Source organism: Myotis yumanensis, unplaced genomic scaffold (genome assembly GCF_028538775.1).
Source record: "Myotis yumanensis isolate MYYU_CA2020_CCGP unplaced genomic scaffold, mMyoYum1.0.hap1 SCAF_4, whole genome shotgun sequence".
NCBI lineage: Eukaryota > Metazoa > Chordata > Mammalia > Chiroptera > Vespertilionidae > Myotis > Myotis yumanensis.
Window position 1 is genome coordinate 16338377 of NW_027223755.1, and position 115622 is coordinate 16453998.

The 115622-nt window shown below is 41.0% G+C and overlaps 2 protein-coding genes across 2 annotated transcripts; one reads left to right on the forward strand and one right to left on the reverse strand.

The window, feature by feature from the left end:
• Nucleotides 1-318: 318 nt before the first annotated feature.
• MARCHF11 (membrane associated ring-CH-type finger 11) lies at nt 319-86226 on the reverse strand. Its single transcript, XM_070411428.1, has 4 exons — nt 85579-86226; nt 84237-84392; nt 21630-21822; nt 319-919 (listed from the first exon to the last, which is right to left on the reverse strand). Exons 1-4 carry the CDS (start codon nt 86137-86139, stop codon nt 597-599), a joined length of 1233 nt encoding a protein of 410 aa, XP_070267529.1. The 5' UTR covers nt 86140-86226; the 3' UTR covers nt 319-596.
• Nucleotides 86227-95638: 9412 nt separating this feature from the next.
• LOC139008424 (myeloid-associated differentiation marker-like) lies at nt 95639-96517 on the forward strand. Its single transcript, XM_070411700.1, has one exon. It carries the CDS (start codon nt 95639-95641, stop codon nt 96515-96517), a length of 879 nt encoding a protein of 292 aa, XP_070267801.1.
• The last annotated feature ends 19105 nt before the right edge of the window (nt 96518-115622 follow it).

The window sequence follows — 115622 nt, forward strand, 5'->3', positions numbered from 1 at the left end:
TTTACAAGCTCTCTGTACTGTTTCAGAAGTTAGAAAACAAGCCATAATTCCTAGAATCTACTTTCCTGTTGACAGGTTATTTCCTCCCATCTTCCCCCCGAAAAAAAAAATCATGGTCAAGTTTGCCAACCAGCATGAGGCACAGGGAGGTTCAGTGCAGAGCCTCATGGCTGCTCCGTTGATAGGCACTTTGGAACCAGCCCACAGAATTCTAAACTCTTCCCCAATTGTAGCATGTCTGAAAAATTACACATGGAGCACAAAGTTTGATAAAAATATATTTAAAACAAGCAAGAAAAAAATAGTTTGGGCCTTGAGGATAACTTTCATCATTCTTTTAACCAAGTAGAGTTAAATTATACAGATCATGATTTCAAGTATCAACTTATAAAATGTGTGATAAATCAGAAAGCAAACAAGAGGACTCTTTTATTTTTTCAGAAAAATGTATTTGCAATTCAAATGTTCATATAAAAAGCATAAATTTTAAAAAGTTCATAGATGTGTGTTTTTAGAAGTGTTATGGTTTTGCCATTCATTGCAATTACATTCCAAAATGTGCAGGGTGATCCACACTGCACCGTCCTATACTCTGGTCACACTGAAGTCACTCTCATCACAACTTCTCCTGAGCTGTTATCTTCTGACAGGTCTTCGTGGGGTCTCATTCGATTGAACAGGTGTAATAACACGTAGCCACATTGAAACCTCGGGGAGGTTAGCTGCGTGGGGTGGACCAAGTTCCTGTTCCGCAGAGCTGTCAATGGCAACCATAAAGTCCTGCTTGTAGAAGACTCTCCCCGGCTACTTTCTTCGATGTCTGTGGCTTTGTCATAATTTAATACATCCCAGTGTAAGTTAACAGCTCGCCAGCGCTTAAACACTCTGTAAACTGCAGCTCCTTCGTGGACAATGAGACCTACAATTCAAGGGAAAAAATCAATTTCAAAAGACTGGTCATAACCAAAAGTTGAGAATGTTATTTTGTATGCAATTAGGAATGAAAGAAATAGTCAACTCTTTGTTGCTCATCTTCTTTAAAAATATGGTATTCTGACTATTCAAATATTTTGGGACAATGGCAAAACACTAACTGAAATTGCCTGGGAACAATCAATATTCAAAGGTTAAGAGTTCAATACCATTCAGAGAATGTAGTTATCATGGATATAATTGACTTGCTTCATTATGGCTCAGAACATACTCTGGGCATTTCATTGCCTTAGGAGAAACATTAGGTTCATTTATTGATTCAACATGTACTTCACATATATTTCTTGAGCCAAGCAATGTATATGGGCTTGATCCCAGCAGGCAACTTAATTTTTGGAAAGAGGCATATATTAAGGTCAATGCCATCTCCCCAGTTCCTAAGGCAATGCCTGACACACAAGGAGGTATGATATAGCTTTTTGTTATTTTTACTCTCCAGACAGTTCAACAAAAATTTAGTAAGCACCTACTTGAAAGCTTTATGTATATTCTTTCATTTGGTTCTCAACACAGCCTTATGAAATAATTACAACCACGTCCCCCATTTCACAAGCAAGAACACCAAGCCCCAGGCAGGTGAGGGAATTTGCTCAAGAGCAGACGACTAGCCGAGGTGGGTCAGGAATTCAGACCCAGGCAGGCTGACTCCGGGGTCCTTGTTCTTCGCGGCCGCACAGTGAGGTGGATGATTGATGATCTCTGAGACAGAGTCTTCAGAGAATAAACTAGGCCAGTGATGGCGAACCTATGACACGCATGTTAGAGGTGACACGCGAACTCATTGTTTTGGTTGATTTTTCTTTGTTAAATGGCATTTAAATATATAAAATAAATATCAAAAATATAAGTCTTTGTTTTATTATGGTTGCCAATATCAAAAAATTTCTATAGGTGACACGGCACCAGAGTTAAGTTAGGGTTTTTCAAAATGCTGACACGCCGAGCTCAAAAGGTTCGCCATCACTGAACTAGGTGATACTAGAACCTCAGAGACCACAAACCAGCAGTCAGTGAATCAGATATGGTGCCCTGAGACATGGCGTCATGTCCTTCATCCACCCAAGGTCCCATCACACCCTGCATTCTTCATCATTTATATGTCATCATGGGGTGACCACCTCATAAAAAGGAGTCCCAGGGGTGGGGGGCTTCAGGTAGAAAAGTGAGGAGGAGCTCTTCTCTTTCAAGAGGTTGAAATTTCAGTGAAAGTTGGTGGAGAGGCCAATGAAATCTTTTTTCTTTAATGGAATATGGCCTGAAAGTAGAATGCTTCAGGTGACAACCATTTTTTAACAATAAATTTGAACAATGAGTAGATCTACCTCCTCAGCATTTAGAATCTTGGGTATATGCCCTCAAGAAACTCTCATAAATGTGCACAAGGAGGCATATTCAAAATGTTTATTTATATATTTGTTTGTTTTTTCAGAAAAGAAAATCACCACAATCTCAAAGTCTATCCTTAGAAGAACAGCCAGCCTGTGGTATGTGGATCCAAGGGACTTCCACAATGAAATAGTAGGAAACACGGCCATGGTACTAACATGGATACATCTTAAAACAACAGTGCAAATCTCAAAGCCACAGTTTAAAAAAAAGGAAAGTTTTAGAAGTAAATGATTAAAGAAATAATCTACACTTTATGGGTACAGATATATATGGTAAATAAAAGTATAAAAACATGCATGAGAATAATAACCATTAAATTCATAGTAGTGGGGAGGGGAAATGAAGTGAAATCAGGGAGAGACTTCAAAGAAGGCTTCGTTTTTAAGCTGGGTGCTGGGGATATGGATGGTCCACATGTTAGTCTGTATACTTTTTGTGTGACTGAATAATTCATAATTTCAAAAATCACAGAGAATGCGAAAAACTGATCTAAGATGGACTAGGTCATTGATGGCAAACCTTTTGAGCTCGGCGTGTCAGCATTTTGAAAAACCCTAACTTAACTCTGGTGCCATGTCATATATAGAAATTTTTGATATTTGCAACCATAGTAAAACAAAGACTTATATTTTTGATATTTATTTTATATATTTAAATGCCATTTAACAAAGAAAAATCAACTAAAAAAATGAGTTCATGTGTCACCTCTGACACACGTGTCATAGGTTCGCCATCCCTGGACTAGGTGAACTAGGAGAGACAATAAGGAGGTTACCCATATAGATGTGAGAAGTAGTGTGGTGGCAGTAAGGAGAATACTGAGGGACAGTTAAACTTGTCAGAAGGAAAATGGACATGAATAGTAATACAAAGAAGGGGGAAATCAGAGTCCCACATCGGTAAGGCTGGAGGAAGGGATGATTGAAAGAATGAGTACAACAAGTTTTTGATGGGAGATTATTTCATTTTTTTCAGCTAAAGCAATGCCAGAGAGGTTATAGAGATACCCAGCCCTTGGAAAACCACACCTACTTAACCGTAGAATTTAAGTTTTACATCGCTCCCTTACCAGATCAATTTCAGACACATATAACATAACCCCATTCCAAAGATATTTGTCATAGGCCACTAAAAATGCATATGGTCCAATAAATAAAAATGTCTTCAACCCAGTGACTATACACCAAAATAATCTGTAGAAAACTGCAATTTCAAATCATTGTTATGATCAACTTCTTTTTCCTAAGGAATAATCGGAGTTGACCCAACTGATTGGATGATTTTGGGAAACAGCCAGAATTAGAAGCCACCTCTACCAGTTTTTAATGGATGATTCTATTATTAGCTTTCTGATCTGTGGCCAGTGATTTAACTTTTATGGTTCTGATTTTCCTCCTTAAAATGCAATTGTAATACCTAATACTATTCAGCAGAATAGTATGAAGATAAATTAGAATTCATCAACTAGCACTCATATTTTCTCAGAGATGGTAACTATATAAATACAAGATATGATTATTAATTTAAAAATCAATAGTGAATCTATGTGGTGAGGAACATTTATTCACACTAATCACAAAACCATTATAGGTTGAGGCAGGTTCATTGTACATAAGTGCCGAATAGGGGGACAGCTTTACCAGGGAAACCACTCATTTTACAAAATTTTATCCTTTTTTTATTGATTTCCTTTGAAAGGCCAGAAATCAGATCTTTTGCTAGAGCTTAAAGTCACTTTCTTGGCATACACTCCTGGTAGCCCTTTTCTGAATACATAAATCTACCCAGTATTCAGAAATAAATCCCACAGGTCTTCATAGAACATTTTGAACCAAATTTAAAGAGAGAGAACTACTTGAAGTTTTTATGAAGACACGGCCCTCTTAAATTTCCAGCTTCATGTGCTGCTTCTTAATTGCATTTCAATTAAGAATAATGCTTAGATTGTGTTTTATTCTCCATGAGCAGTCAGAATTACTTCTTGCCTTCTAGAAGATTAAATTTTACTGAAATATGAGGAACCCCATCCCACCCTCAAGGTTGTCCACTGTACTGTAATTTTTTCTTCTTTACATATTCTGGAGTTGGGGCAAACGCCTTCTGTACTAGTGGTTATGAGAAGAAATGATGGCTGTGATCACTGAAATCCAGGAGTAAGCATTCATGCAACTCCAGTTTGTATGTTGGAAAACCCAGCAGCTAAAATCCATATTGCCATCCTTTCTTACTGATCCTCTGGTTTCATAATGGGGAGCTCACTTCCTCCGGTGGCTGTCACTCTCGGAGTAATACAAGTTAAGCCTTAAAAAGGATTTATCACCTTGACATTTTAGGTCATATGAGAACAGGCTTAAATTTACTTTTCCATCTGAGTCACTAAACCTGAAGGGAAAATCAATAATTTCTATAAAATATAAGTATTAAATATTTTAGGATACTTGCTACATTATTAATGGCATGGATATCAACAAGCTATGATTTATGGGAATTTGGGGTTTTAAGCGTTGAGCTCTGTGTGTGTGGTTGGTTTTATCATTTTCTTGCCAGTAACATTTAATTGGAGCACCCAGTTATTAATGTGCAAAGAACATTTTTGTTAGGGAATTATCTTTTAAAACAAAGCAGGATTAAATACTTTCTGGTTTCATTGGAATAAAAGCAACTGTTTATATATAGATAAAAGATATCCCAGATTTCAAAGTGGTGTGTTAGTTGAAATTCTTATATATTGTAGAAAATAAGTTAATTACCCAAAGAGATGGTGGGGCAGACTATCAGGTACACACTCGGTGCATGCACTTGAATACACACACACACTCTCTCTCTCTCTCTCTCTCTCTCTATATATATATATATATATATGTTTATTTTAACACAGACAAATGGTGTGTTATAATTAACAGAAACTTCCAATATTTTTGATCAAATAAATATTTTTATATTAACGACCAAAGCACTGGTCAAACTTTTATTTCTTATGCTACCAGCCTCAGCTTTTGTCCAAATAAGCTTGGTTATTTGCATAATTTAAAAGCCAAATTTTTATCAAGGATATATTTTGATAGTCAAACACTGTGCTATATGCTTTACATGCATGATTTTATATCTTGATGGAAACTTTACAAATAGATACTGTGATTGAACAATTTCACAGTTGAGGAAATTGAGATGTACAGAGATTTAACTTGTCCAACATCATGAAGATATAAGAAACAGAGGTGAAAGTAAAGCTCAAATCTGTCTATAAGCAAACATTGAGTACTATAGTCCTACTCATGTTAAATGTCCAATTTAAGGCAGTCTCCCCTAGTCATATAATGATGACCAAGTAAAAGAGACCTTGCTATCAACTCAAAGTAGGTATCTCCCTAAAATTCATGTTGAAGCCCTAATCTGTGATGCAATTGTATTTGGAGGGGGGATCATTGGAAGGTAATGAGGGTTATATTAAGTCATAAGAGTGGGGACCTTGTGATGGAATTAATGTCCATATAAAAAGTGGGAGAGCCCTGGTTGGTTTGGCTCAGTGGATAGAGTGTCGGTCTGCGGACTGGAGGGTCCCAGGTTCGATTCCGGTCAAGGGCACATGCCTGGGTTGAGGGTTTGGTCCAACGTGCAGGAGGCAGCCAGTCAATGATTCCCTCTCATCATTGATGTTTCTATCTCTCTCTTCTTCTCCCTTCCTCTCTGAAATTAATAAAAATATATTTTTTAAAAAGTGGGAGAAACATGAGTTCTCTCTCACTCTCTGCTCTCTGCTGTGCATACACGGAATGGCCATGTAAGGACATAAAGAGAAGATAGTTATCTGCAAATCAAGATGAGAGCCCTAACCAGATGCTGAATCTGCCAGCACCTTGCCCCTGTTCTTTCCAGTCTCCAGAACTCTAAGCAATAAATGTTTGTTGTTTAAGCCACCCAATCTGTGGTATTTTATTTTAGGAGCTCAAAAAGGCTAAGACAGACCTTGCAGATAACCTACATCACCCTCATTTAAAATATGAGTAAATTAAGTCCTGGAGACTGTGGCTTGGGCAAAGTTATGCAATTAGTTGCCATTTTTAACATCCTTGTGCGTCACTGCCAGTTATATCTCTAGGACTGCCAGTGAAACAGCCCCTTTCTTCCCTCCCTCCCACGAGAGGGAAAGGGATGGGAACCTTATTTGAAGGCAACAGTGTAAGTGGTGAGACCTTCGTCTGGTGAGCTGCACTCCCCTTGAGCCTTCCCAGGAAGTACAAGGTTCTGATGAAACCACAGAGAAACACAGGTTAAAGCCCTGTGTGCTGTTCAATCAAAAGGGCTCTTGGGAAAACTAAGGAGCTCGCAACCCCCAGCAGATATTTGGCCAGAAAAGGACCTGATTGTGAAAATGTCTAAGATTTCTAGATTAAATTTTACTATTCTCCCTTGTCAAAGTTATTCCTCTCTCCTTCTCCCTTCTCTCTGAAATTTGCACATAACTAAACTCTACAAATATTATCCTTTGTCATTCTGAGAAGTCAGGGTGCACCCAAAAAATGGTGACTTTGGGTCCCATTTGATCCCGTTTAAGAACAGCAGTTTAGAGTCAATCGCATAAAGTAGCCCCACTTTTGACATCTTAATTCACATCTTTTCTCGGAAGACTACAGCATGTTTAGACCAAAGAGGGTCAACTGAATGAGACTTTGGTCCAAGATACCCGTTGCTGGGATCATCTCTGCTGGAATGTAATAAAATGCATTAATCCTCCTGGCACATTTTCCCAACTGACCCTAAATTTAAATGCCCAACTGTCCTGGAAACATAGATGTGAGTATAGAGGTGATCATTTTTCAAGTCACTCCTCCATTGTTGAATCTTGTTAATATGAACCTTGAAAAAACTGTAAGTCATTGTTCTATGTATACTGAATGTTTTTGTTGGAGTAGACTATGGATGAAGCTTAAATGAAAAAACAAAAAACACCAATGGAAAAAAATATAAAACTTAGAGAGATAAAGACTGAAAATAACACATAAGTCATCACAGAAGTCACTAAGCTCACCAAAAAACAAGGCTATCGTAAACTGATAAGGTAAAAGCCACGTCTCTGGGAGCTACAATGTCCTGACTGCATATGGAAATTGTTGTGAACCCATATCTGAACAAATAATGTAAAGAAAATCCCACATACAATGCACTCCCATCTATAAAATATGGGTTGATTTTTCTATTGTTGAATGTAAATTTTAGATATACATTCAAAGAACCAAGTTGAAAATGGCAGACTGTTCATGAGAGCTTAAAGCTTAGAGGCTCAACACTCAAACCACCGGTACTAAAATCTGAGCAAGAAAAAAAACATTATAAGGAAAACACATTATTCAGAAACATCCCATGACATGAAAATATTTGGCATTAGAGGCTGGAAAATTTCCAAATATTGATGCTCTAACTCACCCCCACATCCAAAATAGATCACAGGGCACATGAAGAAATGACGATTAAATAGTGAAGACCTTAAATGGCTGTTTCTTGAGAGCACACAAAGGAAAATTCATGGCCACTGTCCTGTGACACTGCCACTCTCTCTGTCCTCTCTCTGCCCAATGAAATCTGCCGTCATCAGCTTGATGCAAACAGCACATTTGTGCTGCATCTTTAATGCTGATGACATTTCTGACTGGGAGTAGAACAAGATGGCAAATCCAAATTCCAATAAGAAGTGCAATATTTTACTAACTGGCAGTGAAAGTGCTTGACATAGGTTGGAACTGGTCCTTGACTTGCCATCTTATTTCAGTGAATGACCAACCCCCAAGTCAAGTCAGCTGAAACCTGGGAGTCACCTCGACTCCTCTATCCTTTTGCATTAAATTCTGCTAATTCTGTCTTCTTAGCAAATCTGAGATTAAAAAAAAACATCAATCAGAGAATCCCCTGAAAGAATCTCTCTCCAACACTTACATGATGAAGTATTAAACATGCTTCAAGATCCAGACGCTCTCATCATTTTTTTTCTGACCCACTCAAAATTAATTACTCCCTCCTGCCTGCTACCTCTCCACACAAGAAACGCCTGCAGTTTTACCTATTACCCACACTGGAACTATTTGCTTATATGCCTGTGAGCCTCATCTGCTGTGTGCTTCCTGAGGACAGGAACCCTAGTCCTACTTCAGTGTCTGGTACACAGTAGGAATTCAATAAATCTTTACTCAATGAGAGGAAATGAGAGACTAGCCATGATTGGAATTTAAAGGATAACAAAAATTAACTTAATTTAGTTGGGACTGCCATGAAGACAAAGAGAGATCGCAAGTATTATTCTATGAAGCGTTAGAGTAACATCTTGATCTCAGGACAAACAAATGTACACTCCAAGACTAGAGGTGGAAAAGGCCCATATTTTATGTCAGTGGAATTTGGGTCATGGGGAGAAGGTGATGATGATGATGGTGTATGTGTGTGGGTATGTGTGTGTGTGTTTGTATACAGACAGACAGATACACACACACACACACACACACACACACACACACACACAGGGTCTAAAAGGAGTAGAAGAGTTATAAAATTCTCTACAAGGATTTTTTTTCAGTCCTAATAAATTATAGCAGCCTCTCCCATAGTTTTGTTGGCCTGGTCATTAAGTGTTTGCCTGCATCAACCAATCATCAAGCCAAAGAGTTACAAAATGAATGCAGCTAGGCCTAAAGCCTATAAGACAGGTATGGATTCCAGGCAAACAGGGAGAATAAAAAGATGCTGTCCATTCATCTGACCATTTGCTTTTCTAAAAAGCCAATCTATCACTTAATTATTTTAATGATTTATTTATTCCTTAGTAGATAGGAGACTCCTGATCTTTTGATTACTAGCCCTGGAGCACTAACATACCATTGGTATGTTTACAGAATATTCCTCAAAAGCTGAAAACTTTGTCATATGTTATAAAATATATGATGTTAATTTTTTTAAATATTGAAAGAATTCACTGGAGAGAAATGTTATATCACCGGAGTTTCTACCCAAACTTGCTTGGAGTCAAGAAAAACCTACAGATATAATTATTTCAAAAACAGAAATAAAGGAATGAGCTCAATACTTTTATAGATAAAAAAGATATCCTAGAGTTCTCATAAAACTAGGAGTGTGGATTCGAACCAGTTTAATTTCAGTTGAATGCAACTTCAATTCTGTCCTTCAATTCATGAACAGATGAAACACCTACAGCAAAGATATAACATTATATATCAGAGGAATCAGAAGTGGACAAACACAGTTACTGAGTTTTAAAATTAGAAAATGTGGGCTCTGGCTTTATTTGACCCCTTCATTTTGGGGCATGAAGTCTCTAAGGACCAGAGAAACCATATGGTTTGACAAAGGGTCCATGGTTAGTTAGCGTCCAAGCCCAGAATCAGAGCCAGAACCTTGACGCCTGGTCCAGTGTGCTCACTCCCCAATAACTCAGACCGCAGGAGCCATCCTTGGGCAAAGCCAGTCCTCTCTGTCTCCCTCCAGCCCAAGGGATATTATTCCAACTATGAAGTAGTGTGAATCAAAATCCCTTTTCAATAAAATCAGACATGGGGTTAAGTTCTCCTCTGGCCTTTATCCTCAGAGGTACATTGCAACATTTGGATAGGAGATGGGAAGATTATAGTGACCCTCACAATCCTATCTAATAATAGACAAACATGGTAATTGACCATACCTTCGCTACGCCTCCCATTGGCTAATCAGTGTGATATGCAAATTAACTCAACCAAGATGGCGGCCAGCAGCCATGCAGCTGAAGCGAGCAGGAGGCTTGCTTGCTCCAGTGATGGAGGAAGCCAAGGTTCCCCGCCTGCCGCGGCCCGGCTCTGAGCTCCAAAAGCAACGAAGTTTCAATTATAGAAGCTAAACAAACCCCAGATACCTGCTTTCAGCAGGCCGTGGCCTCAGAGCTGGAGTTAGCAGGAGCCGGCTCTTAGCTCCAGTGACAGCAACAAAGTTTCAATTATAGAAGCTAAACAAACCCCAGATACCTGCTTTCAGCAGGCTGTGGACTCAGAGCTGGAGCTAGCAGGAGCCGGCTCTCAGCTCCAGTAACGGCAACAAAGTTTCAATTATAGAAGGTAAATAAGTCCCAGAATTTAAAAAAAAAAAAGAAAAAAAGGAGAGGCTGGGAGCTTCAGTAGCCAGTCAGCCTAAAAATGGCCCTCAGCCTCTCACCCAGACTGGCCAGGCACCCCAGTGGGGACCCCCACCCTAAAGGAGGTGTGGCCAGCCTGAAAACAGCCATCAGCCCCTCATCCAGGCTGGCCAGGCACCCCAGTGGGGACCCCCACCCTGAAGGGGGTGTGACCAGCTGCAAACAGCCATCAGCCCCGCACCCAGGCTGGCCAGGCACCCCAGCAGGACCCCCACCCTGATCCGGGACACCCTTCAGGGCAAACCAGCTGGCCCCCACCCGTGCACCAGGCCTCTATCCTATATAGTAAAAGGGTAATATGCAAACTGACCCTAACAGCAGAAAGACTGGGAATGACTGGTCACTATGACACACACTGACCACCAGGGGGCAGACGCTCAATGCAGGAGCTGCCCTCTGGTGGTCAGTGCGCTCCCACATGGGGGAGCTCTGCTTAGCCACAAGCCAGTACAGCGGTGGTGGTGGGAGCCTCTTCTGCCTCCTCAGCAGCGCTAAGGATGTCCAACTGCAGCTTAGGTCTGCTCCCCGCGGGCAAGTGGACATCCCCTGAGGGCTGCCAGGCTGCCAGAGGAATGTCTGATTGCCAGCTTAGACCCAATCCCCCGGGGAGCAGGCCTAAGCCGGCAGGTGGTCATCACCTGAGGGGTCCCAGACTGCGAGAGGGCACAGACCAGGCTGAGGGACACCCCCCACAAGTGCACAAATTTTTGTGCACCGGGCCTTTAGTTATAATAATAAATCTCTCTGCATGCCCGATGGAACAGTATGTGGTTAAAAAACTGATCAAAATCCATCTTGTGTGTTAAAGTTTTTTGGATCAGTAATTTACTTGATATATCTCCATTTATTACCCACACTCTAGTATATAGACCAAAGCCAGTTCTTAGAAGGATACTATTAATAGACTTTCCTCATGGGAAGTAGAAATAAACACAACGAATTTTCCCTTTTTTCCCTACAATCAACAATCTACTGCAAACTCACAGAGCACAATGTTATTAATCTTCAGGGTAAAACCAGACATGTATTGGCTATTTTATTTTTCAGGGTGAGAATAATATCTTTAAAAATATAAATTGAAATACCTAATTAAAACCTGCTTATCTTTGTGACCTGTAATAGGTTGTTTCATTTCTTGTGGCCTTGTTTTTCATTTCTCTTATATCATATAGGCTGTTTGTAAAATTCCATACAAAAGCTACTATCTAAGCATAAATAATATTTCTAACTCTTCCATTTCATTCACAACAGTCAGGTTTGTATAATTGCAAATACTCATAAAAGTTTAACCTGAATATAAAAATGCTCAGACCTCTGGTTTCCTTAATATTTTATTCTGTGATCTAACAACAGAATGTTTAAAATTCTCATAACCACTCTCTGGAAGATAGTGGAGTCACAGACAGAGTCAATTTGCACATGCACATATATGTGCACACCTGCACACAGAGTGAGGTCACTAGAGCTGTTGTCTCCTGACCTCTCAGCTTCTCTCCATGATCACGGAGGGTGTGTCCCTGATTCTTGGATGTCCTTGGCTTCCTAGACCCACACACTTCAGGTCCCGGTAGATGATAGCCACAACCTGGTGTGCCTAACCCTTCCCTCTGCTGTTCCTCCCTCACTCCAGCCTGGAGTTTTCCCTTCTAGAACCCATTCCAAGTGCAAGCTCTGAAACTACCACCCATTGCTGACAACCACCACCTCCGATGCCTCTCACTCACTCACTTTCTTAATTTCAATGTATCCTGTCCCACCTCCTGAAGAGTCTGGGCCCCTGGACTGTGTAGTCTCTCCCCACTCTCCCAGCCTCTTTCTGGCTGCGGCTCCTTCCCAGCAGCTGAGAAAGCACATCCCATCCTGTAATCACACTCCCACCACTGGAGGTGAAAGGCAAGGCTGATCCTGCTGCTGTCTTCTAGCAACTGCATGCAAAACCCCATCGTAGCCCAATCTCACCATTTCACGCTCTTCACTTATTCTTCATCCCATTGGGTAAAAAAGCACAGCCACATAGCCCTGTAGATTGGGACCACCCCTGCTCTCACCTCAGGAGGGCACTCAATTATGCCCAACAAAGTCTCTTAGCTCAGCTTCCTCCCCCAAAGCTCACGAGGCTCCCCTCAGACTACTCATTGACAACACATGAATGGATATGACTGTCTTCCAATGAAACTTTATTGATGAGCACTAAATTTTATATTTGATATAATTTTCATATGTCATAAAATAAAAAAAAATTCTTCTTTTGATATTTGTCAACCATTTCAATATGTAAAACCCATTCTTAGATCATGGGCTGTACAAGAACATTCCTCTGCTATTTATATCTCTATCCTGCACTCCAGGCTTTGGACACAATAAATAGCCAGTAGATGACTGACACCTCTTTGGCTAGATTGCCCAAATTGAGAGAGATGGCTCAAAGAGTCACACCGTGTCCTAGAGGAAATGGAAGGCAACTATAACAACATATTTGGTCAGCTATGCTGCTGATTATGCCGATATTTCTCCAAAAGAACTTGAACTTTACAAGGTCAAATGAAAGAAAGGTGTTGGGTTGGGTTTTCTCTTCAGAGGAGGCCTAACATGTTCATTAGCTTTAAGAGATCATGAAGGGCAAGTAACAAAACAAATTCCCTTCTATTTATTTCCTGGGGTTTTAAAAGCAGCAATATCACCATAACTAACATGATAATAATCTTTAGAAAAATTGGTAAACATCAGTATGACTAAGACATACAAAAGCCTATAATTTGTACCTCCAGAGCAAAGAGATAATAATAGCCTACATCTCAAAACATATAAAGAATACACATTTGTTTCCTCTCTAAGAATTTTGAATTACAAGCGGCCACTCTGCCTCTCCCTCCAAAGGGCCTGACCAGGATGTGCTCAGAAATTAGAAACCTAAAGGACCCAAGGCTGGGGCTGGTGTTGAAGAATAGACATCTGCTTGACTTGTGTCAGAATCTTTGTATAAATGAAGTTGCGGCATTTCCTGGGACAAAAAGCTCGCTAAGATATTCTGAAATTGAGAAATAATGACCTGTGCTTATAAAAGAATTCTAAGAAGTCGTTCCAAAGAAGCTAGCAGAACATGCAACTCTGGGAACAGTCATGGCTGCGGGGTGACAGGCCCCTTCCTTTCAGCATGGCCAACCTCACAACCCAGTCCTCAGCCTGGGACGAACTTTGAAGGGAAGCCCAGAGGGGCTCTGGGCCAGAGTGGAAGGTTTGTGTCCACCCTGCACTAACTGGCAGCTGTGTAAAGGTCTCCTAAGTAGCCAAATTGTAGCACTGCATGAATGTAGGTCCCTGATCAAATTATAGATCAGGAAATGGGATCATTTCCTGGAGCAAAGGTGGCTGGTAGTCTTCTTGTGTCAAGAGGAAAATTATGATATGAAGATTCAACAAGGAAATACTGGGTGAGTCAACTTTCCTAGTTATTTTGCCGAACACTGTTTGAGTTTGTGTGTTTGTTTTTCACACCCCTAAGATGCATGCAGACTTATCCACATTAGTGCTTCCCCTGAAACTCAGAATGAGACAAGGGCAACACCTTCTGCAATGCATTTTCCTGCACTGTAATGCAGAGTGCCAACCTCCACTTAGGCAGCTTTCCACATCGCCCTCTGTGGCTGAATGCTGACCTGCTGACATGCAAAGCTGCTTTCCTGAGTGAGCTCAGTGCTCAGATCCCAGACTTGGTGGTGATGGTGGTGGTTATGGGGGTAGGAGAGGGTGGAGAGTGATGAAAGTTTGGATTTGGGCTTCCGATATTTTGTGCTTTTAAAATATCAACTGAACACAGATTGGAAGCCTTAGCATCAAACTGGCTGGCAATTTTGAATGGGGTGGGGCAGGTGTGGGGTGTAGGCAGCTGACAGCTATTGTCTCTACTCCCCACAGGGAAAGTATTTTCAATGTGGAGATGGCCGGTGTCCAGTCACACTGGATTCTGTGGTCCTGGCTCTCCTTAGGGAAGGCGAGGACATCCACAAACACCTCTGTGCAGGACAGCGCTGGAGCGGGCCCTAAAAAATGCCGCCAACATGTATGTTCTCCTGGCAATCGTACATTTTCACTTGGAATATTTAATAATTTTATAGATGTCATTTTACATTTATCTATAAGTATTTGGCAACTTAAAAAATGCTCTCTCTCTACAATGACCCAAGAGTGGACATTTTGCAGACCTGGCCCACCATTGCCCTTTGAAGCGCATTCATCTATGTGGTTGCCGACTCTGTGTGGTGGCTACGCAGGAACTGGATGCTCTCCTGTGCTCTCCAGCCAACTCACTTTTTTTCTGCTCTAAATTACGGCATTTCCATTCCAATGCTAATCTCTTTCTAACTCTTTCGGTAAATGTGTTTTCATCTAAAATACTTTAGAAAATATTGTCAGGTTCTGAATCATGCTGAGTGAGAAGTACCAGAGACCCTGGAAAATTTTAAACAGGAGGGAGTCTAGAAGTCATATTTTGCTTGGAACGCACTAGTATTTTTTTTCTTTAGTTGATTTACTTTCTTAATTATGCTTTACTTAAGCTAATTGATTTGTGCTTGTTGAAAGTGAGCCACAGGAAGGAAGATGACCTGAAAGCACCATTTCAGGAGGAAACGACCTGGCATTAGACAGGCAGACAACTGGTCACCCTCAATGGCAAGAACTCATTTGTGGTAACGGAGACTTTGATTGTCCTAAAATTATTTGTCACACTTCTTCATCTTTCCTCATACACTATCAAAGAATTAGAAAATGTACATTTTAAATCTCATGTCCATAAAATGTTAAATAAGGTGTTCCTTTTAGCTGCTTTGCCTGGAGAAAAAAAAAATGAGCGAAGTGGAGCAATATCAAAGGCAAGAGAGAAACATTAACTTGGCTTTTAAAAATGTAAACACATGTCTGATATCATCAGTCTAAAACCATAGGAATATGTTGTGTATATTTATTGTCCTAAAGTTCTATAATGAAATGTGAATAAAAGTTACCGACTGGGAACTCTAAATAGTTTTCCTGTGCGTACAAGTTTCCAAGTTGCTTTAGCTAGATATATTACCAACTATGAAGAACAGATTTTCAACAGGGCTACAATAATAGTGATAACATTTACATGGATTTTTAAAAATGTATTTAGATTCAAAATACAGTAAAATAAAACTTTATTTCAGAGAGTACGGAATTTCTGCAGAGGAGCATTTTTTTCAGTATTGACTGTGATTGGTACAGCAAGGAGAAGATATTTTAATCAGATCCTCACTCTGGTACATCTCGGGCTATTTTTTTTAAATTCCCTAATCTCTACAGCTTTTCAATGCAAGACAGCATAAACAATCATAATATACTTTATTCCAGGACTTTAAGAGAGCCCTGAGAAATAGTTGTGGTTCCTGATGGGAAAAGTGTGTGTGTGCGTGTGTGTGTCCTCCATTCTGCATGCGTGTGCTTTAATTTGAGAAATAGAAACATACAGAAAACAAGCAATAACAGAACCAGTACTTTAGCCATAGAGCCAAGTGACAGAGAGAAGCAATTTTTCTTAAAGCAATTTCAGGAATCACTTTCTACACGAATAAAAAAAGGGACAGATTGAAGCGTGAAATCCCCTCAGTGTTAACAGTATAATAGAAGAAACTGGCCAGGAGCTCCTAAGGGCCCGGGGGAAGGCAGGGTTTGTGAGAGGTGGTGATCTCTGACTTCGATCACCCCTGCTGGATTTCATTTTTCAGAAAGAATAAGTGGCGTGTTAACACCACAGATCATCGGTCTGTGTCCCGGCACATCACGACCCTGGCATCGGAAGACACCAGGCAGGACGACCTGCATATTCACACGGCCCAGTGTGACCACTGTTACTTTCTTAGATAAAACTGCCCCAGAGACTGAAATAGTCACAGAATGAATTAAGAAAACCACTCTAATGGTGTTAAATATAGTTGCAACTACCAATGGCAATGTCAAAAAGTGACATGCAGGCTTGTCAAGGTATGGGAAAACCAGAACTCCCGTATATTGGGGGTGGGGAGATACAAACCGGTAAAGCCTTTTTAGGGTGCAAAATGTTAACATGTGCCTATTACTCAAACCAGACTTTCCACTCCTTGGAATCTGGCCTACAGAAATACATAAGAGGATGTCCTTTGCAGCATTGTTCATAAAGGCAAAAATATCCATCAACAGAAGAACAAAGTTCAGGTAAATCCCATACATCCGTTCTATTGAGAAAAGAGCTCGAGATCATATTGTTGAATGAACACGACTATTTTTTTAACTGTATGAATAGTTCTGATCCTGCTTATATGAAAAATATGCATGTTAACCTAATGAAAAAGAGCTGGAGGATATGCATCAAGATGTTTGAGTGGGGATGTTTCTTCAAATCGAGTGATGTAACAGAGCAGTATGAGTAAAAGGGTCCGTCTTAAACTTTATATATTTCAGAATTATAAATACAAAGGTGTCTCTTAATTTGAATCTGTATATATTTACGTGGACAATTAAGAAAATTTTTAAGAGAACAAAAATAATCCAAGTTTTTAAATTTTGTAATCATAATTAATTCGTTCCTTCCCTTAGTACCTCAGGGAAGATTTTCCAGACACGGATTTGGCACCACACTGTGGAGTTAACGATTAGGTATAAGCACTGTTATATCTATTTCAGGAATCTCACTAACATAATAGGGTTTCAGTTTTAGTTCGTTGCTTCTACAAGAAACTGAACTGACCTCTACGCTACCAGACACTAAGTGACTTGGTTACTGCCCTCCCTCTTCAGATGCAAGTGAGTCAAATGACTCCCTGTCCTCATGGCCATCCCTTAGTCCCTCAATCTTTGAGTCATTGAGAAGCACATTCCTCTGTGGCCCAAACTTGCATTGAATCACAGGACCAAAGGAAGTGAGAGCCTTCAATTTCCTCTATGTGCGAAGTGCGGAGTAAAGAACCAGAGCTGTATGTACCCAGTGCCATCTGCCAAGCATTTGCTCTTCGTTTCTGAGTTTGCTAACCTTCCTTTGTCCACTGTGCAAATCTTAGGAGGGAGTCTGTTTTGCTTATTGCTTCTCCCTAAATTACTAGCCCTGGGCTACCACATCTGGGTGGTTTCAATCCTTTAGATTAGTTTTCCTGGTACACAATGATAGTCTGAATGCCATCTATTTAAATATTTAAAAGAGCTCCCTAAATATAACATAAAGTGTTCTCTCTTTATACCTCCATTTCCGTAAGACATGTCTTCCTCTTATGGCTCTCCATCTACCTCTTCACCACCACCATCTCACCGTTAGTCCCCTTCCTTCTCTTAATCCTCTTGAACTCATTTTTCACTGTAGGAAACACAACCTATTTATATGGACATGGTGCAGCTTCTTAATCAAATTTTTATGCATATACCATTCCATTACCTAGACATCTGTCCAATATGGTAACCACTACCACATTTGGCTATTTAAATTAAATTTAAATAACATTAAGCTTAATATTCAATTTCTCATTCTCACTAACCACATTTCAAGTGCTTAATAATCAAATGTAGCCCGTGTCTATGGTATTGGACAGCACAGATATACAATGTTTTCATCGCTGCAAAATGTTCCATCCATCAGACAATCCTGGTTTAGGTATTTCAACTCTAATAGTACCCAGACCCTTGGGAGAATTCAAAACTTTAACAGCAAAAAGAAACTGGGTCTCGGGAAAGCAGGAAACTTATTAGTAATGAATGAAAGCAACAACAAATTCACTGTGTCTGGAAATAAGTAAACAAATTTCACATGTAAATACATTTTCTACAAATATTTACATTTCTATTTAATAATCCAATAAGACTATCTTCCTAAACATGACATACACTGGCTGGATTATAACAATTTTTTATTGTGAAATTATCTGTAGATTTTCAGAATTATTATTGAAAAAGAACGTTTATGAAGCTGCCAACCTGCTCTTCTCATTTAGGTATAAACGAATCTGAAAAGCTTGGATGAATAGGAATGTAGGAATGTTTTCAACTACTTTAAAGCCCTCTGAATGGCGAGGCAGTCTTACATCCTCCAACAGTGACAAGGAGCCATCTCCCCATTTGCCAAGCATCTACTTATCCATTAGCCTCCTTGGCTCTCACTTCCCCATGAAATCTGCCTGAATCCATCCACTCCCTACACATAACACTTCAGCGTTAATCTCTCCCAGCTTTGTCCAACCACCATCTCCTGTGCATACTTGCCTACTGTGCACAACTCACTGCGTTCTGGTTACCTACTTACACGTCTGTCTGTCCTGCCTGTGGGCTAGAAGCTCCTGTTGGCAGGAAAGTTACTGACTCTTATTTTTATTCTCAGCTTCTAGCATGATGTCTGGCACATAGAAAGCTCTCAATATATACTTATTAAACTGAGCTGAGCAAATTGGGCTCAGAGCTGTAAACCTGCTTTTCACTCAACTCTGACTCGAAGTCTTGCTGTCAGGAGTATTTGAAGTATAATCAATATAATCTACTTTGTCACTCTCTACACTTAATTAGCAGACATCTGAATTAATTTGAAATGTTAGCTATGATCTATTTGTCTATTGTTAGCCTCCCTGTATTTGTTTTCTTTACTATAGTAGTTTCCTAATTTCTTGGGGGGAAAAAAATAAGATTTTCTCTGGGCCCAAACAGACTAAATAATATTTCCAAGTAAAATCAAGAATGTTGTTCAATCTGAGTTCTTTAATATTTTTTGAAATACACAAATAAATAATTGACTAATGGCACTTATATTTGCTGAAACAAAATACAACAGTATTGTCAATATTTAAAATTTATATAAAAATTCACTCTCCAGAGTGTCTCCAGGACACTGTCCATTGGTTTTTGTTCCTAAGAAATTTGACTTTATAAAATGGGAAACACCCATATTTCAAAACAGAATCCCAAATATGTCATATATTACTGAAAGATCAATTAGTTCATATGTATGTGGTTTTTAAAGCAGAATTCTAATATTCTTGATTAAAAGTCTGGCATTAGCAATCAAAATTTGAGGAATAGTATACCAAATGCAAGCTGTGGAATTTAGGAAAATAATTTCCTGGCCAGGAAGCACATGGCCCTTTTTAGTTAATATCAAGAAAATCATCTGGAATTCTTTTTCCCCTCCAGGTTAGATTGGGAGCCTGGTGGTTCCTTTGTTTTTTACCTCTACTTTGAATATTAATGGCACACCACATTTTACAACATTTATGCGGAAACACAGAAGAAACACTATCTCTGAATTTGTTGAGGGAGTTGTAGAATAATTTTGTAATTCTCTGTATTTAGAGCACTACCCTAGAGATTACATTTGTATAGAGATTTAGCATTTCCAAAAGCATGCATAGGCATTATCACACTTAATGCAAACTGTTCATATACATGATTAGCTCAATTACTCAGGCAACATCTGTTCAGTTTACATATTATTCATGACATTTCCCTGCCTTCTTTTTTTCCTTTCTGGACTGAAATTTGATCATTTTCTTTCTTATTAGCTTTGTACTAGTGACAAAGGAGAAAAATAAGATAAGGAGAGGGAATTCAGGCTGATCATATTTTAAAATTTATAGTTTTTTTTAGAAAAAAATGACTTAGAATATAAAACTGCGGCTAAATTAAGGCTCTGGTGAGTAGAGGTCTTCGTTTAAGTTATTTAAATTATTTCAATGTTTGTGATTTACTCAAATGCCCTTAATTTACAACTTGCAATTAATAACATTATTTATTAGTCATTATTTCCCTTATTTAGGCCTGTGAGCTAGGGATGATTACTCCCATTTTTGTAGGTGAGAAAACAAGGATATGGACAAAGTTGATGTGTCCAAGCAGAGGCCAGGATTAGAGGCCTCGTGATCTGATCCAATCTGAGCATCCATTCCCTGAAAGCAGCGCATATGAGAAGGCGTGGGAGGCTCCTACGACACAGATGGGCCTGAAGTTTCTGATTTGGCAGGTCTAGGGTGGGGCCTGAGAGTATGTAGATGCTGCTACTGCTGGTGCTCCTCCCACCACACTTTGAGAACCACTGTTTTAAAAACCATAGCTGCCCACCTCAGCTCTTTCCACATCCCACTAAACTGTAAACCACATCAGAGCAGGTAAAGTCTCCTTGGTACGGTGTTGCTCCTCCCCATTCCTGCCCCCATTGTCGACTGGTCGCCATCAAGGTGCCTGGGGCACCCTCATATACCACATAAACCAGGGGTCCTCAAACTACGGCCCGCGGGCCACATGCAAATACAAATATTGTATTTGTTCCAGTTTTGTTTTTTTACTTCAAAATAAGATATGTGCAGTGTGCATAGGAATTTGTTCATAGTTTTTTTTTTTAAACTGTAGTCTGGCCCTCCAACGGTCTGAGGGACAGTGAACTGGCCCCCTGTTTATAAAAGTTTGAGGATCCCTGACATAAACACTGTATGTATAAGTCTGCTCTCATTTCTCAGGGAAACAACAGATCAGTCAAGTGTAGGATCTGTTTAAGCTAAAATGTTTGATCCTTTTTCTCTTTTAAGCCACTAAGTTTAATAAATGAAACAAAGAGGCGCAGGACAGCAAAGAAAACTGCCCCTAAGTCCCTGCCTTCGGGGAACCTGAGTCCCTGCCCCTGGGGGAAGCTGAGTCACCATACCATGATGTAAGACCTCCAGGTGTGGGCCCTCTCCCCAAATGCACACCATCACCTCTAGCATCCATCAGTGCTACCCCAGCTTTGTGAAGGGCGACTGATTTGCTCTTACTCCCGAGAAATCAATGACTGTCCTTCTATCGCCCACCCTAAAAAATTTGACTCCTCCTTCCTTTACGTTGCAAAATATGTCACTTAAAATGGGCATTTTCCTGTTCACTTTTTTAAACTACTTAGGAATGACGATGCTATGCCTTTAGAGAAAGGTGGCCAGGTTGTGACGCCCCAGATAGTCAGTAGTTCACTGGAGAACCAAGATCCTGTGAACCACAACATTCTATATCACATCCGACTGGCACAAATATAACAGCTGCAAGAAATGGATTACTGACAGTTGGTGAAGGTGTAACGTCATGGTCTTACCTATGCACACTAGATCCATAAAACCATACATTCCATAGCAGATTTGAAAAAGGATGTCCTTCCTCTGCCACACTGCATAGGGGCTGAAGGCGGACCAGAGGAGCCAGGTGACACTCGCTATTAAGAACAGGGATCCTAGGATTACAGCAATCATCTGAACTTTCTCAACCAGTGTTATAGAAATGCTTTGCCACTAAAAGAAAAACAGAGGCATGTAAGAAAAAAGGTGCTGTGTATAATTTGAAAAGAAGAAAAAAAAACAACCCAAAACAGTTTCAGCCCCATGTTTCTCTTTATAATGTTAGACCCTTTTCAATCTGATCGGCTCCCAAATGAATTTTTCCATTTCATCCAGGCTGTACAAAATAGAGAAGGAGATAAATATTAATGAGCTGCCTTAACTTCATTATTTCCAGTAATTCGCCATTCTGTAAGTTTAATCTCGTTTTAGTCCAGATAACAGCACTGAGAGCAAATGGCTGAGGAATATTTAGTACCTGGGAATTGCATTACCATCTTTCATGCATGCAGAGAATTAAAAACTCTGAAGGAACACGGGGAGGACACCTCGGTTTGGAAGTCTGTTTGACACTTATCATATTTGGCTACTGCAAAAAAAGGAATTTCTTGTTTTGTGAGGAAATGTAAAAAACAAATAATTCGGTGATATAGCAGCAAAAGCTGAAAAAGCTGTTTAAGGTAAAATACTAGAATAATTATAAGGGGAACTATAAAATGTTATATTATCTGTTATTCTTAAATTTCATATACTCAGATATTATTGACTTTTAATTATAGGTTAATCCATGAAGCCATTTTTGTCAAGATTTAGAATTTGTACACATATGGAGCATCTTTGAAACTCACAAACTGTATAACGCTTACACGACTCAATGGGGAAGGTAATTTGAGAGAATTTACAGCACAAATGATCAAAAAATTTTCAAGGGTGTTATCGACTTGAGCTAATTAAATAGTCATGTTCTCACTTTTGTGTAATTGAGACAGAAACAAAACTAAAGTTGCTATCATGGTTTGCCAGTAAACAGTGAAACACAACCTGTAGAATCGAAAGAGCTCTGGCTGTTGCAGCGTATGGCGTGTCAGAAGAATTCCTGAACAGTTTAAATACCTTTAAAACCAAAGGAGCTTAAGCAACTGGGTGAATCTGGTATTTTCTTAACCTCTTTACTTACCTGAAGTCTGAATATGTGCATCCCCAAATGGCAAGTCTACCACTACCCACAACTTCCCTCTCTCCCTCCCACTGTCTCGTTGTCTCTTTCACCATAAAAAATTTACATATAATATTTAAGTATGCATTTGACCATGCATATTCTTGGATACTCTTAAAGTCTACATTTACAAAAGATTAAATATCAAAATGCATTAGAAACATTTCATTTTCAAAAGTCATTTATTTTTGTCCTTTAAAAACAGAACCAATTGACAAAGTTTGGAGGAAATTCTATAAGAAATAGATTTCTAATCATCTTAAGACAAAGATTCATTTATTGAAAAATGGTTCTTGTTTTCACAATTCTGGATAAATAATAATTAACCTGGATCAACATTATTTTATCGTTACCAATCAACCAATGTTGTATTTCAAGCATGTATTTGAAGTCAGCTTTTCACTCACTTCCTGACATAATTTTAAACACATTAATTTCAAACTGCTGGGCATTTGAATTTTAAACCATTCTGAATTTGGTTTCACCAAACAAGTGTGAAATGTCAATATCTGTTGCTTTTGTTTAGTTTTGATGCTCACTAAAATTTGCATTGAGTACAATCCACATGGTAAGCAATATAGAAAACTACTTCCAACTTGCACCCATCCTAGATGGGCACTACCCTGTCTGTATGTATTAGGTCACCCTCTACCAATTTATTAAGCCCATCAGATAGATGAAAACAAAGCATACGTTTAAATCCATGAGGCAAAGGTGTTTGCCAGTAATCCTTTATGTTCCAGATTCATTACATAATTTTCGTGGAGTTAAATTTAGACAGCTCAATATTATATGGTTAATCATATTTAGCTTCAATTAGGCTTACTAATTAATTGACCCAAGACTGCTTGCATGCCAATTCAGTAACAAATGGTGGCGGAGGCCCTTCTAGACACTTGGTGGGGATGGTGTGATTGATACGGCTAAGCTGTCTCCTGGGACACAGGAAATTGTGATGGCTCAGTTTCAGAGTCAGCAAGACTCTGGGGGGTTGGGGGGAAACTCAGGTGGCAGGCTTCTGACATGTGAGGCTTAGCTGTTCCTTAACAGAAAAGGTGAATGATTAAAGGGACAGACTTACTAGGAAAAAGATGTTGATGCGTCATACTTGTTTGGTGATACCAAATTTAAAATGGTTTAAAATTCAACTACCTGGCAGTTTGGAGTCAAATTTATGTCAGGAAGCAAAGAAAAACAGAACTCAGTGACAGTACATTGGGAAGCTTAATTGTTTACTATTGTCATAAACATAATTTCTCCTTTTGTCTCTAAGAATTTGAGATTTTTGAAGCTTATTTTTAAAGGAGGATAAACTGCTCATATCTATAATGAGCTCACTGAAATTTTTCGTTTTATATCTCTTTGCTAACAATGCAAATCTGCGTGAAAGTGCATTAATGTTCTTCATAAACTGAAAAAATTAACACCATTTCACTGAATAGCTAATACGAACAAACCATTACTGAAACCAAAATTATTAAACCAATTGTGAACATAGGCATTTCTCTTTGAACACTGAAAGTATCTTGGTAATTTCTTTGCCTACCAAATAGGGATCTTTCTTATTTTTGCAATTATGTGCAATAAGTGGAATTTGTTCACTTTCTTTCCCCAGGAAAAATAATACTGCTTCCCACCACTAGGAAACACCCACCTACATCTTGGCCCTGGACATTATCTACAGCAGTGATGGCGAACCTATGACGCGCATGTCAGAGGTGAGGCTCGAACTCATTTTTTTGGTTGATTTTTCTTTGTTAAATGGCATTTTAAATATATAAAACAAATATCAAAAATATAAGTCTTTGTTTTACTATGGTTGCAAATATCAAAAAATTTCTATATGTGACACGGCACCAGAGTTAAGTTAGGGTTTTTCAAAATGCTGACACACCGAGCTCAAAAGGTTCACCATCACTGATCTACAGGCTCAGCCTAAGGAACTGCGCTAATGGATCATTAGCTTGGACAATAAAAGCAGAAGATGAGTCTCTCGAGCCCCTCTCTTTACCCTGACAGTATCCAAGGCCTGGATTTCATTTTGTAAGACGTTTCTGAATCTTAAACAAAATTTGCCAACTGCTGAGCACACTTTCCTCCTTTAAAACTTGAGATATGTGTAGGCACATATACTTTTTCCACTTAAATTTCTTCCTAATTTTGAAAAGGGAAGCAAAAGAACAATAACCAAATTGGCTCTAAATAATTGCTATTATTTTACTTCTATCACATTTGGATATGTGTTCACTCTTATATTCCTGAAGAGCTGTTCAATTTTACAAAAATGATGGGACCTGTTGTTTCTAGCAAAGTGGGGCCATTGGCTCCTCTTTTGGAAGTTCATCATTATTTAGTGGACTGGAAGTCATTTAATATTTAAGTAGAGCTAATATATGCCAGACACTTTTCTAAGAGGTTACATGTATGAGCTAACTTAACCCCCATGACAACTCTATTAGGGAGGTACCATTATAATCCCCATTTTGGAAATAAGTAACCTGAGGCAGAGAGGTTACACAATTTGCCCAAGGTTAATCTTTAACCTAGTGAGAAATGGGAAATGAGATACAAACCCTGGTAGTCTGGCTTCTAGGGTCATGCTCTAAACCCATACACTACACTGTGTAATAATTCCACCGAGCTCTGATAATAATTAATTGCACACGCTCTGTCTTTGCAAGTGCCAAGGCAATTTTCCTGATTAAAAGCTTGGAGTCTATCCTCTCTGGATCTACTGAAATAGCTTTCCAGCTGGACTTCTAGCTGTGAATCATTCCCGGATCCTCTGTGTAACTCCCAAGTCTATGTTGCTAATGAAAGATCTGCCCCTGCTGGGTGGACTCTCAGCTGCCTCAAGGAGGGCTCAGTGGTCATGGTTCAGCACACATTCCCAGTGCCTGGCACATAACTGTTGCAGGAAGGATGAAAGAAAATATGGAGAAATATTACAAGGGAGAGAGGGAAGGAGCGGGGAAGGAAGTTAGAAGGAAAAAGGGTGGGAGGAGAGAGGAAGAGAGGCACACTCTGACTTCTTTGGATTCTCCCAAGTGCTATGTGCTTTTTACTTTGGCCTCTCTCTGCCTCTGAGCATGCTCCGACTTCAGCATGCAATGCCCTTCTCCCCCTTTGCACCAGATGAGATCTTGCATCCATCCGCAACAGGCTGTAATGCATCTGAAGCTACCCCCCTTGTGCTGCTCCTCTTTTAAGCAAAATCCCTCTCTCTGGACCCTGCAATCCAATGTTTATACTTCAGTTTCATTCTGATTTCTTTCTCACTTGGGTCCCAGGTAGGTGTTTAGCTCCTTGTTGCCCACGGACTGCAGGTTTCATAACAGGAGAAGAGCAGTCTCACTCCTTTTATGTCCACCAAGAGCTGAACACATTGCTGGGGCTCAGGGTGGGCTGCCCCAAATATCCCCAAATGGCATACTGATTCCTTTGAATTAGTTACTTGACAAGCAACCAGTGCAAGAAGGGCATGCGGATCCTCCCTGCCTTGAATGCAGGATATAAATCTCCCCTGTGAAAGGGGCCCTGCATGCTCCAGCGGAGTGGGGGTGGGAGGGGGGAGGGTCCTGAGAGAGACACCTCACCCCTGAGTTAAGGAATCCAGGGCCGAGAAGCTCACATAAACAGCCCTGTAACTCCTTTCTACCCAAGCCCAAACTATGTTTAGATTTCTCACCAACGAGCATACAAACCTAGGTGTCTTTGTTCTGTCACTTCTTCACAAAGTTATTGTTTCTTGGCCTAAAAAGTATAAAAGCTGCTGGCTGGCCAATCTGAGAGTATCATTTTTTATCTCCTGGGGGCACATATTAAATTGTTTTTTCTCCTGTTAATCTGGCCTTTTTCAATTTTATTGTTAGTCTGGTCATAAGAACTCCAGAAGGGGAAGGGGAGACCACTGAGTAAATGCTTTAAATACATGGTCTCCTGACTAGTTTCCACCGTCTGTCTCTCTGACTGCCAGGCTACCATCCTCTCCACATCCATTGTATCACCACCCACAGGATCAAGGTACAGCTCTGGCCAAACCACCAGTGAGAATTTAAACCCAGACCCGTCTCTAAAGCCCAAGTTCTTTCTAAAATGCCGTTCTCTCTGTCTGGACCTAATTATACCTATCTAAAAGGTAGTGTAGAGACAGAAAAAAAGTCAAATATGAAAAAAGCAGCTAAGCAGAGTGCCAACTAAATCTGACCTATAGTTTTCTAAATGGCATCCTCAAATTTCTTGAATCTGAAAGTTGCAGTTTGTTAAATGAGTATTAACATGAAGACGGAAATCTCAAAGAATTCTCTCTTTTTAATTTTAATGATGTTTAAAAGGAATTAAATAAACTCATGTTGGAAATTATTTAATAATTTACATACAACTGTTCGTAGATGCACCAAGTAAGGTCCACTAGTTATAAAAAGATTCAAATAATACCCATGCCCTAGAATTGAGTACCATTTTGTGTGAGGGCCTGTGTTATATGGCACTCTGAGAAATTAGATAGGTATCCAATAATTACTATCGACTGTGAAACCATGACAAAAATCATTGCCCTTACCAATGAAATCTTACTAATCAACACAGGTTTATTACTACCTTCAGAGAAAAAAAAGGATAGAAAAGAAAGCTAAGAATTTTCTTTAAAAAAAATGATGGAAGCCTAAGCCAAGGTAAGACCAACAGTTTCCCCCGTGAACAAATGTATTTCAACCAGTAAGATAAGAACTGAAGGAAGGCATAACTCAATGAGGCCTCCAGGATGCTATTTAGAAGCTGTATGTGTCACTCCATTGTTTGAAAAAGGTAATAGACCTTCTCAATTTAGAACTCAATTTTCTCTCTAAAAATAACAAATGCTCAGAGAGAACAAGGCTGAACTCCAAGAAAGTAGATTCATTCAGTGTGTACTAAATCATTTGGGCTAAAGTACTGTATCCTTTTTGTTTTAACAAGGAAAGCTAGATATGAATCATAAGCTAATAGATTTGTAGTAGGATGATTTATTGTACGCAGGTGACAGGTGGGATTACTCACCAGTGTCACAGGAGAGAACACCTGCTCATAAGAAGTGTCTTCCTCAGTAAAATGAGTTTGGCTAAAACCTATTTTCAATCATCTTTAGATGGCTTTTCAATTGAACCACTAAAGTTGAGACTTGAAACGCTGGCAGAAAAAATCTCAATGTGTAATCAATTTGACATGTGGATACGGCCTTCAATTAATTATACGCCTATTCTTCGTAGAATTGTATTTCTAGGCTGCATGTTAAAAGTGATTTCATGGTGTGGGCTGTGTCCTCTCTGACTGAAAGACATCTTCATAAACTTACCAGAGCTGAGTTAAATGTCAGACATAGGAAATTTGCCTTGCCTCTGAGAAAGGTGAAATCTAAACAACCTGCAGAAAATAATTAGAAAAACATAAAACTGCTTCTTTAAAACATTAATAAAATTGATAAGACTCTAGCAAGACTAACCAAGAAATGAAAGATACAATCACTGATCCTACAGATAAAAAGAGGGAAATTTTATAAACAACTTAATGCCAATTCATTCAATAACATTGATGAAACAGACACATTCTTTGAAAAGCATAACATAAAAATTGACTCAAGAAGAAATAGAATATATGAATAACCCTATATAAAATAAATTGAATTTTTCATCAAAAGTCTTCCACAAACGAATGAACAAACATCTCCAGAACAAGATGGTTTCACTGGAGAATTTTATCAGACATTTAGAAAATATAATATTAATCTTACATGTACTCTTTCAGACAATAAAGGGCAGAACATTTCCCAAGTCATATTTTGAGGCCAGCATAAACCTGATACCAAAACCTGACAAAAACATTATGAGGAAATAAAAAATCCAGACCAATATTTTTTATAAGCATAGATCTTTTTAAAAATCTTCCACAAAACATTAGTGAAGCAAATCTAGCAATATATCGTGAGTGAAGTTTATCCTAGGAATGCAAGGTAGATATAACATTCAAGTATAAGTCAATGTAACTGATTTTATCAATGAACTAAAAAAAATATTCTCTCAATAGATGTGGTAAAATTATTTAACAAACACCTATTTATGATATAAAAAAAAAAACTATGAGTAGAAAGAAAACTCCTTAACCTGAAAAAAAAAATGTCTGCAAAACACTTAAAACTAAAATAATACTTATGGTGAAAAAAAATGCTCCCATACCTACCCAAGATCAGGAATTACACAAAGATATCTACCCTTATTCCTTTTATTAATTATTGAACTGGATGTCTTGATCAATGGAATAAAGCCAAAATAATAATAATAAGTATAAAGATTGTAAAGGAAGAGGTATAAAAGTGTCTCTATGTGTGGATGACATAATAATCTATGTAGAAATTCTTATGAAATTGACAAGAAAACCTAATAAAATTAGGGAATTAATTTAGCAAAGTCTGAAAATATGAGGTCAATAAATAATGATCAATGATATTTAATACCAGTAGCAAAAAGATGTAAAGTAAAATTACAAAAAAAATACTACATTAAAAACAACAACATAAATCAGAAACTACATAGGATTACAACTTTTAAAAGTTCACCTACAAATAAATCATTGCTAAAAGAAATTAAAGAAGACCCAAATTGGCACTTAAGAATTAGAAGACTCACTACTATTCAGATACCCACTCTCCCCAAATTTAACTTCCACACTTAAAATAGAAGAAAAATAGTATCAGAAAAACAAAAGTTTCTTATCATTGTTTACATTATTGGAAAAAAAAAAAACTACTCCTGTAGAATAATCATCAATCGGTTGACATTCAATTGAATTGTAACTCAACAGTAATTTAAAAAGAAAAACAAGCCAAAAGCGGTTTGGCTCAGTGGACAGAGCGTCGGCCTGCGGACTGAAAGGTCCCAGGTTCGATTCCGGTCAAGGGCATGTACCTGGGTTGCGGGCACATCCCCAGTGGGAGATGTCCTGGAGGCAGCTGATCGGTGTTTCTCTCTCATCGATGTTTCTAACTCTGTATCTCTCTCCCTTCCTCTCTGTAAAAAATCAATAAAATATATTTAAAAAAAAAAAAAGAAAAAGAAAAACAAATCTCCAAATTGTTGGTTGCCATTTCCACAGGAAAAAACCCTCTGAACCACTTTCTTGTGGGAAACAATCTTCACAAGTGCTCCCTTGGCTGTTGTGCATTCTTCGAGGGAGAGTGTCTTAGCCACAGATCATTGCTTTATTTAATTAAAATGCCTGGAACTAGATCATGTGACCAACAGAAATTCAGAGAGGTGAGTGGGTAGCTTCCCATGAGGGGTTCACATCATTGTATAGAACTCAGAACATCAATAAAATTTTTTCTTCCAGAAATCCGGAAATCCCAAGAGGTTTGATGACCCATGTTTCATGACTATGGAGATGTGCTCAATGTGGTTTGCACCTCGAGGTGAGGGTCACCTTGTAAGTTCCTGGGGGTTGGTGTCCAGGACTTTTGGCCTGAGCCCTAGGATTAAAGGAGAGAATTTGTCTTTTCCCAGAAAGAAGTCCCTGAGGGGAGATGAGCTCCAAGAAGACTACACTCCAGCACCGAGATTCCTCCCAGCTTTCCCCACAACAACTGGGCTCAACTGGGGTGGACACATGAATAGGCAAGGCTACCCTTTGACTTCAGAGCCCGAAGAATAAAATCCCGTTTGAATCCAAACAAAGGTGAAATGGGCCTGAAGCCACATGCAGCAGCAAAGGGACTAAGAACCCAGGGGTAGGCCAATGTGATCCAACAAGCCTGGACAGCTTGAAAATTCAATTCCAGAAGGGGAGGAAATTAATCCAAAGTTAAGGTTTAGTTACTAAGCGAGAGGCAAGACTAGGAGAGCCCAGAGACATTGAGTAGGAGGGATGCTAAACGGGAGAGGCGTCTGTGAATGGCCAGGGACCAAGACACTAATTGCACACCTGAGATGAGCCTTTCTAAGAAACGTCTGTCCAGAAAAACCTTTCCTTTATTATCCAGATGCCAAGTCTGTGGAGATGAGACTGAGTCAGGAAGACTATCTGGCTGTTTCCAGATTCACAGGAAGTGGTAGATCAAAGGGGCAGAAGATGTGAAGGTTTCGTATAAAAAAAAGATGAGTATCCTTAGATACTCATCTAAGGAAGGTTCCATCTGACAGAGAAAAATCTCTCAAATGACTGAGTATTAACAAGCACAACAACTTTTCAAACTGACTAACAAGCAAGATTAATTTAGCAACTATGGGGTAAGCCTACGTAAGGAATGCCAAAGTTCTGGATCTCTGTTTAGAAAACACATATTTATTCCTCCATTTTTTCCTCCAGAACCATCCATTTCTCATGTCTCAATGACATTTCTTGTTCAACTATTTTGATTGTTATAGATTTTCATACTTGTCTAGGGCTTGTCAGTCCAGATTTAGCAGTGCAAAGCTGAAATACAAAGACATTTTAGCTTTTCAGTGCTCAAGAGCTTATATGGCCTTTCCCTCTGTGTGTTAATTTCTATACCAAAAGCAGGTGCTGTGCATTATTTCAAATCAGGGAAATTTAGCTCAAGTGTCAACTGTCTAATATAGTTAATCTTAGTAACTAGATTTTGTCCCAAATGAATTCAAAGCGTGTGTCTGCATAAAATGCATTTTTGTTTCATTACTCTTCCCAATATTCGGTATTAATTATGTTTAAACACAGGCGCTTCAGGGAATCTCTATCTAAGTAATTAATAGGTGGTCATAATCCTATTTGCTTCTCTCCATGAGGAGTTGAAAGCTATCTTTGCTAAAGGAGTTTATTAAAACTCTCAACGCCTGGCACTGTTTTCAACCTTGCTTTTAGAGCAGAATTTTCTTAGAAAGCAACTAGCTTCACATTTGAAATACTCCAATTCATGAAGACCAAACACTGTTATTCTCTTGGTGTTCAGAACAGCACCCTTTGTAACCAGGGACCACAGCATGAGACATATCACCACCTCCATAGGCTACACCCAGGGTGTTTACAAAATGGCTTTCTCTTGGTGATGGGGAGACAGTGAAATGTGCTGAGACAGAGAGCTGTGAACTGGCTCCATTACCAAGTGAGGTATACTTCTCATGAGGCCCTCGGTATACAATTATTCTGAGATAACTATGTCAACTGTCATTTTATAGAAAAGAACATTGAGGTCCTGTTACTGACTCAGCCACTTGATGGTCTTACAGCGACTGGTTCAGTCCCTGGAACCTCGTTAAGGAAGGAGAGCAAGGCATGAAGGCAATTACTCTAAGATAACTATGTCAAGTGTCATTTCACAGAGAAGAGCATGAGCAAACAAGCTGGTATGTTTGGGAAGCTGTGAAATTTGTATTGTCACTAGAGAGTAGAATCTGCGATGGTTTCCAACTCCAAATAGCCCATAATCTACTTGAGTGATTAGACCGATGCATGGGAAACAGAAGGGACCATACAATAAGGCATAAACTGTGTAAAAGAGGTTGTGGGTTTCATAATGGGAGTTTGGTGGGTAGACATCAATACAAGCTAAAGCAACCCAGAATGGCTTCTGGAGGAGGCAGGCTTCCCTGTCAACAGCAGGGAGAATTTGTAAAAGTCTAAAGTAAGACCTTCTAGGCAGGAACAACCTTAGCAAGGCTCCAAAGAGGGGCAATAAACAAGACATGCTCCTGTGGTGCCCAATTTAAAAAGGCTGTGTCTGCAGAAGCCCAGAGGAACCATTTGAGAAGTGAAACATGTGGTAGGGGTCTGTCAGATTTGGCTATATGCATAACATCCAGCAATATGACTAATTTCCTCCCTTTAAGTCCGTGGATGTATGATTATCTGTTTACACATCTGCCTCCCTGACCTCACTGTGAGCTCTCTGTAGGCAGGGATTGTGGCTTATTGATGTTTGAGTCTTTGTTCCTTGGCACAGTGCCATGGCACATTAGCAGAACTTAAGAAACATTAGGTCAATGAATTAGGTTTGGTTTTACTTTGTCTCTCCACGTGACTTGTTTTGACAGCATGAAGGGATCCCAAAAGTCACTTTAACTTTCTAATTCTAGTCCTGGGGTTCCCAACCAAGGCCAATTTTGCCCCATTTACTTCTCAGGGGACATTTGACAATCTCTGAAGACCTCTTTAGTTGTCCTTAGTGGAGATGGTGCTACTAGCCTCTAGGGCTCAAGGCCAGGGATGCTGCTAAATATCCCACAATGGACAAGTCAGCCCCCACAACAAAAAACTGGCCCAAAAAGTCAATAGTCCTGCAGAGGACGAGAAACCCTGTTCCAGTCTATCACACTTAAGACTAAAATAGATGCTGTGTTAGTATTTTTGGGTGCTTTAGTTGTATTCTCTCTGAACTTAAAACAGGCTTATATTTTTAAATAAATGAGGGGGAAAGAGCCCAATTCTTTTCAAGATAATTGCTCTTAGTTTCCTGGGAAACTTAACAGCAGTGATGTCCAAAATGTATCACAGGTCATCTCATCAAGCAGAACCCTGCATTACATGGTGACTGTGGGCCGGAAAATGCATGAGAAATGGATGGTGCAGAGAGGACAATGTCAGGTAGTGACTAATATGCTGATGTATTCAAGGTGCCTAGATAAAAGCAAGTTCAAATTCTTTGTGATTCTGCCTGCAATAACCTACAGGTATATATTATCACAGCATGCTGGTTTTTAAATGATAGCTGATTCAATGCACTTAGATGAATAAGGAAAAAGCATGCTCCTTAAGGAAAAATTTCTTTATAACATGGAGAGATAGAGATGGATGGATGAGAACAAAAGGAGGAAGGGAGTGGAAGAAGGGATGGAGGGTAGAAAAAAGGAAGAATGGATAGATTATTGATAAATTGACACACAGATAGATGTACAGACAGATGAATAGGCAAGCGAATGGATTGACAGACGGATAGGTGGATGAATGGACAAACAGACTGAGCTGCCTTCATCCCAGGCCATAGATAAGGTCGCTATAACATTTTTCTGTATGTCCATCCTGCATTGTGTCTTCAGACACTATAATCTCTCAAGTTAAAATAAGCAGTTGGCCCTTTCTGGTTTAGGTTGGGAACTGGAAGAAAGCTATCCAAAAAGTTTAAGATGATACTAATATTCTGGAGCCAAACAACTTCTGGATCAGCCACCTTTAGGTCTCAGGTAGGAAGAACTCCCCTACAGACTAAATGATTGGTTGACCTGGAGGAGGGATGGCTCTTCAGATGGGAGGGAAGAGCAAACCAACCTGATACTGAGACACAGTGGGCACAGATGAAAAATGTGTCCAGCAACCCAATTCAGCCTAGTCCACATCTGAACATACAAAGTTTAGAACGTTCTCATAAAAACACATTTCGAAGGAGGCAGAAAGCTCCTCAGAGGTGACTTCATTTTAAGGAAAAGAGTGGTGGAAGCTGTGAACTGCTGTGGCAAGGTCAGTGAGCTGGCTGGGGGGATATCAACATGACCCCTGGACTTGGCCCAGTGTTCCTGTTACTCTGCCACGATACCTCTGAATTTACCCTAAAACATCTTTCTTAAACTGGGGTCATCTTCTCAATCCAACGGACTCATGTACTACTCACTCTCAAGGCCGTCTTGCCAATCCAAGGGAGCCAGCCCATTACTTATGACAGTGGCAGAAACCTCCTGCCCCGGGACCCAAAACATCAGAGGTGACTGGAGGAGGGCCTGGGCCCTTGACCCCAGCAGGGGCCTGGCTGCAGGAGAGGCCTTTACAAAGCTGCACCTGTCCTTCTTATGAAATTTCTGTCTATCTCGAAAAAAGTCCAAGATAATGAACATTACAGAAGGGGTGAAAATGAACTTACCCACATGACAGCTGAACTAGCTTTTAAACTACTTATGAACAAGATTTATCTGACAAACGATGTGAAGGAACATTTTCTACAGTTTTCCCTCCTCCAGGAGATGCTTAGAGTGAAAAAATAAACTAAGTGGTTTGGAGAAAAGAGGGCCTGAGGGAAGCACTATTGATTTTGGGGGGTAATCTGATGCTGTGCTATTGCTTTTTGGGAGGTTATGTCCCTATTCAAGGATAATTGATTCTTCAACAAATTTTGTTGACAAAAGTTTTGTAATCAGAAGTAGGAATGCACAACCAGAGCTAAGCATGCTTCGCAATAGGAATCTTGTACCCCCAAATGATCAATAAATTATTAAATAGCTACAACCATGTGAAATGTGGCCCCACTAAAATAAATAAAGCCTATATCTGGACGTTTGGGGGCTAAGAGAGGGGAGAGGGAGGGCAGGCCTGCGATTGCAATGGGAGCTCAGAATTTGGAAGGTCCTGGGAGGAGGAAGGGGACCTGCTGGTGACAGAACTGATCCCAGGGCAGGACAAGCTCCAGGTAGAGAAAAGGAGCCGAGGGTCACACCTGTTCCCTTGTGGAAGCCTCAGCCAGCCTGGGGCAGGAAGGAGCGGGAAGAAGGGGCTGCAGAGCAAGAGGTTCAGAGAGAGTGCAATTGGGAGGCGAGGCCAGCTGATCGCCCTTGTTGTTGTTGACAGGAACTGAGAAGAAAATGTGTTTCCCAAATGGGATTTTACTGATGAGTTCCTCCCAAGGTCCTGGAAAAATAGTGGCAGAACTGCCACACTGCCCAACCAGTAGATTCGGGGGACCACATGGCATGTGTACCAGAGCTGACATTCTTGGAAGTCTTTCTTTTATAATCAGGAAACATGGGTGCCTTCATTATTAACATGAAAATGAAATACAATGCGGTTTCTCACATTTTCCCCCTGATTAAATTTACTTTGATTATTTGGGTTGTTGTTTTAAGAATAAAAAACCTGTGTTGTGAAATCAAAAGCATTTACCTAAGCTTTTCTAGCCGATGGTATTTACCCAGCGCCCTTAAGCAGCACGCCAGGGCTCTCACTGCTGCGCGTACTTCATCCTTTGGCAGTGACTGAACGCCTGTCATCGGGGAGGTTCAAGAGTAAGATTAGGAGTCTTGCCTCTGCAGTAACATTTTAGTGGAGGCTGAGATGTGACTTTGTAAAGGGCATCCTTCATTCGACTGCTGCCCTGGCCTGCACGTTCTTATTCACGCACTTCTTCCCCTGTCCTCGTCATGTGCAGCACTGCAGCCATGTGCAGCTTACTGCCTGTCTGTAGCCACAAGGTTGCATCTAACTCTATAAAAAGAAACTGACGCGCTTCAGTGCCAGGACTTGGGACTCTCTCCCACGAGGGAATACGCTGACCCACCCACTGCCTTCACACACGTGCCCTGACGAAAAGGGAGCTGGGACTGCCCACGTTCCCACGCTTCTGATTTCAGCGAACAATTCGGAGCAGCTCAGATGGGTTTGTTCAGTGCAACCCCAGCCCCTGAATTGCAGAGGACAGTTATGACACGTGATTTAGAAAGTAGTTCCTGAAAGAAAGCAGTGCTGAGCTATTGACCGCAACTTGTCTACTTGGACAGAGCAAAAGGACCCTACAGCAACTTGAGAAAAGTTCATCTTAGGCTACTGGAATCATAAGTAAGAGCTGCTATTTGGAAAAATAAGTAAAAGCTGCTACTCGGGCTACTGGAATAATTAGTAAAAGTTGCCATCCTCCCATGCACGATGACAACAGATTTGGGAATATTTGGAAAGAATTCCAAGTATAACCTCATGCAATGAAAAGTTGGCACAAAAGTACCTAAACTTATGGACAAACGTTTAAGAAGCTGGGGTTTGGTACGATTCCCACAGAAGGTTCTTTCTCAGACACAGTCCCACCCCCGCATGCAGGGTCAGACAGTGGGAGGTGCTGAGCCTTTCTTCAGGCACGGGGACTAAAGCTCAAGAGGAAGAGCTGACCTTGACCAGCCCAGACATTTGAGGACAGAGATAATGGGAGAGAACTAAACTCTAACATAATGTCATTCTGGCAATTAGAATCTCAGAGCAATTGTTTAAATTTCTTTATTTTATTTTATTATTTTATTTTTTATAACCATTTATCCCCTCTATGCCCTCTTCTACCTCTACCTCCTCCTTCCCCACCCCACAATCACCTCACTATTGTCCATATCCATGAGTTCTCTCTTTGTTTCTTTTTTGCTCAATCCCTCCACTACCCACCCAACACCCCATCCCCCACCCACTAGACCTGTCTGCCCGTTCTCTATGAGTCTGTCTCTATTTCGCTTGGTAATTCAGTTTGTTCATTAGATTCCACATCAAGTTAGAAACACACTGAGAAGAGCAGATGGGTGAACACGGCAGTAGTAACAGCAGTGAGGAATTTACCAGAGGAGGAAGGAGAGCACGAGCAAGGAGGGGGTTTTGCAGCTGTGCCATCTGAAAAGAATGACCTAACTTAACACACTGAGGGGGAGAGGGGGGGGCGGCAGCTGAGCCCCAGGATTGCTCTGGAAATTTTCTCAAATTGATTTCCTTCAATATGGAGATAAATAAAATATGACTGAATCGGCTGTGCTATAATATGGCTCGCTTGGGAGGCTGTGAATTATTTATTCCTGAATATGTATCCATTCGGCTTATTTATTCACTAACCCTTTAAAGCCATCTGATAAAATCGTGCTAATTTTTCTTACCTCGACTCATTTGGGCGGACCTTCTTCCTTTGCTCCTGAGCTCCTTTCATGGGGACATACAGGAAAGGCACTCCACTGGGCAGCAGGGGACAGTCACACCCACGTATGGACTGGGTCCCTCAAGAAAGCCACAGGCCCACAGAAGTGGTGACTGCTCTCTTTCAACTCAACTGCTTCCAAAATAAAGTAAGAAATAAACTTCACCCACCCCTCCTGTAACTTCATGCTCGCTCTGTGCCTGGCGCTGCACATATGTTGGTGCAAAGCAGGCAAGTTCCTCTTCAAGTTCCTCCTTACAGACTGGCAGGAGACACGAATGTTAGACCAAAACCGGCAGAGGAAGGTGGCATGCAACTGTCAATTGTGACGAGTACTATGAGAAGGCACTGCTGCTCGAAGAAGCAAAACTGAGAGCACTCGTTTAAGCTTGGGGGGTTCAGGGAAGCATCTCTGATCAAAGGGCACTTTATCTTGAGACCTAAGGGATGGGTAAGCATGAGCAGGAAAGAGGGGACAGGTGTGCCTGGCAGAGGGAAGAGCATCGAAGGACTTGTGGCGACTCTGAGGAACATGTGGAGCTGTACATGGAATGTGGCAGGTGAAGAACGAGTGACATGCAATGAGCTCCAAGACACAGGCATGGGTTGAAGTTTTCTCCCAAGATCACTGGGGACCCAGCCACTAACGGAGGCGCTGTTCCCTTCACTGCTGTATAGAGAATGGATCCGAGCAGGGGCGAAGTAAAAATTCCAGTTAGAAGGTCATTCAACTGTCCAACTAAAAGGTTGGACAAAGCTAGAGAAAACGTTAAGAACATCATAAGGAAGAGAAAATACATTTACAGTGTTTATTTATTTTTAATCTGCACATAAAAGGACCTGTAAGTTCAAACCTGTGTTGTTCAAGGGTCATAGGAGTATGGCTCAGCAAAAAACAGAGCAGTTGCTGGGTGAGTCAAGGGAAGTTTTGTTTGTTAGCCTTTTGCATTTCCTCTTCTATTTTTCAGATTGGGGGAGGGGACTATAGCACTCTATATGGTTACCCCTGGGAATAATCCAACAGAGAGGAGATCCTGAAGAGTCAGAAAAACTAGGAGACAGCTGAGGAACAGCCACCCTGAGGTGCTGAACACTGCCAGGAGGAGGGAGCACACAGGGAGCGTCACCCTGGCACTCTACACAGGACTTGAAAAAAAAAATGATTTTAATTTTTCCAAATATCCAGGGCCATGAAGATGGGAAGCCTTGAGAATTTAAAATGTTAAAGGATGCCTACTCATGAACATTATATGTTTGGGATACTGAAGTCCTATCAGCCAGCAAAACAATTTTGCTTACTGACTTGCTGACAATACCATTTAAGAACCCTCAAATTCTGAGTGTATTCGACCAATTATTCCTCTTATTCAAAACAACCCAAGGCGTTGTGTTTTATTACTTCTATTTATAGTAATAAAAATTCAACTCACAGATTCAAATAAACATGCAGAATGCAATGAAGTAAAATGAACTAGCTTAAAATGCATTACTAAGTAACCCCTCACAAATGCAGTCCCCCAGGCTTTATGTCCATACATATGCTGCTAAGTGCTTAACTCAAGGACAAACACGTTCCAGCAGCCGGTCCAAGGACAACAAACTCAATTTATAGAGCCTATAAGCAGAGGCCTGCATCTGCACAGCATGCTATGAGCGGCCAGGAGCTAGCAGGGTCCCCTATGGGGTTTCTGAGAATGGGGCTATATTTGTTTCTGAACGTTCACCTTTTAAGTCTAAAGTACCACTCATTCACTCATTCAATAGATGTTTACTGAACATCCACCAAGTGGCAGCCAGGGCTCGGTGCTAAGGAATCTGTGGGAAATAGGAAAATTCTTGCCCACAAGAAGCTTTCACTCAAGGTGACGAGAGAGAGAGAGAGAGAGAGAGAGAGAGAGAGAGAGAGAAGATATCCAATGCTACTTCTCATCCCCTCACTGCCACCACCCCAGTCCAAGTCACCATCAAGTCTCACTTAGACAACAACAGCCTCCAAACTGGTCATTAGGCTTCTACTTTGCCTCTCTATGATCTCTTCTCCATGGAGTAGCCAAAAAAATAAATAAATAAATACTTTTCAGTTAAGTCAGATCATGTGTAAGCTCTGCTCCATACCTTCAGATGGCTTTCCAAGTTACGTGGTCCACTTACATTATGAGTGAAATTTAAACTTACATTTACAACTTATGTGGCTGCACTACTCTCTAGCTTCATGCCATGCCACTTCCTTTAGGGTAGGTTGCAAAAATGACCACAATATGCTTCCCACCAAGAGGTGGGGCCAATTCTCCTCCCCTTGAATCTCATATTAGCCATGAGAATTGCTTTGACCAAAAGAATGTGGCAGAAGTGATTATAAGATTACCTGTTGGTGGATAACAGAGCCATATAGACCAGAGACAAGCCATCCTGCCTGAGATTCTTAAGACCAAACAGCTTCTTGGCTGCGAGAGACACATGAGTGAGCCCAATCAAGACCAACAGAACTGACCAGCTGAGCACAGCCAAATTCCTGACCAAGAGGCTACTGAACTAAATAAACAGTAATTGGTTTAAACTATTAAGCCTTGAGGTAGTTTGTTACGCAGCAAAAGCTAACTGATATATCTCCCTTTATCCATCTTGTTCCTACCTCACCACTTCCTTACTGTTACATAAATACAGAAAATACACTTTGCAATCGGGGACCTTTGCATTTTATATTTCCAACATATAAGAGCACTCCTCACCCAGCCAGCCATATATATCACTACTTGAGATCTCTGCTCAACTGTGACCCATCAGTGAGGCCTTCTCTGAACACACTGCATGGAATTACAACCTCACCAGCCCCCTTTACACTCTCTTACCTCCCCCTACTCCCCTTTTCCCTCTGGTAATCCTCATACTATTGTCTATGAGTTTGGGTGTTGTTTTTTGCTTAATCCCTTTACCTTTTTCACAAAGCCCCCAACCCCCCTCCAAAGCTGTTTGTTCTCTGTATATGTGAGTCTGTTTCTATTTTGTTTGTTAGTTTACTTTGTTCATTAGATTCCACATATAAGTGAAATCATATAGTATTTATCTTTCTCTGACTGGCTTATTTCACTTAGCATAGTGCTCTCCAGGTCCATCCATGCTGCCCCAAAAGGTAAGACGAATAGATAAGGTCCTTTATAAGACCTTCAAAAAGAGTCAAGGTGCATCAGTAAAAAAAAAAAAAAAGTATGCCCTGTTCAAACCTGTTTTGAAACTATCTTTCAGAAACAATGTAGGAGATCTGTCTCCCTAATTTGCATATTACGTTTTGAAAAGGTCTTGGTATTTATGAGTTTACAGGTGAAGATCCCAAATTTTCTTGGTTCACAGAGCCCTTATTGTCACAGTAAATTTTCTCACATCACTTATAGGCCAAAAGAAACAATTTAGAGTTCTGTTTATTAAGTAGTTGAATTCAGACAACTTCATGAGTACTTATATCCTAACAACTTAGCCATTTAAAAAATAAGATAGGTAAGTGTCATTATTAAATGACCACAATTACTTGTAATGGGACAAGTGGCCCTGTTGGGGACTGCACAGCTTTTCAAATTTTGGGCTCAAGTAAGACACTTCAACGTCCAATCCCTGCTCCACCTTGATTTCCCTGGGGCACTTCATTTTATCAGATAATCACTGAACATCTGGCTTTCACAAAGGAAACTGTGAGAACTAATGTTGAAACCTGAAACCCTGAGCTACCTCAAACTAGCAATTCATCCTCTGCCCTACAGATGGTGCTATATTTTCCTTGAAAGTTTACAGTATCCAGGGATGATGCCCCTGGGGAAGTCTCAGAGCATAAATTTCTAGGCCAGGAATTTTCATTAGCTTATTTCTCAGATACAACAATCCACTTAGGGACAAGTTTTAGAATTAACAACAGCAGATGAAAACCCACATTTCCAATAATTTCTCAATCATTTCTAAGTTTTTGGTTGACTTTATGGCAGATCTGATATTTGTCATGTTTGTTTGTTTCTTTTCCCTTTAGAAGCATGGCTGCACTAGTATAGAAAACTAGAGGCCCGGTGCATGGATTCGTGTACCAGTGGGGTCCCTCAGCCTGGCCTGCACCCTCTCGCAATCCGGGACCCCTCAGGGGATGTTGGACTGCTGGTTTCAGCCTGATCCCCGCAGGCCAGGCCGAGGGACACCACCAGTGCACAAATCCATGCACCGGGCCTCTAGTATGCATATAAGATCTTTGGTTAATCTCTTCCCACCCTCCTCCCCCACCCCCTTCCCTCTGAGATTCATCAGTCTGTTCCATGTTTCCATGCCTGTGTGTTGAGCATCTGCCCCCCTGGTGGTCATTGCGCATCATAGCTACCGGTCGAACGGTCGGACAGTCACTTAGGCTTTTATATATATAGATGCCGCGTATGCCATGTTGTTATCGTTTGATTATGTTTGCATTACTATAATTGCCTTCTATCTGAGGTTTTTTTGCATGAATATTTTCAGCCTCTTGTCAATTATGGGATGGTAAAGTGGAGTTTAAACCTAGTATTGTAGGCTGTACGCTCAACTCCACGGCCTGATAACTGTGATATGTCACACTGAGGTGACGTGCAACAAGAGTAAGGGTGGTGGGGCCAACTGCTTATTGACTAGAACATGGCTGAGAGCACATTCATGACCATCTGACATTTAAACTGAGCACTGAGCACAAAAGCCAACCTGGATATTCAACACAGGTAAAGCTTCCATGGTGTGGATTGAACTGGGGTGGCACATGGTTCAAGTTCCATAAATCCTGGTATCATCATTGTCCTAGAGCAGTGGTCGGCAAACTGCGGCTCGCGAGCCACATGCAGCTCTTTGACCCCTTGAGTGTGGCTCTTCCACAAAATACCATGTGCGGGCGCACACATACAGTGCGAATGAAACTTCATGGCCCATGCACAGAAGTCGGTATTTTGTGGAAGAGCCACACTCAAGGGTCCAAAGAGCCGCATGTGGCTCGAGAGCCGCAGTTTGCCGCCACTGTCCTAGAGCCCTCGGTTTTGTGAAGAGTCCCCCAAGTAACCCCCTGCCATGTGGCTTTTAAGACATGGAATAATAACTTCCCAGCAATGCTTGCGCTGCCATGAAGAATCCAGTCCCAACCCTGGCATCCAGGGATGGATTCGGAGGTTGTAAACATAGTCAAGCCCTCCATAGACACCTCAGCTGGTGAATCCTGACTGCCCTGTCCTTAAGCTTCTTCATCACAGTATCAAAGGGATCCATGTCAGGAAACCCAGAATATGGGGCAATATTACAACAGTTGTTCTATAAGGGGAGAAACAGCTACACAAATAAGTCAGGAGAAATTTAATACAAATCACTTTCAGGGTTAGCTGATAAACACCAGGTAACCCACACTTGTATTTTTCTCTATAATGAGACACAGCAAAGATGTATTGGCCCTGAAATCTGTATATACTAAGTCAATGTGATGAGAATTTCCTCATTCTGACTTGTGAACGTAAATTATTGCTTGCAAATCCTTAGATAGCAATCAGAATAAGTGTTCAATGTAAAGGATTCAGATAAATCCCTGAACTGTTATACCTGTTAGTTTGAGTTTCTTAAGTAATATCATTGCAGCAGTTATTAAGCATTGCAACCTGGTGCAGTCATGGAGAAATAGTTAATTAAGGAATAAAGGATTTATCATTGTAATGTAAACCTTGGATAAGTTGGGGTGGTGGGTGGAAGGGGCCCACAGGGTTCACTGACACCTAAAGAAAGGAAAATCAAGAACTAAGATAAACCAGGGCTGGGAGGATAGATGAAAACAATGAAGGGGAGTAAAAGATACAAACTTCCAGTTGTAAAATATGTAAATCACAAGAATATAATGTACAGCACTGGGAAAATAGCCAATAATGTTGTAATAACTTTGTATGGTAACAGATGGATATTAGATATATTGTGTGATCATATAGTAAGATATAACAAATGTCAAATCACTATGTTGTACACCTGAAACTAAGATAACATCATATGTCAACTATACTGGAAAATAAATTTTAAAAAATAAAAAGAATTAAGATAAATAATTTTCTTTTTTACACAGTGCTCACCATTTCCATAAAATCAGATACCAAGAATGTATCATGTAAATTCTGCTAATTAAAAATGAAATCATTTACAAGAAAATATTGACAGACTACTTTTTAATGCATGAATTATTTTGCACTTTATTGCAAATTATAATACTTTGCAGAAGGAATGAAACTTAAGTTCTTAATTACAAAGTCCCTATTTGATATTGTTATTGTTACAATAGCTACTTTTTAATGACCTGTATAGACATTTTACAAATAAGAACTAAGTGCCTATAAGAATACTAGAGGCCCGGTGCACAAAAATTTGTGCACTCGGGGGGGGGGGGGGGGGAAGGGGGAAGTCCCTCAGCCTGGCCTGTGCCCTCTCGCAGTCTGGGACCCCTCGGGAGATAACGACTTGCTGGCTTAGGCCTGCTCCTGGGTGGCAGAGGGCAGGCCCAATCCCTAGGTGCAGCCCCTGGTCGGGCTCAGAGCAGGGACGATTGGGAGGTTGCAGCGCCACTCCCTGTCACGCACAGAGCAGGGCCCATCAGGGGGGTTGGGGCTCCGTACCTTGTCACGCACAGAGCAGGGCCAATCAGGGGGTTGGGCGCTGCCCCCTGTCATGCACAGAGCAGGGCCCATCAGGGGGCTGGGGAGCTCCCCCCTGTCACTCACAGAGTAGGGCCCATAGGGGAGTTAGGGCACCGCCCCCTGTCACACACAGAGCAGGGCAGATCAGGGGGTTGGGGCGCCGCCCTCTATCACCCGCAGAGCAGGGCCGATCAGGGGGTTGGGGCATCGCCACTGTCACACTCAGGGCAGGGCCAATGGGGAGGTTATGGCTCTACCCCATCACACACAGAGCAGGGCCCATGGGGGGGCAGGGTTGGGGCACTGCCTTCTATCACCCACAGAGCAGGGCCGATCAGGGGGTTGGGGTGCCGCCACTGTCACACTCAGGGCAGGGCTGATGGGGAGGTTATGGCTCTACCCTGTCACACACAGAGCAGGGCCGATCAGGGGGTTGGGACACCGCACCCTGTCACACACAGAGCCGCAGGGCAATCAGGGGGTTTGGGCGCTGCCCCCTGTCACGCTGATCCGGTGGCAGGAGGCCTCGCGGCTCCGCTGACCCCGGTGCTGGGAGGCATATTACCCTTTTACTATATAGGATAGAGGCCTGGGGGCCAGCTGGTTTGCCCTGAAGGGTGTCCTCAATCAGGGTGGGGGTCCCCACTGGGGTGCCTGGCCAGCCTGGATGAGGGGATGATGGCTGTTTGCAGCTGGTCACACACCCTTCAGGGTGGGGGTCCCCACTGGGGTGCCTGGCCAGTCTGGGTGAGGGGCTGAGGGCTGCTTTCAGGCTGGCGGTTGTTGACTGAAGCTCCCAACCGCTCCTTTTTTTTCTCTTTTTTTTATTTTATTCTGGGCCAGCTTTAGCTCTGGCTCTAGCTCTGAGGCTTCCGCTGGTTTGTTTGCGTTCTATAATCGAAACAATGTATAACTCCAGCTCTGAGATCCCGGGGTTTTGTTTAGCTTCTATATTTGTTACAAAGTTTCAAACTGCCAGCTCAGAGGCCGGCAGCGCAGGCGGGGAACGTTGGAGTCCTCCTTTACTGCAGCAAGCAAGCCTCATGTTCACTTCCAGCTGCCTGGCTGCCGGCCGCCATCTTAGCTGACAGTTAATTTGCATATACTCACTGATTAGCCAATGAAAAGGGTAGCGGTCGTACGCTAATTACCATGTTTCTCTTTTATTAGTGTAGATTAAAAATTAGCATTCTACAGTGGTCTTATGTTTCTTAAGGCGTGAAAAGCTAACTTATATATTCTTCCTCTGAACCTCTGTCTTTGGTCTTAAATATTTGGTTTTCAAGTATTTCAAAATATCTCCTGTAATGGGACATGTAGAGTTATGATTCTAATTGCAGAGTTAAGATTCTAGTAAGTACTGACATGAAATCAATTTACCAGTTTAACTGTTCACCATAATATAATTCATTCTTCTAAACTTAATTTATGGCATCTTCACAAGTCCTGCTTTGCCAAGTATCTACTTTTAATAGGCATGAACATTTTATAAAGAGTCAGATTAATAACTTGATCAAAGCATTAAAAGTTGAAGGAATGGTTTTTTGAAGGGCTGTAAATCTTTAGTAACAACATAAATCTATCTACTTACATAATCTCAACTCAGTCAACAAAAAATAAAAAGCATCTCCCATGGTTCTTATAAATAATAAATGGCCAGGATAATTAAAGTCTCAGATAATTCAATAATTAGATAAAGTAGCATATCTAGAGTAACTGGTTAAACATTCAAGTTTCACCAGGTCTGATGGAAATTCGTAGGACAATGGGAAATTAATGGGTATGTACAAACATGGGGGACGAGTTTTCAATTCACATGTGTTAAGGAATCCAGCCCACTCTAAGTCATGTTCATTGATGGCATTCAGGCTCAGAGCAGAGACTATTTATATGCTTCAAACACCCTGCCTTTCTTTGCATTTAGGTTGGAGCCATGTGACCAAATGACCAATAGGGTGTGAGTGACCAGATGTCAGCCACACCAGCCCAGGCCATAAGGCACTTTTATGTCATCCTATCTCCCACTCTGGTACCTGAAGACCCTGTGTTACAGATGGTCTATCTCCCATGAAGGAAGACACTTGATCCATACTGGACCACAACATGCGTTAGCTGGGTTAAAACACTGAGACTTTGGGGTTTGCCCCCAGAGCACAGCCTCCTTTGACTAATACAAGGTATGCCTGGGCAGTCTGGTGAAGTGCCTGGGTCAACACAGCACAAGTTTATTTACAGGATTAGCCAACCTTCTGGACAAGGACTCAAGTGCCACAATTATAACGTGTCATTGTTCCACAGAGAAGAGGAACTGTCCTGAGGGTGGCAAGGCATTGGCTTTGCAGATTTCTACAATGACGCAGCTCCTAGGACCCATGCTAGTGTGGCGGCATGGGGGAGGGCAGAGGGAGTGACAGGCTGGGTGCCAAATACTCTTCATTTGATCCTCCAAATCTTATTTCTGTTTTTCTTGCCCCGTTCTTTATAAAATCATTGCATTAGCTCCCTTGCCCTCTGGCTTCTGATCGGATGAGGGCAATGGGAGGGGCCTGCAGAAGGTCAGAGGGAGAGAGGGAGGGAAGTGAAGTGGGGGCATCTGCTCCCTGTGCTCCCTCCCTTCCTGACCATGAACTTGGCAGTGGCTATATTCATCTACACCCAAGTGTATTTCCTTTTCCACATTACAGCTCTGAACAGACAGTGCTTGATGTCTCCACCTATGTAACCCTAAGCTGGAGTGGTCTGGGAAGATCATCTTTCTTAGAGAAGGTGATGTGGAAAACTGTCCCCTAACCAAAGAAATAAGTAATCTCCTTGGGATGAATTTTAAGAGTTTAAATCATATACCAAAGTGTGTATATGAAAACAACACTTCAAATACGTATTTCAAAGTCCATAAGAAAACTGATCGGATATTTTAAAAATGTGAGCAAGCTTGGTCATCTGTTCATACAAGTAATTCATAAAACATCGATTCCTGATGAATATTTAAACCTTATTCACTTGCTCTGCCCTTTTGTGCCCAGTTCTTTCCATTTTCAAAATTGTCACTTGTTTTGTACATAAGATCTCCCTTCTCAGTGTTTATATTTTGACACAAAGAAGTACCATTAACCCTTGACTAGCAAGGATTGATTAGAAAATGAGTTGACTGCCCAATGTCCCTGATTCTAACACCATCATTCAGCCCTTTATGTAGCAACCAGAACTTACAAACTGTTCACCACAGTCCATGCAATAGGCATGTAATTAACATGCAGTGCTACTTTGCTGCTTGAACACACAACACCTTTTCATTTCTGAAGAGTCAGATGTCTTACAAATGTAACAGTAAACATCCAACCATCCAAAGACATTTATAAATTATCTGAAGTTGTGGAATAGCTGGGAATGTTTTCTATCACCTTTGCACTATTGTTAGGATTTCTTTGGTTACACTTTCTGGGCATTGTTCAGGAAAGCTTTTTCTAGCCTATAGTTTGCAAAGTCATAGTACACAATGGGGAAAGAAATTCCTTATTTTTTAAGTTAAGTGCTTTATAATGAAGTAGCTATGCCAAAGTTGATTTTACTTAATATAAAGATGTCCAAGTAAAGATATTTAAAATGTGTTAGAGTTATTTTATAGTCCCATTATGCTTTAAGTAAATAAATTATTTTTTCAAACAACCTGCTGGCTCAGCAATACTTAGTTTCTACAACTGTGTTTCACCAATTCCAAAAAAGACTATAAAAGTTAACTGGAGAAATGAGAAAATTATTCTAACAGCCTTCTCAAGTTTGCTTCCAGGAGTTTCTATAGAGAAACAGTTGACATTCATTTCAATGAGTTACATGAGTCTTTTGTTTGAAGTCATTTTATGTCACCTTCCCAACTTACTTTACACAGAACTGGCGACGCATTGTTACCAGAGTGAGCAAAGCCTACCAGGGAGATGAGGACCAAAAGAAAAATAAATCAAAATGAAAACAAGAGTACAGAGTCAAATGTCTGCTATAAAATACGAATGGATAAAATTTCTATGTCTTCTCATTTTTGGATTTCAAGATATATTTCCTAGGAAATTAATAGAGACAAAATATTTCACTAGTTACAGAAAAAAATGAGAGCTAATTAGTGCCCTAAGATTTTGTCTAACTGTATTATGTAAATACAGGCAAAATAGTATTTGAATAAATTCAATAATCACGTCCATATTCTATTTTAGAAATTTAGCTAAAAATCCATATCAAGGAAGTCAGGAACGCTTAAGATATACTTCTAACCCACATTGTAATTGCTGGGAAATAAAACAGCCATCATCACAACAAATCAACCTAGTGTCATGGTCAGAGATGGAACCATAGCTGACAGTGCATCTCCAGGTATGTTTATATTTCAGGCACACTGTACGTTCTCAATGAATTCACTCCCTAAATCCTTTCCTATCTGCCACAATCCATTTTAATCCATACGCCTGAAGGCTCATGTTAATTTACCAGGCAAATATGATCTAATGGATCCCTCATTTTAAATAGATAAAACAATTTTGAATATTTACACAGGCTTTTAAATATACATGTTAAAGCCAGCAGTACCTTGACTATCCCGCTTAACAGAGGATAGCCTGAAGAAGTAGGTAGAAGGGAGGAGTAAATTAACATGAATCCACACGGAATATTAAGGCAAGGGCTACAAGAGTCGAAAGTCATTCATTTTAAAAAGCTCAAAAGTCTAATCTTAATGCCACTAACTCCTGATTAATTTGTCAGGAAGAAAGCAAACAATCATCCTAAAAGAAACAGTACAAAGTAATGTAGCTGATTCAGTAGGCAGTAACGTAATCTCATTAGAATCACCTTCTATGAAGAAATGGAAGAAGAAAATAGTAAATTTCAGTTTGTTATTTATTATTTCCAATTTTGAAATATAATAAACATACAAATGTGTAGTTATTTTAGCACAAGGGTGGAAAAAATGGACCCTGGTAGTAGAAAGGGAAGAAAAAATATAATTTAAAACAAAATGTAGCCCAGCTGACATTGCTCAGTGGTTGAGCGTCAACCTATGATCCAGGAGTTCAGGGTTCAATTCGAGGTCAGGGCTCAATTCCCCAGTCAGGGCACATGCCTGGGTTGTGGGTTTGATCCCCAGTAGGAGGCGTGCAGGAGACAGCCAATCAATGATTCTCTCTCACCATTGATGTTTCTATTTCTCCCTCTCCCTTCCTCTCTGAAATCAATAAAAATATATTTTTTAAATAAAACAAAATGTCAGCAAAGCAATATGAAGAACTGGGGTAAAATAGAGACTAAAAAGGCAGCAGATTGAAGGGGTCTGGGTATGAATCCTTTCTTTCAACGACCCACTCTGGAATCGTGAATGAGTCAGTCTAGCCTTTCTGGGGTTCAGTTTCCTGAACCCCAGAAATCCACACGGAATATTCCGGTCGAACTACATGATCCCTCAGATCCTTTCCAGCTTAAATATTCTGGGAACATTGCCATTTCACAAAGGGCAGCTCAAAAAGTGAGATGAATTTACTTTCTGCTTAGGAATTGGAATGCATGTCCTGTTTTCCCCCTACATACCTACTCAGTTCTAACTTATGCCAACCTGATCTGATTCTGTGACTTGCTTTTGCCAACAGAAATGTTATAAATTGCTGTGTATCAATTCCAACCCTTTCTCGGAACCCCGCCATTGGAATAAGCCAAAAGCCAAGCTAGCCTGGAGAAGGAAGGAGCGCCCAGTTAGCCCAGTCCAGGCCAGAGTGCAGCCAGCCTGCCAACGCCCAAATGTGAGCGATCTCGGTAAGATCTAGAGAAGCATTTCTCTACCCTATAGCTAAACACAGAGGCATTAGAGAATCCAGCCAAGACCAGAAGACCACGTAGACTACCCAAAGTTTAACAAATAACAACAAAGGATTATTGTTGCAAGCCACTGAGTTTGAGGGTTTTGTTACACAGCACTAAGTAACTAATTTACTTAAATAGGAACAGAAAATTGTAACATGTATAGACACACACACGCATATTTGCAAAAGTACAAAAAATGTTAAAATATTTAAAATACCCTTAAAGGAAATAAGCAAAATTCAAGTACTCCAAAAGCCAATTGAGAAAAAAAAAAATCTCTTTAGACAAGTCACAGAAAAATGCAAATGGCTAGTAAATATCACAATCTACTCAACTCTGTTGATAAAATAAACAGCAAAATTTAATAAATGCTGAGGTTGGCATGAGAAGGCGACCATTCAACACGCTCCTGGTGACAGTGTGAAGTTGCACAGCCATTCTCATAACCTACCTCATATTGTATCCTGAGTATGAAAAATGCTCAGACTCGTGTTTTATACAAGTATTTCATAATAAAATACTTTAAAAAACAAATCAAAAAGACAGCATCAAAAAATGTTCATTCTCTTTCATCTATTAACTCTACATAGTTATAAATATGAACAAAATTTGATGTCACAAGAATTTCAAAAATTAGGAATATATATTCTGGTATAGGCTTCAATTAAAAATTATGTAACCATTACAAAAACCATATGTAATGAATATTTACAAAAATGATATAAGAACACTACAAAAAGATAAACTTGGTTCTAAATTTTAGGTATATAAACCATGACTACAATTTAACAAAATTGTATGTGTGTGTTTATTTAAGATTAGAAGGAAACACAAAATCGTGCTAAGTAATATCTATATTATATAAACATCTCTGGCACACACACACACACACACACACACACACATACACACACACATAAACACACAGCTTTCAAATCCCTTACACTAAGCATACATTAATTTTATAACTACAACCAATAAATTTGCTTTTTTTTAACTATTCAATATAGCTTTGGGAGAATTTAGTGATCATTTCCTGGCTCAGTACATTTTATAATCTTTTCATCAGTGACTACACATCGACACAGTATATAAACGTAATAGCTCTGGGTCTTTAAGCAAACCAGGAGACTTCATGAATCTGCAACGACATTGTTAAAGGCTGGGGTGATCAGAAATAAACAGGATGATATTTAAAAGGGACCCCTACGGGGTCATTTACTGAGGATAAGCTAATTACACAGTGCACTGTAGAGAACAGTGTAATGTAGAGAACAAGGGCAGGTGTGTCTGAAATAGATCTAGGAGGTAGTGGACCAGAAATTGAACATGAATTAGAAAACTGTGTAGAAAATCAAGTTCATTGTTGAAACCTAAATTGACAAAACATGAGAATGATTCCTCCCCACCCTACTGGCCATGTATAGTGTTTTATGAATATCATCTATAGTTTTTGGATCTACAATTTAAGAAGAGGAGTTCAAAGGAAAACATTATAAAGAATAGTATCTCTTTAGAAATGGGATCATGAAGCCAAAAGAGAAAACACTGTTGAAAAGATTTAAATCCCGGAATAAATGAAAAGTAATGATTACATAGCTGGCAATGGCCAGGTGGTCACCATGTCTACTAAAAAAAATGCCCCCCAAAATATGAGTGAATTCTTTCTAGGAAACCAGCATAACACCCACACCAACATGTGGTAAGGATAGTAGCACACCCACACTCAAAGAAACGGCAGACAAATTCCACTTTTTTTCTTAATTCAGAAATTTCAAGGTAAGTATGTGCAAGCCAAAGTCTGCAACTATAATGGGCTTCATAACAGGTGTGCAAGGGCAGCTCAAGTTAGAATATAAGTCACTATAATTCTTCATATTATATTGAATAAAAGGGAGAAATCTTACATTCTCCATTAATGCTGAGGAGGAATTGAACAAAATTTAGTAAAATTTATCCATTTTTAATTTTTAAAACTCTTAATGGAAAAATGTGGAAACATCACTAATAGAATAAAAATGCCTAATCTTTATATCGTGCTAATTATGCAACTGCTGCTGTGTGAAGGGGAAGTGTGCCTATTCAAAATTGTTCTTTTCCTTTTCTCTTTTCTTAAAGTAATGGGGAAGCAAGGCCATGACAGCAGGGATGAGGGGAGGGAATTGGGAAGGGGGGTGTGCGCAGAGCCAAGGCTGCAGGACTCTTGTTTATTCTGAAAGTTGGAGGAATCACCTAGTTGCCAAACCAACAGAAGAAGAACCATCTAAAATCTCCCTCCCAGAGTTCTTTCGACCCTCTGGACAGGACGCCTTGACTGAGTATGAAGCACTTTGCTCTACCTACTAGCTGATGTACAGCACGTCAGCTGCAGACACATTCTTCTGGTGTGCACATAGTCACTGAGTGCCTAGCGGGTGCCAGACACTGTCCTGGGTGTTAGAGATATACCAGCAGAGCTAAGCCTTCCTCATCTAGTTCACTTTCTGGTCCTAAATCTAAAAGCAGGAATAATTTAGCAGTGTGAGTCCTTTTGATTGGTGGTAAACACTCCCCAAATCTCAGGCACTGAGTAAAATAAAAACAAAAATGTGGACCTTTCCTGAGGCTCCCACAGCATCCACAAGGACATGAAGGCCATCTGGACACTGGTGATCTATAAATACCTGTCATTTGCTAGGGGCAAAATAAGAGCAGGAAGACCTTGGAAAGTGTTCAAACAAAGATGTGAGAGAAACACATTCACTGGCAGCTAAGCAGCCTGGGACACCACTACGTGCACAGCACATTCACTTTAATATTTTGAAGAAAACTGACATTTTTTAAAGCCAACAAAATCTATTTTCCATTCTCTTTCAAAATGTGAATTGAAACTCAAGAGCCCAGAAACATGAGAACAATATATTCTGACCTTGTGCAGAAAGAGTGGCTCTGCCTCCGACACATCTACACTGCACAAGTACCTTCCATTCTCCAGGTGCGTCAAGTTCATTACCGCCCGGCACAAAGACCCCTCAAGACCTTCAGCAATTAGGATGGTGCTTGATTTTCAGAGAACTTCTTTGCCCTGTTTCTGGCAAATCACTTTAACACAAATATTTTAAAAGGCAAAACAGAGCCCCCTATGATTTCCACATGACTCACTGCCAAAAATTGAGAAGGTGGCCTTGTGATCATTTCTAAAAGGAAAAACAGCAGATTTTATCTTCATCAAAGCCAAAATGACTAAAAGCCTCACTGGAGGAGTTGGTGTAGCAGATTCTAAAACTAAAATAGTTAACAAGTAGTTAAAATGGGAGTAAAATATTAAATCATACTCTACAAAGGCAAGCCATTTCTAAGAAGAGATCTTTAAGAGGCAAAAGTGTCCAAGAACTTACAGTCCTAACATGGTTTTCTGAGCAACCTGGTACCTATGTCATCGTCTCCTCCACTCAAGCCCACTTTCCTTGTTAAAATAACATTAAAAGTAATTTCATTCCAGGACCATTGAGATGGATGTCAAAATGCCTCTTCTGACCCGATAGAGTCTTAATCCAAGCAAATGGCTCTTAAGCAACTGGACAAGAAAGTCTATCCTAGAGGACTACAAGGCAGCCGGTTGTGCCCTGAGGACTCAACCTGTCTACAGTCCTGGTTGCCAGCGTTTCAGTGGAGCACAGTCTGTGTGCAATCCAGAGACCCCGGGCAAGGCACCGTGACAGCTTCCATTGACCTCCTCTCCTCTGTTAGCTCCACTCGAGGGAAAAGCCCTCTTTACACTTTGTGCATTTTACCTTGTAAGTATAAAAGCAAACTATATCAGATGTTAAGAGGGGCAAAACACCCTGTGTCCATATCTCCTCCCTTCTCCTCTCTCTGTTCCTTAGTTTCTTTTTTAAAAAAATAGATTTTATTGATTTTTTACAGAGAGGAAGGGAGAGGGATAGAGAGCTAGAAACATTGATAAGAGAAACATCAATCAGCTGTCTCCTACATACTCCCTACTGGGTATGTGCCTGCAACCAAGGTACCCTTGACCGGAATCAAACCTGGGACCCTTGAGTCCACAGGCCGACGCTCTATCCACTGAGCCAAACCGGTTAGGGCTGTTCCTTAGTTTCTTTACCTGTCCTTGGCTCTTCCTTCTATCAGATACTATCTAACTGATCACTTTGTTCTCTTTCTAGTCCTGACACTTAACACATTGCGGACGGAACTCGAGAATTCTCGTGTTTTCTGTTCTAAGGCTTGTGGCCAATCATACTTTAAAAAGATATTACCTTGTAAGAACATGTAACAAATAACTCCAAAATGCAATGGGTATTTAATTTTAAAGCGTGCCTTTAACATTTATGTAAAACGTTTTTTGTACTCGTTCAATAGAAACTTATCTGGCCACTGGGTAAAGATAGCAATAAAACTGCTGGTCTGCATTAAGATAGCGTAAGGAGGTGGAGGGGAAGAGAGCACCGTGAATATGGTGGAGCCAAGGAGGTAAAATGGGGTGGTAGAGGACAGCTGATGGGGGGACTTATCTTGATCTGCCCTCTGCTCCTGTTCCCCAAACATCCCCTCTCCCTTTAACACTCTATGTCGGGTCCCCCGGGCCAAGGCAGTCTGGCTGCCCTGGTCCACCCTGGCTGGCCTGTTCCTCCTCCTGTCTCCCAGGAGCTGGCTCATCATGCCACTGAATGTGGATATTCTCTCCCTCCAAAATGAACCAGCCTCACCCTACGTCTTTAAAGTTCCGGTGATCTCTGGAGCAGTTAATTTATACACTGTCCAACAAGAAACTGCCCGTGAAAGAGAACCGTTCCAAGCGAAAGCCCAAGGGACACAGGCATTTTTTTCCTCAACTCTAATTCAGTCTTTTTGCTAAGCCAGAGAGACCAGTTGCAAAACAGAACAAGACCAGTTGCAAAGAGGGGGAGGCAGGTATCTGAGAGAATTTTGTCTCGGTCTAGGGCAGCAATTTTCAACCTTTTTCATCTCACGGCACACATAAACTACTAAAATTCTGTAGTACACCAAAAAAAAAAAAAAAAAATGTTTTTTGCTGATCTGACAAAAAATAGGTATAATTTTGATTTATTCACTCTAGACAGCTATTGTTGTGTTGGCTGTTATCATTTTTATTTGACAGTCTAAGGGAAGAGAGGTCAGTGCCCCTGACTAAATAGTCAGGTATCACATGTTTTAAAATTTTTTTAATTAAGTTTATTGGGGTGACATTGGTTAATATGATCATATAGGTTTCAGGTGTGGATTTCTATTTACAAGATCTGTATATTGCGCTGTGTGCTTGCCACCCAAAGTCAAATCTTTTTGTCACCATATATTAAACCCTCGCTACCCACAACCACCTATCCTCTAGCAATCACCACACTTTTGTTTGTGTCCAAAAGTTTCAGTTTTATATCCCATATATGAGTGAAATCATATGGTTCTTAGCTTTTTCTGACTGATATATTTCACTCTTGTGGCATCAGTTGAAAATCACTGGTCTAGGGGAATATGGGCGTGAAGGGGGAGCTGCAGTCATACCCTCAGGCCTGAGTTTGGGTGAGTTCCCCCAAAAGAAACCTAGTTTAGACATACAGGTAACAAAATCTCTTCAACATGCCCTGGCTGGTTTGGCTAGGTGGATAGAGCGTCGGCCTGCAGACTGAAGGGTCCCAGGTTCGATTCCGGTCAAGGGCATGTACCTTGCTTGCGGGCACATCCCCAGTGGGGGGTGTGCAGGAGGCGGCTGATCGATGTTTCTCACTCATCGATGTTTCTAACTCTCTAACTCTCTCCCTTCCACTCTGTAAAAAAATCAATAAAATATATGTTTTAAAAAAATCTCTTCAACATACTGGCAGGACTTCAGGAGGAGTTTGATGTAAATGGATTGCAGTGGGTTTGGGTGTAAGAGCTGCAGCCTGGAGACCCACGTGCAGGACTCCCTCTGGTCCAGGGTCCCTCACCATGAAGGCTGCTCACTCCATGTTAACAGAAACCAACTGACTTGAGTCAAAACAAACAGAAATGCCTGGTTCTTTATTTCAGAACAAGCGATCCAAAATAACCTGCCTCAGTCTCAATGAACCCATCTGTAAAATGGACTAAAGATAAAATTAACACCAAAGATTTTTCTTAAGGGATTTTGGGGCTAATGCATGTGAAAGCACTTTATAACATGGAAAAAACAAGGAAATGTTCATTATTATGAGAAAATCAGAATGAACACTGTAAAATGAGTTTAATAAATTAAATTGAGGATATGTGCTTAAGTACTCTCTAAGTATTCATTAAGATAACTAACTGCCCTTTAAAATAGGGTTTATCAAATTGCTCTGTGATGCCCAGAACCCACTCTCCCCAGTGTGTTATTCATCTTGATGTAGAATAATCAGCAGGTCCTCACTGCCCTCTCCATAACACAACAGTTTCTAACTGCATCGCTCTACACACTCTTCTTCTCTCTTTCCTCCATTCTCTACCACTAACTATTAAACATGTGCTCACTGACCTTCTCATCCTTTTTATCCCATATCCTACCTCTTGTCTTTCCATCGGCCAGTTTGATTGATTTGGGGGTTTTTACTTTTAGCTAAAGTGTGGGATCTGATTCTTAATCAAAGCAACACATTGCAATCTATTTATCGAGCACACAGAGGAATGCTCAAATATGAGCCACATGGCTCCACCTGCAATGAAATTATGTTTTAATTTGAAAACAAAGTGAGGAATTCATGGTGCCAAAATAAGTATATCACGTAGCGCTGCCAAACACTGTGGTTAAAAATAATTTTCAGTTCATTACCTGAATTCTTAGGCTGTGAAGCAAACATTTAAATTAAATGGAAACATGAGAATTGATGACTAAATTTTTCAACCTCAATCTTGATTTTTAATGTCACCTGTCCACCACATAAAAAAAGCAAAATTAAGAGTGACAGCTGATATAAGTGAGAAAGTGAAAAAAAGACATAGTCCATGGAGCTGGTAGCACAATATACAGAATATTCCCACTAGAGTTAGAGTAAGGATTAGAATCAGGATTCACTTAGACATTGAAGGTTAGTAGAAAGGAGCTAAATATACTCATTTAATAAAGTCAAAGATCTTCCACCTTTGGGGTTGCACTTACTGACTTGTTTTCAAAGAGTGGATTATGGAGGAAGGCAGAGGGAGGGGGAAACCTTAGAGTGGAGAAACCTGACAAACACTACCTCTCCTGTAACCGCAAACCGGGTGATTGAGGTCAACATCAACAGTGATAAGTCATGTTGATAGCATGTACCCTTAATACGATGTGATGAGAATGACACTTCACCTCTATTGGTCTTCCTCCCAAAAAAACATTCCAGTCTACCTCAGAGAAAAACATCAGCAAACCCAAATTGAGGACCATCCTAAAAGACCAATACTCCTCAAATCTGGAAACTGTCACAGCTAAGAGGAGCCTAAGGAGACACAACTAAATGTAATACGGTATCATGGAGAGAATCCTCAAACAGCAAAAGGATATTAGTGGGAAATTAGTAAAAGTTTAGTAAAGTGCAAAGCTTAATCAATCATAATGTGTCAATATTTCTTTCTCCATTGTGACAAGAGCACCATAGTAATGATACTGGGTGTGAGGTACAAAAACTCTCTGTACTATCTTTGCAACTCTCCTGTAAATGTGAAACTATTCTAAAATAATAAGTTTATCAAAATGTCAAAGATCACTAGCTGCAAAAACTAAACAAATAGATGACTTTTATTTGCAGGGCTAGAATAAATAAGAGGCAGTTATATTTTGTTGTTGTTTCTTCTATACTTTCAAATTCCAGATCCCACATCTCTTTCATTTTTTTCTTGTCTTCCTTTGTGCCCTGGTGCTAGCTGTCTGCCACCAGACTTCTAAGGGCAGGCCTCCATTCCTAGACAGCTCCCCCTCACCAGACCTTAAACTCCCTTTCCTGACCCTGACCATGACCTCTTCCCACTGTTCTCTAGAAGAAAACGATCTGTTCGTTGATGTTAATGTTATCAACAGCTCTGAAATAATCTACAGGCCCCCTGGAGTAATGTTTAAAGGAAAATAAGTAAATTTCATTGGAAAGGCCTACAAGTTTGGGGGCAACATGAGCTTTTCTGGACTTTTCCATCATGCCAAGGCAATGGGAAAGGGCCCATTCTTCACCGAGACACCTGGACAGAATTTGTAAAATAAATCTCAGTGTCCTTCCCAGACTTTAAGTAAAATGAACACCTAAAATGCTTTTGTTTTTTAGTTATCTACTGAAGTCCAGAAGTAAGTTTTTGCTATGGAATGAATTGCGTCCCCTACAAAATCCATATGTTCAAGCCCTTATCCCAAATGTCACTGTATCTGGGAACACAATCTGTAGAAGTTAATTAATGTTAATGAGGCCATAAAGGGGGAGCTAATCTGATGATCTGATAAGAAGAGAGTACTTGATATGAGGGCACAGAAAGAAGGCAGCACTACAAGCCAGGAAGAGAGCCACACCAAGAATCGATCCCGTCAGCACCTTGATCTTGCACTTCCCAGACTCCAGAACTGTGAGAAATAAATTTTTGTTGCTTAAACAACCCAGTCTGTGTTATTTTATTATAGCAGCCAACGCTGACTAATACAATTCTTTGTGAAAGAAAAAGTGATTTTAGAATACCAGACCAAACAAAGTTACTCTCCATAAAATGATTCATGTGATGAAAGACCAGTTTGCTGATACTGGTAGAAGTGTAATTTGTCCCAGATAAGAAAAAGCCAAAGGAGTTCATCACCATCAAACCAGTATTATAAAAAGTTAAAAGGACTTCTTTAAGAAAAAAGAAAAAAAGAACAAAAATGTTAATAATAAAGTGGCAATAACTGCATATCTATCAATAATTACTTTAAATACAAATGGATTAAATTATCTAATCAAAAGACATAGGGTGGCTGAATGGATTAAAAAAAAAAAGACCCATGCATATACTGCCTACAAGAGACCTATTTCAGATTGAAAGTCACACAGAGATTGAAAGTAAAGCAATGAAAAATAGTATTCCATACAAATGAAAAAGAAAAAGAAAAGCTTGCGTAGCAATACTTATATCAGACATAATAGACTTTATTTTTTTGTGTGTGTTTTTGAAGTGTTTGGATTTATTAACATTTTATTTTTTTTATTTTGTTTTATTGCTTAAAGTATTACAAAGAGTAGTACATATGTCTCCTTTTTTTCCCCCTTGACCTTCTCCTGGCCTCCCCTACCCCTAAGTGTCTTGTGTCCATTCACACATAATAGACTTTAAAACAAAGGCTATTACAAGAGACAAGAAGGACCCCCCCACACCACACCAGTTCCACTTCTGAAGAAACTCAAAACACTAATTCAAAAAGACATTTGCAGCCCTATGTTAAGTGCAGCATTATTTACAATAGCCAAGATATGGAAGCAACCTAAGTGTCCACTATAGACAAATAGCTATGGTACATATATACAACTAGTGTCCTGGTGCATGAAATTTGTGCACATTAAAAGGGAATTAATCAGAGGAAATATTTTAATATTGCTATTTGCCCTTTCACTATAATAGAAGTGTCAGAGAGGAAAGAAAATTAGTAAAATGTATATGAAAATCTCCCTCCTGCTAGAGTTTGGGGTGTGCCGTGGGACCTAGAGTCAAGTCTCCACCCACCACCTGCACGTGCTTCAAAAATACATGAGACCCAGACCTGGCCGGCCCCACCCCATTGGGTGAGACCCAGACTTGGCTGGCCCCACCCTCATCAAGCCCCTCCGGGCAGGGGCTGCAGTCTGAGGTCCCCGTCAAGCCTCACCGGGAGGGGGGCGCGGCCTGAGGTCCCCCGGCCCGGCACTGGGCCGGGGGTGCAACCTGGGGTCCCCTGTTAAGCCCCTTGCGTGGACTGGGGTCCCTCACCCCGACCAGGCGCCATGCAGCCTCAGGTCCCTGCTGTTTGGTCGTGATGTTACGGCATCCTGGCTAATTTGCATATTCCTCTAATATATAGATAGATGGGCTATTATTCAGCCATAAAAATTTTTTAAATGCTACTATTTGCAACAATATAGATAGACCTAGAGGGTATTATGCTAAATGAAATAAGTCAGAGAAAGACAAATACCATGTGATTTCACTTAAATATGGAACCTAAAAAATGAAACACCAAACCAGAAAAAAGAAATATATTTTGGAAAATATATAAACCATGTTCTTTTGTCTCATTCTAGTGCTTGCTTTTATCCAATCAACTGCATAAAGGTGTTTTCTTCCTAGTGAATGTCACTGGTGCTACTTTTCATAGAATCGCTATCTCCATATTTCAATATCCATGCAATACATGACACACAGATGGGTGCCCTAACAGTAAAATTTCCTTTCATTTCTAGATAGTTTTGTTCATATTTGCCCAAGGGAAATAATTAGATAAACTTTTACCTTTTTTTTTTTGCACTGGATCTTTAAGAGGGTTTTCCGTGGAAGCATTTCAAATTCAATAATACCCCCTCCCCAAATTTCATAAATGGGATGATGGGATGTATCATGCAGTTGCATTCAGTTAGTGGACATTTGAATGCAAAGCTCATGATAATTTTAAAGAACAATAGAAACTGCTTGATTTTGTAAATAAAAGAATTGGGACATAAAGTCAACCTCCTCAATCAAGAGCAGGTGATCTTGATAATCTCCCTGTCTAAAGGCCAAGACCCAATTTGCTTCTATTTTATTAAATTAAAGGGGCTTACCATGGCTGGTGTGGCTCAGTTGGTTGGACATTGTCCAGTGTACCACTTCAGAGTACATGCTTAATCCCTGGCAGGGGTGGGGGGGGGGAGGGGCCTAGCAGAAGGCAGCTAATAGATATTTCGCTCTCACATCAATGTTCCTCTCTCTCTCTCTCTCTCTCTCTCTCTCTCTCTCTCTCTCCCTTCCTCTTTCCCTAAAAATCAATTTAAAATCTTTAAAAAAATGTTTAAAGAGGCAGGCAGAGTCCCTGTAAACTCTCCCAAGGGGTCTTCTTTATATTATACCAAATATTCTAACTCATGAAATTTGTTATCATAAATAAGCAAAACTTGGTACCATTAAGCAAAGCCTTTTAAAAATGTGTTTTTATTGATTTCAGAGAGGAAGGGAGAGAAAGAAACATCAATGATGAGAGAGAATCATCAATCAGCTTCCTCCTGCATGCCCCACACTGGGGACCAAGCCCACAACCAGGGCATGTGCCCTGATGGAGAATCGAACCAGGACCTTCTGGTTCATAGATTGAAGCGCAACCACTGAGCCATGCCGGCTGAGCATACAAAGCCTTTAATTTGCTAAAAGCATTCTCCTTTTTCCTCCTTTAGCTCTGATGATTGAAATAGTTTTTAAAAGAATATTCATGCTGAGGGAGAAAAACCCTCCACTCAAAATGACAGACTTCTCTCTGGTTCACTTGGAGAAGAGTAAAAAGACCCCTGGACTCAGGACCAGTACATGTTGGCTCATTCACCAGCTCTATGACCAAGGGGGCTTAGAGTACTAGTACATATATGACAGCTAAGTTACCTGTAGCTCCAACAGTGAAAACCTGAAACTACTTTGAAGTTCTGTTTTGAAAAGCTGAAAGAAGCAGAAAACTGGAATCGGTTGTTTTTGCAAGATTTTTAAAATTCTGGCACAGTAAGCGGGGGATAATCAATAATTTCATTTCGGCTTCCTGCTGTGCCACAATTTGAGAGCAGTCCAGCTAGAGCAGAAGTAGAAATACAGGCTGTCACAGCCACAACTCTTAGCTTCCAGTGTAGTACTTTGTAGGAGGAGGAGTGATCAAGAGGAAAAGTGGAAATTCTAGCTTCGCTATTCTGTGCTAAAAATATTAAAAAGACAGGAAAAGAGGTTGACAGACGGAGATACTAAGATGCTGAGCTAACTGCCGGAGTAAAAACACTGGAAGTATCTCAAGAGTTCTCAGATTCATTTTCTCAAAGAAGAAGACTTCCCAAAAAAAAGCTCTCTTTCATTTGTTATCCTAGTAGACATCACGTTTGAGGGGACCGTGTTTAGAGTTGGTCACAGCCACCTCAGGACAGGCTTTGATTGGTTAATCTATAGGGAGCATACGTGAGCCTGTTGGGGATTGATCTGAATAGTAGTTATACAAGTGTGGATTCACATAAAAAATTCATCAAACCATAGATTTCAGATGTATGCACTTCATTCTCTAGGAGTCCTTCCTCAATGAAACAGTACATTATTAGAAATAAATTATATGATTCTTAGACTTTAGAAGGGTCATGTGTCTGCTTCAAGGATAGCAGGAAGCTGTAAGGACCGATTCTGGCTGCAGCCTACCAAGAGAAGAAGGCTGTACTGCTCAGAACCGGTATAGAGTTGGGGAGTTTGGATTTCCCAGGCCCTGGAAGCCAATCATGAAGCTGGAGACACTAAAGATGAGGAGAAATTGTTTCTCACCTCCCCAAATCCAGAAACCAACTCACCCAAGGAACATGGTGCTACAGAGCAACAGGCTAAATGACCAAGGTGGGCAGGCCTGAGAATTCCACATTGTTGCTGTGAAGGGTTAAGGCATTATCTGTTAAAGAGCTGGAGATGGCTTTTTATATCAGTGTAATGGTCAAGTCTGAGAGATCATCGCTCATGTTTGTTTCTAGAATTAATTACTCTCCACATAGCTAACTCATCCTTTGAGTTTCTACTCACACTCCCCTCTTCTAGAAACCTCCTCCAGCCAGCCCTTTGCTCTCTACCCCTGTTCACACATTAAGGCTTAGGCTGATACCATTTTCAGTATTCTCACAGTGCTCTGGGCACATCTTTATAGATGCATTTTCCATACTGGATTGTAATTTATGTGCTTTTATTCTCCACTGGGCTATAAGCTCCTTGAGTCTGAAGACTATAACTTACATGTGATTCTTGGCACCTGCCTCACTGCTGAACACAAACCCTGAATGCTTTATGCCTACCTGGGATGCTGCTCCTGCCTCTCCATCCAATCAAACCCGACCTCCAGTAAATAAATCAACTCAAATGCTTCCCACTGCATTAGACCCTCTGTGATCTCCCTTGCTATACTGACCGGCGCCCTTCTCTGAAACTCTGTGACCTTAAGAGCTCATGGTAAATATCTTCTATTACTCCCCAACAGTTTCATGTTTGCAGGTATTTCTCCAGTTAGATTTTAATGATCAATGTCAGTATTTTAGCAAATGTTTTTCTATCTCTCTATATTCATAGACATGTTTAGATATATAGCTATGGGTCTATCTCTCTAGTCAACTACTAAGTGGAATTAGAGCATACATGTGTTCTGTAACCTGTTGTTTTTTTTCATCCTCAACAATAGGTTGTGAAAAACTTTCCAAGTCCATAAATGTCATTGGCTTCATAATGTTCCCTGTACCAAGGTGACATCATTTACATAACCATTCACCAGCCCTTATGGATAAGCATTTAGGTCTTTTCCAAGATTCTGCTGTCACAAACAAGGCCGAAATTATTATCCACGTACATACATCATTTCAGACTTGTATAATTATATCCTTAGAATAGACCTCTTGAGCAGTAATTGCCAGTCATGAAGTGGAAGGTTTTATATTCAGAGAAAGGGTCCCAGATCCACTCTATAAGAACACTCTATCAGCTTACAGACCCCAAGTCCTTTTTCCAAAACCACTCCCCTGCCACATCCCACTTTTGGAGACTGATTTGTTATTTCGTCTCCTAGTACAAAAATGTGGCAGCTTGTAGCCTTGCATCTTTGCCTTAGATTGTGTGTGATTGGAGCTATTGAAAGGCAATGCCAATCAGGACTCTTCCTTCCGTGCCTCTAGCTATTACCACAAGTAAACATTTCATGTCTCACTCTTAACATTGCCAATAAACATATAAAAAGATACCCCATCTCCCTGCTAACCAAAAATATGTGGATAAAATAAAAATAACTTTTTTTGTTTTGTTTTCTTCTTGCTGTCATTTTGGGGTGAAAGCAAAAGCTAACTTTCTCTGTTGATGTGAATGTGGAGAAATGGCATTTATGCCCATTTTTTGTTCTCTTTCCTAAATGCATTAACTAGCACCTCCAGCACAATTTCAAATAACAGTGATAGCAGACACTCATGTTTTGATCCTGACATTAATAGTTGTATTTCCAGTATCTCAGTCATTAGCCATGAAGAGGTTTTAGTTGAGATTTATTTATTTATTATATTTTAGTCAGCGTTCTATTATGAATATATGACCTCTACCAAATGCATTTTTGTGCATTCATCAATATGAAGACACAGTGACTGGTGTACTTACAATGGGTGTGGTATAAACCAGACAGTTTGTATCAGCATATCCATTTTTCTAACAAAGAAGTTTTCACTGTCTATCCAAAAACAAGATTTGCTCAAAGTTTCTGGACCAACATGCAAAAATATAGTGAAAACACATGCTCTGAGTATATGTTTGGCATAAGAGTAATAACAGTGCTATCAAGATCCATGTCACAAGCTCTTTCAAGCCATTTCTTAATTCATCTTAGGAAAACTAAGGCAAATATTGGAGGGGCCAGTCTTGTGCAAAGGAATCCTGATTGCGACACGATAGATAAGACCACGGAATAAGATTACCTACAAAGAGCTTTCACAGCAAAATCAGACATCCATTTCTTACCCTCAATCAGAGACACAAATGGAGCTCAAGGTATATCATCCCTCCTTCCCAAAGTTTATGAAGTAAGTGCCCCTGGATGAATCCAATTGTTTCTAATTCTGCCTCCTCTATTTGGAATAATAAAATATTAAGATATGCCCGTAAGTGGCATCATGTTTTTCTCACCACCTGCAGCTAGTTGTGCTATCTTTGAACTAAATGCATCCCTCTGCTTATTACTCTGATCAAGCACCACCGGTGTCATTTGAACCACACAGAGAATCAATTACGTTAAGGTAATACGATAATTTATAGTTGTATAAAACAAATGTGATGGCCCTAAATGCACAGGTTTTATACACAATCAATCATTCACTTAATTAAACTTGCTTTGTTGATGTATTGTCCAATGCTATGCACCTGGCCAGGCACCGATCCTGCCGTTGTGCCCCCACAGTGTAATGAGGAGGCAAGAATGTGTGCACAGCTGCAGAAGCACAGAAAAGATCAAATGCCATGGAAGCTCCCACAGGAGGAAGACTGCGCACAGGTTGGGGGGATCGGAGATGTCTTAGTGGACAAGTGGCTTTTGGATTAGACTTGGAAAGCGAGAGGAGATTTCTCCATGTAGAAAATAGGAACGGGGCCCTGGCCGGTTTGGCTCAGTGGATAGAGCGTCCACCTGCAGGGTTCGATTCCAGTCAGGGGCGTGTGCCTTGGTTGCGGGCACATCCCTGGTGGGGAGTGTGCGGGAGGCGGCTGATGGATGTTTCTCTCTCATCAATGTTTCTGACTCTCTATCCTTCCCCCTTCCTCTCTGTAAAAAATCAATGAAATATATTTTTTTTAAAAAAGAAACATTTCCCACTTTAAAAAAAAAAGAAAATAGGAAAGGGGCATTTCTAGATGAGAAAGGACTGCCGCTGGCACAGGGACTAAGACTGTATTCCGGGTTTGTGCTGGAAAACCACAACAGCGCTTCAGCAGGTTCACAGGTTATACAATGCGCAGGAAGTGGGCATACGTTTGGTAACTTCGGATTCGGCCAGCTCAGCTAATACCGTGACTACCATGCTAGGGAGCATCAGCGGGACTCTAGGCACTAGGCAATCGGGAGTTGAAGAGGATTTTAAGCGGGTATATAGCATGCTCAGGGTTGTGTTTTAGGTTATAGAAAAGGTGCCATTCTAAGTATTTTAGCAAAGATTGTGCACAAAGTTAAGTGCGGTATTCTTTACACTTGAAGACACTTGTATTCAATAAATCGAGTTGATGGATATATATATTGACAAACTGTTTATGACAGACTGCTAATTGTTGTTCAATACCTACTCATCCCTTTCGTGTTAAAGAACTCACAAAATTCAGCTGGTCACAGGCTAAGAAGAATCAACACCACACACTACCTACCTTGCCTTGCAGCTAGATGTTATCATATGACTAAGTTGTAGTCCATGGAATGTAGTCTGACGTACTATGTACAACTTCTTGGGAAATGGCCTCTAGACATTTCTAGAGCTAACGCAGCCATTTAGGACATCAGATGAACTTGGGATGGAGGTCGCATATATCAGGATAATGAGAGAGGAAGAGCTGGACTCTGATACCCGGAGCCCTCACACAGCCCCAGAGCACCTGACGTGACACTTCTTTGAAAAAAGAAATTTCTATCTTTTCTGACCTTCTGATATTTTGGATATCCACCACCGGCATCTAAACCAAAGCCTATCTGACATTGTTGGGAAAGGGATGCAGGGGCTTTATGGAACTGTATGTCCAGCAAATCTGTTACCTTCTCCTTAGGAACTCAGCAATTCAGTAAGGGCTGAAGCAAACCCTACTGAACAATCCTATTAAACCTGAGATAACCCAACCACCCAACCACCGGAGAAAACACATTATTTTCTAGCACATTTATAAAAGGTAACCAAATATTTGGCCAAAATTCAAATGTCAGCAATTGTTGAAAGAATTAATTCAAACCCTGTATGTTGTCTAATCATAAGACCATTAAGCTAGAAATCAGTAACACAATGATAATACTCCCATGTTTAAAAATTAATTGCATGATAATTTGTTAATGTCTATGTCCCAATTAGGTAAGTTATGTAACAAACTGACAGATCAAGCTGGCCAAAAAAATTTGTTTTACTTTGTAATGATGTTGAGTATAAATTTTTAAAACTAATAATTTTGATCTCAATCAAAAACAGGCAAAGGTTAGGAACACACAATTCACACACATACACACACTCACAGAAATTCTAGTGGTCAGGAAACATAGAAAGCAATGCTCAACCTCACTAGTAATTAGGGAAATACAAATTAAAATAACAAGGTATCACATTTATAAACCATTAATAATTTACTTTGTTAATTATCAGTAATTGATGATTTCCAGTATTGGTGAGGATAGGGAAATGACCACTGTGCTACGTCGCTATTAGTACAGGTTAGTCAGATTAGTACACCACTGATGGTGAGCAGTTTGGAAGTATCTATCGAAAGTTCAATGGCACATACTCCACAACCCAGCATTTCCACAGCTGATTCAACCCTGTAGCAGTACACCCAATGAGTGTCTAGAGTTCACTGGAGCATTTTTATCACAGTGAAAGATTGTAAACTACCTAAATGTCCATCAACAGGAAAACTGCTAAATAAATTGTTAGATTCATTTTGAAGACTATAATGCACTGGTTAAAAGAATAATAGAGAGTCAAATGTAATGACATACTGTCCAGTGAAACTTCAGAACATGGCAGGTTGTGAAAAAGAAATTAGATACACACAGACACACATGCATATGCATGTAAATGCATCCTTCAAAAAGTCCAAAATGCTGCAGACTAGGCATTTAACTGTAATTGCCTGAATTAGGGTAATGGATTGAGGAGGGCTCTGGGAGGTAAATAAAAGGAGGGATTATCCATTTTACATTACTGGTTTTTATAGTATCTGAATTATTTAAATTTCAACATACATTTTAACAATATTGTGTTTTCCTGAATTACTTGTGTAGTTAAAATTATTTAGCAAATTATTACATTTTTTTGTAGTAATTTGGCACTGGCCAAATTCTGACTCACAATTGATAAGGGGCTCTGTATGACTTTTCAAATCACACATCTGTCACCCACATATACCTAGCACCAAAATCCCATAGTGATGAGTCGTGACTCATAAACTAACATTCAGGCTCCCTATCTGTTTAACAAGTGTTTTCCCATTTTCCCAAACTAATTTAAATTTTTCTGAATTCCAGAGATTTTGATCAATCCTGTTAAATGCTGTCACAATTAAAGCTCCTCAAAGTAAGATGCATTTTTCTAGACCACTCACTTATAGTATTTTTGAGAATTAAATGTAGCAATGTCTCTTAAGCACTTTGGAAGGTGCCTGGCACATAAGAGTTCAATAAATGGCAGCTTTTGTTATTACCAGCAAGAATCTAGAAGTGGTCGTTGTAGTGCGATACAAACTTTGAACAAGTGTGCCGATTTTCAGAGCTCATCACAGGTTCAGCCATAGTCAGCCAGGAGACACCCAAGCACACTCTAAACTTCCTGCTCCAGATCATTGTCAACCATGCTTCATATTGCCAGTCCTGGAAATGACATGTCGGGATGTGCTTAAACATTTACCTAATCTACATCCCTTTCTACTGCTGCTTGATTGGCAATCAAGTTAGTTTTAATCTGTAAATATATAAAAAGCAATATGTTCTTTGTACTGAGTTCTGAATGGATTTAGCAGATACTTCAAAGATAATAATTGTAGGGTTTAATCTCTGTAGAGTCACTTTGCTGGCACAGTTTGGCTTTTATGATCAGACATCTAGAAGAAATTCCATTTCAGACTGATTCCATACGAGAAATGAGCGCTCTTACTTCTGAAGCGCTGGCCAAATTCTGACTCACCATTGATAAGGAGCTCTGTATGACTTTTTATATCACAGGCCTGTCACCCACATATACCTGGCACCTTATTCGAAGTAAGGGCCTTGTCTTCAGACTATAAACTAAAACTGCCTTCAGCGATGGCCAATATTCTCTTAGTTCTTTACAGGAATACTAATCTTATGTCATTGTGGAGCAGCTAGGAAATGATTAAATAATATTTGAATGTAGAACATGCAATGTAGATATGTTATTAATGTTAGCATTCTCTCCTTACTATCAATGAAACTTTATGCTATTTCATTGAAAAATGTCCCAGTTTTATATCAACCCTTTAGTGCCATAACAAGTAATATGCTCTGTATTTTGCCAAAGGTCTTACCTATTAAAAACATGTTATATTGTCCATGCAAAATAATTTTAATTTATTGTGTGTCTGTGTCATTTAGTACCCTAGGGTTTGCTGCTGAGGGAAAAAGTCACTAAGTAGCATAGTGACTGTATCACTTTTCTTACTGTATCAACATCTGATGAAGAATATTTTTCTAGCTGTCCAAACTAAAACATTCGCTACCAAGATATTCAATTTCTAAATGAACCACCATCATTTAGTCAATTCTTATCATGGTTAGCCTTTAAATATTCTCTGAAATCCATCTCAGCTTAGAAATACATTTCAATTTTTAATAAGGTAGATCTTTATGTGAAAGACAGTATATTTCTTTTATACACTTATCAATTCACTTGAAATCCACCACACTTTATCTCTATGTAACATCTGTTTAGTGAATGTTTCGGCCACGTCAGCATCTCACAGAAGTTTCATGTTCCTACAGGCCCCAACGCCACCTGTGATTCCTGGAAACCCCAGAGGCGACATGGTTTTCCCCGACCGAGCATGACATTTCTGGTTCCTTTGCCATGTTGTCTTGGACTGCTTGATAAATGGGGCACTCTGCCAAAATGGCAGGGACAATGTGAGAAACGTACACACCGTTTATTGTCAATATATCATCTCCTCTGTGCATCAAGCCAAGACAAATGTGGCCTCAATGATCTGGGAAGGGTATGTGAGTGCTTCCAGACAAATAATCTGTCTAATACCCACTATCAGTTCTTGAAATGCATTGTGCCTCTGAAATAAAATTACATTTCCCATTAAAAAATATATATATACATATATATATATGTATATATATATATACACACACACATATAAAATTTGTGCACCAGTGGGGTCCCTCAGCCTGGCCTGCGGGATCCGGCAGAAACCGGCTTGCCAACAATCCCCGAGGGGTCCTGGATTGGGAGAGGGCACAGGCCAGGCTGAGGGACCCCACCGGTGCACAATTTGGGCCGGGGAGGAACTCGGGAGGATGGCCAGCCAGGAGGGACCACGGGAGGGCTCCAGGGCATGCCAGGCCCATCTAGCTCAGTCCCCGATCGTCAGGACTCCAGCAGCAAGCGACTGCCCCTTGGTGGTCAATACACATCATAGTGACTAGTCCACTTGTCGACCGGTTGACTATCTGCCCCCTGGTGGTCAGTGCATGTCACCGTAAGCAGTTGAGCGGCCTTAGCATATCATTAGCATATTATGCGTTGATTGGTTGAACAGATGACCAGACAACCAGACACTTAGCATATTAGGCTTCTATTATATAGAATATATATCCTTGGTCCCTCCTCTATTTCTGTGTTAGTCCCAGTTATTTCCAAGGTACAGAGCTTTTCCTAGGGACTCACAATCAGCCAGAGACTCATTCTCCACACCTCCCACCAACACGAATCTTCGCAGGTGGCCGGTGGGTGCCTCAATAGTTACTACTTAATTGAGGTTCCTCTAGTTGTTAACTAAGAACTTAAGCTGCTTGGAAATTTTTTCCCACTCAAGCGAGATGGCTTGCCATTAGTAAAACAATCGGCAATTGAAAACCTCATTTTCAAATATAGTCCATAAGTTTTACATCATGAAAATTGCTTCTCATCTAATTCTCTTTAAAAATGTTGTCCTAAGCAAAATAAAAGTTGCTCTTTGAGAAAACTAAAGCCAAATAAAAACCAAAATGCAATTACTGTTTCTGTTTCAAATATCCAAACTGCCCCAATATTTGGTCAATGGTTATTTTTAGTTACATGAATTCAAATAAGGGATATTCTTTTTGTCTTATTTAACAAAAATATCTAAAATACTTAATTTTCAATATATTACAAATATTTTGGCAGAAACCACTAGCTGTTACAATTATCTTCAATTTAAACTTGTTGCTTCCAGATAGTCAGTAGGCAATCAAAATTTGAATGCAATCCCTAAAATAACTTTAAATGGATTTAACATTCTGCTTGAGTTTACACACTTTATATTCTTAAACTATTTAAGAAGTAGCTTTTCAAAATCTCTGAACAGACTAAAATCAAACCCTCAAAAATTGCAAAGTACAATAAAGAAAACAGAAAACATTAGATTTAATCAAAAGCTAAGTATATTTTTTTAAAAGGCATCTTTTTTTGAAACAAATTATGTGAACAATAATAGATATCCAAACCTTTTAAGTAAGTGGAGCCTGGACCAAATTTATTTTCAAACAAGATAAAATATATATAGCAATATCTCTAACCTAGTGCACCATGGGTCAAATTTGAAGGACATGACTAGTTAACAGGAAACACTAGAGGGCAGAGTTGCATAGTGAAGCTCTCCTGACATCTAATTGGAGAAAGGGATACCACCAATATATAAACCCTCAAAATCTGCTGCTACTGACTGAAAGTCTTCGAACTTTTTGAAAGTTTTTGAACTTTTAACAGTTGATCTAAATGAGTCTACTGCTAAGGCAATCAAGCAAATACTGGGAACCCAGACAGGGGCCCCATGAATAACACTTACCCTAAGCATGATCTATTTCCTTCCTGTGTTTGTTCATCAATAACCATGAAATTATCATCATTTGTCTCCTGAATAAAAGATTCTTAATAACCTGCTTATGCTTATGGCCTTTGAAAGCTAAAGGTTTTAAGTTACGGATGACATTTCACATCAAATTTGGGGAACTGATTACTCCATTTTGGTTAACTAAGTACCATGAACTCAAGCAAAATGTCCCCATATTATTCAATGTTTTCTGAGAGGAGGAAGGAGTCTTCTTCACCCTTCAAAACTCCTTTATGTTCAGATTCTCTGCCAATGATGGAAATGCAAAAAAGATGGGCTGCCCAGTATCTCAGTGCACTGATTAATGGAAGTCATTTATTTCAAATAGATTTTGGAAGTCCAAATGTCAATTTCTATAGCTCCGGGGGCAACATAAAAAGTCATTTCCCCTCTGTAAGTCATTGCATGACTTTCATAGTGGCCATGTCATGTACAAGACCAATTACATTACCTTGAGAATTACAGCCTGAAACATTCATTCTCCAAATAGCCAAGTTTCCTAGATGACATCCAGTAAGACGATAGAGCTTCTCTTAAAAACAATCCATCTCATAAAATGTGTTTTTTAACAGAAAAAAAAATGTACTTGTCCAAGAAAAAAATAAGCCCAATATTAGCTTTCTACTTGTTTTATTATTAGTATATTAATAAAAATCAATATAAAACTAATTAAAATCCAAAATAGGCCACATTTCTCATATGTGATGGCTTTTATTTCAACCCTAACCTCTTGATAATTCTGTAGATTGAACAGTGAATGTGGCCACATAAATAATTTAAATAACTCAGGAAGAACAAATTGAGCATCTGTCATTCTTAGAATCTATTATACATTTCTTACTAGTCTTTTTCCCTTAGTCTGTCTGACTGTATTCTTAAAAACCAATGTCTTGAATACTCACAATAATATCCAGGATATACAAATGGGTCAAGAAAACTGGGCCCCCTATTGATACATTTAATATATTGAAGCACATTATAAAACTGTAGGCTATCAATAGTGACCTCTCCAGTTCACTCACAGAAAACTCGGAATGAAATGTGCTTCAGTGGGAAAACCAATCATGGTAAACATTCACCAACATACCCTATTTCTAAAAAGCCACAGATGAATAATTTCTGCCAATGTCAAAGATCAAGGATTGCCAGCCTTACCTAACCACCCTAATCTAAAAATTTTTCCACCCTTCTTGACATTTCCTGTCCCCTTTTTTGTCCAATGTTTTTTTTCCTTAGGACTTACTAATTAATTTACTAATTCTTTTACAGTAGTCTCTCCTTATCTTCAGAGGATATGTTCCAAGATCTAGTGCTAGGTAAGCTTTTTATTATTGGAGTGTCACTCTAAGGCCTGAGAAATGCATGTTTGTATACTAACCCATGACTAAGCACATCTCTATAAATATTTTTATATGTAACCATTTGTATCTATACTAAGCAAAACATGAGTTTACACTGATGTTTCACACTCTGATCCAATATCACATGGTTCATTCTAGCATATCCTTTGTTAATCACCCAGTTATTAACACAATCTACTTGTTTACTACCTGACCCTCACTGTCAACAATTTAAATTTAGAAGCAGACGTCCCCTTTTAACAAACTCTGTAGCTATCGCTTCTAGAACAGTGTCTGCTAAATAGTACTGGTAAATTTGTTCAATGAGTAAAAAAAATAACCAATAAGAAAGTATTGTTTATGTAATTCACAGTAGAAAAACAAAGATAAAATATTTTGTGGCTCTCCCTTGACATGAAAAAAATCATTTTCTAGACCAAAAATAAACACACATTAATCCATCACTATGCTGTTATGTTATCTCCATGCATTCATCATCACTCAGCATTGAAATTTTTCCCACAGGCAATTCAAAGAATGGTTAGTATTCTTCTCCAAAAGTTTACTCTAGGGGAGCTTAATCATGTCCAAAATGAAGCAACATATTTCTCTCTCAAATTTCCTTTTCTGCTACCAATACTACCTTTAGTCGTAGTAGGGTGCAGGAGAGAGAGAATAGACAGACGGGAAGTAGCAAGACTTGTCCCCGATTCTTACATGTTTCACTAAACTACTCATAAAGGTTTCAAAATCTACCCCCACTGTCTACAAACCATGTGTCACCCAAAGCTACCCAACAAATTTTAGTACAATTGGTTCTACTCTTGTTGGCTTCACATTTTTCTACTTCCTACTAGTACTTCTAAAACTGCTGGAAAGTCTTGTCTATATGTGAAATGACTTTCATAGAAGCAATGGCAGTATGACCCAAAGTCTACCATGGAAGGGAAAGAAAGACAATTTGAGAGCAATGAAAGATGGTTTTGCATTCAAGATTTTCCTTCCACTTCCAGATTTGAACTTGGGCATGCTGGGTCCTAGAGAACACAATGTAGGTAAGGATGATTACCCTTTATTGTTACTTTCTTTCCAAAGGACTGGAGGTTCCTCCTGGAAACCTCCCATCTGCCAGCCCATCCCTCCCAAAATAAGGGTGTGATGTTGTCAAGACCAGGAAGAGATGGAAGGGAGAGGACAAAACAAATATTTACTGAATGCCCAATATATGCCTGGAAAATCCTGTGCTCTTTTCTATTCTATAAGCTTTTTATTTTCTATATTTTCCTTTAAATTAATAGAGGGCACTTACATGCACATTTGTGTTAAAAATCTGCAAATGTAACATAGAAAAGAAATTAATACGGGGGATTGGAGGCAGAGAAAGAAGCAAAACTAGTTCATGTGGTTTCTGGAATGTTATTCCACACAAATTAAGTAAAATCCACTGATAGTTGTGAGAGAGGTTGTGCTTTTTAACATCTCTTTTTAAATGGGCTGAACAAACCAAGGCATGTACAGTTCTTGAAATAGTTCCTTATTTATGTGAACTATTCTGTGACTCGAAGTCATGACACAAATGAGTCACGGCACAACTGCAAGTCCATATATAACAAAGGAGTGCTGGGGGACGAAAGGGCTCCTGTAATAAGAGCTACATGCACATAGGGAGGGCCCCCTGTGCCCAAATTAAGCCTTGGCCACTTGCACATAATTAGCATACCAACATGAGAAACAAAACTAAAAGGCACATTAAGGCCATGGAACTCTGTTACTAAGATAAAGAGACATGGCCCAGGTGTCATCAGTCACAATGAACTATTTCAAAGAGATAAAAACTGGAGAAAGAGCAGGTTTTTTAGGTAATTTTCAGAGCATGCCACACCTTAAGTAAGGTTGGAATAAGAAATGTATCCCCACTAAGTTCTCTTATTGACTTTGTCCGGGTAGTAACGCTTCCAGGTTTCTTCACGTCTTCCCACGTGACTGCTCCCAGTCCGCCTCTACTTCTGTGGGATTTCATTTGGTAAATCACATAGAACAGCTATCGAACCATGACTTATGCCCACAGGGAAGACGCTGTCAAATATCCAAGGAGACAGAAAGCACAAGTCACATGCCGTTTTTCTTGGCTGAGTCCTCAGTGTCAGCCATCCATTTACTCGTAATTGTAGGTGATTATCTCATCATCAGTCCACTCCCTGCCACTCAGAAAGGTCGGAAGTACTCTTGCTTGGCTCTGAGAGTCATCCTATTCTACTCTTAGAAGATCCAAAAATAGAAGGAAGCCAGTTTCCTTTGTTCCAACCTTTTCGGTAAACATCAGTCTCATCACAGCAAAGCCACGCCAAGGCAAAGCAGGAAATGAGCAAGGAGGAAACAGTCAGTTCTCTGGATGCATGTGCTGGAGTATTGCATTTGCCAGTGGAGAATCATGTTTGAAGTTATGTTACAACTGTACAAACAAACCACTCATCAAGAAAACACATCACCTTGTTCTCAGCCGGGTGGCAGATTTCACACCAAAAAAAAATGATTCCCAGTAGACATTCTTAGCAGCTCATCTATACCCATGATCATACAGTAAAATGTCCAACAAATTATCTGAATTCTATGAACAAGCGCTAAATGAAATCCTTCAACCAGTGACAACCTCAAGAAAGCAAGCGTGTCACACGCGGGTAATTTCGCATCCACTGACATTTCATTTTTTGAAAGGAGCAGATATGTCTCACTGGAAACTTTTGTTTTTCAATTCTAGGTTTTTAAAAATAGGTCCCGCTCTTAAGGCTTTTTCCTGTGGTCTAAGAACCGAATATATTTGCCCAGGCAGAATCACAATAGCATTATTAGAAGATCAACTTAGGAGTAAGTTGAAAATGGACAGCCAGTAGACGGGAAAATGTGTGTGCAATTAATGCAACTTGATTTCCTTAAGTCTTTTTCTCACTGCAGAAATAGGAACATGACCCCCTTGATTCTTTCTACTTTATGAAAACATTCATTCATGCATTCATACCACAAATATTCACTAAACGCCCACAAAGTGACCAAGAAAGTGCATCTCAAGCTCTCCTGACCTGCGTTACATAATTTGTTCTAAAATCTGTCCCACTCACTACAATTTGTTCTAAAATCTGTCCTACTCACTACTATGCTTGCCGCCTAGAAGGCAAACCTGGAAACACCAAGAAAACGAAAATAGTACCATCTTGACACATTTATAAAAGATATCCTAAGCACTCCTGCTGGGCTGCAGAGAACCTGGGAGCACCTGCTTAAATGCATCCAAAACTTCCCGAAAGGAGAGGGCAGCCTGTTCCAGGGACACCGAGGGCTTATTCTGAATGTCCCTGCCTTCTGCTTCTGACAACTGAAACTACTGGAAATTTCAGATTTCAGACTGAGACAATCACAAAACTATTTAGAAGACACACTGCTGTTAATATTTAAAATTAAGGAGCTGATAGCATGTTGTTATAGAGCTACACTATCACCATTTTGTGAATGGCATAAGCTTATAATGACTTCACTGAAAATTACAAAGAAACATATGAAAATTGTAAAACACTTCACTCACTGAACTTTCTAAGAGGTTAGAAAGCACCTAAGTCCTAAATGTACGACAGGAAACCATAAAAATTCTAGAAGAATACAAAGGCAACAAAATCTCAGATTTATGCCAAAACAATTTCTTCACTGATACAGCTCCTAGGGCAGTTGAAACTAAAGAGAAACTGAACAAATGGGACTACATCAAAATAAAAAGCTTCTGCACAGCAAAAGAAACCATCAACAAAACAACAAGAAAACCCACCTCTTGGGAAAACATATTTGCCAACGTCATATCTGATAAGGGCTTAATCTCCAAAATTTATAGGGAACTCATACAACTTAACAAAAAGAAGATAAACAATCCAATCAAAAAATGGGCAAAGGATCTAAATAGACACCTTTCAAAAGAGGACATTCAGAAAGCCAAGAGACATATGAAAACATGCTCAAAGTCACTAATCATCCGAGAGATGCAAATCAAAACAACAATGAGGTACCATCTCACACCTGTCAGAATGGCCATCATCAACAAATCAACAAACGACAAGTGCTGGAGAGGATGTGGAGAAAAAGGAACACTTGTGCACTGCTGGTGGGAATGCAGACTGGTGCAGCCACTATGGAAGGCAGTATGGAGGTTCCTCAAAAAATTGGAAATGGAACTCCCATTTGACCCTGTGATCCCACTACTAGGAATATATCCCAAGAAACCAGAAACACCTATCAGAAAGGATATATGTAACCAGATGTTCATAGCAGCACAACTCACCATAGCTAAGATCTGGAAACAGCCTAAGTGCCCATCAGTAGATGAATGGATTAGAAAACAGTGGTACATCTACACGATGGAATACTATGCTGCTGTTAAAAAGAAGGAACTCCTACCATTTGCAACATCATGGATGGAACTGGAGAGCATTATGCTAAGTGAAACAAGCCAGTCAATGAAGGAAAAATACCACATGATCTCACTCATTCATGGATAATAAAGACCATTACAAACTTTTGAACAATAATAGATACAGAGGCAGAGCTGCCTCAAACTGATTGTCAAACTGCAGTGGGAAGGCCAGAGAGAGTTGGGGGGCAGGAGGGAGGGGAGTAAGAGATCAACCGAAGGACTTGTATGCATGCATATAAGCATAACTAATGGACATAAGACACTGGGGGGTAAGGGAGGGTAGGGGTTTGTCAAGGGCGGGGGGGAAAAAAGGACACTTATGTAATACCCTTTGTAATACTTTAAGCGAAAAATAAAAAATAAAATAAAAAAATAAATAAAATAAAATTACAGTGAAAATTATAAAAAAAAAAAAAAAAAAGAAAGCACCTAAGTCCATATCAATATGCCAGTTGTTTATATCAGAGGTTGGCAAATTACTGCCAAATCCAGGTGGGCCAAATCCAGCTCACCACCTGTTTTTGTGTTGTCCAGCAGCTTTTCAATGTTAAAGGGTTGGGGGAAGGAGGAGCAAAGGGAGGACTCTAGTTCCTGATGCACCGAGGTTATACGAAATTCAAATGTCAGGTGTACAATTAAAGTTTTATTGGAACACAAACATGTCATTCATTTACATAGTGTCTATTACTGCTTTTCTACTGGGATAGTGGTTAGGGTGGCCCTTAAAACCTAAAATATTTACTACCCAGAGAAAAGATTTGCTGACCTTTGGTTTAAATAACAAGATAAATGTTATCAGATGACGACCTTTTGGAGCCACCACAAGATTCCTCTGCCCAATCACTCCCAAATCTTACCCCTCTAACTTCTTTGACCAGTAAGAATGCCCAGCTCTACCCAGGAAGAGGTTCTTTCTCCTACAGGCAGCTGAGTGAAGGAACCAAAAGAACAAAGAGAAAGGTGTCAAAGGGACATGCACTAAAAAGAGCTAGGTAAATAGATACACGTGGAAAAGCAGATACACGTGGAGAAGAAAGTTCTAGAGAGTATCATCCATTGGGACATCATCCTCAATCCTCTCTTTCTCTAAAGTGTAAACGCAAACACCACACACAAAGCCCTACATGGACTCCCACTCTTTTTAATACCATCTCAGAACCATCTGACTTTAAGACAAACTGTAAAATCATGTAGCCTATACAATAAATAAGACAGCTAGAAGTAGTAGGCAGGGAATAATTTCCATATTTTATTCAGTAGAGAATCATTAATCTCTCTAGTGAGTAAAATGAACATTTATGTTTTAAAAATTAGTAAGCAAATGAAAACAGATACTTTTAAAGGCAAGCGAACTGCTTTGTAATATGTCCTTTATTTTGACATTTAAATACCATAAAATCTGCCAGTATATGCATTTAAATATTACATGTAACATTGTTTCTCAGTTGTTCAGCCATGGCAATGAAAAGCTTCCCCTCAGCTTGCCATTTGCTAGTAAACCCACAGAGAACATTAGTAACTGAGAAAAGGGAAAAGTGGTGGCTGGAGGTTGTATGCATGCAGGCATTTTAATCCGTAAAATGCAAATGCCTTGAAGTTTTACAAATGACAGCATGCGATACTGATAAGGTTCATGCTCTGATGTTTTCTTAATACATTTTCTAATCATAGTCAATTTTCAGGGGTAATTTGTCAGCTTCTCTCCCAGTGCATCAGCTCTGTCATGAGAACAACTTAATCACTCCTGAAGGTGAAAATACCCCTTTCATGACAGAGCCCTATTAGGAAAATAATGATGCCAGGGTCCTCAAGAAGTTAATTAAAGTTCTATAAAGACGTTACAGATACATCCAGAAGCTGTATCTTAGAACCTTTGCCAAGATGAACCTACCTGGTGCCAACTTCCTCTCTAATTCAAAACTGTCATGATGAATCCCAGGGCTTTCACAATATGGGTAAAACTGAAAAATACTCTCAAGTTATTCTCCTTCCTAGGAGACTCTCTTGTCATTCTCACTGCTGTGAGACCTGTTGCTGACAGCACATGATAAGTGTTCAAAGGAAAAGCAGTTAAGAAGGCTAATAAAAATGTTAGAGGTTAATAAAAATGGCCAGGGGCCTAATCTCTGCAAGGTACATGGCCTACTTGTAAGTCTCCATCCCTTCCCAGGCAAGTCCCTTCCCAGCCCTTTCCTCTCGTGCTCTGAGCAACAAAGGAGGAGGAAGGAAATCTGATGGACGCCACTATTCAGGACTGATGCCTGGTCACCTGTCTGTGCCCCTTCATGGCTACCCCCAGGGGTCTCTGGGCTCCCCCACCTCCTGCCAAAGTGTAAACAAACCAAGGTTGCTTGAGCTGGCTGAATAGCACTGACCTATTGCTTGGCCACATATAAAAGCGTCTCATACCTCCAGCAGAGACCCAGAGTCCCACAGGGAGGGACATCTGGAGAATAAATATGCTCCCCTGTGCTGAGACCACTATATCTCATTAAACCTGATTTTTAAAATGCTGGTCCATTCATTATTTACAGTAACAAGTTTGGCCAGAAACTTAGATGGGCTCTTACAGGAAAAGGGAGCAAAAAAGAATGAAATGAAAAGAGGAGTCATTAACTTCACTTAGGTGACAGGAGCCTGAAGAAAACCACAGGGGCCAGTGAGCATCGTTGCAGAGAGCAACTGAAGGTCGCCATCTGTTTGAACAGGTAATAATAATCACAGCCAACATTCAAATGGGCCAGGCACTATTCTTGTGGGAAACGGATATAGGGTTAAGCCTTGGACTGACCTGCTGGCAAAGTCACAAACAAGTCCTAGCTTAAAGGGCACAGTCCTCTTAGCATAATTAAGCTTGACCTTATAACACTCCCTAGATCTTATCTGGGAAGCTAATGGGCTGAGGAAGTGCAAGAACAGTGTAAACAAGTGAAACTCACAAGAACTGTGTAACTATGGTAACCACTACCTTGTTTACCTCTAAGTATAAAAAGCTTGGTGAGGCCTGAGCACAGTGAAGTCCTTCCTCTTGAGTTGGACTTGCTCGCCTGGTCCCCCATTATTCCCAAATTATCTCCTGTCTTTTCTTTTTCATTTGTTGTGCGGCTCCTCTTCCAGACCCGAACCCTGAACCACACAAGACGTGGAGGGAAACACTTACGACAATTCTAAGCACTTTACATATGTTTATGTATTTCATTCTCCAAATAATGTATAAAATAGGTGCCATTATTATCTTCTGAAGATTAATTAACTGAGGCACAAGGAGTTAAAGTAACTTGTCCCAAGGTAATACAGCTCTTACCATCCACTTACATTGTATTTTCTATGTTTAGAAAATACAGTTCGTTTCGCACAGGAAGTTTGAAGTTTCCCGTATAATACTTTATCTAGTAAATATTATCTCTTCAAGCACCTATATTTCTTGACAAAGTATTGAAGCATTCACAAACTTCATCTAAAATATATCTTTGATCTTATGTGTTCTTACATTTTACAAATTTTTTGCCACACTATGAGATTCAAAACAGAATTGACTTTTACTCGTACATTAATATTAATGCATCATCTTGACTATGTTAATCAATAAAATACATTCTAGAAATAGGTAGGAGGGTGAATGAATGTTAATTACTTCAAATGTCTTAATTAACTTCTACTGCTAGTAATACAGCAATTAACATTTAAAAATGTTATAGAAGATACATCAGTTTTCTATTGGGTCATGTTGTTGAGCATCACTGAAATCCCATGAAATGGGTAGGTTTAGACCCAAATGTTCAAAGACTTCTAATCTCAATGAGAAAAACAAGTAAAACTAAGGTTGTAGACTCATGGCAGCATATTTCCCTCACACACACCTGCTTCCTGGCTAACTGCTCCTTTCCCTCCTGTTCCCAGGTCCCTTTGCACAGCAGGAGGCACAGAATGATAATAATCACTTCTGAAAATCCTTGAGGATATTGGTCTAGCACTGCTGAGGGAGTCAACCTTTCATTCATTTTTCTAAATCTTCTGTTTCTGAGCCCTGGGAGAGAAATTATGGTGGGTGCCTGCTGACCAGTCTGGACCAAATGCAGAGACCAGGGTAAGTAAATAGAGCCATTTCAGAAGCTAGCTCCTATGGTAAATTAAAGATAGCTACTCTTTTTTTAAAAGGGCAGACCCCAGAGGTAGAGTCCATTTTCCCTTCTCTTGAGTCTGAGTTGGTCCTGTGGCTTGCTTTAATCAGGAGAAAGCAGCAGACACGAAACAGTCACTCCCAAGGTTGGGCCTTAAGATCTGTGACTTCTGCTTTCTTGGAACCCAACCCAATATTGTGAGATGTCCAAGTCACATAGGAAGAGAACTGAAGCACTAGTTGACAGCCCCAACTGAGCTCTCAGCCAACCGCCAGCACCAAGAATGAGTGAAATGAGTAAGCCCTCCTAGATGTCTCAATCCAGTCAGACCTCTGGATGAAGTCAGGTCCAGATGATGCCACATGTGCAGAACCTCCCAGCTGATTTCCATCAACCCAAAGGGGCAATAAATGATAGTTGTTTACACCACTGATTATTTGAGATGGTTTGCTATGCAGCAATAGACAGCCAATGCCTTTCTAGACCATCTTAGAGACCAGGTTGAAACCAGTTGCTGCTTGACTCAAAAACGTGAGGTTGGCTACGATGGAGTTGAGAAGAACCCTTTCCAGTATAAAGCATGGCAGCTAAGACCATGGACCTAGGAACCAGACTAAGTTTGAATCCTGATTTTGCCTTTTACTAGATATGTATCAAGTGGAAGCTACTTTACTTTTCTGTGCCTCAGTTTCCCTTTGTGTAAAGTAGAGATAGTAATATTCCCTATCTCTTAGGTTTGTTATGAAGATTAAATATCAATATTGGTACATACATGTAGAGCACTTAGAACAGTGCCTGGCACAGAGTAAGAACTCAGAAAATGTTCTCTCTTATTATTTATTCTCTAATCAGTTTTACGTCCAAGAAACCACCCGCTCAAAGCTATGTGAGGGCTCTATACTTGGGACAGAAGGATGTGGAAAGTGAAGGTGAGGGCCACAACATGCTGCTTATTCGATGTCTGCCATACCACAGTGACTGTAATAAATGCTAAAGCTAACTGACCTCACAGCAGCACAGGAGAAAACCAAAAAATCAGAGTAAATGCTCCATTTATGGGTCATTCATAACAGAAATGTCTGACAATTATTCAAACTTCATTGAGGATAAACTACTCCCAGGTATAAGGATCCACACTTCGGGAACTTTATAACTGATTTCTGTCCATTAAGAGGATTGAGCTTCACATACATACCCTGCAGTCCTGGAAAGCTCTTTTCTCTGGCATGATCTAAGCTATCATCACACTCATATCAACTTTGTTTTTAAATATTATTTTCTAGGTCACTAAAATAAACAGATCAGGTTACAGATCATGGTAGTATTTACATAGGTCATAAAATTAATCCTTAATACTGGGTTAGTTTATTGTTTTGGTTGCTTATTGTTTTGGTTGGATTTTTTTGGCCATCTCATATACATACTCTGGAAAAATTGCTTTTGTTAAAATAATTATTAAATATTTCTTAAATAAGCAAAGTATAGTTGTAATTAATTCATTTTGCTATACTATTAGAATTATTAGTAAATTGTATTTTTGCCCCAGCACATTGTCTCTTTTACAATTTAAAATTATATCAAGGATCTATATCTACTTTCTTCAAAAGTAATCATCCCAAATGAATTAGTACAGAGTAGGGTAAGTTTAAGCTTTTAAAATATTGGTATTCTAGCTCAGCTCTTGAACATGCAACTACAGCACTTTTCATGAGATTTTTCACTAGAGCCCCAAAGCTCTCTATTTGTCATTTCCACATATTAATTCACAAAATTATTGTAGATTCAATTATACTACTCATATTCTGACCTTTGGACATGGTTCCATCTGTTTTTCAAGACAACTATGATGGATCCACAAATTTATACCCAAAGAGCTCAATCAATTAGAAGTTCTGGGAAGATGTGTCAGGTTCATGCCTATCTTCAGCATGATAACATCACTCATCCACATTAGTTATTCTTTTTCTTTTCAAATTACTTACAAGCCTTAGGTCAGCTTGAAAAAATTGATATTTTCATTTCATGCCTGATAATCATGCCTTAACTGGTGACAATCAAAGATGCAAATTAATTGCAAATTATGTGAAGGATACATAAATTAAAAACTATGAGATTTAAATTATTAATGCAGTAATAATTCAGCTTTCAGATTTCATCTGCAAAGAATAAAAATTTCACCTATTTTATACTGCTCAATACAAACTAAATTTGATATTTTTTATAATATGTTTTTATTTATATCAGAGAGGAAGAGAGAGGGAGTGAGAGAGAAACATCAATGATATGAGAGAATCATTTGATCAGCTGCCTCCTGCACATCCCACAGTAGGGATCAAGCCCACAACCTGGGCATGTGCCCTGACAGGGAATCGAACCACGACCTCCTGGTTCAACCACTGAGCAACACTGGCTGGGCTAAATTTGGTATTTTAAATAGAAACATGGACCATTAGATTTTATGATTTTCTTTCCTTTACTTGCACTTGTTTTACATAACTTGAGCTCATCCAGGTTTTCAGTGCTTAAATTAACAAAATGTTTCTAAAATAAATTGTGAACATGTCTAACTAATAAAATTGATTTAATTGGAGTATAAGACATTTTACCAACCTTTCGTTTTAGAAACAAAGATGGGTACAATTTCATCAACAAATAACAAATTAATAAAGGAAACCATTTGATAAAATGTATTTTGAGTTTCTCAGATACCAATGTCGCAGAATTCTCAAAGAACATCTCTACAAATTCTAAATCTTGATTTTACCATGAGTTGTGTAAAATGTTTTTAAGTAGCATATGTAAATAACCCCAGTAATAGCTAAATTCAAGTGCACATATGTTTAGCAACATTATTTCAGGGGGGGAAAAATGTCACAAATGTTTACCTGGCAAGGTTGTTTCATTTTAATGGCTATGACATGGTATCTGTAACAGCAGAGTTCACAGGTCCAGGAACCCCTCTCACTGATCCACTTTAGCAGGCACAGCTGATGTGTATACCGAACTGACCCATCACATCGGCAGGGGTTCAACAGCTCCCCCTGAAAACAAAACAGCTCAGTGTGAATGTTTATATTTGTGTCTCTATTTTAAAAATCTAACACTTGCTTTCTTCTCTTTCAAAGCCAGTTACCCAGAAGGATATCAGCATCAAACTGTATCCTGGAAAATGAAAGTAAATTTTTATACCTCTGATGAGAATGAAACTGAAGTCTTAAAACTATTTCAAAAATATTGCTTAGAGTTATGACATAAATGTTCTACCAACATACAAACTGTCTGCAAGATGTAGCTCCCAATACTCCTAGGGGAAAGCTGTACTATTAAATCTCTTTAATAACTTTTAAGTGGATGGTCAGATGCATTTCCTCTGCAGTTATTCTTAATCATTGCTAAAGAAGAAATGCATGGCATCCCAGAAAGCAGCTTGCAACAGCTTGATGCTTTTATTTTCTTCTAAAGGTAGCATCATAAATATTGACTTGGGGCACTATATTTCCCGAAAGCCCTCATATTCTTATGCAATTTCCTTACTTTTAAAAATATTAAACCTAATGTTTCCTCAGACCACACATTTTGTAAGAGTAATATATTATCCCGATGTATCCATGAGTACTCGCATGCACCTCTAATGGAGTTTATATTTTAGAATTGATTCTAATAAAATACAAAGTACGTAGTTGTCTAAATAGCCTCTCTTTCACAGGGCAAAAGTACATTCCTATTTCTTCTGTATAAGTGCAGCACGCTTGTCACATCATGAGATGAAGTCACCAAAATTTGCAAGAAGGAAAGGCGCTGCCCTTCTGGTTTTGACATGACTCACACCAGTTTGTATTCTAAGACAATCTGCCTCAGGATACATTTGTAGAAAAAGGACATCGGTTTGTTTCTATGCATAAACCAAAATCCATTTGGTAAATAAAAGATACTTACAGCAGTATCATTAAAACACCTGAGGAATGTGTAACTGCAAAACCAGATAGAGGAAAAAAAGTGCAGGTCAAACCCTGTATTCGTCACCGGGACATTTGCATTTGCCTACACAGAAATGGAAAGGCGAACACAGAGTACACACCTCAGTCCAGGGACCAGACCAGCCACACAGCGGTGCCGCCGAGAAGCGAGCGCTGTCCGTGGTGCTGAAAGGTCGGCGTCGCGAGAGACCAGACAGACCATCCTCACCCGAGCCCCGCCGCAGCTGCCCCGGGTCCCGCCGGGCCCTACCTGCTCAGCGCCCTGGAAGCAGATCTTGCAGATGGGCTGGTGGTGCTGGTGCTGGTGCCCGGCACGCTGGTCGCCACCGCCGCCGCAGCCGCTACTGCTGCTGCGGCTGCTACACACCGAGCGCGTCTCAGGCTGGTCGCCGGCGCCCTGCCGCTCGCACTCTCCGCCCGCGCCGGCCTCAGGCTCCCCAGGGCTGCCCTGCCCCGCCGCCGCTTCGGGGACCGCCGCCTCTGGAAGGCGCCTCGGACCTTCCCCGGAGTCGCCAGCCACCGACACCTCCTGGCCCGCGGGTGGCAGGGGCAGCGGCGGCGGCGGCGGCTGCTCGTCTGCGCCCCTGCGCCGCGGGACCACCCCCGCCGTCGGCTCGTCGAGCTTCGTGGGGCGCTCGGGGGACGCAGGCGGCGCGGGCAGCGGCGGCAGGTAGCGCGAGGGAGCGGGGACTGATGTCGGTTCCCCCGGTGGTGGCGGTGGCGGCGGCGGCGGCGGCGACGGAGGTGGCTCGGCGTCCCCGCTCTCTGCCCCGCGGCACCAACTGCTGCCGTGGCCGCTCTCAAAGCTCATGGTGCCGCCGCCGCCCGCCCGGCAGCCCCGCCGAAGGGCCGGGCTGGGGCTGCAGCCGCAAGGAGAGCAGAGGGGGAGGGAAGGAGGAGGGAGGGATGGAGAGGGTGGGGGACAGGGACTGAGGCTCCAGGGGCGGGGGCGGGACGGGGAGGGGAAGCGGAGGGCCCGGCTGTGGCGGCAGAGGCTGCTGCTCCGTGGAGCCGCCGGCTCGGCTCTGACGGAGGCGGCGCGCGGAATTCGGCTGCGCGTGAGAGCCGCGCGGGGCGGAGGGACCGGGGGCGGAGGGGGAGGAGCAGCGAGCCGAGGGGTGGGCTGGCGAGGAGGTCTAAGGAGGGACCTAGCGTGGGGCTCGTCAGGAGGAGCGGAGGGGGTGTTCCGGACTGGGAGTGAGGTGCGGAGAGGACCCGCCTGAATTCGGGGGCGGGGGATCCCTCGGTCCCCTCCACCGACCCCGCCCCGGCGCTCACGTCGGTTCCGGGGCGGACTACCCCTCTCCAAACCGCGCGCCACTGCGGCTCTCGAGAGCCGGGAGGAGGGGGGGTCGTAGGCCGCCGGTCCAGAAACCGTTACGGGGTGGGCGAATGGGACGCGGCGGCGCTGGGCGGGGTGAGGCCGAGCTGGGGACTCGCGTGGGCGTGGAGACGCGGAAGGCGGGTACCCTGGGTGCGCCCGAGCCCGCTGAGCCGGGGGCGCGGGAAAAGGGCGCGTGGAACCGGGGGGCGGTAACGGCCTCATCCCGTGGACTGCTCCCTGCCCTCCCAACCCTCTTCCTCAAGGGCACGCTCACTGTGCCACCAGAGTCCTAAAAGCAGAAGTCTCTGGAACCCGTGTCCTCCCTCTGTCCTCTTCGCCGCCCTCCCTGCTGCAGTGAGTTTCCGGATTTATTTGTAAATATCTTGGTGACATTGTAAGTATCTTGGGTCATTCCCTGGAGTGGTTCCTCCTAGAGCCACGTCCTGTGGCGGGTGGTCACTGTTATCCTTGTTGTGTAAAAGACTCAAATGACACCTCCCCTCCCTTAAAGTGTCTGCAACCTCGGATCTCAGTTTTACTCACCCCGAAGTCAGTTTCTCTGCAAGTCCACTTCGCAAAACCCCCCTGGGGCTCATCTTCCCGCAGAGCCACAGTCCCCTCTGTTCTTTTCTGAAAATAAACTCCTTTACCTACAGGGAACTAGATGAAGCCCGTGCACATCCACTAGCTTGCACATCGGTACAGTGTAAAATCACAAAGCATTGGATTTGTGTGCTGCAGTGTGTCTTATCAGTGTGACTCTCCAAATCAATGATGATTTTCACCAGTGAAACACTTTTAAGGTCTTGGCCACAACAGACTCGCATTGGACAGTCATTTTTTGGCTGCATGGAACAGCTGAAGACCCAGATAGGCAAAGTAACTTGTTCAAGGTCATAGGCCTATTAACAAAGAACTTTTGAGCTCCCTGACTGCAGATTTTCTGGCTCAAACATAATGATCCCCCCTCCCCCCCCCCCCCCCTCAATCTTCTCTCCTGCTTCCTAAAACAGTATTGCAGTACATGTGTTTGACGGCGCTGACTCCTGTTAAAAGTTAGATGTTCTGAAATGGTCGAGATAAACTACCAGCCTAAATTAATAATTTTTCCATTATACATTTTGGCAGTAAAAATTATATTTGGTTTTTTTAAAAAATGCCCCAGCTCTTTTGTCAGAAATTGGTTTGGTTGGAAAACAGAGAAAGAAAGTAGTAAAAAAAGAAGTCAAGAATGCTGTCACAAATGGTCCCAGGTGAAATAGTTGCCAGGAATGTCCTCTAACACTTAGCCCCCTCAGACTAGCTTATTTTTGGTAGCAAAGTGGCAGGCATCAAGCACATTTTAAAAATAATAATCCCTGAATGCCCTAGGAACTTATCACATTAAAGAAATGTGGTTGTAGATATGCTTTCATTTTCCGTCATCACCTGTCAAAATGACATTGCACAAGTCTGTATATTGCCACAGTCTTACAATATCATAAGCCTTAGAATCATAAGCCTTGATCTTAAGTTTGTGAGATAAAAGGTGTCTAAATTGGTTTTTCAAAAATCACCTAAATAATTCAGTTTGTGACTAGTAAGCTTCTACCAGGTGTAACAAAGTACATTATTATTTGAAGGACGGCATAAAAGCTGTGGATTCTGGATAAACAGTGCAGAATGACTCACCCAGCAAAGTCACATGGGTAAAGGAGGCAACAGCCACAGTGCTGGATGTGTCCTCTCAGTTGATTGTTTTAGAAAAATATCTCCAGTAAGAAAAATTAACTTTCCTCAGTATGGTGAGTAACCACATACAAACATTATTCTTTGACCTCCAGAGTTCATAACTCCCTGAAAAGAGAAATTTGTTCATGATCTTCCGTTACCTCAGTTGAGTCTTCAGTGGACCAAGGAAAAACACCTTTGTAACTGACTTCATCCTCTGCTGTAAAAATAGAGAATGGGGGCACAGACCAGATGAACCACACTCAGTTGTTGGCACCCAAGTGGAAAAATGATAAAACACTGACATAGGATGAAGAACAGGGCACCCACAGGCACTGGCAGCCATCCAACAACTGATGTGCATCCACCAACTAAAAAATAACAAGGAGGGGCCCAGTGGATAGGTTGAGCATCATCCCATGCACCAAGAGGTTGCTGGTTGGATTCCAGGTCAGGGTACACACCCAGTTTGTGGGCTCGATCCCCAGTAGGGGGCAGGAGGCAGCCAACTGATGTTTCTGTCTCATCCATGTTTCTATGAGGGGGGCAGGGGGCAATTCTATCAATTTGAGCAAATACTAGAAGGCACATCACTTGAACCTATATATGTGAGCAGAAAGATATAAATAATACAACAAATCCTTGAAAAGTTTCCATTCCCACGTGTCCCTCCCTTCCTCCAACACAGAAACACACACACACACACACACACACACACACACAAACACACACACACACACACACACACAGTAAAATGTATCCTTCACCAAAAGAAGTCTTTCAATGTGAAGGTGTAAACCCTTTAAAAATGTGGATTTTCTTGAGTCGAATCCAAGGATAGGTGGAAGGAGGGAGGGGCCCAGGCAAGTATGTCCCAAAAAGTTATTTAATGATATTACTAGATATCCATAGCATATTCTCTTTGAACTTCCCTAGTGACTACATCCTGTTGACGTCCCTTGGAGTCATTTTAGGGTTGTTAGATAGAAAACAATCCAGGCTACACTGGGTCAGATTGGTTTCAGAATGACCTCGGAGCTAAATTAAATATAATGACCTTGTTACATCCTCCACAAAGGGAGAGTTAGCCTAGGGAGCTCTTTAGAATTGCTTTTCAATTCTATTAAGTTTAGCCCTTACAGATGCTCCATAATTGTTCACTTGGCACCTTTGCGGTGCATGAACTTGTCCTTGTGGCCACCTAGTACAATACATAGAATTCTCAGTTGTTTTTCAAATAACTGAGAGGAAAGAAATGAAGAACTCTGTTACAGAGCAATAGATTAAGTTGTGTGGTGGGAGGGTATGATTTTTAAAGAGGATAGCAAAGCACAATCTGCGTATTGTGAGTCCTCCATACAGAGTGAACTCAGTTGTCCAGCAGAACAGAAACAGTGTTAACACATAACATAGTGCCATGTGCAGACAAGGCCACCATTTATGTCTCCTATTCTAACCTCTCCACTGAACTCAAGACTTACATGTCACATTATCTCCTTGACTGCTCTACTTAGATACCTATCAGTCATTGCAAACTGTCCCAGTCCAAAAGCAAACAACACCCCCAAACTTGCTAGTTTCCCAATCTTCATTATGCCAGTAAACCAGGTGTTCATTTATCCAGTTGCTTGAACAAAAATCTGTGGAGTCATCCTAGACTTTAATTTTTCATATCTATAGTCAGTGTATTAAAAAATTCTTCAAAGTTCACTACTACTATTCAGCTTCACCCCCACCATCCCCGTTCAAACCACCATCATGGTGTCCCAGCACTATCAAAATAGCCTCCTGTCAGCCTGCTTCTTACCCTTGAATCCATCTCCTATAGCAGCCAGGATGATGCTATTCAAATGTAAGTCCAGTCATGTCAGTACTCAGCAAAGGCTTCCCATCACATTCCATACAACATCAAAAATCTTAGCACGTCCTACAAGTCTTCACTAGCTCCTGAGGCGTCTCTGAAGACACCTCCATACCTCCTCACCACCCTATCCCCCATCCCTGTTATTCCTTCCTGCCCTGGGCTGAACTTAAGTATTCCCCAAGTACACTCCCTTTTCACTCTTCTTCCATTAGTTATGGCTCACTCCATCACTTCTCTTAGATCTTTGCTCAGACAAACCTCATAAAAAAGACTTTCCATAACCTTGCTACTTGAATCGACTCCTCCACTTCAATTTTAACTCTAACCACTGCCCAGTTTTACTCTTTCATATTGCTTTACTATTAACATTATACATTTATATAGTGTGTATTTTGTTTGTTCCTTTTCAAATCTAACATCTTTACTAGAACACTGGCTTCATCAAATATTGTTGTTTTTTTCACTCAGCTGTTGCCAGTACTTAGAACAGTGCCTGGTCATACTAGTGCTCAGCCAGTACTTATTGAACAAATATATGAATGATTCAGGTGATCAAGCTGGTAATTATTAATCGGCCTCTGTGTTTAAGGCATGGCGCAGCTGGTTAAACTGTAGTTTCCAGGTGGGAATGCAATCTGTAAAACAAAGATGCAGTCATAGCATTTTGGTGTGCTCCATGTCAGCGGTTGCCAACCAGTGGTCCTTTCGGTCCATGAGGTCCGAAAGGTTGGTGACTGCTGCTCCATGTGATACAAAATATATTTTTGCTTCGTAAACAAATTAACTAAAACTATTCTGTTCTCTTAGTACTTTGTAGTTGTTACCTAATTAGTCATTTGCTACCCTATACAAGTAAAGTCAAAGTTTTGGGTGACTCAATCTCACATTCAAAATAGACAGCAGACATCTGAAAATGCAACAAAGATGTCAGAAATTTGAAAATGTATGTACTGGCATTAAGGGAACATGAAGGAATATAGATGGGTGGTTTCCATATCTGATGAATCTCTTTGATCATCCATCATGTTCTTCATTTCATTTTATACTCCATTGCATTCTGCATTTGTCATTTCGACCCGCAAGTTTGATATAATTCTTTCCTTCACTCTTTTTCTTTGCCTCTTGCATCTCTTCATAGTTGCCTTCCCCTAATGAAGGTTTCCAAATATAACCTAGCTGACCAGTCCCCTCTCTACCCTTACTAAGTGCCTTAATCCTTGCCAACTTCCCTTGAACTGAAATTTTTCCAAGAATCTGGTATCTTCTCTGAAAGCTCACAGATATTTAAACTGCATATAAATACCATCAAAGCTATGAGATAATTAGTTTCCAAATTTCTACCAAAAATGCTTCCCTCAATCTCCTCCAAAATACTTTGAGAACTTCAAACCAATAAATATTTTAAGAGCATGTCTGATTTAGAAAGGATCATATTACATTTTTAAAAATTACAAAAAAATTACCCAAGCATTATTTTCTCCCTTGGTCTTTCTGCCTTGGATCTTGAAAATGTTTAAAGGCCTTTTACCTGACATGTTAAAGGCATAGAAATATGTTGAATTACTGTCCCCACTGGATGTCCTTAACCTGACTGACATCTGGAATGCAACTGAGTCAGCATGACATGACAGGGCTACGCAAGCTTTAACAGTGGTTCTCAACCTTCTGGCCCTTTAAATACAGTTCCTCATGTTGTGACCCAACCATAAAATTATTTTCGTTGCTACTTCATAACTGTAATGTTGCTACTGTTATGAATCATAATGTAAATGTCTGATATGCAGGATGGTCTTAGGCAACCCCTGTGAAAGGGTCGTTCGAGCACCAAAGGGGTCTCGACCTACAGGTTGAGAACCGCTGCTTTAGAAGGATCTCAAATACAGCTGGCCGATTCCCCTTAGCTGAAAATCATCTATTTTTCTACCAAACTCAAGCATGAAATGTGATTTTTGTAACCTTCATCATAGTAGCCTTGCATTGTGGTCAGATATGCACTTACCTGGTTTCCCATCACCTGCCCCTTGTGCTAGATTATAAAGTACTTAGAGCCTATCTGCTTAATGAACCTTTTCTCTGAAGCATGTACTATGGTGGCTGACATTAGTAATAGCTCAATAAATGTGGATTAAATAAGTAAATATTAACTAAAATTTTCATTCAAAAGAACTATTATGTACTTTTAAAAAGTTATTTATTTATTTATTTATTTATTTTTAATAATTAAATCTTTATTGTTCAGATTATTACATTTGTTCCTCTTTTTTCCCCCCATAACTCCCCTCCTCTCAGTTTCCACCCCACCCTCCGCCCTCACTCCCCACCCACTGTCCTCATCCATAGGTGCATGATTTTTGTCCAGTCTCTTCCCGCATCTCCCACACCCCTTTCCCCCCCCCCAAGCATAGTCAGTCCATTCCCTTTCTATGTCCCTGATTCTATTATAATCACCAGTTCATTCTGCTCATCAGATTATTTATTCACTTGATTCTTAGATTCACTTGTTGATAGATTTGTTGTTCATAGTTTGTATCTTTACTTTTTTCTTCCGCTTCCTCTTCTTAAAGGATACCTTTCAGCGTTTCATATAATACTGGTTTGGTGGTGATGAACTCCTTTAGCTTTTCCTTATCTGTGAAGCTCTTTATCTGACCTTCAATTCTGAATGATAGCTTTGCTGGATAAAGTAATCTTGGTTGTAGGTTCTTGGCATTCATCACTTTGAATATTTCTTGCCACTCCCTTCTGGCCTGCAAAGTTTCTGTTGAGAAATCAGCTGACAGTCGTATGGGTATTCCCTTGTAGGTAACTGAGTTTCTTTCTCTTGCTGCTTTTAAGATTCTCTCTTTGTCTTTTGCTCTTGGCATTTTAATTATGATGTGTCTTGGTGTGGTCCTCTTTGGATTCCTTTTGTTTGGGGTTCTCTGCGCTTCCTGGACTTGTAAGTCTATTTCTTTCACCAAGTAGGGGAAGTTTTCTGTCATTATTTCTTCAAATAGGTTTTCAATATCTTGCTCTCTCTCATCTTCTGGCACCCCTATAATTCTGATGTTGGTATGCTTGTAGCTGTCCCAGAGGCTCCTTACACTATCTTTGTATTTTCGGATTCTTTTTTCATTTTGCTTTTCCGGTTGGGTGTTTTTTGCTTCTTCACATTTCAAATCTTTGACTTGATTCTTGCGCTCCTCTGGTCTGCTGTTGGGAGTCTGTATAATATTCTTTATTTCAGTCAGTATATGCTTACTTTCTAGTTGGTCCTTTATCACACCATCGAGGGTCTCATTAGATTTCCTGTACATCTCATCAAGTTTATCGACAGACTCTAGAAGCCTCTTGAGAGACCTTAAAAGTGTGGTTTTGAATTCTATATCCAGTAGCCTGCTTTCCTCTGGTTCTGTCCTTTGTGGCCTGTTTCTTTGTCTCGGCATTTTTTTATGCTTCGCTGTGTCGATAGAGTGGCTTTCCGTGTTAAGTGTCCCAATTACCTGAGGTAGACACTCTTGGTGCACCCCCTTGTGGCCTTTGTGCGCAGTCTTGTTGTAGTTAAGCCTTGATTGTTGTAGGTAATTACTACTTGACCTCCAGGCCCAACTGGCTGTGAGAATCAGCTGTCTGCAGTGGGAGAACTTCTGTCCTCTAGGGAGGTGATAATCTAGCCTTTGCCTGAGGCTGTCCAGCAAATGGCTCTGTGCAGGGCTTGGGCGGGGCGGGTCCCACGGGATCAACAGGGCGGAGGAGGGAGCACTTTTGGCTGCTCTCAGTGCGTCCCCAGGGGCTCTGCCTCTCTGTCCCAGCAACCGCTGCAAACCTCAGAGGGACCGAAGCCAGACAGTCCCACTTCTCCCGTTTGAGTCTGGGTCCCTAGAGACTCACCCGGATCTGGAGCTCAGAGTCTGAGGCTCCCTCCGGATTGAAACAGACAACCACGCCCTCAGCCACCAGCCCACGCCGCACGCACTCCGCACCTTAGTATTTTACTTCAGCACTGTGCCTCCTCTGATTCTCGGTTCCTCCTAGTTGTAGAACTTCCACTCAGCCAGCCTTCCTGTGGTTCTGGGTGATGTCCGTTCCGTCTTTTAGTTGTGTTTTTGAAGTGGTTGTTCGAGGCAGCAAACTCCGACGTTAACCTATGCCGCCATCTTGGTTTCCAATCAAAAAAAGTTACTTATTTTAAAAATAAAAAACCTGTGCTGCTAAAAGTGTCTAAGATAATCAATTTAGCTTCTCCCATAAAAAAAGGTTATTTTTAAATATATTTTTATTGATTTCAAAGAGAGAGAGAGAGAGAAATATCAATGATGAGAGCGAATCATTGATTGGCTGCCTCCTGCACACCCCACACTGGGGATCGTGGCCACACCTGGGGTATGTGCCCTGACTAATGTCAGCCACCATAGTATATGCTTCAGAGAAAAGGTTCATTAAGCACATAGGCTCTAAGTACTTTATAATCTAGCACAAGGGGCAGGTGGTGGGAAACCAGGTAAGTGCATATCTGACCACAATGCAAGGCTACTATGATGAAGGTTACATGATGATGGAACCAGGGAATCGAACCCTGACCTCCTAGTTCAGAAGTTTATGCTCAATCACTGGGCCTGGGCCACACCAGCCAGGCTTAACCATTCAGGTGTTTAAGACTTTATAGTCAGAGGGAATGGGAACGAGGAAGTTATACTCAGCAAAAAATCAGGCTGGTTGTTACAAGGTTACTTTTCTTCAGGGCAGTGATTTTCTACGCGCATGTCATGGCAGGCACACTGGGATATGGCAAGAATTTTTAAAACATGAAATAATCTGCCTAATCTGCCTATCTAGTCAAGGGCATTGACCTCTTTTCCCTTAGACCAGTGGTTCTCAACCTTCCTAATGCCTCGACCCTTTAATACAGTTCCTCATGTTGTGGTGACCCCCAGTTTCATTGTTACAAATTAAACATAATTAAAGCATAGTGATTAATCACAAAAACAATATGTAATTATATATGTGTTTTCCGATGGGTCTTAGGCGACCCCTGTGAAAGGGTCGTTCCACCCCCAAAGGGGTCGCGACCCACAGGTTAAGAACCGCTGCCTTAGACTGTCAAATAAAATCACAACAGCCAACACAATAGTAGTTGTCTGTATCAAAATTATACCTATTTTGACTTTCGCCCAGTGGCCTTGGTTTCCACCCCCGCAGTTGGGGGGCTGAGGGCGGGGCGGGGGTGGGGGGAGGGAGGTGTGGCCCGAGCTGCTCCTGAGTTTCCTAGCGGAGGGGGGAGCGTTCTCCCGGGCTGGGCTGTCACCTGGGTCTCCGAGGGCGGAGCTGGCTGAGCTGGACACTGACGTCCTCTCTCTCCGTCTCATGCTCTGACTAACCTTTTCCAGGTGTCTGACTTCAGCTCGTCGGGGTCCTCAAGCTAAGACCACGGCCATGCCAGTGACGACCATCCTGGGGTCCCCTGAGGGTCTGTGCCGCCTGCTCCAGCTGCTATCCACCTGCGTGGCCTTCTCGCTGGTAGCCAGCGTGAACGCATATGTAGGGTTCTTGGGTGACTGGTGCATGTTCGCCTGGTGCTTCTGCTTCGCCGTGACCTTCATCATCATCGTGGTGGAGCTAGGCGGGCTCCAGGCTCGCTTCCCGCTCTTCTGGCCCAACTTCCCCATCATCTACGCCTACTACGCCACCCTCTTCTGCTTCTCGGCCTCCATCATCTACCCCACCACCTACGTCCAGTTCTTGGGTCACGGCCGCACCAGGGGCCACGCCATCGCCGCCACCGTCTTCTCCTGCATCGCATGTGTGGCTTATGCCACCGAGGTGGCCTTGACCCGGGGTAAGATCACGGGCTACATGGCCACTGTGCCAGGCCTGCTCAAGGTGGTGGAGACCGTCGTGGCATGCATCATCTTCGTCTTCATCAGCGACCCCTACCTGTACAAGTATAAGCCGGCGCTGGAGTGGTGCGTGGCCGTCTATGCCATCTGCTTCATCCTGGCCGCCGTGGCCATGCTGCTGAACCTGTTTGACTTCACCAACGCGCTGCCCATCCCCCTCCCCAGCTTCCTGTCCGGCCTGGCCCTGCTCTCCGTCCTCTTGTACGCCTCGGCCATGGTCCTCTGGCCTCTCTACCAGTTCCACGAGAGGTATGGCGGCATCCCCCAGCGCAGGAGGGATTCCGTCTGCATGATCAGCCACATTCACTATGTGTGTGCCTGGGACTGCCGCCTGGCCGTGGCCATCCTGACAGCCATCAACCTGCTGGCCTACGTGGCTGACCTGGTGTACTCGGCCCATCCGGGCTTTGTCTGAGGCTGTCCCAGAGCTCCCGATGCCCTCTTCTCTGCGAGGGTGTCTCTACCAGGTTCTGATCTTCTCCAATGTCCTCCCCCTGGGGCTCCTCTCCCATTTCTGTCCCCTGCTCTCCCCCGTCCCGTACTCTCTGTCCCCGTCCCTTCCTGCATCTTTGGCTGCCCACACCTTATGTTGCCTTTCTCTCCTCACTCTCTCTCTCCTTTCCTCCCTAGTCAGTTCTTTCCTGGTGATCCGCCCTGTTTGCTTTCTCACCTGCCTTGTTTCCTGTACCACTTCTTCCCACTTCCCTTCTTCCACTTTCCTTGGGAGCCCTGGGACTTCTTGGTCACCCCCCACTCCACCCCAACTCCAAAGGTGCTGAGCTCCACACCCCACACCCCACACCACACACCCCACACCCCACATAGCAGCTGGTCAGACCCAGGCCCCCTTAGGGGCCTCATTGCCAAAGCCTGTGCCCACGCTGGCTGTGCCTTAGTAGGTGTGTATATGTGTGTGTGTGTGTGTGTGTGTGCTGGGAATGGGAGGGTAGCTAGGGAGGGGGACCCTTTTCTTATAGTGGAAGGGGATGTATAATAAAGCCTTCCCTTTAAGTAAAAATAAAAATAAAATAAAATAAAGAAAAAGGAAAACTATACCTATTTTTTGTCAGATCGGGAAAAAATATTATCCTATCTAATAAAAGACAAATAGGGTAATTAACCATACCTCCGATACGCTTCCCATTGGCTAATCAGGAAGATATGCAAATTAACTGCCAACAAAGATGGTGGCTAATTTGCATACTGCAGGCAGGGCGGGACAGCCCATCCCGCCTGCCCTGCTGCCATCCAGGCCTGCTATCTGTGACCTGGGCAGCAGGCAGCCCATATGGGACCCGACCCAGGGTTGGTGGGCGGGACCACAGCGATCCACCACTGGCCACGCCCACAAACGGCCCTCCAGTGGGGATCCGAGGCTGGCAGGTGCTAATGCACCGATCTGCCAACACCCTCACCTGGACCGCCTTTGCCCTGCGCAAACTATGCAGCTGGGAGAGAGGAGTGGGGCTGCTGGGAGCAGGGCAGGAACTGCCCGGGGTTTGCATCAGGCAGCCGAGAGTGGAGTGCCAACTATCCCGACCGGTAGCTGCTTGCTCATTCACTTACTTGCTCATTCATTCACTCATTCATTTGCTCATTCATTCACTCATTCACTCACTCAGCAAACCCTCTCAGGTCCCTGGCACCAGGCCAGGCACTGAAGGTGAAGCAGGATAAGACGGAGCTATGTCCTCAAGATGTTAGTAATTCAGTAGGGCGAAGCAAGCACATGAACGAGGCAGTTGTATGCACAGATGCAGTGTACTGGATTCGGTGAGCGCTGTAACTAACACCGACTTTGTTCTCTTGATAAAATGGGGCCTCGGTAGCCAGGCTGCCCCAAGCCTGTAGGCCTGTGCCTAGGCCAGGAGTGGCCGGGGTCCCAGAACATGACAGAGGGTGCAGGTCGGCCTGAGGGGTCTGGCCACAGCCCTTACCCTCACACCCTGAGTGCACAAATTTTTGTGCACTGGGCTACTAATATATATATTTTTTGGTGTGCTTTATTTAGAATTTTAGTAATTAGTTTATGTGTGCCATGAGATGAAAAAGGTTGAAAATTGCTGCTTTAGGGGAGTGCAGGGTCCTATCTGTCAGATGACCTAACTAGTGCAAATTGGGTGATACCTGATTGACTGGTTTGAGATTCTATTTCTAGGAGAGAAAGTGTAATTAAGCAACTCCACTTTGGGCTAGCTGTCTTGTTTTTAACAGAGGTAAACTTGAATTTCATCTACATTTCTGCTCCTTCGTAGCAGGCAAAGCTAGAATACTGGAGTAGGATTGGAGGTGTTACATGTCTGGCCTTTTTTTGATTGATAGCATGAAGCATCATAGCCAAGCTTTTTCAAAATTGTTTTTGATGCCACTGGCAGAAAGAAAATAACAGGAGTGATTGGGGCATTTTGTTGAGTAAGTGTGATATTTCCTAGGCTCTTATCTGTCTACTGTCTGAAAACAATATTCTGCTACAAAAGGCCTGTTCACTTGTTTCAGATAATAATTTGTAGATAATTTATGATTGAACATGGTAACACAAGCCCAAAACTCACCCTAGCTCTGTGGTTCTCAACAGGGAGCAACTTGGACCACTCCCACTCCCCATCCCACCCCCATTCCCCAATTCCTGGGGGGCACTTGTCCATGTCTGAAGACATTTTCGTTGTCACACAAGTGGGTGGTGCTTTTGGAATGGAGTTGGGTACAGGCCAGGGATGCTGCTGAAGATCCTATGATATACAGAGCAGCTCCCCACAACAAAAAATCGTCTGGCCCCAAACTTCAATAGTGCCAAGATAGAGAACACCCACCCTAAGTAACAGCAAAACTCTTTCCAAGATCTGAGTATAAAAGAAATAATCGAAATTTTAAAAGCAACACTGAAAAGAAAATCATTAACTACATAAAGAAGGATATTCTATTAAAAAAGGTTTTTGGCAGTAAAAACAAAAAAGACGTTAAATATTAATGTAAGAGTTTTGGTTTTTTTTTAATCTTAAGAGAAACAATTAGGGGCAAAAAGACAGCATACCAAGACTAATTGTGAGGCAGGATAGTAAGAAGCTAGGAAAACTCCTTGGCAAATGGAATGGGGAGACTGAGACAGATGACTGATTCAAACTGCCCTGATCCAGCACCCTGACTCACCTACCTCCTTCTCCCTTGCAAGACCTCTCCTTCAAGTGTTAAGACAATGAGGTTCTGATCAGCATCAAATCAGCTGGAGGCCCAGGAAAGCAGCAAAACCAGATGAAGTGAAGCAATGCCATGGCTGACCTCAGGACAAGATACAATGACCCCCTACTCTAGCACCAATCAATCAGTAAAGACCACACCCCTGAAAGGACACACCAGGAAAGCTGATGAATATTCTATTGAGATCCTCTCCTGAGACTCCGCTCTAATTACTGCCTTTAGGAAAAAAGTAAAAATCCTTAAGGCAAAGGACCTAGTTCTCTCTTCTCTCTCTCTCTCTCTCTCTCTCTCTCTCTTTCACACACACACACACACACACACACACACACACACACACACATCTGTATCTTCCCCTCTCCCCCCACCCCCTTTTTTCTTAAGGCACATATCTTTGCTTTCTTTCTCCAATGACCCTTCTTCTGCCTTGGTAACTTGTTTCCTGAGTCCACCCAGCCAATTGGCTCACTTTTGTCTCTGTGACTTTCTTTCTAAAGGGCCAAAGCAGCCATGCTTAGTCTCACTACTATTATATAATCTTGCCTCTTCTATCTTAGCCCTTCCTTTGCTTTCCCTGTCCCCCAGCTTTAATAAATGTACTCTCAAAATCACCTGGGCTCATATTGTGAAAACTTTCCTGCACAAAGTCAAGAACCCAGAGCCTGCATCGCTGCCAACAATTGAACAGGCTATGCATAATGCAAGAACATATGCTCAGAATAAAAAGCTAATTTAAAATAGATTAAAAGTAATATATGTGCAAGAGGTAACTCATAACAGTGGAGAGATTTACCTCCTTTCAGCTTATTTTTTATCTTTTTCAGTGCTCAGTGAACAGACTTTCCCCTGATTTTAAAAGATATTTTGGTTTTAAGATGACCTTTATGGAAGCCAAATTTTACACCTGAAAAATTATAAACTCCCAGTAATTTAGATTTTAAAATTTCTAAAATAAATATATACAATTTATTTATATATTTATATTTATGCTGAAATCCATTTACTAAATAACAAGAAATATTTGATGACAGCAATGAGAATGATACCCACGGGTAGTAGTGATAAGAAAAAATTTGTATAGGAAAATGTTAATCCTAATAAAGTGGGTTTTAAAACCAAAAACACACACAAGAAATCCCCAGTTGTAAAAGAGATCATGTTCGTAACTCTTAAACAGACAAAAAGAAAATATTTAATATGACATTGATTGAATTTTTTTCAAATTTTATCATTTGCAAATAAAAAGAAGCAGAATATGGCACCCCAAAATTGCCTCTTTACATAAGGATTATATTGAACTGATTATTTTTCAGTAACAGCAGATACAGGAAAAGCTCTAAAAACCAAGAAGTTACTTTTAATAAAAGGAGATTTGCATTTATTTATTTTTTTTATTGTTGACAGTATTACAGATGGTCCCCATTTTCATCCCCTTCCCCCAAGCCAGGACATTTACATTTGTAAGGAAAATCTCTGCTTGTAGAGTGTCTACAGCTCTGTATCAGGAACAGAAGGGTGACTCTAAACCTCTAGAAACTCTTGTCATTGGAGAGGGTAATGAGCTCAATCTGCATAATAACCATATACTTGTTTACTGTGCTTTTTCTGGTCACCTCCCATAGCTGCCCCTCCTCCAAAATCTTTCTTTTGTCTTTAGCTGAAGATGTCCTTTAAGGTGCTGGGCTTGGCCATTTAGAGGAGTTACCCACATATACTAGTACAGGAGGTATACATACATGTTATTACCAGTAAACTTCTGTTTGCTTTTCTTCTATTAATCTTTTTTATTACAGGGGAGCCTTAGCCAAGAACTTAGAAGAGTAGAGGGGAAATTCTTTTTTCCTCTCCTACTTACATGCTATTTGTTGATATTTTGAAAAATACTGAAAACGAAAGAGATATTCTGCCACCCAGGAATAACAAACATGCATTTACAGCCAAGAAGCTTCTCTCTCCACAGCAGAAGGCCCCTCCTAGGAGGGGGCATTGGTGAGAGGAGGAAAGAGCCACTGTCATTGCTGGAATAATCGTGCAGCAGAGGCTGAGTCAGAGAGGTGTCTCTGCTAGGAGGGGAGTCATATGCCGTGGAAGGGCTTCCTTTTTTATTTTGTTTTTGTTTGCCACTCTCTGATGGGCCAGAAGATTTGGAGATCCCTTCCTTAACCCCATGCACTCCACCTGGACAGTACCAACTGACTAGGTATAGACTCCAGTAAAGACAAAGAGGAAGAAACCTTAAAATGGGTTAGATCAGCCGTGTGCAAATTATGGCCCGCAGGCCGGATCCGGCCCATTGAAATAAATAAAACTAAAAAAAAAAGACCGTACCCTTTTATGTAATGATGTTTACTTTGAATTTATATTAGTTCACACAAACACTCCATCCATGCTTTTGTTCCGGCCCTCCGGTCCAGTTTAAGAACCCATTGTGGCCCTCGAGTCAAAAAGTTTGCCCACCCCTGGGTTAGATGGACTTCAATCAGGGATACAGGGGTGAGAACCAGAGGAGAGAGATTAACCAATGCCTGTAGGAGGGGATTTAAAGACCAAGAATTCCATTTACATAATAAGTCCTCTCCACCAGCTAGTCTTTAGGAATGCACACTGAGAAAGATTTTCTTTAGCTAATTAACTAAACCCTCTAGTCTTCCCAAACATTATGGTTCCACTAAGGGAATTCTACTCCACTGACAAGAGTATTTTGATCATTTTCTCATATCCTTCTAAAATACATATATTAACTATGAGATGGCATACATTACATGCATGTGCCGTTTATTTATTCTCTCATAGGACATTTAGGTTATTGCCCCTTTTTATCTGTTTGGGGGTGTGTGTGTGTGTGTGTGTGTGTGTGTGTGTGTGGTTTTTTTTGTTTTGTTTTGTTTTTTATGGGAAAAGGGCAGGGCCAGGGTTATTATCAATAATATCTGTATAAGCATCCATACAGAAATTTTTCTTTGCATTTTTCTCATCATTTCCTTTAAAGTAGTATCTATGGGCCAAGAAATAGGAAATAGAAGACATAACTGCATTAATGATAAACAAAAAAACAAAAAAAAAAAACCCCACAAATTTCAAACCAAACTGCAGTCACTCTTTTAAAACACAAAAATAAACAAGAGTTCTCATTTTCAGGTGCTGCATTTATAATTGCTAATTGCCTTTACAATGTCATGACTGCTGTCCTGACTGCCTTTGCTCTTGACACATTTTCTTGGGACATGACCAGTTCCATGTCCTTAATGTTCACATCTGTTTCATTAACTTCCCCTCTTCACTCTCCACTTAATCAGAAGTCTGTCTTTTTCTCTCATGTTTCAGGTAGCTTCACCTTGAACTTTGAATTTCTCAGCAGCTGCTAGCTGTGCTTGCTGAGACAGGTTCTTGATCGTGGCGTTCCCCCAAACCACGTAATTATCTAAAGCTGGGTGGAGAGACTGGCTTTCCATGTTTGTAGATATGAGATCTCTAAGTCCCTCATGATGATGGCCTTGGGAACCTGGACCCTAAGGAAACTTTCATCTTCAGTCCAGGGCCTATTTCTGGAACTTTCACATTATACCAGCAGCCTGGGAATCAATTCCAGAGGCAGCTTCTCTCTGAGATGGAGCTGGAGACCAAACAGCTCTTCCTCAGCCCTTGCCCTGTGGTCTCTGGCAGGCCACCACAGCGAGTGCTATTTCCCCATCCTGCTCATTTTTTGGACCTCAAGTTACACTGTAGTAAGGTTGTAATTTCTCAGCTCTGTTAGCATTTATTATACATTGATTACCAACTGCTTTATATGTTCCAGAATCTTCTCTGTTTTATTATGCCATTGGCATTCCCATTGGCTTTTCAATATCTTATGGATTTACTTAAGGTATTTCTTATTTTATTTTAATAGGATTTGAGAAGGGAAACTGATTACTATGCTCTCTATGCCTCTCTGGACCGTAATTCAAACACTCTTTATAGAGTAAGATTGCTTGTGTTCAAAATTAGCCTTCATCACTTTCCAACTGTATGACCTGGACAAATTACTGTGCCTCAGTTTCCTCATTTGTAAAATGTAGATCACAATACATAGTGTTTTCATACAGAGCCTATGTATAGGACACTCCCTAAATGCTAGCTGTTATTGTTATTTTGTCTATCATATCTAATCCAATAAAAGAGAAACGTGCAAATTTACTGTACCTTTGCTATGCCCCCAAGCCACACCCACCAGCCAATCAGAGCGACTATATGCAAATTAACCCAACAAAGATGGCGGCCGGCAGCCACAGAGCTGGAGCAAGCAGGAGGCTTGGTTGCCCCGGAAGCCAAACTTCCTGCCTGACCTGGCCGGCTGTGGCCTCCACTAAAGGCAGCAAAGTTTCAATTATAGAACATAAATAAATCCCAGATACCTGCTTCCAGCTAGCCTCCACTGGGAGCTTGGGTGGCTGGGGGCCATGGCCAGCCTGCAAACAGCCATCAGCCCCTCACCCAGGCTGGCCACACCCTCATGAGGTGAGGGTCCCTGCTGGGGGGCTTGGCAGCCTGCAAACAGCCATCAGCTATTCACCCAGACTGGCCAGACCCCCCAGCAGGACCCCCCCACCCTGAAGGGGGTGTGGCCAGTCTGAAAACGGCCCTCAGCCCCTTACCCAGGCTGGCCAGGCACCCCAGTGGAACCCTCACCCTGATCCAGGACACCCTTCAGGGCAAACCAGCCAGCCCCCACCCATGCACCAGGCATATAATAAAAGGGTAATATGCAAATTGACCCTAACAGCAGAATGACTGGGAATGACTGGTCACTATGACACACACTGACCACTAGGGGGCAGACTCTCAATGCAGGAGCTTCCCCTGGTGATCAGTGTGCTCCCACAGGGGGAGCTCTGCTTAGCCACAAGCCAGACTGACGGCTGCCAGCACAGCAGTGATGGCGAGAGCCTCTCCCGCCTCCTCAGCAGCCTAAGGATATCCGACTGCAGCTTAGGCCTGCTCCCCGCTGGCAAGTGGACATCCCCCGCGGGCTCCTGGGCTGCCAGAGGGATGTCTGACTGCCCGCTTAGGCCCAATCCCTCGGGGAGTGGGCCTAAGCCAGCAGGTGGACATCCCCCGAGGGGTTCCAGACTGCAAGAGGGCACAGGCCGGGCTGAGGGACCCCCCCCCGAGTGCACAAATTTTTGTGCGCCGGGCCTCTAGTATATTATAAAGGTTGTCTTTTACTTGTAATGATGCATATTTATGTTTATAGATATAGGAGTTTGTGTATGTATCTCTGTGCTTTTCTATAATAAAGGCTAGCATTTAGAGCAGTGATGGCGATCCTATGACACACGTGTCAGAGGTGACTTGCAAACTCATTTTTTTGGTAGATTTTTCTTTGTTAAATAACATTTAAATATATAAAATAAATATCAAAAATATAAGTCTTTGTTTTACTATGGTTGCAATTATCAAAAAATTTCTATATGTGACACGGCACCAGAGTTAAGTTAGGGTTTTTCAAAATGCTGACACGCCAAGCTCAAAAGGTTCACCATCACTGACTTAGAGGATGCTTATCATGTACCTTTTTACCTATATTATCCTCTAGTTCCAAAGGAGAAATCCCAATGGAAGTTAGAAAATATTTTGAACTGATAATGAAAATACAACATAGTAAAACTTATGGGGTGCTTTTTTCCATTATGTTTCTTAATTAGCTATCACTGGTGTCTTAAAAATGGTTTCGTTTTGGTTTATTTATTTTGAATCTAGTTTCAATACTGAGCAAAGCTTCAGGCAAAGGGTTCATGAGCCATTGCTTTATTAGGGATCACCATTCCCAGGAGTAGGAAAGAGGACAAGGGGAGTGAGGCTGGGGCGACGGGAGAGTCATGTAAGTGTTCCCTCCTGAGATGGCTGTTGCAAGGGGCTTACTCATCTGAGTAGCCGGTCCTGAGGACTGTGTAAACTGCTCCACCTCTGCATGGTCTTTCAGGGGAAGGGAGGGCCAGGAAGGGGCCATACTTTCTTTACCAGCTTCCATCGTCTTTTTCTCTGAGATTTTGGACTCTCGTTTCCTCCCCAGCCTTGGCAGAAATGTAACCCAATAAGCTTGCTTCTCTCCAGGAACTAGGCCCCTTGAGTCCAAGATGCTTCAGCAAGGCTCTGACACCTTTACTCAGAACCTTTCTTTCAATGTATCCTGCTTTTCTGGTTGTTCTCACTGAGGTATTGATTGGCCTGCTAAAAGCCAAACCTTTGATGTCAGAAGTGAAAGTTCACTCATATGTGTGATGTGTGATTGTTTTTTCATTGCTCTTTTTTCCTAAATAATCAATAGTTTCCGTCTTAGTTGACCTAACAATCAGTAAGAGGTATATTGTGGTTGTTTTTTTTATTATTGGCTTTCTATTACTCTAACAAAGTCTCTAAAACATAGTAGGCCAAAACAATAACATAATTACCTCACCATTTCAGAGAGTCAGGAGGCGAGGTGTGGCTCAGCCGTGTACCTCTAGTCAGGACTGTCTCGGGCAGCAATTAAGGTGTCAGCCAGGACTGAACCATCTCAGGGTTCAACTGGGAAATGATCTGCCTCCAAGATCACACAGACGGCTGTTGGAGGATTCCGTTTTTCTACAGGATGCTGAACTGAGGGCCTCAGTTCCTCCATGACTATTGGCCTCAAGTATCTTCCGTTCCTTGACAGGTGGGCAGCTCAACCAGGCAGCTTGCCTCATCAAATGAGCAGGTGGAAAGAGCCAGAGGGAGTGTAGCAACAGAGAACTCAGTCTTTTGTAACCTAATCATGGAAGTGATATTCCATCACTTTTATTGTATTCTGGTTGTTAGAAGCAAGTCGCCAGGTCCCGCTGTAGGCTTTGCCTACATTTAAGCATCTCCCAGTGTATTTGGAAAAGTCTATCTGACCCTACAGAATGTGGCAGACACCACAGGTTCACTGCCTTCCTAGCAGCTGGGTTACAGGACATATAAGGTGTATTCTTATCCACTGAGATGTACCGCTACTGACTTTGAATGAGAAGTCACTAAGGGAAGAAGCAGATGGCCATAGCTGGGCACCTGCTACCAAGTACCAGACACAGCAGTAAAGTGAATGCATTGCAGATGCAGCAGCTAATACTCCTGCAGTTTACAATGCAATACCTTTGCCTGATTATCCGCACACTTCTGGGTTCCCTAGACTCCAAGCTCGATGCTGTGACCTTCTTGGAGCTTGTGAGCTAACCCCTATTTTTAACTAAATTTTTTCTGGTTAAATTAGCCAAAATTGTTTTCTTTAGCTTGCAGTGAAGAAATCTGAATGCTATAATGTCTTCATTATCCTGTTAATTACATTCCATTTAGTGTCTTCGCCAAGATCAGCATCTTTTCATTTCTGCTCTTCATCCTCCATTTCCTTTTTGCTCAGCTTCTTTGTATTTTTATATGTTCCCTGTGTATCTTAAGGTATGTGTGTGTCTCTTTCACCTAATAATTTGGTTTTTTGCAGTATCAATTGGGCTTCCAATGACAATTTGACTTCGGCAATATTATCTTTACACTATTTTCAATCGCATACAGTTATTTCTACCGACCTACCAGCTATTCGGGCATCCCCGAACCCAGTCAGGTTAACACATAAAATTAGCCATCATATCTCCTCAACTTCATTGTCACTGAGCAAGTTGTTTTGTCTTCAACCAAAAGCCACTCTATCTCTACTCTGGATCCATATCCCCTCCTGGCCCTGGGAGTGAGAGTGCTTTTTTTGGCTTTTTTTCTGAAACCTTTTTCTCTTTCTCTCTCTCTCTCTCTCTCTCTCTCTCTCTCTCTCTCTCTCTCTCTCTCCTCTCTCTCCTATTCCCCTCCCCTTAAAATAATAACCTGAAGCCTTTCCCACTGATAAAGGGAGGATCCTTTCACAAATTTCGCTGCCTTCTGGACACATCTCAAACATCCCACGTTTAGGACCAAACTCATAGTCAGCCTGTTTAAACCTGTCCCTCCTGAGCTCTCTATCTGGGGGAATACCTCTACTCTTACTGAAACATCTGGCAGAACCTCCGTACTCCATCAATTAATAGGTGCTAAGGACTCCGCCTCCCCTAGTTTAGCCCACATTTATCTACACTGACTCTGCCTTAGCTCAGGCACTCTTCATTTCTCCCCGGGACTACTGCAGAGACCTTCTAATTAACCCCCATCTCCAACTTTGCCCTCCCTCCTAGCCTTTCTCCACTCTACTACCAAATTCGTCTTTCCAATATAAACGTTTACTCATCTTAGGGACATGATTAAAATCCCCCTTGTGAATAAAGTCCAAGTTCCTCAAACTGGCATTCAGGGCTTCCAGGTCTGGTCCCCGCTCACCTTTCCAGCTCACTTCTTGCCACACTGGCCCCTGTACATTGGCACACTAAGTATATTTGCAGATCTCCAAATACGCCATTCTCTCTCCTATCTGTGATTCGTCAATGTGATATTTTGCTCTATTATTTTCTTCTTTCTGTCATATGCTCTTACCACATTACCCCTATCCTAGTTTCCTAGTTCTGCTCAATCTTGAAAAACTCAGCTCAGTTGTCAACTTTTTGGATATTCTTTCCCAGTGGAGAATAGAGTAGGCTCATTCTACCTTGTGACTCAGAATACTCTGAATTTTCCCAAAACACTTAGAACAGTGTATTGTGACTTTCTGTAGTCTTGTCTCTTCCTGCTTCCCCCTGCAACCTTATCTTCACCTCCTTGAAAGCAGGGACTTTATCTCTGATGTCTGTATTTGCAGCTGTATGCATAGTGCCAGGCTATTATTAGGTGTTCAATAAATGTCTTAAATAAATAACCCCATTGCTCTTTCTGTGAGAGCCATCTGCATACATTCTTTGTCTCTTTTTGCTGGCCAAACACTTTGAGAATAGGAACTCTTGTTTCCACTGCCTTCTACCATGCTGTGTGTGTTTTTTAATGATTCTTTTGAAATTTTTAAAAATAATTTTTTATTTATTTCAGAGAGGAAGGGAGAGGGAGAGAGATATAAAAACATCGATGGTGAGAGAGAATCATTGATTGGCTGCCTCCTGCATGCCCCCCTTCTGTGACCTCCTGGTTCATAAGTGCACACTTAACCACTGAGCCACACCAGCTGGGCTGTTCACATTTTAGGCACACAATAAGTGTTGATTTAAGTTACCATTAGTGTTTCATATGTTCAGATTAACCTAAATGGTGCTCATCAAAAACAAGATGTTCATTTTTACAATGCTGACCAACGTGATGCCATGGTATTTAAACAGATGGTTAGTTTCGACTTTATAATTATATGGAATATATTCTTTCAGACAATAAATTGCTGTAGAACCTTTGGCATTCATTCTATATTTAAACATTTGCATTGATTCTACTAGGATTTTGTACTAAGGTCCTTTCTAACTTTAATCAGGACCCCCAAGGATGATAATCCTCTATAGCCAGAGTGTCCAATCTACCACAATCTGGATAAAATAACCTACAGAACGATTCAGCTCCCTTTGGTGTCGCTGCATGCTCACCAAGCTTAAGCATAGTTATCTGTTAGATGACAAGAAATGGAAAATTCTCTGTTCCACCCCCTTGACAATGCTTTACTTAGCCCTGAAAAATTCTGATTCTGGATCACTTTTTGTGAGATTTCACATACCTTTTAGAACATTACCCCTGTGGGGTTACATTTAGGTGCATCAACACTTATTTTATAGTAGCTGTAACTTAAATTTGATAAAAACTCTTGCACTGAGGTTGAGATTTGGAAAGAAAAGTGGGTTAGCATATAATTTTGAAGGTAGATTGCTTCAACTGTTGGTAAATTTCATCCAAATATGTTTACTTTTTTAAAGCTCCTAATGTTTACTTTTACTAATCCAAATGTTAACACAACACATTGATTATTGTGTAAAGCATATACATTTTAATCATAGTGAAGTTGCATTGCACCAGGTTAGATTCTAAAGTCAGCCTATTTGGCAAAAGTCATGTATAAAAAATTAGCCTTGGTGATCACCCAAATAAAGGCAGGCCTTCCTTCTCTCCCAAGTCTAAATCTCTTCTCTCATTACTACAGATTGCTATTGCATCGGCTTCCCCACACCAAGTGAAGTTACTGACTTGCACTTAAGGGCCATTTTGTGTGAATAATAGATAGCTACAAAACAAGGATTACTTTAGTGATGTGAGATGATCAGGCAAGCAGAGGAACTGGAGGTCAACATTGGATTTCATTCTCACTTAAGAGTACACGCTCTTATGTGGAGTGTGGGCAGAATCACCACAACATTCTATTCTCTCTGTCACAGAAGTTAAATGTGCATTTCTGTGCCCTCACTGGAAGTTTTAAAAATTGTTCTCCATAGCTTATTACAGCCCCAACTAAAACCAAGAGCTCATCTGTCTGCTCAACCTATTCCAAAACTTGTCCATTTCTAGTCGTCACACATCTGATTTCGGTGCTGGAGTTCTGAACTTCCTTTACTGTGATCACATAAGAGCAAACTGGATTTGTCTATTTCTTCCATATTTCAATGAACATAGAGGAGAGACCTCATGGCATTACCTATGGTTCTGTCTTTAGATCACTTCTTTTTTTTTTTTAAATATATTTTATTGATTTTTTACAGAGAGGAAGGGATAGAGAGATAGAGAGTTAGAAACATCGATGAGAGAGAAACATCGACCAGCCGCCTCCTGCACATCTCCCACTGGGGATGTGCCCGCAACCCAGGTACATGCCCTTGACCGGAATCGAACCTGGGACCTTTCAGTCCGCAGGCCGACGCTGTATCCACTGAGCCAAACCGGTTTCGGCTTTAGATCACTTCTTAAATAGCCATATGGTACCCGTCTGAGGAAATACATTGGATACTTGAGATGTGCAAAGTGGTCAGTTTACTGACAACTGGGGCTTCTTTTGAGAGAGTCGTTGATCTATAGTTGAGCTAGAATTTGGGATTCATAACAATAGAAAGTTGAAATAAAATTTTTGTAGTAAAACAAAAAGATTCTAAGGTATATCTCTGAGGTAAGCTTTAACTTGCTCCCTAACTGAGCTTTTACTTACAAATCTAAGTAAATTTTAATCTGGCATCTGGGAGTGTCAGCTCACTGAGAGCCCCACTGCAAAGACAAAAGGACAATAATTTTTTTTAAAAAAGAAAAGGAACATGAGCAAGAGGATTTGGGGATCCCTGACGATTGAAGTAGAGAGGAAGGGACAATGACTAACATATACTCTCGCTTTAATCCTCTCAGCCACTCTGTAAAGTGTTATTTTTGCCCCGTTTTACAGAGGAAGAAATTTAACTTTAAAGATATTTTTCATAATCCTCAAAGCCATGCAGATAGTTAGTGCTATACTAGAGATTCCAACACAGTCTGTCTGGCTCCCACACTCTGTCTTTTGTTTTGTTTTGTTTTGATTATACCAAGCTATTAGTGTTATTCCACATCCCATGATTTCTCTTTGCCTTCATCATAAAGGTACTTATTTTTATAACTTTTTCTTTTCTCGTCAAGCTAGGACATTTGTAACTACTGAATCCTTTAAAAGGTTTCCATAGAGTAAGTTAGATTGTTAGACCACTCCAACCTCTGAAAATGACTAGAAATCTTAAATAAACTATAAAAACAAAAGAAGAAATTAATTCTCAAGCCAGACACTGAGGTCAGAAGAGCACTAGATCCAGCTTTTGCACTGGGATCGTTTTGCCAAAACTGACACACTTGAGTTTTAGTTTTCACAGCCTCAAGCCGTGATGAAGGGAACAGAACACAATGCCAGGGTTGGCCCCTCGGTGGCAGACTAATGGGCTATGGTCTAGAACAGTGGTTCTCAACCTTCCTAATACTGCAACCCTTTAATACAGTTCCTCATGTTGTGATGACTCCCAATTTCATTGTTACAAATTGAACATAATTAAAGCATAGTGATTAATCACAAAAACAATATGTAATTATATATGTGCTTTCCAATGATCTTAGGCGACCCCTGTGAAAGGGTTGTTCAACCCCCAAAGGGGTCGAGACCCACAGGTTGAGAACCGTTGGTCTAGAAGATGAGATTCCAAAAGGTTACAACCTAGTCTGGGGGAAAAACAAGAGAGAAATAACCACCCCCAGATTTGGGGCACTGTAGGGACCATCTACTGTCTCAGCTTGGCTTTGAGCAGATTCAAGGAGAAAAGGGCCCTGAGAATTTGGAGCAAGCAGTTGGTCCCTGGGAAGATGTAAAGCCTCAATTCAAAATACCTATGAGATCCAATAAGCTTCAAGCCAAAATTTTTATTTAGAATAGCGGTTACATCGGTGAGGACATCACCTGAAAGAGGAGCTATAAGGAGTTAAGGGTTTTGTTTGTTTGTTTGTTTGTTTGTTGTTATAATTACTGGGAGCCCCATAGGCATTTTGCAGGTAGGAACAAAGGCATGAAACCTCCATAATTAAGAAATGTTCCATCCAAGATACTAATAGTGTTACCATTGTTAACTAGTTATTAAAAGGAAGGAGCAGAGGGTATTGGACACTCAGCCTGTTTGCTTCACCAGGAAACTATAGCTTCACACTCCCCACAGGGAACCACCGGTCAATGAACCACCAGTGGATTCCAGAAGACCACTGGGGGAAGAGACAGAATAAAGGGGGAGGTAAATACATGCGCAATAAAGTAAAACTGGCACAGGGGGAGCTACTTAACCATAGAGGACTGTCAGTCTAACCTGGGAAAAAGATCATTGGCTAGGGGAGTGGAAGCCCATTCAATCCTGGAAAGTTTGGGAAGCTGATTGGTTATTTTGAAAAAGCTTCTGATTCTGCTCATATTTCAATTTCCTCTGCATTACTAATTCAGTTACCACTTGCCTATTGCCTTTCTAACTTCCAAAGTTATGCTGTTATCCTCTCTAGTCCTATTCTTTTTATTACATGAGCTTTGACTTTTCAAAATCTCTGTTATTTTCATCTTAGTGAGATTTGGGGAAGCAGCAAAATTGTACACATATAACCAATTTACATGTTTAACTGAATCTCTTTTTTATTTTCTTCCCTCTTTAAAATAGAAGTTCTCTGTCTCTCTTCTCCTCTTCCCTGATGGGTGTATACTGGGGGAACTGGTGGTGCTTATATTCACAATTTCAGGCTAAGAGCACAGGACCCTGCAAGTCTGGACTCAAATAGGGAGGACATGTTAACATCATCATATCTGGAAAGGGTGCATGGGTGCTGGACAACCCAGCACAAGCACATATTAGATACCTAATTCCTAACTGAAGGGCACTGTGATTCCTGCTTCTCCAGAAACTGCATCTGACCATGAGGGTGAGGCCTCAACAGCTGCGTTTATGCTGTGAATGCCCCTGCCCTGGATAATGTACCCAAGCTGGGCCAATCACATGATCTCCCCTTGGGATTTGGACATTGAACCCAGATGATAGAATTAAGAGTTATTAGTAACTGAAACAAGTACATGACAGTGGCCCTGAAATTCCATTGCTGAAACCCCCAGAGATACTATTGTCCCCCCACATCATGAGGCCCAGTGGGTCAGTTCCTCTTTGTGTTCCATGAAAAACCACCATTCAACCATATCTGTATTATGAGTTCTTCCTTTTCTTTTTGCTCAGACTGGCTCTTGGTTGCTGTAACTTTCTTCAAAATAACCTAGAAGAGCGAACGGCATTCTTAAAGGTGCTGCATTCAATTTCCATGAAACAGTAGGGTGTTGAGCTGCTGTTGGAGGAATGAATCATGTGCATCTCTTTCCAACTTCATGTGCAGTTACTTCACATTGATAGCTTGAGGGCCGTCGTGGTGGGAGTATTTACACCATATGAATTGGCAAATACTACAAATCAGAATTTGGAGATTTCCTCCCCTCTCCCCAGGAAAGCTGGTGCTTAAACATTTAACCACTGATTGTAATTCTAGTTGCAAATTTCCCTAGCCTCAGTTTGCCCATGCCTAAAGTGGGTAACACTTCTGGCTTTCTTTCTTCTCAGAGATGTTGGGGTTTAACCGAAATTAAGAAAACAAAGATTTTAAACTATTGAAATGTTCAGTAACTTTGGACAATATATACATTAAACTTTAAATTAATTCCAAGTAATAGCATGAATGACTAATGACACATTTTTTTTTAAGGAGTAAATACTTTTCTGAGAACAGGATGTAACTGGAACCAAGGTTTGTTTGGAGCTGGGATGATTGAAGGTCGAAGTCTGTATTTTCTGAAGTTAGTTCCTAGGATTCTTATACAAACATGGCATTTATCTACAAGCTACGTATTAGTCAGTCAGCATTTACAGAAGCAATGTGGAAAGAATGGTGGGGTGGATTACAATTCCCCACTGTTACAAGGTCATAGACTGGGCATATATAATCTTAGCTGGCTTATTTATAATTGGGTAAATAAAGATAATAAAATAATACTCAGAATATATTCAGAAAATAAGTAGATTCTCCACCCATTTTTATTTTTTATTTTTTTAACAAATTGTCACTACCCTCAACCACAATCACAGAGTAGAGAGAGTGAAGTTATCTTTTACTGCTCTTTCCCTTCCTGCTCAGTAGAAAATTCAACTAATTTTTCTCTGAAAGATTAAAACAATCATCTAGTTTGAAGGTTAAAAAAGTCAACTATCAGTACAATACACTATTGCTTTATATTGTGTACAAATATGTCTTATAAAGTAAATCTGTACGCGTCATCTTTTTTGATTCTACTAACATCTATTTTATCTTAAGTTTCAATACAACTCTTACCTTGCCTTTTCCCTTTACTTACATATAAAATAGAGGCTTTTGGATAAAATATGGCCTGAATTTCAATTTCCAGTGTACAGGTATGGTTGCTGCTACATTCAGATCCATATCTTGGGTGTTTTGCTCTGTACTTTAAGCACTTGAATTAACAACAACTCTGTGTTCTCTCACTGAAAATAGATGTTGAATCGGGACAGTATGGATATTTTATCATTGTGAAAAAGTATGCGATAGGTAAGCAATTCGGATTATATTAGAAAAGTACCACAAAGCAGGTGTTCTTGTTATTTATAGGTGCTTTTGAGAACATCAAGGAGGGTACAGCCCTTATCCACTGGGACTTCAGTTGAAGGACAAAACAGGAAACAGAGCAAATAAGTCAGAAACATGAGTCGGAAGGAAGGCAGATTTCACAGATGAGATATTAGTGACTTTCAGTCCCATTTCTCTTCTCTCCTGAGCCCTCTCTCATTCCTTCTTTTCTAAGGGGAGAATTTTACTAGGGGACTGGATTAAAAAGATTTGGTGAAACATAATTCCGAAAACAAATTTGCAGAAGAGGGATTTTGCTGAGAAAAGCCTAAGAGAAATATGTTTTTCACACACAAGGAACAGCCTAAGAATATTTATAGGATGAAAAGCAATATCAAGACCTGGAGAAAATGAAGAAAAGATATATATATGGGCAAGGGAAGAGTGAAATTTGACCAAACCAGGGAAGGAAGTGACTAGGAAGCAGTTATAATGCATAATGGAGTATTATATGTTTATTTGCCAACAATTCAGAATCATAAGCTTCCATGGACCACATTTTCACTTCTACACTGGATTAAAAATTGTGAAAGAATCAACAGGCAGAAACTGATCTTCAGATCTCCCCCCCAACCCCCCACCCCCGCCCCATCCCCCACCCCACCCTCTTCAGGTATTAAATGCCTGTTTGCCCAAGCCTCCTTTCAGGTCTCTTATCTTTGAACTTTATCTCTAACTAAGAACAAAAAGCTTTGCCTAGGTAAAGGAATTTCAGGCATCATTGAGCAGTCAAGGAACTTTTTTTTTGCCCAATGACATACTTACACTTGTGTATTTACATATTTTTAATTATCTTGTAGTTCTTAAGGCAGGCAAAAAAATATAATTTGATGATGCTGACAATGCTGGTAACTTAGCCAACTTAGGGTTGATTACTGAAAGATTCATAATGATAAAGAATAAGCATATTAGAAAACTGGATGATTGATAATGGCCATTGGCAATGCTGATGGCTACAGAGAACTCAGCTAAAGGAAGGAAGGAGGCTTTCCTGCAATTTGGTGATCCTTGGAAATCTCTATGGTACAATCATGACAATAATTTCTTCAGCTCCACATTTTTACATTCATTCAACAAATATTTATTGAGCAGCTACTCTGTGTCAATCCATGTTCACATCATTTATTTTTTGCAGTGAACAGGCCAGAAACTATACCTGCTCTCATGGGTCTTACATGACAGTAAAGGGGGAAAACAAGCACACAAATACACAAGAGAAATGTCAGAGGGTGACCGAGTGCTCTATTAAGACCTGTTGT

Coding starts and splice junctions, on each gene's coding strand:
- MARCHF11 (XM_070411428.1), bottom strand. CDS start 86,139: ATGAGCTTTGAGAGCGGCCACGGCAGCAGTTGGTGCCGCGGGGCAGAG. Junction 84,393..85,578: donor GCTTCCAGGGCGCTGAGCAG/GTAGGGCCCGGC, acceptor TTTTGTTTTCAG/GGGGAGCTGTTGAACCCCTG. Junction 21,823..84,236: donor AAATGAAACAACCTTGCCAG/GTAAACATTTGT, acceptor TTTTTCTTTTAG/TGGCAAAGCATTTCTATAAC.
- LOC139008424 (XM_070411700.1), top strand. CDS start 95,639: ATGCCAGTGACGACCATCCTGGGGTCCCCTGAGGGTCTGTGCCGCCTG.